This window comes from Schistocerca nitens, chromosome 5, assembly GCF_023898315.1.
Source record: "Schistocerca nitens isolate TAMUIC-IGC-003100 chromosome 5, iqSchNite1.1, whole genome shotgun sequence".
NCBI classification, from domain to species: domain Eukaryota; kingdom Metazoa; phylum Arthropoda; class Insecta; order Orthoptera; family Acrididae; genus Schistocerca; species Schistocerca nitens.
The window spans coordinates 439548955-439693133 of NC_064618.1; the positions used below are offsets into that span (position 1 = coordinate 439548955).

General features: G+C 41.7%; 1 protein-coding gene across 1 annotated transcript; it reads left to right on the top strand.

Moving 5' to 3' along the window:
- The first annotated feature begins 2022 nt into the window (after window positions 1-2022).
- Window positions 2023-105590, top strand: LOC126259784 (uncharacterized). The gene is made up of 5 exons (XM_049956792.1): window positions 2023-2117; window positions 14281-14422; window positions 42914-43016; window positions 72731-72781; window positions 105364-105590. Exons 1-4 carry the CDS (start codon window positions 2030-2032, stop codon window positions 72776-72778), a joined length of 381 nt encoding a protein of 126 aa, XP_049812749.1. The 5' UTR covers window positions 2023-2029; the 3' UTR covers window positions 72779-72781; window positions 105364-105590.
- The last annotated feature ends 38589 nt before the right edge of the window (window positions 105591-144179 follow it).

Genomic DNA, 144179 nt, shown 5'->3' on the forward strand with positions numbered 1-144179 from the left:
AATTTCCATACGGAGACCTCCCTCCCTTTGCTGCACAACGAAGTCACGACGATAGTTTACCATTTTCAGTGTGATGCCTTCCTGACGGTACAGAAGCATGCTGTAAGCATAGGTTATACATAATCATGTGAGCTAAATACACCAACGGATAAAAGATTGCACAGTTTTCTTCAATTGAAGAGAGGAAGAAAGTGTCAAATTTCAACTTCGAAAAGATCTCTCGCCAAATAGAGTCGTGGAGTTAACGAAATCGGCCGCCTGCAGTTCACCTGAAGAAACAACGACTGCCTTTGTTCTGACCTAGTTTGTTAAAAGCAAGTTCTACTGGCCAATTTCACTTTAGTTTCAGGAGATTTTCCAATTTCATCTATTCAAATGCTGAACCTTGGTTACGATTTTTCAAAGCAATCCAAAAATGTGACTTTCAAAAGAAACTTTATGCAGCTTTAGTTGTTATGCCAGCCAACAAAAAAAAGAAGGCGTGTAAGTATTGCAATAACTCCACTAACGCGTTCAGATGTGATGTTCTAACAGTTGTAGACGTCAACAAAATTGAATAAGTGCTTTTAAAAGTTTATTTCCTATTTCTCTTCTTCGCAGAACATTAAAGTAGCTTTTCTTGTCCATTCTGTTTGTCGATATCCAACTGTTTTTCTCAGTCGTTCTGAATTTTTGTATTTCAGATTTTTAATTTCATTGTCATCCTAACAATATTTTCCATCCATTTTTCGTAACACATTGGTTGCCCTTGATGTAATCATATGAAAATGTTACGTCAGAGTGTTGAATTAAAAAGATGTATCCATACTCATGTTATTACAAAAGACTGCACACTGTTGAAATGCGCATACCGATTATGCATCAAAGCAGCCTACCTGAAGAGTCCTAAGTGGACAATTATTTGTTTATTCAGTTAGATACTACCTGTCAAAGTCAGAGCTTGGACCACGACAAGTTCCCAAACGCACTGTATCTGATACATTAGGACACATTATAGGATTACTTTTTTGAAACCTCGTAATTGTCTCCTGTTACCGAACTGGTTGTATAAGGGGAAGGATGTTAACTCGCAGGACCCTTTGCCGTTTTAATGACGCAAGTGTGTTACAATCCTCAGGTTACAATAACAATATCTTCGTAAGTCTTTAAAATAATTTTTAAAATGTTATTTTCAACATCAAATTGTCAGTCTCTCTTATCGTATTTTAGTGTTATTTCAGCCTTGCAAGTTTATGAATAGCGGATAACAAGATTCAATTTCCCATAGCGTTGGAGGCAAATGAAAACGCCACAACAAGACAGTCATTTCATATGACTAAAGTGAGTGATTACCCAAAATTCTTGTGAATAGCATATCAGCAAACTAAGTGAAAATTCACTCATTTTAGGTGTTACTTCTTTTTCTGCAGTATGATCGCAGCGCATGCCAACACTGTACAAAAGAACTTTAAAACGTACGCGTACTTTTGTTAAATGTTTTTGTCTTGCCATTGTGGCCTGTAGATGAGGTTTATACCTCAAAACTTGTTGTTTCATAAATAATATAAGTAAGACATCAATTTTTGTGACTGGTAGCGGTCTCTGCTGAAGAACCTTTTGATTATTTTAAAACAGTTACGGTCGATTAACGTTCAATATGGCTTTAAATTGCAAGTATCACAATGTTCAGATGGAAATCCAGACTGTGAAAAGTATGAAATATTGAATGGACGATATTCAGTCATTCAAAAATGTTATATATGTTGGGGTAATCAACAGCTTTTATGAGAATTCTTGGATATTACACCTCTTTGTGACCCCTGGTCAGTGAAATTTAGGATAAGCATGCCGATTTGCATTCCATTTTGTGATAAGTCTCATTGCTCGACTGGCAAATCGGGCAACTTTATGATTCTTCGGATTACTTGGTTCTTATAAGCAGAAAATTTGTGCATTCCTAGATTGAAATGTTGCTGTTCTTAGCAGTCCGTACTCTGTCTGTTTTCAGGGAGTGTGTCCGTTCTCGGGCGAAGCGGCTGAAGATGAACCTATGAGCGCCAAGTATCAGAAACCGCCGGACCACAGCAATTCTGAGTCGTTTAAGGAAGGACGCCGCAATAAAGTGCATCCTGACATAGGTAATAACTGCATTTTGTTATAAAATCGTAGTTTCAGTCATTCATATATCTCGTATCTTTCTCTAACATCACGCCAAGATACATAACACTAGGCCTGCCCTGTGTTAAAGAAAGCAATTAGTTTTTTCATTAGTCAGGCCATGCATTCCTTCTCCATACTCCGAATAGTACTGTTAATTGCCTGCAGGTTGGTACGTTTTGTTTCTCTACATGTTCAGTAGTTTTGTCTTTCAGTTTACAGAAGGAGAAAGCTAAAAGGCGAGCTGATGTTATATTTTTATCTTCTCTGTTCGTTCGGAGAAGTATTAGGGGGCTCAGTAACATTTTCAGATTAATCCCTTAAAACTGCTTGTTCCCTTTTTACGAGTAGCTTTCGTGACTTACTAGATGTCGTTCTTTAGATCTTTGCCTCTTCACATTTTTCAGCACTTCTGTTACGCCGCTTTTGAACGGTAGTAACTACTGGAGGGGTCAATATGGTGGAGACTGCACGTACATTAACATACAGAGTTGTTCAGATGGAAACATGGCTGCCATGATTCAACTATATCTACCTTGAAATTGTGGTACTTTTATCTACGAAAGTAACTCATTTCTGATACACGTTCAATAAACTGAAAGTTACATCTATTCTTGTTAAATCAGTTAAAGGAAAAATCTAAGTAACAGGTGTTAATTGCTGTCAATTTGAAAAATTAAATGCATTGTTATTATATGAAAAAAATGACACCATTCTGAAGAACTTTTTCAACTCAATGTGTAGAATACTTGGAATGTAATGGAACCAGCTCATTTTTTCACACTCAAAATGTAATAAACCAAAGGGTCCACTCTTTATTCCGTAAACATGCTTCAATGTACACAAATAAGTGTGGTCTCATCAGTCCAATTTTATTCGTAACAGTTGCTCCTAACAAATAACATCGAAAAATTTAAAAGCTTTAGTGCAGTAAAAAACATTTCGGATTATGTGCTGTATTTTTAAACTGAGGATGACCTCGCATGACGTTTGGGTATTTTGTTTTCTACTTAATACATAAGACGTACAATCTCGTTAATGAAAGGCACATACAGAACTACTCTTCAGTGGTATCCATACCAGTTACACACGCAAAGTTTATGATTTTCTTCATCCTTGACTCCCTGCCTTGTTAGGAATAATGTGTAATGGTTACTTAATTACTACACCTAAATTATCGAATATGAAATAATTGTAATAGATTTCTTTCATTTTATGAGTATGAGCAGGGGAGAGTGCTGCACCTTGGAGAACACTTTTCAGGTTTTCATCTCTAGCCAGCTCTAAAATGGCGATTAAATATATTTTCTTATTCTGTTTTAAAATGATAGCATCCACTTCATGTGTACTGCAGTTATGTTGCGAAATTACAAAAATTACTCCGGAAAAGTAAGGTTTTTCCAAATTTGAAAAATATTCCATGCTCATTTACCGAGGACCAAATATTCTATCCAAATTCAAAAGTGTTTCAATCGAGAAAGCCCTGTCAGTACTGTACATGGGCTATGTGTTACAGCATTACTCTATTACACACCAGTATTAAACACCAGTAATCAGTAAGTGAAATTAAGAAGAAGTATTATTAAAAACTAGTTTCGAGTTAAATGCTACAACATTACTCTATTACACACCAGTATTAAACACCAGTAGTCAGTAAGTGAAATTAAGAACAAGTTTTATTAAAAAGTAGTTTCGAGTTAAATGCATTTTGAAATAGAAGCTATTGGAAACTAACACAAACTTCCATTTTCAAGATGGGTAAAATTTTTAAGACGTCAGAGAAACTCAGTTCAGAAACTTCCTGGCAGATTAAAACTGTGTTTTATACATCACCTAAATATATAGAACTCGTAGTATTTATGAACGCTGAACAAAACATATCCTCATGTCTCACAACAAAAAACTGGAGAAACTGCTTATGATAGTCTCTTTGCGCATTTCTTCATGTGACTAAAATTGGTCACTCGACTGAAATGTCAACCAGGAAGCGTCATGCGTTTCTAGGTACACTTTCCTCCAGGGCAACTGTAATGCGGGGCCGAAGTACATTTGCATACCCGAGTGAATTGTTCGGGTACCGTTTTCAAGCATCGTGGTTCCAGTTAACATACGCGGACTCGCGTATGTTTGGCAGCACTGGACAAAACTACTATCAGGGAACTTGTATAAGTATGATGGATGGAAACAAAGTAGCCGAGGAAATTGTTCACCTGCTTAGGGGTGCCAGATGGAATGCTTATTACTGAGAAGTAGGATTATTTTAAAAATAGACACAAGTATTAAAATAATTATTCCATGTTAGTTACAAGGAAACACTACGTGCCTGGTTTTAATCAAGAACATATTAGTTACGACTGGAGTGATGTTATATTTCTGTTTATCAATAGCACCTACTTTGGTATGTAGTGATAAGCTTGGAGCATGTATTGTAAAACTGTTCACAAGATATATCCCTGAAACGGTATTTCACCATTGCAATCCCCTGAACTCTCTGTGGCAAAAGGCGATTTTTCCTTCTTTAGTTTACTGAGATGTTATTAAGGCATTGTGTCTAGGATTGGAAAAGCAGAACTGTAAAAATTTTCAGTGGCTGCGAGAAAAGTTTGCTCATGTAGATTTTAGCAGTCGAAGAATTAATATCAATTTTAAAATCTTAAGTAAATCTGTTTCTGTGTCACAATTACCTGAATTGACGTAACGCTATAAATTGCTGAATTGATCAAACATCTCAGAACCATCAATACCAATACCCTTCGTTTGCAGCTATTCTGTGCACTATTAGAATTATTTAAACTGAAAGTTTATTACGTCATCGATTTCAGGTGCTTCAACCATTCGTTCAGATCAGCTGCGCAAAGCAAGTCTGCACATTTTCACGAAAATAGGCGCCTTTAGAGAGACTGAACTTTTAAAGCTAAAAACGGCGTTTAATGAAGTACAACCATTCTCATTCAAATTTTCTCTTTGTTTCCAATACTCAGACACTTTTCAATTTCGCCTTACTTCCGCAAAACTCTTCTTTGAAAGAAAAATATTTTTGCCTTAGTTTATATGAAAATTTTAAATACTCTTCTTCCACTATTGAAAACAATGCCAAGCTGTTCTGAAGATATTTCAGTTCACTACAGTGAGTAATTGTAGGCATCCAAAAATTTCAATACAATAGGCATATAGTTCAGTACTCACATGTTAACTGCAATTTTGCCCAAAAAATGTATGTCACTTTCAGAAAATAACAGGCGATAGAAGGAAACATGATAATAACATTTTTCTTCCTGCTGCCACTACGAACTTACTCATATTGTCCAGCAATGAACCACATCTTTCATGTCAATAACATATCGCTCGGCAACGTACCTTTCACACTTTAAGGAGCTTTGGCTCTGAAGTGGAACCTCATTTATCCAGAATGGGTGGAAGCGTAGCCCATCCATCCAGATTGTCGAAAATCCTGACAAATCCGGAAATTCAGAAAAAAATTAGAAGAGCATAGGTTAAATCCCGTAATCGCACAGGTTAAATGTATTTTCACTTAAATACACTAATTTAAACATAAATTTTAAGATATTGAAAAAACCAGTGGATTTTATGCACTGAAAGAATCAGTAGTTCCTACTGAGTCAGATTTCGTAAGTAGTTTATGTACGATACGTTCTCAGAGGCATTTCACCAGCAGAAGTTCCGTTGAAGTTGCTTCCGCGTGGCGTTCCAAATAAACCATTTTTTGGCCAGTTGCGTCGTTGTCTCTGTATGTATTATAATGGTATCATAAAGTGTGCCAACTTTGTCAATTATCCATTATCACTGTCGTCGTCTGCAATTGAACAGATTGCAACCATTCCGTTATAAGGAATCATCCTTTTGACGCAAAAATCATCAATTTGCTTCCGATCATTCTTTCAATTTGATACCGTTATAGTTCCAACACCAAAATTAGCCACAATATTTTTTTTAGAATTGTTCTTTGTTCATGCCGTACTACGCGTCTAATTTTTTACCCATGGATTCTACCACGTTCATTCTCTCTGATGTCATTTTACATTTTAAACAAACGGTTCATTACAGTTCTGCACAACTCAGTGTTATCGTGTTACCTGACACCGTGCCATGTCACAATCCATGTATGACGGTTGGCTAAATTTAAATTTAATGACTGTTGTTGATGATTGCCGCCCCTATTGCTTCCGAAGTATCAAATGCTGTTCGGTTATTGTACTTATGTAAAAGATCCAGAAGAACCGAAAATTCGGATTAATAAGAGCTGGGCAAACGACGTTCCACTATAATAACATTTTCATTTGAAATTGAAATTATAAAGGGTGATACACAAGATATGCAAATATTTTTATACGTTATTCTACAAGTAAAACCAAAGAAAAAGGTTCATATAAACATAGGTCCGCATATGTTTAGTTACTGAGTTACGGCTAATAAAAGATTTTAGCTGAAATTGAGCAATTTCGCTAATATGAAGCCATCGCAAAACTGTACGAGGTTAAACTAAAGCACGATTTCCATTTATTCTGTTGTTATTGATCTGATGAATCTAATAAAACATGCCCCAGACATGTATCTCCAGTAGTTTTCCAGAACATCCAGTGAAGCAAAGAAGTAATTTCTTAAAATTTTTAATTTATTAACTACTTGGGCCAATTTGTTCTCTAAATTCCAGACAATTGCACAACGTTTTCAACAGAAGTTGTAGAGAATTTGATTTTGGAAAAATAGTGGAAATAACGTTAACTGAAACTGTATGAACGCGTCAGATAATCTGCTTTTATTAATACCATTGCACACGTGAATTCATATTAAACCGAAAAAAACAAAGCTCAGCATTAAGGAAGTTGTAGCGTACACACAATTTCACAATACATTCACAATATGTTCAAAAATGTCTCCACCAAGTTCAACGCATTTAGCTGCAAGTGTATGAACAGATTTTGTTGTTCGTTTCAGTTTCACAGGGTTGTTCTTAATTTCGTCTATTGCACTCATAATACGAGAAAGTAACGCCTCACGTTTATTGACTTTGTGCTCATAAACTGTGTCTTTTATCCGTTTCCACACACAAAAATCCATTGGTGTTAAATCTGGTGATCTGGGTTGCCACAGACGTGTAGCACCATGACCAATTCATTTCTGGGGAAAATGTTCATTTAAATGTGTAGCAACGGCGTTGGTGAAATGTGGTGGCGCGCCATAATGTTGAAAATACATTTGCAATCGTGTGGCAAGTGGAACATCTTCGAGCAAGCGAGGCATTTCCTCTTGAAGGAATTGTAAGTACGTCTCGCCAGTTAGATGTCCTGGAGAAATGAATGGTCCAATAAAGTGATTAGTAATTAACCAGTTGCACAACAGCCGGCCGGAGTGGCGGAGCGGTTCTAGGCGCTACAGTCTGGAACCGCGCGACCGCTACTGTCGCAGGTTCGAATCCTGCCTCGGGCATGGATGTGTGTGGTGTCCTTAGGTTAGTTAAGTTTAAGTAGTTCTAAGTTCTAGGGGACTGATGACCTCAGAAGTTGTTATAACGGTTCAAAATTATTGACTAATGACGTATAATTATAAGAATTCACATAGCAAATTGCATTTGCCGAGCACTTTACGTTTCATGCATTTCAGGTCACACCCTTTACTAGGGTGACTGGGGAGGGGGCAGTACTTTATACCCACCTTTTGAAAGTATTGAGATCTAACCAGTTTCTTTACATTTCAAAATTTTGTGGAAGGATTCATTGTTTTTAATGAATTCTACTGCCAGATTCAATAAATGTTTTTAATTTTCCAGTTAAATTTAACACAAGAAGTAAAAATGGTACAAGTGACATTTCACAAGAAAATTATCTATATGCACATTTAGAAAGCTGAAGTGTGGCTCTCTTCTGAGTAAAAGAAGTACAAACGATTTCCTGAGTAGTGCCACACACTGTGATAATAATAAAGTTTAAGCTCTAAACCAGTGCCTGGACTGCATTTAAAATACAACTAGTATAAGTGAAACGGTCGACAGAAAGAGAATTGCTGGTATCTTTGATGAAAGTTCAGGTCTGCATTTTGTAAGTGCAGGAATAGCCTAATATGTAACCCTTAAGAGTATTTACAGTAATATATAATGCAATGCCATATTTTGAAATACAGCTTGCACATCTTCAGGCAAATCGGCATATCGACACAATAGATCATAAGGTCTTTGAACCTGGTGATACAAATATGAAATGTGGTAATGATTTTGAGCTCTCTGAAAAGCCAAAGAAACCCTTCAAACATATATATCTTTTCCAAAACGGGGAAAGGAGTGAAGTAGATCAGCAGAAAAATTTCCGTGGTGGAAATGAAAACAGAAAACGTTCTTTCAGCTAAAGCCATGAAGACCATAGAAGGAGATAAAGTTGCCAAAAGAGACTGAAGGAAACAAAATACAAAGGAGGAACATCAGGTGCAGCTGAATCAGCAAAGAAAATCCTCTAACAGTGCATTTCAAGTATTACGTAACCATCATCTAGTGTTTATAGAAAAAGAAGATCACGGCAGTGTCGCATCACGATTATGTGTGAATTACCTCAGTATGCGGTTAAGACAACCGGAGTCAAGCGCCGGTCATGGCCCTATCACGTCACAGTTGTGTGTCAGATGTGAAAGTACAGTTACACTCGGTAAATGAACGTAGAGGAGCAGATGCAGTAATCTTGCATCGCCGTTCTATGCAAGGTCCAAGCGGGGGTGGTTTTCAGTTGCCTTCCTTTGACCTTTTATGAAGTGTCAGTGGTGTACCTGTGTCGGTGGATGACTGAGATCAGTGCTTGTACAGTGTAGTATTGGGTTTGTGTTGTTATACATGAAAGGAAGGGTGGTGGAAAACAGTTTACCCCTCTCGAGCAGCACAAAAGGGGCCGCCAAGTTTAGCGTCCCTTCTGAAGGGTGGATCACCGTCAGGCCTTTGGCGCAAAGACTGGTGATCACTAACTTTATACCACCACGTCTCATCCCCTTGTCGGTTGAATACTGACTGAAAGTTTCGTCTAACAACGACCTCTCCGCAGATGCGGGTGCTGTTGAGTGTGAATTGACCTTCAATTTCTGTGTGAGGTGTTAAATAGGAAGTCCCTGTATGGCAATGCTTTTTTGTGTGGGCATTGTGGCAGAATCGGCTATTTAATGTTTAACAGTTATTCTGGGGGACAAGAAAATTACAGTAAGCTGTTAAATCAGTTCAGATCTCTTTATTGTAACATTAATTTTCAGAACATTACACCACATCAATATTTACATACCAAACTTCGGATTTTTGACGAAAAATTTGAGAAATAGTAATTTTCCCCGTTCCCCATTGGGAAGAAAAATGGTGAGTAATATTTACATACAAGAATTGGTCGTAAGTAAAAATCCTAAGATATATTCCACATACAAAAATTGCTATAAACGTTTATGCTCCTCATAGAGTGCATACATCACTCGACGACGCTGTCAACCCCTGCACATGAATTGTGAACCCAATTGAGACACACGCTAAATTTGATCCAACTCTAGTCAGAGTAGTCAAGATAGTAAAGGTATTCATCGGCTACCCCTAATTTGCCGTTATCATTGGGCGAATTCGGCTGCTTTGGTTTTAAGAATGTTTTGGAGCTTCTTAGTTAATTTCGATCCAGTTGCAGATATACCTTTTTTGCTTGCATAAGAATTTTCCTGGACTAGATCAAAGTGTCTTCTTGCAGACTTAGACCTATATAGCTTGGTTTTATTCTGTTTTTTTTTCTTTATCCGCGTTAATTAACTCCTTCTAATAAGGAGAAATATCAAATGATCAATTTTGCCCACATTTTTTGACAAGCATTTGTTTTTCTATGCTACTTTTGGCACTGGTAATATGGTCTCCGGTCAGGAAACCTGGAAGTTAGGATCTGGAGATATCGTTATTCCACAAGGAAACATGTTCAATAATGTGGTGTAGGAACTGCCCTGACCCATTCTGCCACAAGACCACACATTCAGTTTATGTAACATTCGGTGACCACCATGAAACGTAGTTAGTATTTAAATTACGTAAAAATTAAGTTGAAGATACAATCAAAACATTGGTAACTATGTAAATAAATTGCAATAGACGTATGTTTACTTACTTATGAGATATTAAGACCAGAATATTGCAGGATCGCGCAGGAAAAACGCATCTGTATAGAAAAAGGAAGAATACACCACGTGCTGACGTCGATGGAAACTTCGCTTCGACATCTCGACATAGTCCGAACAATATACAAGAGATGGTAGCGTGTTGTTGTTGTTGTGGTCTTCAGTCCTGAGACTGCTTTGATGCAGCTCTCCATGCTACTCTATCCTGTACAAGCCTCTTCATCTCCCAGTACCTGCTGCAGCCTACATCCTTCTGAATCTGCTTAGTGTACTCATCTCTTGGTCTCCCTCTACGATTTTTACCCTCCATGCTGCCCTCCAGTACTAAATTGGTGATCCCCTGATGCCTCAGAACATGTCCTACCAACCGATCCCTTCTTCTGATCAAGTTCTGCCACAAACTCCTCTTCTCCCCAATTCTATTCAATACCTCCTCATTAGATATGTCATCTACCCATCTAATCTTCAGCATTCTTCTGTAGCACCACATTTCGAAAGCTTCTATTCTCTTCTTGTCTAAACGATTTATCGTCCATGTTTCACTTCCATACATGGCTACACTCCATACAAATACTTTCAAAAACGACTTCCTGACACTTAAATCTATACTCGATGTTAACAAATTTTTCTTCTTCACAAACGCTTTCCTTGCCATTGCGTCTACGTTTTATATCCTCTCTACTGCGACCATCATCAGTTATTTTGCTCCCCAAATAGCAAAACTCGTTTACTACTTTTAGTGTCTCATTTCCTAATCTAATTCCCTCAGCATCACCCGACTTAATTCGACTACATTCCATTATCCTCGTTTTGCTTTTATTGATGTTCATCATATACCCTCCTTTCAAGACACTATCCATTCAGTTCAACTGCTCTTCCAAGTCCTTTGCTGTCTCTGAAAGAATTACAATGTCATCGGCGAACCTCAAAGTTTTTGTTTCTTCTCCATGGATTATAATACCTACTCCGAATTTTTCTTTTGTTTCCTTTACTGCTTGCTCAGTACACAGTTTGAATATCATCGGGGAGAGGCTACAAACCTGTCTCACTCCCTTCCCAGCCACTGCTTCACTTTCATGCCCCCCGACTCCTATAACTGCCATCTGTTTTCTGTACAATTTGTAAATAGCCTTTCGCTCCCTGCATTTTACCCCTGCCTTCAGAATTTGAAAGAGAGTATTCCAGTCAACATTGTCAAACGCTTTCTCTAAGTCTACAAATGCTAGAAACGTAGGTTTGCCTTTCCTTAATCTTTCTTCTAAGATAAGTCGTAGGGTTAGTATTGCCTCACGTGTTCCAATATTTCTACGGAATCCAAACTGATCTTCCCCGAGGTTGGCTTCTACTAGTTTTTCCGTTCGTCTGTAAAGAATTCGCGTTAGTATTTTGCAGCTGTGACTTATTAAACTGATAGTTCGGTAATTTTCACATCTGTCAACACCTGCTGTCTTTGGGATTGGAATTATTATATTCTTCTTGAAGTCTGAGGGAATTTCGCCTGTCTCATACATCTTGCTCACCAGATGGTAGAGTTTTGTCAGGACTGGCTCTCCCAAGGCTGTCAGTAGTTCTAATGGAATGTTGTCTACTCCCGGGGCCTTGTTTCGACTTAGGTCTTTCAGTGCTCTGTCAAACTCTTCACGCAGTATCATATCTCCCAATTCATCTTCATCTACCTCCTCTTCCATTTCCATAATATTGTCCTCAAGAACATCGCTCTTGTATAGACAGTATATATCGTGAAACTTCCTGGCAGATTAAAACTGTGTGCCCGACCGAGACTCGAACTCGGGACCTTTGCCTTTCGCGGGCAAGTGCTCTACCATCTGAGCTACCGAAGCGCGACTCACGCTCGGTACTCAGCTTTACTTCTGCCAGTATCTCGTCTCCTACCTTCCAGGCTTTATATATCGTGGTTATTCGGAACTTGATGTTCTGCACACTGCTCTTTCTCGGCACGAAAACTCAGAATCTCATATCTATACATGGCTAGGTGTACATACATTTGATAAAGTTTAAGTGGTTTGCAATTAGATGAACAGAAACATGCAAGCACATTGAATTAGGGAAACAGAACTAGGAAATACTTGGAGTGAATGCGGCCACTTGCTTTTTGGGACAACTACGATTATCATTTCGAGAACACAGGAAGAACTGCGACTCCAACAGTCGAGGAAATTACTTTGGAAAATCAACAAAATTAAGTCACATTTGCCATTAATTAAACACATTTAAATCTTCATTATGTTACGAGATTTCCAATTTAACTTCCTTTAGTGTCTGTCTGAAGAACTGTTTCACTGACACGTTACATTTAACATTATGCAGTCAGCATCCATAGAATTACATTACGTAGCAAAGAAGTGGAAGACTTGAAAGCTGTGCCTTAAGAGATACAATGTCTTTGAGAAAATGTGGTGCAAAGCTGAAAGAACGGCAGAGCTGACTTCCACTACAGATCAAACCATGTTGAGAGGATAATAATACACACACATAGAACAGACAAGTTTCATGTTGCATGCATTACCAACATTTTCAGGATACGCCAATGGGCCAGCGTGAGCTGTTTCATGGATCACGTTTCAATTCACTAGCAAATTACTGTCCGCTGCTGAGAAGAATGTGTGTGTCAGCGAATCGAGTGTGCTTTGTGACATTCTCTATAGCAGAATAGTACGCAAAGTTCTAAATATATTGGCATTCACGTTTTCGCTGTAGCAGATTTTTTTTTTGAAATTACAAAATTACTCTGGAAAAGTGGGTTATTTTCGAAGGTGAAATTACTTTCCTTGGTACAACATGGTCGTATATCTAGGAACAAATATTCTGTGGAAATTTGAAGGTATTGCAATCGTGAGAATCTCATCAATACTATATTTAATACTCTATCTGTTACATTATTACGCTGCAGCTCGCCAGTACTCACTAAGTGAAAGCGAAGTTAGTAGAAGTATTGTCTAAATCCGGTTACAAGTTAAATACATTTTGAAATAAAAGCTATTGAAAACTAACACAAGTTTCGTTTTTCGAGACGTAAAGATAATAACACATTATAAAACCACAGTTAATTTGCAGCTATCACATGTTCTATTGTAGAAGACTTTTTGATCAAGGTTCAAGATGGTTTGCGACTGACGAAGTATGGCTTAACTTTCCACAATTTACACAACTGGTTTTAATACTACATCGAATTTTGCACACCATAAAAGTCTATCATAGTGAACACTTCTTAAATTAGAAGATTTTGTAAATATTTACAAACGCTACACGAAACAAGACCTTACGTCTCACAACAAAAACAGCAAAATATTTCGGAATCTGCTTGTGGCGGTCTCTAGCGCTTTTTTTTTTTTTTCATGTGATCCTAAATTCGGTCGCCAGGTTAAAACACAGGCCTGAAAACATCATGCGTTCCTAGATACATTGATCCCAAGGTACAGCACTCTTCCCTTCACTTTTACTTCCGGATTCATAATGGTCAAATTCTTCATTTGTTTGGCCGCTATCGGTAGCTGTTAGATAAACGTATTTTTTCGTAGTTCCGATAGTAAAATGCGACGATAATGTCTTTGGAAATTTTATGTGCCTCTAAACAACAGCTACGAAAAATTACTTTGATAATGTAGCACACTAATAAAATAAAAGCTGACATACTTAAATGGCGAACAACGAAACACGACTGAGCAAGGCTAACAATGAGTTCCACTATTAGGGAAATATTTTTTGGACGCGGGGCGGGAGGCAGCAAGAGGAAGCATTTTCCCCACACCCATTGCAATCATTCTTCTAAACTACGTGCTGCAGTTTGATCATACTATAAAAACCATATTTTATTTTCTTAGAGAATTTTACAAAGATAGGGTATTGGATTAAAAATCTATTGAACACGAATATTTTCCGTTCGTACTTACTCGTATATGAAAGACTTTTACAAGGTTTCCTTTTTCCTGTGCGTACTTGCCTGTCGTACATGAAGATTTATAATGTTTTTAACGCATTTTTTTTTATTTGCAGAAATCCACACAGAGGAAGAGATAAACCATCCAGTACTGGGAAAGATGAAGCTTGTAACTATACCCGTGCCAAATACACACACAGGGGAAGACTTCACGAAAGGGTATATGCTCGTCAACGACGAGGAATCACCTGAAGAAAGGTAGGCCACGACTTTGATAAAGAGCATAGACTAATTTTTTGATATAATATCCCGAAATATATGGCTATAGGAACTTTTTCAACACCGTAAAAATCACAGTTGTAAGCCGATCGAAAATCCCTCACTGTTTTTGGTTAATTTTATTTTAGAAGTTGAGGCTGTAGTTAAATTGGAATTGGCATGAAATTTAGAGATATGCGTTTATTATTACGCGTCTTCAAAAATAAGGGATTTGTAGGGACGTAGAACGACTGGCTCGCCCCCCCCCCCTCTCTCTCTCTCCCAATAATTTCGCGGCCCTACCGCAGCAGCAACAACTGTATCTCTGCCACATCAATTATTTGAAGTACGCGCTCTATGCTACAAGCATTGTGTATCGCTGCTTGAAAGAAAGCATTCATAGTAAGTGACAGGAGTGCGAGTGACTGTTTATCGTCATAGTTACCAAATGGCTCTGAGCACTATGGGACTTAACATCTATGGTCATCATCCCCGTCATAGTTACCACGCCCGCTCCCTCATACCTACAGATTCATCACACTATGTTCAGTTTTCACATCTACATGTAACTATTACGCTACTCTTTATGTGCCTCGTTCACATAAAAATATTTTTACTTTAATTTTGTCCACGTTGTTTAGGAGTATCTAGTTTCACTGTTTAGATTTTTATTTGGCAGTTAGACCAAGCATCATGTTTCAAATTGAGGTTGATCGAAGGCAAAGGTTAGGAAACATCCGTGCTTTCTTGACAGTAGGAGCGGCTAGAAAACTGCTACACATGGACTCCGAGAAGATCTTAACGAGGTATCTGATGAGAGTAGCTAAATCGATAAACCTCTAATGACATCAAGCGGAACTTATTGTGGTGCCTGTGAACTGTAGATATCAGGCAATACTGTGTTTAGTGTGTATTTGTATACGAAAGGAGAAGTGGCTCTCCAGGTTCGCTACTGCTGAAATATTACATGTTGAGTTTGAAATAACTTAATTCATTACCTTAATTAACTTCATGTTGTTTAGTAGCTAAAGTTTGTTGCGGTCAGAGGAGGGGCCACACTCGTCAGATGCATGAAATGGAAGCGCAAAGGACCTGCTAACATAGTAGCAAACTGATGAAGTCGATGACTTAGTCAAGGCATTCGAATTCTGTCGACTCAACTAGACCCAAGAGCCACCTCGACAAGAGTCTTCGTAGGGTGTGACTATAGTTGCTATGTCCAATAAAACCAATGGTCTGGCTTTGGCATTTACCATTAACCCTCCACCTGTCGCGCCGTTGTTTTGTGCACAACACCTGGTTGATTTTATAACTGCCATCTTTCGAGTCAGCTTCTCGAAATGTTGATGTTAGCTATCCGTCGCGACAAATACTCTTGCCTCCTGCCCCTCCCCACCCGTTTATTGTGGGTACATAAATTTATTCAGTAGCAGTGTTGCTAGTTCTACTGTCTTTGCAGATTTCCTGCTTTTGAAAAAATCTACTGCTCTGCTGCTAAAAAGCAAATAAAAGAGCAAATCCAGTGTTTTCTTAGCACATTCGTGTGTATTCCTTCAAAGTAACTTTCGTTTTGGCGTATTTAAAAGTTGTGTTTTATATGTGCCTGGGTAACGATAACCTCCCCATGTCTGACAGCGAGAAACTGAACAGATTCTTATAATACAGTGTAACGAATCTTCCCAGCCGGATCTAAAATATGTCATTTATTTCCGCGTATTATGTTGCCAGTGTGCCCACGGTAACCTCTTCGTTATTAATTCCAAGAAAGTAAAGCCATTCATATTGTATTTCCATAGCTAACATTCTGCGAAAAACATGGGTAACATTGACTGCAATGGTGTCAACGTGTAATAGAGTAATGGAGATGGTAGAGTAATGGAGATGGTAAGATTTGCCACGTAGTGTCAACTGTCTTGAGGTACTGGAATGGTATGACTGAAGGGTTTGAAAACCTAAATACTGTCATCGGTTAACGGTGTACGTACCGCCAACAATTACTGGACTAATGCATTTCACTGTTGAAGTCAACATGCCTCATTTGCTGTTAGCTGGACGTGGTGTATATTTATAGTTCTACAGTTAGGCCCGTTTCACACTGGGACACTGGTGACGGTCACCAGCGACGCTCACCTACAGATATACACTCGTTTGAACTGGAGCGTTCACACCGGGACACTACATTGCCTGACCGAGCCACTGTGACGCAGCAGTGACTCACCCTCGCCACATGTGACGGACAAGTTAACTGCGTTCGCGGCAGTCACCGCTGGAGATGCATAACCTAGAATTGGAATGTTCGCACTGGGACACAGATCACAGACACAGCGCTTCAAATTTGCCAACAGACAGCAGTCATTTTTGAGAGAGTGGCGCAAAACATTTCTTCTACATTATACCGTACACCTTGTAGCCTTGAGTTTAGATTTGATTAACACAGAAGATTTTATAAGTGAAGTAGAAAGTCCTCCTACTTTTTGGGATGTCAAAAGCAATGACTATAGCAACAAAGTTGTGAAAACGAATGCTTGGCAAGAAATTATAACGAAGTTTGCGCCTGATTTCAATGAGAAGAGAATGGATGAAAAAAGCAAAATTGCTAAGTTGTATGTTCTTTTTTCAAATTTAATACCTTATTTTTCGGACCATAAAAGAGGAGCGAAATTTAGTTGCTACGTCTGTAAAGGCTGGGAGGGTAGTAACCTTCAAGCACATTTGCATCCCTCACCCCTTTTCTTTTGCATTTACCAGTATAAAGTGTACCTTTACGCAGTCGTAATGAGATAAGAAGGGACAAAATGGATGAACGTGGAAACCATGAACTCAGCCGTACAGGGCGAATGAAGAAGAAATCTAAAAAAATTACTTATATTTCAAAATTTTCATATCAGAATTACGTGTGCCTCCTATCATCGTCTTATGGTCCGAAAAATACAGTTAAAATATTATTGTCCATTCCTGTGATTTCTTCTTTCACTTCTCTCAGCAGTTCAGCAAATGAAGTCTTCGACATTCGAAAACGCTGAAAAAACTCATCTTGTCTCAGATCTACATAAAAGAGTTTCGTTCCGAGGCTCGTCTGTGTTTTGAAAGCAATATATGAAGACTTTCCTACTGGCTTGCTAGGCCTAACACAAGAAAGGATTTCCTGTTGGGGTTGTCACCCTTAGCCTTTGGAGTTTCTCCTCCACCACAAGGCAGTGGTTCCTCTTATTTAATCCCCGGAAAGGAGGGTTGCCTCATCTGCCAGCTACGCCGTTCCGAAGTTTTTTTTCTCCGCCGTCGCTGCCAATAAGGTCTTCACCCGTAACCCAGGGCATGGGTTCAGTGTTATACCCCACGGGATTGGTCCCCTGCCCGAACTCAGCCATCCTATCACTCCGGCCTACTGAAGTGTAGGATGCTCACCCCTGCGACGTGGGCGTGCCAGACAGGAATTACCCCAGTGGAGGAATAGGGAAGGGGACCTACCTCCCTGGAGCCGGGTTACAGATTGTGGATGGTGCCACAATCAAAGGCGACATAAAGAGTATAAAACAGTATTTTCTCCAGGCGATCTCGTAGCGGTGGATGTAAGTGTAATGAACGTTTTGTCCTCATTCTCCTCCTCCTCCTCCTCCTCATGCTTAGAAGTACTAACAGAAGTTCCTCCTCGCTCGAGTCTATTTCACTAACTAATCAGTTGGTAATGCCTGCGGTGTCGGACACCGGTGATCCAGGAGAGTTCATCACAATTACCGGTGGCCATCGCTGGTGGACCGTCCCAGTGTGAAACGGGTCTTAGGCCCTCCGCACATGGAGAGACTCAAAAGCAACTCGTTGCCGACGTGAGTTGGTAACAGGGCGGCAGCGAATCACTTCCTGTGTAGCTGAATACGACTCCGCACAAGCGAGACTGCAGTGACTCACTGTAGTCTAAGCGCAAATTGAGACGCGTATAGCACGTGTGGCGTGACACGACACTACAGCGCGGTGCACATGTCGCACTGGTCCAGCGCACACATACATAGCACGCTACGAGTGGCGACGCTCTGCGCTGACAACCGAACCGCGCTTCGTGGCGAAGTGCCCATCATCTCGCTAATGGTCTTACTTTTTGTGATTTACACTTTTTACAAAGATATTACGCAAAGAAGTAGGGGACGCTATAATTTTGCGTTTGGCGCGCATTACACCTTATGTTGGTGCCTATGAAATTTAGCTAACATATTGAATGTTTGTTTAGACTGGGGAGGGAGGTCTCTGGCTGTATCCGATCTCGAGAAAATGGATCCTATGTAGCGCGTTCACTCCCGATCTCACACCCGCAGGAATGAAATATTCACAACATCCCTAGTATCTCCTGAACCGCTCCAGACATCGAAACAAGATTTTGGCGAATTATGGCACACAAGGAGGAGAGTCCTTTGCCAGTTCGCAAGCCACTGAACTTTCTTATCTATTGCGATGTATCAGAAGTTGTTTCTATTTAACTTTTTCATTCCTGTAACTGTAATTTTGGCGAATTATGGCACACAAGGAGTTATCGACAGCTACTGGAACAAAAGTTCCCTAGTATGAGAATAAACATGAAATTCCTTCTCTTATGTTACCACAAACCGACACAGTGAGGTTTTTCGTAAACTATAGAGCTTTCTGGTCGCCAATTACTTGTATAATGAGACACTCTGTTTCAGTATACGGTCACAATGGAAATGGAAGCGAAGTCCCATGATTCTTAGCTGCTGCAAAAATGAGTTTGTGCAAATTATACAATTTTTTGACAAAAGAAGTATAATTAAACCTGTCAACAAGATAAATATGGCCGGTACTCATAAATGTTGGTGCTTCTACGAATGAGAACAGGTTAACAATTCACGTTATAAAATTTCCAATTCTGTTGGGATTTTGGTTGTATCCTATAACCCATCGTATATTTAACACTGAGCGACTGGAATGGAAACTTATCAAAGGATTTTATTACTTTTCGTCATCTAAGCACTATTAAAATAGTGAAGAGCGTACCCTTCAGATGCAGGTTACTCACCTATGGCTTGCCCAACTGACAATGTGTGATTCGTGAATAAAGTAGTTGTTCTAGAGAAAAGTAAACAATTGATACGTGGCACAACACAATGGTCAGTGTATAGTCAGCAGCTGACAATAATGCGCGCGACAGGAATGTGGAAGCTAGCCAAGCGTGTTTTGTGACAGGTAGAGTTCACGTCGTTCGAAAAATTTTGTCATGTTAGTAGATCTGCCTTTGTCAGCAATATATTTCAACAAATTAAATATATCAAAACACCACACCCTTTCAGGATACTCATACTTTTGGAATAATACCGACCACTACTTCATTTGTGTAGCCGTTGTATAATTAGTTTATTAATGCTGATAGTCTAAGCAGCCACTGAAATGCTTTTTCTCGTCATGAGAGCCAATTAAAACATCGTTATTCATGTGGGGTTCTCGACTCTTTGTAGCTTCAGTGGAAATGTGATGTCGACATGTACGTAATATAATGTCTCATATTACGTCCATATCCAAATAATTATAGTGAAACTTCTGTACTTCATATCTTGGACGCTTTTTACCAGGAGCACCAAGGCGTCATACTTGTGGAAATTACGCCCTTTTTTACTTCTTGTTACAGATCGTAGAGATACGTCAGCATAACAGGCAGCAAATACATAACCTTGTTTTACTTTTCTGCCTTGCTTCTAGATCAGATGATTTTATAATATTCCATACTTCCTTATTCGCTACCCTCATAATGAATCAGTTCGTTCTTACGATCCGAAAACTTTGTGGAGGCATAACATATAATTCCAGAGGCTAATGGCTCACCGGTTATTGAACTGTGCATTGTTCTTGACAAAGGAATAAACACAGCAAAAAAGTATATAGTATAGGTAACCAAAAACTATTATGTACTAACGAAAAGAGGTGGAGCGCTTAAAGGCGAAACACGAAATCTACTCAGTGACAATAAAATTTAATATACTGTAAGGCTGCATTTTTTGGATAGACAACATTAGGTTTGCACTTGAAGTCGAAAAATATCCCATTGTATATAACTACAAGTTGTTAGGCTACCGCACGAGCGATTCGACAGAGAAAGCGGGTTGTAAAGTGGGGAAAAAATTTCATATTGCATATACATCTGTTGTTTAAAATAAAATTGCCGGTACATCAACGGAAGAAAATGTACAAAAACTTGTAAATCAAACCGAGAGTAGTCTTTTGTGTGACTAGCAACTTTGTCATTCTGTGAAATTACATTGTCAAGTGGAAACGAACAGTGAAAAGCCACAAATCCGTGAATACAATGGTGTTCATGTAAAAACAACCATCACAACATTTCCGTGTGTATAAATCTTAAGATACGAGGGTGAGTCAAATGAAAACCTTAAATTTGTAATAACAAATCGAAATTTCGCGCCGTTATCCTGTAAGTTGGTAAGCGTGCTACAAACAGCGTGCAGAATGGCCTGTAGGTGGCAGCATAGTGCTGACGCACACATACCGTCGTAGTATCAGTATAAAGATGGCCGCTCCACTTGCGACTTGCACCAGAGAAGAACAGCGTTCTGTTATTCGGTTTTTGCGTAGTGAAGGTGTGAAACATATTGAAATTTATCGACGAATGAAGGTTCAGTACGGTGATGCATTTTTGTCACAGCAGCAAGTCTACGAATGGAGTAGGAAGTTCGCAAATGGCGTGACTTCAGTGGAAGATGCTCCTCGTCCAGGTCAGGCACAACGAGTTGTGACTCCACAGAACATTGCAGCAGTTGAAGCCATAGTGAAGGAAAACCGCCGAGTGATACTGAATGACATTGCAGCATGTTTACAGATTAGTCATGGGTCAGCACACCACATTGTGCATGATGTGCTCCAGTTTCACAAAGTGTCTGCAAGATGGGTGCCACGGCAGCTGACTCCTGAAATGAGAACGACGTGTTGATGCTTGTCAAGAACTTCATCGGCGCTTTCAACGAGAAGTTGATGGCTTCCTTGCAAGAATCGTTACTGGGGACGAAACCTAGGTTCACTTCCACCAACCGGAAATGAAGAGAGCTAGCAAGGAATGGCGGCATTCCTCCTCACCAAGTGATTTCCATATGTTTGGACCACTCAAAGACGCAATGGGAGGAAAGAAGTTCCGTTCTGATGAAGAGGCACGTCAAGCGGTGCATGAGTGGTTGCGCGGACTACGAAAAGAATTTTTTTCTAAAGGAATTTATGCACTTTGGAAGCGCTGGAGGACTTGAATTGAGCGTGGGGGAGATTATGTTGAAAAGTGATACAGCCTTGTACCACTTCTGCACAAAAAATAATATTTTAAAAAATATTTAAGGTTTTCATTTGACTCATCCTCGTATTTGGATTTTCAAAATAAAAGTAACGATGTGCTATGGCGGAAGAAATCAACTGGCCTAATCACTGTAGCATTGTTTATTCGTTCTATAAACAGCTATGAATTTCGAAACTCTGTCACAGCTCATTGGCTCCTACATACAGGCTGCAGTTTATATTTCTTTGGATGTACAGATGAATTGAGAATTTTCTTCGTTTATTTCTGGGTGATAATAACGGACAACCATATCTTCCTCAGAGCTTGAAGCTGTCCTCGACATGCCGAGTGTAACCGAAAGATGCTCGTGTGCGATGAACAATACTCCCTCTCTTCCACGTTCGCTCAAGGCAATGAGTGCACCCGGAGATTGGAAAAAAGTAAAGAACAAAAGTGAGTGGAAAGTGAATCTAAATTTAAGTGATGGCTACAACGTAGTAAAAAGAGCAATAATTCTAGATACATTATTTGTGAAGAATGGAGAATAGGTTGTCCAGTATCTGCTGCTATCTTAATGCATTTTAGAGTTTCTTTCTCCTGATGTCGAGATTGTTGCATCTGGCGACATTGGTCAGTAGACGCCTGGCTGTAGTATCGAAGCCAACGCGCGAGCGGTGGAGGGATAGCAGCTCGAGACGAAACATACTCTCTGAATTGGGCCTTGAATATTGATATATGTATTCCTTGTGTAAAGCTGCACCGAAATTCTGTGATTCACTTTAAAGTGTGAGAAAGAGTACTATTTATTATACCACATATGTAGGTTCCGTCCAATTCCGTTAACGGCTGAAGAGTGGAAAGATTGTTTTTCGTAACGCCCCTGTGCGAGCTGCTGTGTCCGCTGTACTCGCAACATAATTGAATCAAGAATATGTAATGTCACCACTCTGTTATACCGCTCGTGGTAATTTATGACCGAATATGCAGGGGTCGGCAGAAAAAAGTGCTAACCCACAGGAGCGTATTTTTCGTCAACGCTTATTATACTGTATGATCAGTTAAATTCAAAGACAACAACATAAATACAATAAGAATGCAGTTTATGTAGTATACAGCATTTTCTAGCAGTAGATATGGATTTACTTGTTGCTAGCATGTGATGCATACGGAAACATAACAGAAAATGTCATCAAACCAACCCATACTAAATTGAGTGTTAGCGTTTTCTTCCGTCTCTCCTTCATATGGTGCCTTGCTTCAAGTGCCTGTTAAGATTTTTCTACAGTGTTGTCACATCATGAATCCACACAAAACTAACGTTCCTGCTTTGCATATTCCCGGAATCCCTGTAAAAATCCACGCACTGACGCAGTATTTCATTATAGTACATAAGTATTTTGTAAGTATTCTTCGACTAACAGCAGTTTACCAGTATACTATCTACCAACCAAAGTCAGCCATTTGCCTTACAACTGATCTGGTGTGTTCACTGCACTGCATAATCTCTAGACATTGGTCTTCTTCTTCTTCTGTAGTGGTCAATCCAAGGATTGGTTTGCAACAGCTACAATGGCAGCTTGTCTCCATTCTGTGCGTCTTTCAGCTTTTCTCTTCATTTCTTTATAGGTGTTACATCCCACATATTTCACGATTTGATCCATGTACCTCAGTCGTGGTCTTCCTCTTGGTCTTTTTCCCTCGACATATCCCTCTATGACTGTGTTCAGGAGTCCTTTATGTCTTAATACATGGCCTGTAAATTGCACTCTTCTTTTAACAATGAAACTCCAGAAGCTTCTCTTCTCACCTGCTCTTTCCAGAACCACTTCGTTTGTGACCTTGTCGATCCATTTTATTTTGAGCATGCGTCTATAGCACCACATTTCAAAAGAATTTAGCTTCTGGTCTTCCTCTGTCCCGAGAGTCCATATTTCACACCCATAGCATGCCACACTCCACACACATGATTTCAAAAATCTTTACCTGATTTCGAGGCTGATGCTCTTAGATGTTAATATGTTTTTCTTCTTGTTAAACGCAGCCCTACTTCTCACTTCTGCCTTGCTCCTTCCATCCCTGGTAATATTACTGCCCAGATAAGTAAATTTATCAACTTGTTCAAGCAGTTCATTGCCTACATGAACTTGGACTTTCACTTGATCTTCTTTGTCGCATGCCATTACTTTTGTATTTGCTTTATTAATTCTCATATTATATTCTTCACCCATAACTTTATCCATTCTATTCAGTAGGACTACAAGATCTTCTTCACTTTCAGCCAGGACAGCTATATCATCAGCATATCTTATCATATCTATTCGTTGGCCATGAATTACTACACCTGTCTGTGAATTTTCCCTTACTTTTTTTCAGCGCCTCTTCAATGTATACGTTAAAGATAACAGGGGATAGTGCGCAACCTTGTCGGACACCTTTCCGTATCTGCACCTCTTCTTGTTTTGTCCGTCCACGGATAACTGCTGTCTCGTTTTTGTACAGGTTCCATATCATTTTTCTATCTTTATGGTCTATTCCTACTTTTTTGAGTACCTCAAACATCTTATCCCATTTAACATTATCAAAGGCTTTCTCTACATCTACGAAAGCTACGTATGTTTTCAGGTTCTTATCTAGTCGTTTCTCTATTATTAGTTTTAGAGCAAATATTGCTTCTCTGGTTCCTATATCTTTCCGGAATCCAAACTGGTCTTCGGAGAGTGTAGCTTCGACTTTTTGTTCTATGCGTTTTAGGATAATTGCGGTTAATATTTTAGAGGCGTGAGTAACTAGGCTGAGCGTCCTATAATTTTCACATCTTGTAACATTTGCCTTCTTTGGAATGTGGATGATAATGTTTTTCTCAAAGTCTGTAGGAATTTTACCCTGCTCGTACATGTTGAAAACAATATTATACAACTCCTGATTCAGTTTTGCTCCTCCAGATTTCAGAAGTTCGGCTGGGATATTGTCTATACCAGGCGATTTGCTGTTTTTTTAATTTTTTCAGAGCTAGTTCAAACTCTTCCTTTAATATAAGTTCACCTATGTTGTGTGCATCTACTTCTGTTTCTTCTTCCATGATGTTTTCAGACAGGTCTGGTCCGCTGTACAGTTTTCCTATATATTGTTTCCATCTTCTTGCAACTTCATCATCGTCATCCAACATATTGCCATTTTCATCCATCACAGCCCTACACTTGTTTCTTCTGTCTCCAAAGCAATGTCTCACACATTTATAGGCCTTGTCGATATTTCCCTTGCTCATGTTGTCCTCAACTGAAATACAGAGATCATCAAGGTATTTTTCTCTTGCTTGTTTTGCCTCTCTGTTGATTCTGTTTTTCAGACACTTGTATTTCTCTTGGTCTTCCTTTTTCACAGAATTTTTTAATTTCCTTCTTTCTTCCATCATATTTAGTAGGTCATTAGTGATCCATTCCTTCCTTTTCTCTGTCCTTTCTTTTCCTATTACTTCTTTTGCTGCTTCTAAAATACCAGTTTTTATTTTTTCCCAGCTGCTTTGGATGTCATTGCAGCCCTGTGTATTTATTTTCTTGTCTGTTTCTAGTTGATAGTGCTTCAGTGTACTCTCGTTTTTCAGGTTTGTCAATTCCCATTTACATGTACTTCTTTTTTTAATGTTCTTGAATTTTAGTTCAGTCGTCATCATAACGAGTATGTGGTCACTTTCCACATCACAGCCTGGATATGATCTGCTGTCCTTAACTTGGTTTTTAAATCTTTGCTTCACTAATATGAAGTCAATTTGATATCTGTTAATGTCACCAGGCATTTTCCAAGTATATCTTCTTCTTAGATGATGATTAAAGAAGGTATTTGTAATGCAAAGTTTATTTCTTTGGCAGAATTCTACAAGTTTATCCCCTCTTTCATTTCTTAATCCTAATCCAAAATTCCCTGCCACATCCTCTAGACATTGGTACACGGGCTATTTTCACATCTCAGACTCTTAACAGTTGCTGATAAATCGTCTTGAAGTGCTGCTCCATTTTTTACATTTCTTGAAGTTTACAGCTTTACATTTCTCTACATTAAGAGATAACTGCCACTTCTTGCACCAGGACAATATTTTCTAAACATGTAATTTGAGATAAAACTTTATTGTAAATGTGTCATCTGTGAAAAATTTGATTTCAAACTTCAACCCATACTATCCGCTAAGCCTCTAATGTATAACTTAAACTCTTATAGTCCTATTAGGCTTCCAAGGAGAAAACCATTATTTATGCAAATGACTTTCAGTGTGGGATTGTTTGTTTCGTTCTGCCGTCCGAAAAATTATCAGTCCAGCCACAAACATGGTTAAATATCCCATAGGACCCTAATTGCTTTAGAATAAGTCGGTGTTTTGCTGAATCAAACTTCTGTGTAAGTTTTAAAAATCACAAGCTTTTAAGAATGACACTTAATGTGTGTACAGTGCGAGATGGTTTGTGCTTGATTGATGTTTCTGGCATTAATGCAAGTTTCCAGAAAGAAGTTCGTTTTCTTTCAAGTATGGTAATCTGCAATTCTGCTAGAATAGAGCTGAATAGTATTCTAGGTAGTTCTGTGAATCAATTCTGTAGCCGTTTTGGTGGACGGAAGTAATCTTTTTATTTACGAGGGTAATCCCAAAAGTAAAGTCCCCTCCTTTTTTTATAAGTACAGAACCCTGTTTGTGTGGCAGTTGGTCACACTGTTATGAAGAGTGCTTCACGCGTTGTGTGGGCAGGCCGGAGTGGCCGAGCGGTTCTAGGCGCTACAGTCTGGAACCGCGCGACCGCTACGGTCGCAAGTTCGAATCCTGCCTCGGCCATGGATGTGTGTGATGTCCTTAGGTTAGTTAGGTTTAAGTACTTCTAGGTTCTAGGGGACTGATGACCTCAGAAGTTAAGTCCCATAGTGCTCAGAGCCATTTTTGAACGCGTTGTGTGTAAACATGAGCACGCCGCGCTGAGGCGCTGTCTTGGCTTGTGAGCCGTTGAGGATGGAGCTCCCGTTGGATGTTACCGCCAAGTGCGAATTGCACGCAGTCGTTCGGTTTTTGAACGCAAAAGGCATTGCGCCGATTGAAATCCATCTCCAATTGACGGAAGTGTATGGTGAGTCGTTTATGGATGTCAAAAATGTTCGTAAGTGGTGTAGATAGTTTGCAGCTGGTCGGACCGAAATTCACGACGAACAAAGGAGCGGGAGACCGTCAGTTTCTGAGGAGGAGACAGTGTTGAAGGTTGAGCAAAACATGTGTGAAGATCAGCGGATCACCCTGGATGATCTCTGCACGTTGGACCACAATTAACGCTGGCAGGTACTGTTAGACTCTGAAAAAACTCAAACGGGCAATTCAGAACCGGAGATGAGGAATGTTCAGCAAGGGCATACACATTCTCCATGACAACGCTCGCCCACACATCGCTCGGCAAACCGTTGCTTTCCTGCAACAATTTCAGTGGAATGTAATCACCCACCCACCCTATAGTCCTGACTTGGCGCCCAGTGACTATCACCTGTTACCTAGGTTAAAAGAACGGAAAGCGATTCAGCTCCGACGACGAGGTGAAAGAAGAGGTTCATAACGTTCCGACGCGACGAGCTGGTATGACATGGGCATACAAAAACTGCCACAGCGTAAAAAATGCAGCAACAGAAATGGTGGCTATGTCGAAAAATAGCCAAATGTTCAACCTGTGAACTGATGTAAGCCACTGTAGAAATAAACAGGTCTATGTACTTATAAAAAAATAGAAGACCTTACTTTTCGGATTACCCTCGTATTTTACTCGTCTAGTTCCATAGGACCAGACTAAGGAGCAAATCTTCATGGTCATGGCACGTGTCAGTACACGAAATTACAACAGAAAAGTAATAGTGGATAAAATAAAATGTTTACAAAACCTAAAAAGACGATAATCTATAAGTTTATATAAACACAATTAACAATGTAACACAGAAATTAACTTAGGTTTTCAAGGAACTTCTCGACAGAATATGAGTAATACATGAGGTAACGCGTCATTTTAGATTTGCGTGGATTACATTGAGTCCCATAGTGCTCAGAGCCGTGGATTACTGCTAAGATTTTTTAATTCTTCTGCACAAAAGTCAAGGATGTAGGATCCAAATGCGGATTGGATTTCTGCCCAGTGTTCACTGAGTGAAACCTGCAAATTCTTGGGAATAAGCAGATATTGTTAATAAACGACATCAAAGAATATATTGAGAGGTCAACGTCAGAAGACCCAGACTAATAAACAGTGGTCGACAGGAAGTTTGCTAACTTAACACCACTTATAGCCCAAACCGCACGTTTCTGAGCTAAAAATGCCCGTTAAGAATGGGAAGAGTTAACCCAAAATAATAATACTGTATCTTATAAACGAATGAAAATTAGCACTGTAGGCTACTTCTCGTATCGAACTGTCACTTACTTCAATGTTGTTCTAATAGTAAAAATAACAGCGTTAAGTCTTTCAACAAAAGTCTGAACATGTGCTTTCCTCGACAGTTTACTACCTGTCTGAACACACTGAAATTTGAACTGTTCAGTCCCACTTATCATATGCTCATTATGTGTAGTTAAAACGTCAGTTTTGTTGAATTGTGTGTTAGAGACTGTAAAAAGAGTCTTACTGTGATTTAACTTTAGTTTATTTCCTACAATTCATGAACTTATGGCTGGAATTGTACTATTTAAAACAGTGCCAATATTGCCCCTAACATCCTTTACTACCAAGCTAATGACATCAGCAGATAGAAATATTTTAGAATCACCTCTAATAACGGAAGCCATATCATTTACGTAACTGAGGAGTAGGAGTGGCTCGAGCACTGATACTGGGTTACCCACCCTGTAGATGCCCCACTCGGACTCCACATCATAATCATTCTCAATACTGCGGAGAATGACCTTCTGCTGTCTGTTCTTAAAGTAAGATGTGAACAAATTGAGAGGTACCCCGCATATTCCGTAATGGTCCAGTTTCTGGAGCAATATTTTGTTATCAACACACTCAAACGCCATAGTTAAATAAAAAAAAGATGCCTACTGTTCGAAATCTTTGGTTTAATCTATCCATTACCTCACAGATAAAAGTGAATATAGCATCTTCAGTTTTTAAACAACTTATAAAACCATACTGTTCATCTGACAGCAAATTATGTGATATGAAATAATCGATTATCCTTAAATACACGTCCTTTGAAACAACGCAAGAAGATAGTGATGGCATAGAAATAGGTCTAAAATTGTCTCTATTACACCTTTCTCTCTTTTTACAAAGTATCTTTGTTACAGAGAATTCTAATCGTTCAGGAAACTGACCATTCCTAAACGAAAAATTACAAATATAGCTAAGTACAGGGCTAACATGTGCAGAAAAGTATTTCAGTATTCTGCTAGATACTTCCTCATAGCCATGACAGTCCTTAGTCTTCAGCGATTTAATTATTGACTCGACCTCCCCCTTGTCAGTGTACGGAAGAATGTCTGTCTCATCGGTCTCGGAAAGCCATTTTGGAGGAGGGTCATACACTGAAGTGCCAAAGAAATTGGTACACCTGCCTAATGTCGTGTAGGGCCCTCGCGAGCACGCAGAAGTGATGCAACACGACGTGGCACGGACTCGACTAATGTCTGAAGTAGTGTTGGAGGGAACTGATACCATGAATCCAGATGGGGGCTGTCCATAAATCCGCAAGAGTACAAGGGGTGGAGATCTCTTATGAACACTACGTTGCCAAGGCATCCCAGATATGCTCAATATCACATCAGATGAATTCGCAGTTGCGAATAATGACTACCTACCATCAGCTGTAGAATGAAATGATGGACCGGGATTCGAACCTGGATTTCCCGCTTATCGCGAACGGCCCCTCACCATATTTTTAGTATTAAGAAAACAGTTCCTAAAGGGCCGTAAAGTAAAAGTCAGTGGTCGTGCGTTGCTGTCGAGAAACCTCCTTCGCATAACCTGGAACGTCCTCCATAAGGCTGGCTTCGCGCACTAGATCCATCACTGTATGACAGAACCATAAGAATTTCGTCGACGGAGGCAGCTATGCCACATGTCCTCCACCACGTGTACGCATTCTGCATCACACAGGTGAGAGACGTTCATCTACCAGTTACTCCTCCGTCTCCATACCTGCTGTCTAGCAAGGTTAACCGTACAAATACATGCATCATGGTCTTGTAAACGTGGTCGGCCAGATTTCTGCATCCACCGTCGACATGGCTAACTCCCATGGAACATAGATCCAATCTAAACGGCTTGCGGAGTGGTTCGTAAAAAATGTGTATCCTGGTTGGTAGCGATACTTCAAATCCCATGCATCGACTAATTCCATCTCATCGACCAGCTCCCGAAGTTCTTGGCTAGGAGTGTAGTTAGGATGTTGGTCCTTCCTGTTGAGCAAGCATCGCATCTCCCTGGAACAACGATGTAACCTCATAGGCGTAAAAATCTTCTCCGTCCCTACTCTTATCAGAACCCGATGGTGCGTACATACTGATCAAAAGTATTCCACCTATGGACACGGCCATACCACGGGCAGAAAGCAAATACTCTAACTCATATGCACGTATCCCTTCTTTCAATAGTATTGCAGTGCCAACACCTCTCGTCACACAGGGAACAGTAAATATCATAACCGTAAAAGTCCGAGGGGGGAAGCATACGAACTTCCTGTAATAGCGCTATCTCTAAATCTGCAGCCTTTATCATTTCACTGAGCATTTTATTTTTACCGGCGTCCCAATGCTATTAATGTTAACAGACCCTATCCGATAAGCGTGTTGCATGGCTGTCAACGTAGACAGGGCACCTTATGATCGCGAATTCTTCCGTACACAGGCTGCTTTCTTCCTAACGTGCCCCGCCGTCCCCTCACATGGTCTGCCGTTATTCCGCGCACTCTCCGGTCTTACATCGGGAGAGTGTGGGAGCTGTTCCTCCAGCATCGTCTGTTCCCCACGGGTGTGGGTCTTCCGACCAGTCCCCTAGCTTCCCATCGTTGTCGTGCGTTGTAGGCGCCGCAGTAGCCTGTTGCCGTCAATCGGACTCCTCTGCTGTTTCTGGACCATCGTCATCGGTAGGTCGTTTCGTCGTCCAACTGGCCACCCCTGCATCCACGCTAGGCAGTTATTCTGTATCCATGGTCGTCTGCTCTGTACCCGAAAACGCCGTTGCCGAGCCTCGGAATCAGAGGTCAGCATGCCTTCTGGGTGTTCGTGGTGGCGAGGGGGGGGGGGGAGGACGTCGGAATCGTGCGCCGTCGAATTGTCGACGTCTTATCTGAAGGGGTCGGAATCGGCACCGAAGAGAGGGCGTCCTGTGACTGTTGCAGGCGGTCCAGCGAAACGTCGTCCTTGGTTGGTTTGCCACGTTCTGTGTCTGTACTTTCCGGTACGTTTCTGTTGCGCGGCCTACGTCATCGCGTAATGCGGCGACATAGGTCATGGGGAGCATAGTCGGATGCGGTGTGAGCGGTGGATCATCACGTGGCAGCTGCAACAACATTTGCTAAGTACACTCACAACGTACGTGTCCCTCCTCCCCACACCCAGAGCACGACCTTGGTTGTCCGTCTTAGATGACAAATGCCGGCCGCGGTGGTCCAGCGGTTCTAGGCGCTCAGTCCGGAACCGCGCGACTGCTACGGTCGCAGGTTCGAATCCTGCCTCGGGCATGGATGTGAGTTACGTCCTTAGGTTAGTTAGGTTTTAGTAGTTCTAAGTTCTAGGGGACTGATGACCGTAGATGTTAAGTCCCATAGTGCTCAGAGCCATTTGAACACACGCGAAAGAATGGTGTTTTATCTACACACCCTATTTTTCCACGTAATCTCCATCCAGTTCTAAGGCCTTCCTCCAGCGCGAAACAAGGGTGTTATGCCCTGTCGATACCAATCCTTGTCCTAGTGACGGAGCCAGCGCTTTGCTTATTGACAGATGCAGCGCCAACGGTCTGAGTCGTAATGCATCTGCCCTCGCGAATGACAAAATCAGCTCGCTGCAACATGTCAGGCGTGACAACCGTAGATGGTCTCACCGGCCGCAAATCGTGGAGCTCCGCCGAACCGCTTTTTGATGACCTCACTCTCCTTGCCCAGCAACTAACTATACTTTGTCGACTGTAGATGCTCCACAGATTTTGCGCAAGCGTTTGTGAAATTCCCCAGAGTTTCTTTCTCTGCAGTGAGAAATTCAATGACAGGACATTGCTTGAACGTACATCACCTATAGACGTCATTTCGAAACTGTTCTGCAACTACGCTATTCGGGGTTGCCAAACATAGAACTTTTTTCCTCGTACATAAACAACTAAAAATCTCGTACTTTGGCTTTCAAACCTAGTACTTCATCAAGCATTTAAAAGGTTATAAAACCAAAAACAAGACACATTAAATGAGTGTGAATTTAGCAGGAATTTGTTAATTTAAAAATTTTGAGTTAAACAAAGAAAATGTTAACGGTGGCCATATTTCCTAGACCCAGGTTCTAGACACATTGCTCGTCTTGGCTGTTTGGGGCGTGGGTAGAGACGGTGTGATGAGATATACTGGAAGGGGTGAATACTTAATATCGATTAACAACTATGATATAATTTAATGTCACTCTCGGAAGTAACAAGGATTCGCAAAAGCGCATTATACATTGAGGTGAATGCACGTTAATAAATATTTTCACCACGAGGTGCTAATTTATTAGTTTATAAATTTACACAGGTACATGATACATTAATATTATTTAGACGATCTTTAAGGCACTTTAGTTGACTGTGTTGTTAGCTGACTGGAATATATTCCCCTCATTACTGGAAAAACCTCTTCGCTGCTTTGGCAAATGTTTGGTGACGTTGAAGCGTTTTTCGTTTCTGGTCTGTCATTAGAGGTGCGACTTAGGCCACGACACCGCCACAGATCACTCAACTGTGGTGCCATCTAATCTACGTCTGCATACAACTATGAAATTTTTGTGGTATTTTCTAGCCTTAGTTTATGTCTCCAAATACAATATCAGGTACATACTCTGCCTCACTGACATCGTTCTTATTTATGTTGCCGTATAATTTTTCCTTAGTCATACCGCTAAACATGTCTTTTGTCGGTTCAAAATTGACGCAAATTCCAGTACGTGTTGGTTCTATTACGCTCTCTGCAGCAAGTATTGCACCTTTGACACTTTCCACAGTTCGCTGGTTTATTACGTCTGTTTTTATCAAATTAACCTTACTGAAAACTCGCTTATAGTCAGAATTTGTATGAGGTAGAGACAGCGCAGTTAGAGCAAAAAGAGCCAGCTCAGAAAAATCTTCAGTTTTAAGTAAAACGTTCCAAAACTTATCTGGATCACTAATTGCATTCAATCCTTCAGAATACCGAGCTTGTGTGTTTGGCAGCCTTTTCCATTGATCTTCTATTATTTGTTTCTTTTTGCGTGATGATCTGGAGCAATTATAAGCGGAACCGCTTCAATAAGAGGCATTAGCGTTGGGAAATGGCTCCTGAAATTGTGAGAGAGCGTTGATTATGGTTTGAAAATTTGTAACTTTGACAAGACAGTGTCCTCAATGTTGTATCGTTTTATTTATTTCTATGGCAGCAACTCTGTAGACATTTTTGCAACATGAGAAGAATTGTTCAATATCTGCAGGATGTCTGACCACATCTGGATGTTTTAAGAGCTCCAACATTTTGACGCCAAAATACAGTTCAGTGTTATGATATTGCTGACGCAGACGTTCAGGGTCTACTTCACCTGGGTTTGGCCTCATTCACGTTGTAGATAACGCAATAGGATTTCCTGGTAGAGTTCGCATATTTCCTCGTGTAGGTTGTGAATAACTACTTTCACGATTGTTAATAACTAATTTCTCGCTTTGAAATTCCAGATTGAATTTATTAAATAAAGGGAGCGACCATTGAAGGAAACAAAAATACTTTGTAGAATGAGTTGCTGAGCTTTTCAGAAATAAATAGTGCCCTATTCGCACATCGGATTTGTCATGAAATCCATAAAAAACAGACGTAGGGCTTCCCACTTTTTTTTCTTTGAGCCACTGCAGCGAGTGAAAGCCATCTCGTCTGAGATGGTTTATGGTGGGGCTCCACTTCATGAAATGACTGGAAGTTACGAAAATCAAACTGGCGTTTATCACTGTGTTTAAAAAAGTTACAAATATCACGAACTAGTTACTCTATACTTTCAGGTAACTGTTTACACGCATTGCAGGCACACATATGAGTGACGAACACATTTCACTATTGTGATTCCTTTAAAATCCCGTTGTAATCTAGTATTTACGGAATCGTTTTCACCCATCATGACATTACACCCATCTGACCCAAAGCGTATAACATTTTTCAGTGGGACTTTATAATTGGAGAATGAATCGATGAGAGATCTGTATAAAACCTCGGCGCTGGCTGTGGGAATATCTGTTCTTTTCTTAAAAACTTTTTGCAACTCCCAAAATGTGCTGCATATTTTTTGAACTTCTTGATAAAAAAAAAGTAAGCTGTTTTGGCCGTTGAAATGTCGGTTGCCTCATCCTTCATGACCGAAAATTTATTTTTTTGTAGTTTTTGGGCTAATTCTGATTTATGACCTTCTCCAAGAACGTTCTTTAACACTACTGTTACTTTGATTCGTTTAAGCTGTAGTTCCTTAATTAGAATCCGTCACAACTTCGTTTAATACTGGTACAAATGATCAGCTACCGCAAATGCAATGTCATGCTCTGAGAAGAAGAAGAAAAAAAAAGTTTAATTTCTGCTCGTGCTTTTCCTTTATTTTGTAGAGTTACACTTTTTTGGAATCCAAGGGTCGTTAATGTTTGCGTTTTTACACTGGAACTATGTTTATTATTTACATGTTCTTTGGTAGTGGCGTGAGTTTTCAAATTAGATACTTCAGTTACATCGATTTTCACGGGCAAAATGTACACCTAGGTTTAGCTGAATCATTGGTGTCTGGCAAAAACCAGTCCTTAAAAGCCGGATCCTTAAACCACTGATGTTTAAAATTTTGTGAGCGATGTTGCGTACCTTCCTTCTTTCTTGTCCGGCCGCCTTTTCTCGGTATTTTTGTTGGTGGAGTAAGAGTACACGAACGTTCACTGTCTTCCTCACAATCACTCATAATTATAGGTAAATAGGTAGCACAAACAACTACACAATAAACACAATACTACACGTACAGAACAGAGAAAAGTAGAGATACTACATACGGCGAGGCGGGCTATCGTCAGTGCCGCAACTGCTGAACTGTTGATGCACTTTGAGCTCAGAGCGCCGTAACGATTTCGTTAAAGAGTGTGTTCTACTTCATTATGAAATGCCTACTGAAATAATACCGCACCACGCATTGCTAGACTGCATATGTTGGCAGCGCTACGATTTCAGTTCGGTAATTGTCGGTAAGCTTGTGAGGAAGGGCACATCTGTTCTTGGCTGAGTAGTGCTTTCGCTTTTGTGGTAGTCAGAGACGACAAATACTAAGAACGGAATTTGTTTCTCGCAAATTCCCGGCTAACTAGAGTAGATTGCTTTTTCTTTTAGCCCCTGAGAAGGCGCGCCTTAGAAGTTAGACGGTTTGGCGCGCGGGAGCAAAACGCTCACGCTCTTTAAATCGTATTGTTTAGAAAAAGGAAATATAATACTACAATAAAAAATCATTAATGTGATGAAAGGCACTTATCTACGCCATCACATAATTTATTAAGATATAAGTAACAAAAAATGCAGTCTTAGCTATAAATAAAGTCTTCTGAATTTTGGTTATTTACTTATGACACACGTAACGAATATAATCATCATTGCATCATCATTGACTCGCAAGTCGCCGAAGTGGCGTCAACTAAAAAGGACTTGCAATACGGTGGCCGAACTTCCCCGCATGGGGCCTCCCGGCCAACAATGCCATACGATCATTTCATTTCAATATATAAAAAATCAAAAATTGCATATATTTTAATGAATCGGTCTTCTATAGTATCTGGAGAAATGTGTCTTTCATAACATCCCTTGCACATGAATGTCACATGCTCAGTGCAAAGTGATTTGTGACACAAAGTACATGCCTTTTTTTAGAGTGCAAAGCGCACAAAAGCCACTGGGTAATGACTCTGTTTCCACGTTAGGAAACGGTACAAACCGCTTCATTCGGAACTTGAGAGCCGATGAAATATTCTGCAGTGTTATTCTTCGTGAAATATATGGTTTCGCCATCTCTAGACCTACATCTTTCAGGAGTACACGTTTTTTAATTGTATTTTGTATGGTTTCTTAGTATATAATTTGCGCGTTGATACCAGTTATATTCAAAATAGTGAAGAACAGTCTCACTGGCCACCTTGAAGAAATTTGTGCAACAGAGTATTACTCTTTTGGTCAACAACGTCCACACCTCCTTTAGTATTGTTGTAAAATGTAAAAACTTCTGGTTTATCTTCAATACCTGTCTCTTGATCGATATTATCGTCGTTGTGGAATGAGGATAACATAAGTACTATTTTCTCCGTTTTTTTCCTTGGTACGTAAGATATGATGACATTGTTTTCACCGAAACCAAAAATAGAACTCGGCATCGTTCTGTTCTTTGTTGACAAATATAATGGAGGGATTTCTTTTTTATTTTTGCGTGATGTGCCGACTGCTGTTGTTCTGTAGACATTTTTCAATTATTTAAGTAGTTGAATGGACGTGAAATAATTGTCCAGACATGTGGCATTCATGTGCAGGGGATGTTACGAAAGACACATTTCTCCAGATAACTATGTTGTACCACTGTTCAATATAGGAGCAGCAACCCTTGACTACGTCAGCAGCCGCGTTGCTCAAATTATAAGGTCCTGGTGGCTGTTTCCCGGCTTATATCTCCAAATTCTAACAAAGACCTCAAATATTTCCCGGATAGGCGCTATGTCAGCAACTTGCATTCTTGCCTCCCGAGTATGGATATCTTCAAAACGTTACACTCTTAACAAAAATAAGAAGCGCTTTATGGACATTGTTACTGTAAAAAAAATCGCAGGCTGTACCATCAACAGCTCACTTTTCTTTCACTTTGAAATGATTTGTTTTCTTCAAACCAGCCATGTACAACAGTCCAATGAATGCCTTTATTTCAACCACGTCTGTTAGCTTACAATCACGTTCTCGTGAAAATTTTTCTTGTAATTTATGTATTCGTGTATGTAACTATTTTATCAATCATTCCATCATCCAAAAACATAGAAACACATTGTAAGGGAGTTTGTGCCATCACCTTACCAGCTAACAAAATTGTCTTTGTCTCTTCAGTGTACTTTCACACCCATTGCCCATTGTTTTTACTGCCGTTTGACTGTGGTGTGTAATGATGGACCCATGTTTCATCAGCAATCACAAATCGGCGCCAAAGTCTTGCGGATAGAGATTAAAATTATTATGTATTAAAATGATGTGCCGGACACACTTGTAGTTGACTGAGTAATAACGGTACCCACGATACACATAACTTCCTCGTAGCTAGTTCTCTTAACAGTCCGTTGTGATGCCAAAGTCTCGTCAATCTCGCGAATGTTTATTCAGCGGTCTTACGTTACCATATCACGGATTTTGTCAGTGCTTTGCTTTGGGGTGACAATTGGACGGCAGGAGTGTGCCTCGTCTTTGGTGCTTGACCGACCATGTTCAAAATTAATTAATCCAAAAGTAAATGATCTTCATTGAAGGTGCAGAGCCCACATGAACTTCATCTAATTCTGTTTTGATTTGGTGGTAGTCCAACGCTTGAAATGAAAAGATTTAAAACAGCATGAAACTCTGTCTTTCGCATTCGGCACACCGACCTCTCCATACGGCTATCAAGAATGAACTGTTCGTTGTATATTGCTGAAATATACTAATCAAGCTTACCAAGCATGAAGGCGCAAAAACAATTTTCTGTTCTTTCATGAATATTTTACAGAGTTTTCAAACCGACCTAGTAACTGTTGATGTTTTCTCATATAATGTTGTCTAAATGTAATGAAAATTTGTGTTTATGTCATGCCAATCAAGATCCAAAGGGAAATGTAAAAGTAAAATACCATTTTCAGAACGGAAGGACCGGCACGTAATTACTGCTACAGCCAAAATTGCAGTTATCTCCAACCTTCAAACGAGAAATTATTTCATACCGGCGCTCCGTGCTTTAATTCCATTCATTTATTGAATTACCCCGACCCGTCTCTTGTTCTCCCAACGTCCTTACTTCGGTGAATACAGCGATTCTCGTCAGATCACCGAAGTTAAGCAACGTCGGGCGTGGCAGGTACGGGAGGGGTAGTGGACAATGTCCTACATTAAATTCCAAATCTCTCCGCAGCCTCTCATGGTGTGCGCTCATGTGACACTTTTAATAGTTCCATCAGTCGGATGGGGACGTTAAGATCGGTGGCCTTCCTTGGTGCTATTTGAGAGGAGTGGGCTTTGTGCCGGGACCGGTTTCATCTTCTCTCATCGTCATCATCATCATCATCATCATCATCATCACCATCACCACCACCACCACCATCACCATCACCGCCATCATCATCATCATCATCATCGCCCAACGCAAACATGACACCACACTACACACATCTGTTAGTCATCTACACTCAGAAGGTAAATTATCACACAACTCTCTTACTCCACGAAAAAAAGGTACCAGTGTGCGCGGATAGCGATAATCTTTCCAAATAGACGGCTGTACTAAATTTCGGGATCTCCCAGCCAACTATGCTCTACGATTTTACCCATTTTTACCTCTAGTCTTCAGTGGACGTATACAACCTGCGCTGTAAGTCTTCTGCGCCTTTGGCATCCTTCGTATTCCCGATGACGGGTCTGCGTATTAGAACGCGACGTGAAAATTCTAGAGTGGAGGCTGTCTGCCTGTTATCAAGAGTTTTCTTTCTGGTACCACTGATGCAGCAGAAAGTCAGATATAGTAACTTGCACTAAACGCAAACGTCTTTGCTAATATCTGTGTTTTCTACGAGTTCATTTGGAGTAGTTACTGGACGACTAATAAAACTGATCGAGAGTGGAAAGACTAATGATTGAAACAACTGTTTCTTTCAGTTCCGTAATAAGGATTCTGGCTGGTATGTAACAATGTGCTTGCTTCGACTTCCAACACTTCTAGAGACTCTGAATGCGTATACAGATAATATTATTGTATTTCTCTTTCAAAGAACTCAATGTCTTTTACTGAAAGTTTTACCGCCAACGGGTATGACGTTAATCGATCTCCACTTACAAACAAAACCGAAAAAGGAAATTACATTTAAACAGCTCACGGAAATAAAATTGTTTTTGAAATAAGAGAAACAGATCAGAGAGTAGTTTTCCGACAAGATGGATAAATTTGTGTTACAGTGATGATTTTATGCTGGAGGACGATACGCTGTCAGAACGGGAGAAGCGGCGATCGGAAGCATTCACAGCTGCGGAATCTGAGGAGGACATCATCTCAGCAGACGAGTCGTGGGGTGGGGCGTTTCGCGCGTCGGCGATGAATCCCACACGTAAGTGGCACCTAAAGCGTGTGATTGCAATCTGCAACTTACAAGAGCTGAACGTCCTGGAAGTCGAAAGGCGTATCACGGCAGAATTCATTTCCGTAAGAGAGAGAATTTTCACGACAACTAGTGGGAAATTGTACTTTGTTTTTAGAGGCAGTTAATATTTTCAAGGGATTGCAGATTATGAAAAAATCAGTCACAATGCTCTTTGGTCGTGAGACTAGTTCCGACGTTGTTTTTCTCTCCAGAATTGCTCAAAGGATTCTCAGATGCAGATGTTTTACCGGAACTTTTGAGAAGCATGCAAAGCGTTGCACTACCGAGTTATAGACTGTATATTATTACAGTCCATGGTATTCAGGAGCGTACAGCGAGCCGAGCGTTCCTGACTTGTACCTATTAAGCACAATCATGCACTAAATAAGCGTATAATGTCCAACAAGCACAATCAGTATGAGGACTGCAACAATAGTGAGATTCCAAAGTTAACGCGTCTCACTCTTAAGCGATGACAGTTAAGAGAGGCCTAGGAATCCGATTGCTCTTGACTTGACGAAAACGATTAACTACTTATACATTTAAAACAGGATGGCTTAGTATTCACCAATTTGTAGATGGTTTCGGGAAATATTTTTGCAACAGAAGCTCCTTTTTTACCATTTGTCAGCAATAACTCCATTTGTACTTGAGAGTTACCATTATTTATTGACTAAGGTTGTCTGGTGAACGAGTCGGGCAGGTCTTTGGAATCATGTGCCTTGGCGTAGCAGTTTGGAAAAGTTATGACAGAAATAAGACATATATCTAATGATATGTTGGTCCGAGTATTAACTATTGTAAGCAGTGTTTCATAAAAATAGCTGTCATATTTCTGTATTTGATGCCCTTATCGTTGGTAAAACGAACTGAGACGATTGCTGTGTATATAAATTACAAAATTACGTTTTTGTTATTGCAAAAGTTTGTTCGTTATAATCGGTTCAGTTTCATACACCAATTAGAGTTGAACAGGAAGGTCCAATTCGTAGGTTTTCAGTAGAAGCAAGCCGTTAAAATATTTCATGTCCTACTTCCTATACGTTTCGCAAAATATTGATTTGGTGAAACAGATGTGTACAGTTACTACAGCTTGCTGCGTAAAGAGAAGATGCAGGAGCTTTTTATTTAATTATTGTCTTCTCTGTAATAGTGCCGTTGTTGACCATTGTTTTCGCCATAAGTCTAAACAGTTTTGTGTGTCGTAACAGTTACCACCATTAAAAGTGTAAATTTATCTGCGTAAAGTTTCATTCCTGCAGTTCGTGTATTTATCTGGCAGGATTATGTTCATTAGCCGCTATCAAACTCGTAATGATCCTGTTTAACATTCTGATATATGCCAATAAGAACTAAGCCAGTATATGTTGATTAGTTCCATATTAATAAATCTACAGTTCTGCGTTTTATCATCATCAGACTAATGGTTAAAATAAGAATACCAACAAGTATAATAAACAGGCCGTATTAATAGACGTTTCTGTGTAGTTGTAGTAGTGCATTCTAGAGAAGAAAAGTAATAATAATAGCTGTTTTTATCAGTGAATTACGTGAAGAGTACAGAGGTAAGGAAGTATATCACCAGTGATAAATGAATTGCATTAAAACAGAATGACTGAAAGGAACAAGTGAGGGTAATGGAAATGTCGTGTGGCTAGGGCCTCCGGTCAGGTAGACCGTTCGCCTGGTGCAGGTCTTTCGATTTGACGCCACTTCGGCGACCTGCGTGTCGATGGGGATGAAATGATGATGATTAGGACAACACAACACCCAGTCCCTGAACGGAGAAAATTTCCGACCCAGCCGGGAATCGAACCCGGGCCCTTAGGATTGACAGTCTGTCACGCAGACCACTCAGCTACCGAGGCGGACACAAGTGAGGGTAAGAAGGGGAGAACATTTAAACAGGGCTATCTCGTTATTTGACCGTGAGGAAAGTTAGTACATGTCTTCTTACCAAGATGTAAAAGAAAAAAAGATATAAAGGGATGAGCCATCATTTTCAGTAATTCCCTTCAAACATATCTGTATTTTAACGAAAAACAAATAGTCTTTCCGTTTAGGTAAGTGGTTTACGTAAATGTATCTATATTTTTTTTAGAGAGAAACGGTAAACCACAGTGTGCCTTCTGTGGTAAATGATATTGGCATTATTAAGTGCCAATAATTTGATCTGCCATCATGACACTAAACACAATTAGTTTCCTGTTGGTTCACAGCTAAGGAAACCCAAATTGGCATCATTCAAGGCAGTCATGGTCAACGACCGATGTTGGCTTCTCGGTTTTAACAGTGCAAAAGCAAAGACACCTTACCACATACCAGTATGTCGAGTTTATTAGGAAGACTGACGCACATATGGTTTCTATTTTAGATTCCGTAAACAAAAATATTATTGACTAAATACCAGCTGCTAGATGTACAATAGTCGAGTTTATCTTATCAGCGTGAGTACTGGATGTAATCTGTAACAGCAAAAAAGTTTATTTAGCAATGAATCAGTCTTTGAACAACGGTACATATCTCAAAGCTCAACCGCAACATGCCATATTTGTAAGATAATGATCAGTTCTCTTAGTTTCTTCGTTATCGTTAACTATTAAACACTAAAAAATACAGCTGTCTTTAAATCAGTTCCATAAGTTTTCGACTTCCAGAGGCAGGGTTAGCGGTCGCCCTTGATATAATCTAAGTGTGTTGTTGACAGTTGCTGAATGCTTATGGTATTAGTAACTGGGTCCAAATGTAATGATGTCTTGTTATATGGAAAGTAGCCTCAATTATATATTATGGGAAAGAGCTATATAGAAGTCTATTGACAACAACATTGCAATTCTTTCGGAAAAATCGTCATCATTACCTTGGCAATGGATACATGTTTGCCAAACAACAAGCAAGTGTATCATTACCTTACTTGTCAAACTGCAGGATTGAGAATCGCTTCAAACGCTTCGTAGTTCACATTTTTTATAACTCTCTAATGATTATCTGTTTGTGCGCTACACATGCCAGCACTTAGACCTACGCCTGCAAATTCTGTTGCTGCGAAAATGTTGTTCCTCACAACATTCCGCAACAGATATGTTCCTCACAAGTTTGTACGACACTTTCGTTCCCTTCCCTACTAGCCTAATACCGATATTTACGATCGAAAGGATGCAGGTGATAGCGTTCTCCTTCTCTGGTCGTCAACTATTCCCATATGATGAAGATTTACAGTGTTCTGACAGCTAATCCCCCACATAGACACATGAGTGTATCTGGTCCGTTAATTTGCATGTGATATTAGATATATGACGTTGTCGTTCTATATTCGGTGCTACTAGCAAACTGGATCCATTAGCAGCTAGTCGAACTCTCTGAACTATAGGTTAATTCCCAGTCAGCTCATTCCCGAATTGTTTAAAGCTTGGAATATCCTCAAATGCCGTGAATCTTTTTATTTCTAAATGTAATCAAAATAGCTTTATTTTTTATTCAATTAAGTGATTTAAGTGCAATTTGACTGATCGGCATCGTTGGGTATAATACAAATGATAGTACTGAAAGTAGCCTCTCTTAATATTCACAGTTGTAACATTCTTATCCCACTTCCAATAATGCCTGTGCATTCGTCATTAAAATAGCTTGTGTTGTGTCAAACAGAGAAGAACTGGACTGGCAGTCGGGGACCGGAGAGTCACCGGAGAATGACGGCGGAAAACAGAACGAAGATTTCTCCAGCTTCGCAACAGAGCCATTGGACAAAGTAAGTTTCCATTTTATTATGAATTTATGTGACGCTTCTTTGAATACTTTTATGTATTTACAAATGTTTACAACACAACGTGCGGAGATCACAATATGATCGATGTCGTCTAATCGTAATACAAGGTGGCACAGAAAAAAGTAGTCCGTGTAAATATATACAGAAACGAAGTGCCGAAATGAACTTACCATCATTTACAACGAAAAACACACTGAAATTACATTTATATATGTTGAAAGTGACCCCCTGCAACATCAGTACACAGCTGCGCACGTCTAAGCATACTCAAGATACACCCGGCGTAAAGTTCCTGTAATGTGTGTGGATTTGTTTCATAGACCTTGCTGTTCAAGAGTCCCAACAAAGATGTGTGAGTTGAGCAAAAAATGTATCAATAACGCCCATATATGCAGCCTTGCTGAAGGCGGTGTCAAAAAATATCGGTCCAATGATGCGCTTTAATGCTACACCGCACCAAACTCCGATTTTTTCATCATGGAGTGGTTGCTGACGCACAATGTTAGGGTTCTCCATTGCCCAGTACCTCGTGTTCTGTAATTTTCACATGACCGGAAAGATGAAACCGTGATCCATTACTCATGATGTAATGGAAAGGGCCTACCAGACAATTATTGATGTTATTCAAAAACCATGTGCAGTAATCTACACATTTTCTGTCATCCTCTCGCATTTTCTTCACAACAGTCACACGATGTGGCTTCAAATTAAGATTTTTCAGCATCCTCTGGCAACTCCTTACATGCACCTGTTAGTACACTTTACGTGTAAACTTCTTTGATACTTGACCCGGAAAATTTCGCGAGTTGCCTTAATCGAACCTGTTTTCACATATGCTTACACAATTTCAATACTTTCTTCTATCGAAAAGTCATTTTTCAGACTGCAAAGAGAAATGTCTAACTTCACTGGTGAAATAAACGGAATTGCTGACAGCATAATGCTAACAATTGGTTACTGCATTAAACTGCCTGTTGTTTTGGATGTGTACTCTTTCTCAGAAGTCGAAATATCGCATTCAGAGATGAGGCGAGCTACTTTTAACGGCGCCACCAGTTAGCCTCGTGCAGGACTGGTGTAAGGTAGTGTGCGGCCTGCAGCATGGGCCAACTATGGAGACCCTATTCAGAAACATGTACACATACTTCCTTAAAACTTTTTATTTTGCCTTCATACAGTCCATAAAGTAATCTTCTAATAAAATTTCCTTTTACTTACTAGTTAACTGTTATTAGCTCCATTCACTTAGCTTGGAAAAACTACACTCCTGGAAATGGAAAAAAGAACACATTGACACCGGTGTGTCAGACCCACCATACTTGCTCCGGACACTGCGAGAGGGCTGTACAAGCAATGATCACACGCACGGCACAGCGGACACACCAGGAACCGCGGTGTTGGCCGTCGAATGGCGCTAGCTGCGCAGCATTTGTGCACCGCCGCCGTCAGTGTCAGCCAGTTTGCCGTGGCATACGGAGCTCCATCGCAGTCTTTAACACTGGTAGCATGCCGCGACAGCGTGGACGTGAACCGTATGTGCAGTTGACGGACTTTGAGCGAGGGCGTATAGTGGGCATGCGGGAGGCCGGGTGGACGTACCGCCGAATTGCTCAACACGTGGGGCGTGAGGTCTCCACAGTACATCGATGTTGTCGCCAGTGCTCGGCGGAAGGTGCACGTGCCCGTCGACCTGGGTCCGGACCGCAGCGACGCACGGATGCACGCCAAGACCGTAGGATCCTAAGCAGTGCCGTAGGGGACCGCACAGCCACTTCCCAGCAAATTAGGGACACTGTTGCTCCTGGGGTATCGGCGAGGACCATTCGCAACCGTCTCCATGAAGCTGGGCTACGGTGCCGCACACCGTTAGGCCGTCCTCCGCTCACGCCCCAACATCGTGCAGCCCGCCTCCAGTGGTGTCGCGACAGGCGTGAATGGAGGGACGAATGGAGACGTGTCGTCTTCAGCGATGAGAGTCGCTTCTGCCTTGGTGCCAATGATGGTCGTATGCGTGTTTGGCGCCGTGCAGGTGAGCGCCACAATCAGGACTGCATACGACTGAGGCACACAGGGCCAACACCCGGCATCATGGTGTGGGGAGCGATCTCCTACACTGGCCGTACACCACTGGTGATCGTCGAGGGGACACTGAATAGTGCACGGTACATCCAAACCGTCATCGAACCCATCGTTCTACCATTCCTAGACCGGCAAGGGAACTTGCTGTTCCAACAGGACAATGCACGTCCGCATGTATCCCGTGCCACCCAACGTGCTCTAGAAGGTGTAAGTCAACTACCCTGGCCAGCAAGATCTCCGGATCTGTCCCCCATTGAGCATGTTTGGGACTGGATGAAGCGTCGTCTCACGCGGTCTGCACGTCCAGCACGAACGCTGGTCCAACTGAGGCGCCAGGTGGAAATGGCATGGCAAGCCGTTCCACAGGACTACATCCAGCATCTCTACGATCGTCTCCATGGGAGAATAGCAGCCTGCATTGCTGCGAAAGGTGGATATACACTGTACTAGTGCCGACATTGTGCATGCTCTGTTGCCTGTGTCTATGTGCCTGTGGTTCTGTCAGTGTGATCATGTGATGTATCTGACCCCAGGAATGTGTCAATAAAGTTTCCCCTTCCTGGGACAATGAATTCACGGTGTTCTTATTTCAATTTCCAGGAGTGTAGTTTTGAAAAATAAGTAATTAATGTCGTCCCATGTTAAACCGCTGCTTCAGTTACACTTTACACGAGCAGGAATAATAGGCCCAAGGAAAAACATTTCTTCATCAGAACACTTGTATACAGATACATTTCACCACTCATCTCTCTACCTGTAAACTGTGTCGACAAAACTCGTACAGTTTGGCATTTATAAACAAAAGGTGGAGAGGAATATTTCAGATTCTGCTGTTTGTATCATGTGACTCATCGCTCTCATAAGGAATTTCGCAGCCCATCCATCAGAGCCGTGCAGAGACTACCCTGCGCCCTCTGCAGAGATGTCAAAGCTGTACCCTTCCGCCCCCGCGTTTCTACAATTCGTTCTACAGAGATTTAGCACATTTTTGTACGTCGGTTAAATGAAAAGGAAACATTACTGAAAAAGAGTACTTAATTGGTTTATGCTGATGAAAAATTTGCACACAAAAATGTAAGTGTATTATTGTACCAAAATATATTGTATAAACTTTCTAAAAATATCGATAATGTAACAAAATATGTATTTTAAAATATATGACAGCAGTTGTACACTGATTTTGGTATGAGGCACCGTATAATAAAGAGATATCATTTACTTTTCATAAAATATTAACCAGCAAAAAAGGAAAAGGGCTATCATGTAGAGCTGAGAAAATATCTCTTTGCCATAGCTGTTTTTGCTATAATTTTACACTGATTTTCTTGCTTTCAGCGAGGCCAACCCACTTATTGTCACTGAAATCAGCTACAGCTGCTATGTCGTATTCTGTCGACACTTCGGCTTTGGCACTCTGCTTTCAGCTATTCTGGACGACTTTTTTTTCTTTAATTTGATGAGACTGCAGCAGTCATTGGCATTGTCATAAATACCCTACAAACTATGAAGATAATTTCAAAATACCAAGATGGGAAAACGTGTCAACACTGTTAACTCTTTCATCCAGAAACTGGAAAGCTGTTACCTTGTTAAATAACTCAGCTGTATCAGTGTGTGCTGTATCTGGCACCAAAATCGGCTGCAGTTTTCTCAAGATAAGATATAGATATTTTATTTAAGTCATTCCCTGGCAGGAAATTAATGTCAAGTGAAATTTTTGATGTATGTGATTTCTACCTGTTTTACATTTGACCATCAAATACCTTGAACCACTCTAGCTCAAACAATCCCTCAGTATGGACCAAATATGCCATAAAGTCAGCCATTTCTAAATCCAACCTATTCACTTTTGAGCCGCAACACTGTGTTGGATGGATAAAAAAACACAAATATCTTTGGATTTGACTCTGTATTTCTGAAATCCTTCACACAGCTGTTTATTGTTTTATCTTTCGCCGAACCAGCTAGCTAACTCACTGCATCAAGAGCACTCTTTCCTTGAATCGATTTGTTAGTATAGCCTAATTTTAATAGTACAGCAGAACACATTTCGAAGAAAGACCTGCACATAAGCAGCTTCTCTGGAAAGAACCTTAGCACCTGCTACTATTTCAGTGGTCCATTTTTCACTGTTGGTTATATTTTGTAACACCTTGTGTAAAGATGCTAAGCTCTTCAGAACTGTCACAGCTTGATGGTTAGATCATCTTGTATCGCAGTATCTCTTGAAACTCGGTTTAAAATACTTGAATAAAGCCTGCAGACTGACTTACCGGCTGGTTATAATTAAAATGCATCTACTCGTAGAGGTCCAATGTGGGTTGTGATTATTGTATGACAGCAAAACTTGGCCGATACTCAAAAGCGTTAATGCGAAACCAGTTTACGATGGAAAAAATTTGTTCCGATTTTAGCCACCAGATGCGAATCTGGCGCTGTGAATATAAGAAATATGTTACAGTAATGTTTCCAGATACAGGGTGGAGCAGAGGAAACTCATGTTTTTCACTATTGAATGACTGGGACACGGTTTTATAAAAATAATAAAAACAAGCATTAAGTGATAGATTTTTAACGCAGTTTTGAAATATACGTACTTTAATTAGGTTCGAAGAATAATGCCTTGGGGATAACGTCCTTCTTGCTGGATACAAATTTGGATCCTCTCCCGAAAGTTACGCATGGCTCTCTCCAACATTTCATTCGGCACGGCTTCAATTTTCTGACGAATGGAGTTCCTCGGGTCATCGATTGTGCAAAGCTTGTTCATGTAGACTTTTGGATTTAAATATCCCCACAAAAAGAAGTGTCATATCGACAAATCGGGTGAGCGAGGGGGCCAGTAAACATCATGTAGACTTTTGGATTTAAATATCCCCACAAAAAGAAGTGGCATATCGACAAATCGGGTGAGCGAGGGGGCCAGTAAACATCACCATATCTCGAAATAACATGTCCTGGGAACATTTGTCGAACCACTTCCATGGATGCTCTCGCCGTGTGAGCTGTGGCACTTCCCTGCTGAAACCATATTTTTCTCTCATGTTCACTTGACTTCTCTCATGTTCACACAGGACGAAGAAAGTTGTTCAACATTTTAACGTAGCGCGCTGATGTCACAGTAACTACAGTTCCTTCCTCTTCAAAAAAATAGGGTTCAACAGTCCACATCCTTGAACTGTAGCGCCACACTGTTACTTTTAAACTGTGGAGAGGTCTTTTGTGTAATTCATGTGGGTTCTGCATCGCCCAATACCGACAATTTTGAACATTGACTTAACCGTCTACATGAAAATGTGCTTCATCACTCATGAAGACCGTAGCATCTGCATCTTCCGTAAAAATTTCTTCCATTACGCGACAAAACTCTCTGCGCTGCACAAAATCCCCTTCACTAAGCTGCTGGACGATCATTACCTTGTACGGGTGAAACTTAAGATGGTCATGTAAGTTGCGGTGAATCGAACGACGTGACACACCCAGCGCTACAGCGTGTCGTTTAGCCGATCGTTTCGGACTAGCAAGAACTGCCGTTCTCACTCGCTCTACATTTTCCGGACTACGAACTGAACGAGGAAGACCAGGTGGTTTCTTTTTCATCACAGATCCAGTACTTCTAAACGCTGCAACCTATCGGAGTAGGCCTACAGTATTTCGATGAGGCACTGCACCTCGACGTCCAACTCTTAAAATTTTGACGGAATAGACATTGTACTGTGACAACGAACACGCGATGCTCTACGCTCCAGCGCTCCATAGCGACTGAAACTGCATTGTATGGGCAGTCTGCCAACATTCATTCAAGGTCAATACCCCCTGTCGTCGCCGCATACTAGTGGTTCAAAAAACATGCGTTTCCTCTGCTCTAGCCTGTATAATGGGTTAGGAACAGAAAAGTCAAACAATTGAGAAAGGCATAATGTTGATTTAATTTTAACTGCCACTTCCACAATTTGTTTAAAATGAACAACAAAGACGTCGATGAGATGCTGTATAGCACCAGATATGCAACTGGTGGCAAAAACTGGAACTAATTTTTTTTCCAGCATAAATCGCTTCTGCATTAACGTACTAGCATATATACTACGTTTCGCTGCCGTACAACAATAACAGCCCCTACTGGACCTCGATGAGTAGTTGCACTTTAATTATAACCACTCAGTACTTTAAAAGCTGCAATACTTTTCCAAGAAAATGTGATTATTTAAAGTGAAACTTTAGCATTTTGTACGCCAACGAATTGTAGACTGTATTCTGCACAAGGCACAAATTTATCAAGATCGTTTTGGGGCAGAAATCGGCCAAAATAGGAAGCTCACGCCCACATAGCGTAATATTTTCTTCAGCACCCGTCCGCCAACCTTTGAGATTCTACAGTATCGTACCTTAGCAGCAGCAAGAACTCCATTGTTGACCATGAGCGAGATGTATCGGAGACAGTTGCGTGGGTGTCGTTTACCTTCCTACCGTGGACTTCGCAACCCGTCTATATCAAACGGCGTTTCTGCAACGAATATAATAGCCGCGGGTTTTTCTTTCGTCAAAGAAAAAGAGGGAGCTGCAAAAGTGAGGAACACTCTGATCGGAAATAGCACGGTGCAAAACTGTTTGGAGTTAGCTGTCACTATTCTGACCGTTTTGTAATAAAAAACATCCATTTACATTTTATCCAGGGTTATGTGTGCCTACGCATATAGTACATAGTCTTGTTTGAATGATTTTTAGTTTTAGTTTGATTAAAAAATGAAAGATAAATTGCTGTGTGAGACGAGCAGCAATAGCTTTTGTATTCTCGCTTGTCACAAATATTTCGCTGCTTTTCCGAATATGCCGCAATTTCCGAATGTTGTCGTTAGGCAAGAATCTGAGATTGCAGCTTAACCCTTTATTTGTCCCATACAGAAATACTGTAAAGAAATAATATTAATTTGTGTAATTAGTTGTGTGTAGTCAAGTGGACAGTTTTACATGTATTTTTTCTAAATACAACATGTTACCTGTAAGTATAATTGCCCACAATAAGCACATGGTTACGACAATGTAAATACTGCAATGTTGTTCCTGTCGTTGAAAAAAATGATTGCATTTTGCACTATAGCTTGTGAAATGTCTTAAAACAATTCTTTTTTGTTAAAGAACACAGAACAGTTCCACGTTTTATAGTCGAATACTACTGAGAGCAAAGCCTACATATTCTCTTTTGGCCCATAGTCTGGTCAGTGACCAAAACTTCTTCTGGACCTGTTGTCCGTCCTATACTGAACGCCAGTCGATTTGCAATGTCCCAGCTAACAATTCACTGGCACATTTGTATAATAACTCACCTTCAAGGCTTCCTTTCTTTCTTTTTCATCACAGATCCAGTACTTCTAAACGCTGCAACCTATCGGAGTAGGCCTACAGTATTTCGATGAGGCACTGCACCTCGACGTCCAACTCTTAAAATTTTGACGGAATAGCCATTGCACATTACAGTCAGCACGTTGCTCCACGAAAATTACTGATTCACAAACACGATACGTTTCGGCCACTCACTTTTCGTGAAATAGCTTAATTACTCGAACAGTTTTCTCCAATCAGTTTCTTCATACTGTTTATCCGCGCCCCACGGAGTGGCCGTGCGGTTTGAGGTGCCATGTCACGGATTGCGCGGGCCCTCCCGCCGGAGGTTCGAGTCCTCCCTCGGGCATGGGTGTATGTGTTGTTCGTAGCATAAGTTAGTTTAAGGTAGTTTAAGTAGTGTGTAAGTCTAGGGACCGATGACCTCATCAGTTTGGTCCATTAGGAATTCACACACATCTGAACATTTTGTTTATCCACGGCGTGGCTGCGCGCGACCGCTCCGTACTGAAGCTCAACGACTGTCCTTGCACACCCTAAGGCACAATTCACACTGAGGCGAATGATGCGACATGATGCATCGTACGGTATGCGGGGACTGAAACTGGGATTCTCCGCTACGCAGTGTTTCTCATTTGATTTTGAGGAAACTGTTCGGTAAAAAAGAAATTATTTTTTGCGTCTTATAGCCACACATCATAGCTTTACAATTTACTGGGTTTCTTGTAGTTACTGCCCGCAGTTACTGTGATATTTCAAAGTAAAGCACTGTGCCTATATTGAAAAGTTTATGTCTGGTGCATTTTACGGCATATATTGCTGTGTAAGATTTTTTTTAACGCTGGAAGAAAAGCCGTACCTCTTTCCAATCTCGAGTACATACGCCGATAACATTTTGGCATTTGGCTGCGTCGAGCTACGACACGCCCCGCACGACGCTGTGATCAAACGCTGCACTATCGGAGCTATCGCGTGATGCTGCCGAAACATTCAGTCACACGTGTGCTTTCAAGTTGAAAATACATCAGAACTCACTGTCCATTGCTACAACATCGATGGTGACTCATCTGACTTAGGATCCTGGAACATTCCTTATAATGTTAATAAAACCGACAAACTTCAGGGAGGGATTCCTGACTGGAGACGGAGGAAAAAAGGTCCTATGGACATGTGTCCGGAAATGGGCGGTGTGCGTGCAACGCCAACAAATCGTCCCGGAACACAGTATAGAGCTGCATCGCATCCATGTCACAAGTTCAGAGTGGCCTCCATGGGATTGCAGGTGATATGGATAGTAGCGGTTTTCATGCAGGATACACATAATCGTGCTTTGCCTTACACCAAGTTGACGGGAAACCTGCCCGGAGCTTGTGCTACGGTTCGTGTCAATGCCCTGTAGAACCCGGTCCTTCAAATCTGGTATACGCACAGTCCGCTACCTCCATGCATTACGTTAAAAAAATACTTATATGGATATGGTGTCTGTTCTTTCTGACATGTCCGAAAGAACAGACACCATTAATGACCTGCAGCCGTCTAGAACGAAACTAGAAAAATATTAATAGCGTCAGCTGCGCACGGGCTTTGATATAGATCAACGGGGACAGGTGAAAATATGTACCCGACCGGGACTTGAACCCGGGATCTCCTGCTTATATGGCAAACGCTCTATCAATCTGAGCCACCGAGGGCACAGATGATAGTGCGACTGCAGGGACTATCTCGCGCACGTCTCCCGCGAGACATACATTCTCACCTTGTATGTCCACACAATACATTCGGACATGTACGATAGAACAGACACCATATCCATATAAGTATATAGTTCTGGCGATACCGGTCATGACCTCCTTCTTCTGTGCGGATGCACACATATTCCCCGAACTCTTACGGGACTTGGAAGAATGTCTTTCACGAGTAATGAGTGTATTGGGGTGGGACACTACGAATGTAGTGTGTGGACATACAAGGTGAGAATGTGAGTCTCGCGGGAGGCGTGCGCGAGTCGCACTATCATCTGTGCCTGGGTGTTATCCGTGCCCTCGGTGGCTCAGATGGATAGAGCGTCTGCCATGTAAGCAGGAGATCCCGGGTTCGAGTCCCGGTCGGGCACACATTTTCACCTGTCCCCGTTGATCTATATCAAAGCCCGTGCGCAGCTGACGGTATTAATATAATTCTAATTTCGTTAAAAAAAATGGTTCAAATGGCTCTGAGCACTATGGGATTTAACATCTGGGGTCATCAGGACGCTAGAACTTGGAACTAGTTAAACCTAACTAACCTAAGGACATCACACACATCCATGCCCGAGGCAGGATTCGAACCTGCGTGCGTAGCGGTCGCACGGTTCCATACTGAAGCGCCTAGAACCACTCGTCCACAGCGGCCGGCGCATTACCAAACAAACTCTCAAAAAGGGTTTGAAACGTTGTGTGGCTTGGTTGGTATCTGTGAGGGTATTTGTTTTGGTATAGCCGTGATGCCTCTCGGTTGTTTTTAAGTACTGTGGCTCACAGTACGCTGCGTCAATCACGCAGCCTGCAACAGAGAAACACAGCTCTCGTGGTAAGAGGAACTGTCATTCGTTAACGCCATCTGCCTTGGAAATGGTGCATTCCCGGACACGTGTTCATAGGAGTTCTTCTCCTCTGTTTACAGTCAGGAATCCCTCCCTGCAGCTTTTCAGTTTTATTGATGTTCACCCTGTGTATGTACTTAATTGAGTACGCATTATGTGGTCGTACTAAAAGTAAACTTTTCATAGTGGCATTTATAACGTAATTCATTCGCTTTCAGCAACGAGCAGGAGCACAGGAGAAATAGCTAGTCGACTGTTTGTGTCCTGTTATCTCAGAGTAACCAATAGTCCTGTAACACCCCACTCATCACTTATCTGGTTTTGGCGTGTGTTCACCCCAGCTAATTGACTAACAGATCAACAGAGAGTGCAAAACTGCCACAATATCGGATGACGTAAAAAAAGTAATAAGGCCCAGTGACTCCTGATTGAAATGCGGTGGCAGTGTTGACATTAATTGATTCAGAATTTATCACTTTTAATTAAAAAGGGGTGCACATTGATGTTATATTCAGCTATTGAACACCAGATGCAAATGTTGAACATAAAATTAATTAAGAAAGTGACTTGGGATTTCAACTACGTGATTGAAAACAGATCCAGTCGATTAGCACAAATTTATTTTAACTCCCGATCTTCAATCATCACATTACAAGACTCTCCTATCACGCAGTGGTAATAAATTGCGTTTACGTGGAGTAAAGCGCGATAAATCAAAATTAATTCCTATCGACTGACCCAGGCGCAATGCGAAGTGCGAGAAGAATTCCCCAATACACGGTCCATGGAACCCTCGTGGAAACTTTGCCAACGTGATCCAACAAATTAATGAGCCGGAGCGGGTGCAATATCACCGAATTCAGTGTGGCGGGGCGTCGTCGTTGGGAGGACGGGGCCTCGTGGTGCTGCAAGGCTGCTCTTGTCTATTCACTCCTAGCTATCTTGCTCAGTACATAGCTGAACCAAAACTTTCTATCTCCAAGCTGAATCGTTCCATTTGCTAAGTCCTAAACTGCAGAGATGCTCACTCTTTCTCAGGCAAGCTGAGTAAAGAACGCCACGTCCGCACTCTGGGCAAGCTGGGAACGGAAGACCTCTATGGAGACTTTTCACAGTCCGCTCTTCGCCTTGGTTTCCCCTCCAGCAAAATCACTTACGCCAATTGCAGCGCAAGTCGCTTTAATTATGCGTCGCTTCCCAGCGCCGACCAATGCCTGCTCTGGGAAGTGAACAAGTTCCCACAAAATTTCCCTTCCTCTCGACTTGTATTTCATTCTGTCGCTCTTCACCTGATTTACTTCAGACTCTGCAGACCGTGAACTCAACGTGAAGTTGCTATAGTCACAAACACGCATATTTTAGCCTCAGTTGACCGATCCACCATAGCTTTGCGCGACATTCTCGCATGTTTCACTGAAAACGGGATGACGGACATTTATCAACAAGCATACAAGTTTTCCGGTACACCAGCATGGGGTCAACCACCCACTCACTGTCACTCATCTTAAGGCAGCTGGAGGCCGCGCCCCCTTACCGCTTTCTCAGAGCTTGAGCCGCCCTAAGCTGCCTATTGTCGCTTCCCTTCGCCGCTCCTCAGTCGGCCACGTTCAACTCTGAATACTTCCCTGGGATAAACTAGCCTCCAGTAAATCTACGCGTTTCCACAAAGTTTTCATGTCGTGTGAATTACTTTACATCACCCGACATTAATTATTCCAATACGTCCATACTGTACCCTCTACAAGATGCATTGTGCCTTGTCAGTCATGTTTGTTCAGCCCTACTGTTCGCTCAACGTGAGTTAGGTGATCTTTAATGACTTCATGTAAGGGGCATAGTTCTTGCCATCTTACAGTCCGATTCACGAATAATGGCGGTTCGCGCAGATGGAGGCACAGATAGGCATTGTGCAGTTGCCGGTTCCAAGCCGTAGTTGCGGTAAACGCATAGAGAAGCTTTGCACTCGAATAAAGCGTATATCTCACGAATTGGTCACTCTCTTCTGTATGTAGAATTTGTAGCTTACCACCACCGTCAGCGGTGACAAATCGCAACAAACGGCATAAAAGTTCACTGAATGAACTATCCATGACAGCGTTTAATACGCGCATTGGTTACGACATTCACAGCGGAGCCCTCAGAATACTACTAAACGCTCATTGGCTGTCGGAGAATGCTTGACGTAGTTGCGCAGAACAAGGCCAAACTCGAACACCTTCATTTGTGACTCCAATTATAGTTGTTCGAAAAAGTGTAACTGACTATTGGTAAGCCACAATAACGTCCTCTTCAGAAGAGCTCGTGACTACAACAGATAAAGTAGAGGTCTCCAGCGGTGGGATCGACATTTTGAAACAGTCTAATACAGTGGTGTAGATTAAGGTCCAAGGGCAAACACCCTGCAGCTACTCACCGTGGTGGGCCCTTGTTTGCGAGCAATCGGCAAAAAACATTTCGGGACTTCGCGTAATGCCGTATAGTTTTAAAAATAGCATTGTTGTACAGATTGGCTGCACAGCGTAATTGCACAGTCAAAACAGATACTTTATTTCGCCTTTTGTTGTGTAACCGACAGACTGGCATTTTCAACTGTTTAAAGATTATAACATATATATTAAAATAATTAAATTCACATGCTCAAAGATTCCAAATTAAAAAAGAACGATAGAAACAAAAAAAAAGAGCAACTGGAGAAGTTAATAAGTTGATTAAAGTGACGTCACAAAGGAATACAAATAAAAAAGTTGCGAGTAAAAACCAATTAATTGAATAAAAATTGTGTTTCAACTCATTTCGATAAAGATTTAAAAATAAAACATAAAAATTGGATGAACGTGACGCTATTGAAAAACATCATTTTGCATGTGAGTTCAGTACCTCTTTTCTTGTCTCATTTTGTTCTTATTGTTCGTTGACTCTGTTCGTGGCGGACGTCCGATGACCCTCGTTCAGGTTGTTCGTTGATCCGTTCACTCAGTTTTTTATTACAGAGAGTAGCAAAAACCCTCTGACCGAATACGCTGAGCTACCGTGCCGGCGTACCTTAATCATTACACCACGCAACCACTCTACAAGCTAATACTAGTTTATAAGCCATAGAGCATCACGCGAAATTCCGAAAATTTTTTTCCTCAATTACTCGTAAACGAGGCCCCACCAGGGTGAATTAGTGCAGAGTGTGATTCATTGGACCTTAACCTATGCCACAAATGGTTCAAATGGCTCTGAGCACTATGGGACTCAACTGCTGAGGTCATTAGTCCCCTAGAACTTAGAACTAGTTAAACCTAACTAACCTAAGGACATCACAAACATCCATGCCCGAGGCAGGATTCGAACCTGCGACCGTAGCGGTCTTGCGGTTCCAGACTGCAGCGCCTTTAACCGCACGGCCACTTCGGCCGGCTAACCTATGCCACCGCACAGACTATTTCAAAATGTCGATCCCACCGCTGGGGATCTCACATTGTGAACCAGAAACGTGATTCATGCTTTCATACTGTTTGTTGTAACACAAATTGCATTGCGTATCGTATCGCCAAGTGGGATCGCGAGTGTTGCACCGTTAAGTGTCACGTCGCGCGACCCTTAAGGTACTATTTCGCTGCAAGTTGACTACTGCTCTTAGGCAAAGCAACGGAACACATGTTGTAACTGCTCGGCAGTCAGCGGTCGTGACGTCATTGTGACTGCCGGGTCTCGGCCGCTGCAGAAGCAGTCAAGCAGTTGGGCCGCGACTGCCAGGTGTGTGACGACTGCATAAAGCAGCGACGCGCTATGTCGAAGAAAGGTTTTCACGATGACGACGACTAACAATTAGTGGAGTATGTGAGCGGATACTCTATACTGTATGATCATAAGCATACAGATTTCAGAAATGTGATGGCAAAGGATAAGGTGTGGAAGAAGATAGGAGAAGCAATGAAAAAAGATGGTAAGTGTTTTGCATATAGACATTCATTTATTTATGTTTTTTTCCCTACTGTGACAAATTGTACAATATGGAGGCTACAACAATGCTTCCATTCTTTCTGTCACCAAACGATTACAACAATAGTCGTTACGAGTAGTAACAATAATTTATTTCCTTTATTTGAACCTTAGTTCTTTTCTAGGTTGTAATCATTGATTTGTAGGTTCACAGAAGTAGAATCCCCCTGTTCGGGGCAGGGGAATAATGTTCAGTGGTAAACTCACGTCATGGTCAAGTTCATAAAAACCTCGTCCTCTTTTTTTCTAAATAGGCGTCCCTGAGGAGATTGTGTAGACAGCAACAAGCTGTAACGAGTTTATCACATGTGTTAGGTTGAAGATTCAGATTTGTGTAGAACACTCGAAATACCTGACACAAAAGTCCTAAAGCGTTTTCAGAAACTCGGCGCGCTCGTGACAGTTTATAGTTGAAGGTCGCTTTTGCTGGGCAGACGAGCGAGTGTAAGTCTTGAGAATATGCTTTCACAAGCGGAATGCCTCGTCGCCTACTATAACAAATGGCATCTTGATGTCAGTTAATGGAAGCTTTTCATCTGCTGGAAACACGTCTCCTTTCATGATCATTTTCCCCATTGCTGACTTATTAAATATGCCAGTGTCTCCTTCCTTCCCATGTGAACCTAAGTCTATCGTAACGAATTTACAGTTCGCATCAACCAATGCCAAAAGTACTATGGAGAAGTACCCTTTGTAATTCCAGAAAAGGGAACCACTTTTTACAGGACATCGTGTCCTTATATATTTCCCATCAATCACAGCACAGCAGTTAGGAAAACCCCAAAGAGTGTAAAATTCTTTCGCGCCTTCCCTGAAAGATTCTCGAGATGGAGTAGGCAGGAAGATAGGTGCCAAGTGTTGGCACATAGCTTCTACTGCTTCACGAACTATGATGCTCACGTAGCTTGGTGATATCCGGAAACCATATCCAAGAGACACAAAACACTCCCCTGTAGCTAGAAACCTGTAACACAAACCATAATTATTATTAATACATGAAACATAAATAATATGTCTTGTCCTAATTACACAGCTAAACAAATATCGCTCCGTTTTATGTAACCAGTGTAAGAAGAGATGGAAAGACATCAGAGATAACTACTGGAAAACTGTTCGAAAAGAACAACTGCAAACAGATTCTGCAGCACCAAGTTCAACAACAAAATGCGCGTTGTTCAACAGACTAGCCTTTTTGAGAGATGTAGAAAGGGGGCGGTCGTCTTTTTGTAGTGTCCCGCCAAAGGAGCCAACAAGTGTTGAAGGACTGCTATCTGATGAAGACGGACAAAATGCCAATGAAACAGGGCCTGACACTCTACAAGCCATTGCTTCCTTGTCCTCTAGTGACGCAGCTGCTGCCAGCTCTTCCATCTCAGCTCCCAGATCGAGGAAAACACACTGGGATTCAATAACCAAAGGGGCCAACAACGATTGGAATTGCTGCAGCGCTTGGCTAATAATCGGGAGCCGGAAGATGATGTGGGGCTGTTCATGAGAAGCATCGCAGCGTCCATTAGGAAACTACCACGTCACCTCATTAATAAAGCGGAAATTGACATTTTAAGCTATGTTACGAGACTTGACAATTCTTCAGAATCATCTCTTGTGCCACTACCTGTCATCATCAGTCCTTCCGGCTTGTCTTCCCTTTCATCCCCTTACGAACGAACTTCATCGGTTGGAGACGATACGTACACTTTCACCCCATTAATAATCGTCGAACCACAAGCAGGTGATACTACTTTCGAAAATAATTACTAATCATAATGTAAACACAATGTTAAGATAATGTAAAAATAAACAACAAACTGTACAGGCCCTGAGTCGTTTCAAATAAACCTATTATTTTAATAGAAATTTATGTTATTTCATAGAGATACAAAATTATCCATTTTAAACCATTGTTGATGAATACGTATGTTTTTGTACAGCTACTTACTGTAAAGTCACTGCCATTTTTTCGTCGGCTTCTATTGGAGTTTGCACTGCACTGGCAGCTGTTCCTGCTATTATCTTCTTTCACCAGACTTAAAACAAAATCGAACTGAGTCTAAAGAAATTTCTGAACCTCTCTTCATCGTTTCGCAAGTGACCGGTTACTAAGTTAGTATAAATTCCTTCACTTTTCCGTGTTTGGAAAATGCTGTGGGGAGACGATCTTGTAAGCATTGCAATAATTTCCTCTTCTTCTTCCTCGTCCTAGAACGGTGTTAGCATCCACGTTGCGAACTCGCGTGCGTGTTCCTTTCACAGAGGTAACTCACTGAGTTCAAAAATGGTTCAAATGGCTCTGGGCACTATGGGACTTAACTTCTGAGGTCATCAGTCCCCTAACTTCTGAGGTCATCAGTCCCCTAGAACTTAGAACTACTTAAACCTAACTAACCTAAGGACATCACACACATCCATGCCCGAGGCAGGATTCGAACCTGCGACCGTAGCGGTCATGCGGTTCCAGACTGTAGCGCCTAGAACCGCACGGCCACTCCGGCCGGCAACTCACGGAGTGGCGTGGCCGCTGCGGTCAGCAGTCTCAACGAAATACACAGCCAGTGACGGTCGGCAATTACGGCTGGCAGTTACTGCCCGCCGCTACGGCGGACAGTCGCAGCGAAATAGTACCTTTATTCAGGGTGTATACGCGGACAAGAGAAAAAAAGAGTTCCCAATTTGTTCCGGATAAAAATACACTTTTTCCCTGGTGAAATTTTAATTTCCTGGGTTAAAATATCCCTCGGAACTGTAAAACTTAATTCACTGAATGGTAAAGGTTTTATACACCACTCCGCTAAACTGTCACACATAACATTGTTAATTTATTATTTATTTTTTTGCGAGTTTTACCATTTAAGATTTATTAAACACAAACGTGCCAGTAAAATTTTAAATGATGACATAAATGTCTTCTCTTCTGAGCCCAAAATTTTTCTAAGTAGCTAGTTCTCAAAGTGATTTGTTTCGAATGAGAGTCAATCGTTTTGTGATTTAAGAAATTCATCGCACATTCACGCACGTAACATAATTCATCTTGCGTAAAAGGAAATTTACTTTGAAAGTAACGCTTCTCAAATCACAATTAGCAATATTTTCCCGCAGCCTTTCAGAAATGTAAACTTCTGTGACGTCACCCTCATGGAAGGCAGTTGTTATGAAGTACTGCATAGTCTTCACCCTGAAGCCTTTTGACACATTTTGCTGTCGGCGAAAACTTACGTGCGCAGTGGGTTTTGTTGTTGTAAATGGCGCATTTTGGTGGTTTTTTCTAGTGCACGTTTTATTGCAGGAGTATTATTCTACAGTAGCGGCCTAAAGTAAAATTCTTCGTTAGAGTATCAGTCCTTACCAGTCAAAAATAGAAAAAAATTAACTCAAAACTAAAACAGTGAAAAATTCCCGGAATTCAAAATAAGTCTCGAGTTTCTCCCGGGGCGTATACATCCTATTTATTACAACGATTCGTATCGTACCGTATCGCCTCAGTGGGAACCGCACCTTTAAAACGCCATGTGATCACTAGCGCTGCGGCATTGTTGACACAGAACAGCAAGACAATGCCCCTTCAGAGAAACGGCGCGCTCAGCGTCCAGAGATACAGAAGCCAGCGACAAACGAGCAGTACAATATCGGTACGTTACAACATCAAAGATAGAAATAGTCGTTCACATTACCTCCACCGTACATCACTGTTGGCGTTATACATGATGGTGACTAATAATTATTAGGATCTTACCAAATTCTAATGAAAGTAATGATCTTTTGAAAGTAAATTAGTTTCGTGACTGAAACAGAATCGAATCGTTCAGTTGATATCCCTCAGAAAATTTCATTTTCTCTCTCATGGGTGATTACCCCCAGGTTCGGAACCACTCGACTAGTGGCTTATGAGGAACTTCGATCATTGATCCCCTATTCACAGTCATTGCGCTAGCTGGACTGTTGGTAGCAGTTTGGAACTGACGATTGATGATATTCAGCTGACTTTTTTTAAACGCCCTCCGCAATTCTCGACAGTCTCCGTCCATCGGTACATGAGGTTTGTCTGGTCTTGTTTTAGCTGTGGTTGTTCCTTCGGGTTTCCACTTCAGAATCACATCACCAACGGTCGACTTGAGCAGCTGAAGAAGGGTTGAAATGTCTCTGATGGATTTGTTACGCGTGTGACACCCTTATTCAGGGTGTGTACGCGGACAAGAGAAAAAAGATTCCCGGATTTTTCCCAAATAAAAATACACTTTTTCCCTGGTGAAATTTTACATTTCCTGGGTGAAAATATCCCTCGGAACTGTAAAACATATCAATTCCTTGAATGGTAAAGGTTTTAAACAGCGGCCGTCAGGTGTGGCCGAGCGGTTCTAGGCGCTTCAGTCTGGAACCGCGCGCCCGCTACGGTCGCAAGTTCGAATCCTGCCTCGGGCATGGATGCGTGTGATGTTCTTAGGTTGGTTAGATTTAAGTTGTTCTAAGTTCTAGGGGACTGATGACCTCAGATGGCCGGCCTGAGTGGCCGAGCGGTTCTAGGCGCTACAAACTGGAACCGCGCGACCGCTACGGTCGCAGGTTCGAATCCTGCTTCGGGCATGGATGTGCGTGATGTCCTTAGGTTAGTTATGTTTAAGTATTTCTAAGTTATAGGGGACTTACGACCTCAGCAGTTGAATCCCATAGTGCTCAGAGCCATTTTTTTTATATTCACCACTCCTCTAAGCTGTCACATATAGCATTGTTTATTTTTTATTAATTTTTTTCGCGAGTTTTACCATTAAAGATTTATTTGACACAAAAGGGCCAGTAAAATTTTAAATGACATGTTCGAAATTAGAGAGCTTGCTTGACCGACTCTTTCTGCTTTTACTGCTTCTGCATTGACAACGCGATACTCCCCGCCTCTTCTTGTATTGAAAGGTCCGCCCCTCATGGCATCTAGTAGAAGTTTTAGAATGAAAAGGACATATTTGCCGGAGTAGTTTCGTTTTTTACTGACAGCTGGTGTTGAATTGGCCCATTGCTTAATTAGTTAATTGACAAAAATTATTTTTGTTGACTTTTTGCTACGAAAATGTGCTGGAAAGTATGGCGCCCGAATTTTTCATGTGAAAAATATTGAAGCTTTTTAAATAGAGCAAAGTACGTTACTAACATTCTACGTATTTACTCTTTATGTCCATGTATTTGCAACCCTCTGCACTAGATGGTTCCGAATTGTAGCGTGTATCACGGTAGTATGTATCATACCTTTTATGTGGGTGCGAGGGAAACAGCGTGCTGTTGGAGCACCCTCTCCATCAGATTGACAATGCCAGGCCACACACGAGCACTGCGACATTTGCAATAAACCGACGCCTTGGGTTCACTGTCATCCATCATCCTCCATACGGTCCCAACTTCTCCCCATCCGATTTTCATTTTTCCAAAACTTAAAAAATACCTTCGAAGACTTCACTTTGATAGTGATGAGGCTGTGAAAGTAGAGATGAGTTGTAGCTCAGTCAACAAAGTCGAACATCCTACAGTAATGGTATCAACAAACCCTGTCTCTTCGTTGGGAGAAATGTGTTCGTCGCCAGGGTTTCTATACTGAAAAATTTGTAGACATGAAGAATAAAGATGTAGAAGGATAATAATAAGGTACGTTTAATTTAAAAAACCTGTAAGAATTTTTACATAAATTCGAAGGCACTACTTTTCAGCACGCCATCGCACATATTTTGGGTGACTTAAACATTTATAGTTCAGAGTTTTTTGTGAATTGTCTAAATTTGTTGTTGCACAGGAATTTTGAAGAACTAAATGCAACTTTAAGCCCCTATCGTTCAGTGTAGCTCACTAGAAGTGGGAAGAGATCAAAGTTGTGGTCGTCGCTGAAAGCCAAGATAAAAAATTCTGAATGTACAGAATGTTCGCTTGCACGTCCGAGAAGCAGTAGACCCAGAACATGTACTATAGTTCTGTGCGAAATCGAACAACAACCGATACACGAGCGGCAGCTTCTGCACGTGAGAAATCAATTACGCCTGAAAATTCAAGAAAAATGGAGTTTGTTGCGAGACTTTGCAGCAGGTACTTAGTATAACCTCCCCTACCCCTCCGGGAAGCTAAGAATTTACAAAACGATTTTTTCACAAAGGAGAAAATACGACCTGGTCTTTAGACGACCTGTGGGCATGGGAAGCACACTTCTATTTATCGCAAGTGTACATTCACGTAAGTATGGCTTCAAGACCAGGCAAATGTGTGGGAACACTTTAGGATCAAACGGTCAGTGTAGTAAGGATTCACTGCCCCTTTTGTTATTACTTCCGCTGTCGCAGCATAAGGTTGCAATGCCATATTGAAAGCCGATTGTTATATAGAGCAGGGCAGCACGTGGTGCTGCCTCAAAGCGACGATGAGCCCGCGCAGCGTCCGCCTTACAACGGGAAGGAGTTCGGAAGTCAATAGAAATTGACCGGTCAGTGAATTGGCCGTGAGAAGTGACAGTTTGACGTGTGAGGGTCACAGTGGCCCCTCCTTTGTTTCGCGAGTGTGTCACATTTCAAGACAATCTGGCCACAGTCACAATTGTGTAAATGTAATAAATTTCTGCATTCGTGTATGCCATTAACTTGGACGTTTTATAATCCGCATCCGAAGTCCAACAAAACCGCAGAGCTTAAGTCCCGTAGAGACCTTGTAGTAGGCAGGCTTCGTGCGGATTTTTCTATATCTTTAGATTTGACACCCCTGCTGCAAGAGAAGCAAGTGCATTGAATAAGTTGGCTGTCTTGGTTACGGATATCCAGCTAATCGGACCTCTCCAATCTGTGGTATTTGGAACTCTGCTAGGTCTTTCATTGCACATCGAGCTCGGCCTTCGAATGCAAATACGAAGTGTGCACTGCTCGTAAACAATCTGTACTGATGCCTAGTCCGTACTGAACACGCACAGTCCAACGCGACACGTGCCTTACCTCTGTTCTTGACCGTCAAACATAACCATCCCATCACTACCACTGTTCACATTATTTTGCTTATCTGCTGTAGGCTTATTACCTTTTTGAACGTTTTGTTTAGTTTAATATGGAACACACTTATTCGACAACCACTATAAGAAACATTCAACTATTTTGGAGTTTAATGGCTAAGCGACTCATCCCACTATTGACAACACATGACAGGCTCTCCAGATAATTTGCTACAAAACATCCATCTGCGTTTGTTGTGCTTCTTCAATCGTTAAGGAACACGTGGAAAAAATCTATTTCTAAAACCATTTATTTCAAGGTTTTTAAAAATAAAGTTGCTTGAAAGCTTACCCATCTTATCTTTCTAGGCTTACTGCAGCAGTTGTTGGCAATTATTGCGTATGTTTAATACATTATGGGAAATTAGAGAAAAAAGGAAAGGAAAACAATGGGAGGGAACCATGACTGTTATATTTAGAAATGACCGATGGTTGTTGGATTGCGGTGTCTTACAACATGCGTATACTGATAAACGAAGACCGCACTTTTTACTTCCCGAACTCTTGATCTTGTCTTCGTACGGGGTGTTTAATAACTGTACACCATATTTTTAAAGGAGATAGTACTGGGTCAGAACTTGAAACAATGCTGTGAACATATGCCCGGAGAAAAAAATGTTTGTTGAGATATCGACCATTCTGCACCATGAAAGCTATCCGTCTGTTGATACTACTGGGGTTAACACACATTTCTTATAAATCGCCTAGCATTCCTTCTCAAAGAATCACGAATTCGTGCGAACACTCCTGGCTGCCCTCGGATTTGACTACCCGCTTGGGACACAACTCTTGAAACGTTTGGACTTTCTTGAATGGTGTGAAGTGCACCAATGTCATTGAATGTCGCCATAACCAGAAATGTAAGGGATTAAGGTCGAGTAAGCGGAGATGCCGTGGTACTCGATATCCTCAATCAATCCATCTCTCATTAAACGTTTATGTTTGGTTATGCAAGTGTTAACTTCTCCTGTAGAAGACTCTGAACAACGTCAGTGCTTACAGTTGAACGCTGCGAGACGCTAAATCCGTATTGTTCAGGCTATATAAAGGACCAGCAACCAGATAGTAGTGTAATATTCTTACAGAAAGAGAGCCTCAGCAACTGCAAATTCTGTCCAGGAATTTATGCCATCTACAGTGACCATTTCCTTAATCATTCTTTCCTTTACGAATAATTTCCAGGATCTCTGATCCCACACTTTGACGCCTTTGGTAATATGCGTACTCATGTTGGAATTAGGTTTCCACCAAAATGAATCAGAAAAAAACACAATAAAAGGTCTGTTCACTAATGTATAGCTACGTGCCTCGTCTGACGGTTCCTGTCAGGACTAATGTCATAATGAACATTTGTGGTTACAGCTACGTTGCGAACTGTAATAATACACAGCACAAATCACTATGCGACAGTCAGCAGTGAAACACGATACTAAAACGTACTAAAGCTTTTCGTTATTAAAGCGAATGACAAAAGAATCTTATTCTCTGTACGTTGAGGTGCAAGCTGTATCGCGCTATTTACAATTTTTTTCCAATTACTGACTTTTAATTCTGTTTGTTCCTTTTTAATTACTCTGTGTTTTGAGGAAAAATATCAATAACATGATATTACAGTTAGAAATCCAAAAGCATTCGATGATAAGTGAATTTCCTTGTGGAGATACCAAGCTCCCACAAATTTTTGTATTGAGCGTCACTGACTATACGAATAGACGACGAAAGATTGAATGAAAAGAGTAGACTAGAGAGATTGAGGATGAATGAGGTAAAGAGAAAAAATAAGTTTTTACGAAATTATCTTCGTGCGCAACAGTAATTCTCTCTGAGTTTCATAATTAGGGACTGACAGTTCTCGATTTAGTTTTCATTAGCACCTTTCACATTGGTATAGTGCCAAAATAATGGACAAAATATCAGAACTGTTCTTCATAATCAGTGAGCAGCTTACTATGCAATGTTAGCGATTCAGTGACTGTCGTAAGTGGTCCTTGCGCATTCTCATTCTTAAATAGAGAATGACATCAGCTCTCAATAGCGGTTCGGATAAATACTGCCACACCAACCAAAAGCTTGGATAATTATTGCACATTTCTGATTGTGAGTGTCCAAGTGAAGTTCATGGGACTGAATAACTTATATTTGTTTAAGTCCTCTCATATTACTCCACTCTTATAATCTGTATTAAATTTTACTCGCAGCTGACACGAGATCTTTTTCACCATTTCTATATCTAAGACATGTTAAAATCAAACACACTCACTATTTTATGTTGCAACAACAAATATTGTTATTTTGTAAGTTTTTATGTTTCTTTTCCCACATCCTACACTGAGGGCGAAACAAGCTGTCTGAAAATGTTACTTAATTTACTTTTTATTGGGAAGTAATTATAGCTAGTTTCAGTTCAGAGCCGTGCTGATAGATTTATTATCGGTAGGTTCGATCAACATGCGAAAGTTCCTTTCATGAAACGTTATAACGAAGTACCGGCTTTTGCAACAGACTGCAGAACGCTCCTACTGCCGCAAACATAAAATTCGTTTGTGGGTTGCGTATTGTTACACCCCAGGCGGACACAAAAAAATTCGACGCAAGTTCTACTTTGGCAGCTCCCGGAAGCCGAACCGCCTGTGTTAGTGACCAATAGAGTGCCAGCTAGGGGGAAATGCTGAGCGAGTTTTGGCAGACATTGAAACTACTGGAGCACGGGGAAACGACACAGCGCCCAAGTCTGCAAGCGAAGCATAATGACATAATGGAAGCCGGGAGCTACCGTGACAAAGCACAGTGTAGTAAGGAGGCCTAAGCACAACGCAACAGTAAGTGTTCATGTGCTGAACCAAAAGAAAGAGCCACTGAAAGGTCAAGTTGTGAAATACTGTTGTCACCAGGAGAGCTGACTTCGAGGAAAAACAAGAGCGCACGGGAAGCACCAGTATCAATAACCCACAAGAAATGTCTGATCGCAGAGTGCGGACTGATGACAGTGCGTACTATCAGCCCATGTGTCAGTTGCAGCTATACAGTGAGAGTGAAGGCTACGGAGCCGGCCATTGTGGCTCAGCGGTTCTAGGCGCTTCAGTTTGGAACCGCACTACCGCTACGGTCGCAGGTTCGAATCCTGCCTCAGGCATGGATGTGTGTGATGTCCTTAGGTTAGTTAGGTTTAAGTAGTTCTAAGTTCTAAGGGACTGATGACCTCAAATGTTAAGTCCCATAGTGCTCAGAGCCATTTGAACCATTTGAAGGCTACGGAGGTCCGCCCTCGGCACTTCTACCTGTCTTCAATTGTCTGTGGAGCCACCGGTCCGACTGGAAGGACGCTGCTACTGCTGCCAGCTGCTCTGACAACTTCGAGGCATTGCAGATGAGGCGCGGAGGCTGCCGTTATCCTGCAGACCTGCTGGAGGCTTGACCTATGTGACCAGGACACTGCCAATCACCCGCCTTCGAGAGGGAAGGCGTGTGTTGCTGCCTATCTCATTCTTGAGGCCGACACTGATGGCTCTAGGTTCAAATGGCTCTGAGCACTATGGGACTTAACATCTATGGTCATCAGTCCACTAGAACTTAGAACTACTTAAACCTAACTAACCTAAGGACATCACACAACACCCAGTCATCACGAGGCAGAGAAAATCCCTGACCCCGCCGGGAATCGAACCCGGGCGCGGGAAGCGAGAACGCTACCGCACGACCACGAGCTGCGGACCCGACACTGATGCTGTAGGCTCCTGGCCTGAGAGCCAACCTCTGTAGGTCAGCGAATACTTCAGGTGGACCTGGATGAATGGGTCCTGGGCGCAAATCTTCGACGTCATTGATAGCTCCTGTAGAGCTGGAGGCTGCTGGCGTTCACGGTTCGACGGCTGCCCCGTAACGTAACAGCCGGCAACCGACTCTTCTCAACACTAGCGGAACTGCAAGTCAAATGCATACCGGTCCTCTTCTGAAGGGCCGCAACACTGCCGACTTGACTGTGGCGTGGTGCTTTGGAACACATTCCTCTATTGCTGCTTAATAATTGTGTTATTGTCAGTGATGTTTTCTTCGGGCTTTTGAATGTAGCTAGGTTCTCATCACTCTCTCCCGTCCGTATCACTTCTGACGGCTGCAGGAGTCCAGGACAGGATCCCAATAGTGTGTAGACATAGAAGGCGAATGGAAAGGTTGCAGGTCCTCACTGCACAGGCCCCTTTGCGTAGACATTCACAGCTATTTGAAGGGAAACAATAACATGAAATGAGGTAACAAACAAATTGTGTAATCCAGTATAGTATGAAGAGATGGGGTTTAACGAGATAAATATGGAAATTATACAAGATGCAAAGATTGGTCTATGATTTAGTTCTCTGTCACACCTAATTAACACGCTGACTTCCTTGTGGGCACCAGAAGCCACAGCCGAGCCCCATGCCTAACGCTGTGTGTCTGATCTGGCCCTGCAGTGAAACATCCCTTACTAAGCATGCGAAACATCCATTACTAAGCATGCGACATTGTTAAAGAACTCGATTTGATGTCGCTGGATTATTTGCTCCTTTCATTTATCTGGTTTATCCAGTGTTCCTCCCAGTAACATGGCCAAGAAGTATCCACATACTAAACCCTCTTGGAAGGGGAAACCCACGGAGGTATAATAACGGGATGTGGGCTACAGGTTTAAGTAGTACATTGCTTTGAAGCCGGCACCGTCTTGTTAGTAGGCTCCAAACATTAGCAGACTACTATTTACAATTGTTCTTAATTTCTGTCGTGTCCAAGCAACAGTTTTAAATAATAATTATTACAGTGCTATCGTGATTAACACAGTCTCAGGAAGGCTTTTTTCGACGGTTTCGTGTTTTTAACGGCATATTTTGAGCCAGTAATACGATTCCTGTTTAATGTAATTTTCTTTTTGTTACAAGTTTTAAAAAACCAGTAAACGAAGTATATAATGTAAAAAGGTTGCTTTCGTAATCCAGCATTTTCGATAATGATGAAACTCAAGTTTTGTCTATGTCCTGTTACCGAAATGCCGACATAATATTTCGTTATGTCTAGACAGTCTGCACAGCGTTCAGTCAGAGCTCGTTCCTCTTGTTGTAAGCATGTTGTTGTTGTTGTGGCCTTCAGTCCAGAGACTGGCTTGATGCAGCTCCCCATGCTACTCTATCCTGTGGAAGCTTCTTCATCTCCCAGTACCTACTGCAACTTACATCCTTCTGAATCTGTTTAGTGTATTGATCTCTTGTTCTCCCTCTATGATTTTTACCCTCCACGCTGCCCTCCAATACTAAACTGGTGATCCCTTGATGCCTCAGAATATATCCTATCAACCGATCCCTTCTTCTAGTCAATTAGTGCCACAAATTTCTCTTCTCTTCGATTCTATTCAATACCTCCTCATTCGTTATGTGATCTACCCGTCTAACCTTCAGCATTCTTCTGCAGCACCACATTTCGAAAGCTTCTATTCTCTTCTTGTCTAAACTATTTATCGTCCACGTTTCACCTCCATACATGGCTACACTCCATACAAATACTTTCAGAAACGACTTCCTGACACTTAAATCTATACTCGATGTTAACAGATTTCTCTTCTTCAGAAACGCTTTCCTTGCCATTGCCAGTCTACATTTTATATCCTCTCTACTTCGACCGTTGTGAGTTATTTTGCCTCCCAAATAACAAAATTCATTTTCTACTGTAAGCGTTTCATTTCCTAATCTATTTCCCGCAGCATCACCCGATTTAATTCGACTACATTCCATTATCCTCGTTTTGCTTTTGTTGATGTTAATCTTATATCCTCCTTTCAAGACACTGTCCATTCCGTTCAACTGCTCTTCCAGTTCCTTTGCTGTCTCTGACAGAATTACAATGTCATCGGCGAACCTCAAAGTTTTTATTTCTTCTCCATGGATTATAATTCCTACTCCGAATTTTTCTTTTGTTTCCTTCACTGCTTGCTCAATATACAGATTGAATAACATCGGGGATAGGCTACAGCCGTGTCTCAGTCCCTTCCCGACCATTGCTTCCCTTTCATGCCCCTCGACTCGTAACTGCCATCTGGTTTCTGTACAAATTGTAAATAGCCTTTCGCTCCCTGTATTTTACCCCTGCCACCTTCAGAATTCGAAGAAGAGTATTCCAGTCAACATTGTCAAAAGCCTTCTCTAAGTCTACAAATGCTAGAAACGTAGGTTTGCCTTTCCTTAATCTATTCTCTAAGATACGTCGTACGGTCAGTATTGCCTCACGTGTTCCAACATTTCAGCGGAATCCAAACTGATCTTCGCCGAGGTCGGCTTCTACCAGTTTTTCCATTCGTCTGTAAAGAATGCGTGTTAGTCTTTTGCAGCCGTGGCTTATTAAACTGATAGTTCGGTAATTTTCACATTGTCACCACCTGCTTTTTTGGGATTGGAATTATTATATTCTTCCTGACGTCTGAGGGTATTTCGTCTGTCTCATACACCTTGCTCACCAGATGGTAGAGTTTACTCAGGGCTGGCTCTCCCAAGGCTATCAGTAGTTCTAATGTAATGTTGTCTTCTCCCGGGGCCTTGCTTCGACTTAGGTCTTTCAGTGCTCTGTCAATCTCTTCACGCAGTATCACATCTCCCATTTCATCTTCTTCTACCTCCTCTTCCATTTCCATAATATTGTCCTCAAGAACATCGCCCTTGTATAGGCCTTCTATATACTCCTTCCACATTTCTGCTTTCCCTTCTTTGCTTAGAAGTGGGTTTCCAACTGAGCCCTTGATATTCATGCAAGTGGTTCTTTTTTCTCCAAAGGTCTCTTTAATTTCCCTATAGGCAGTATCTATCTTACCCCTAGTGAAACATGCTTCTACATCCTTACATTTGTCCTCTAGCCATCCCTGTTTAGCCATTTTGCACTTCCTGTCGATCTCGTTTTTGAGACGTTTGTATTCCTTTTTGCCTGCTTCATTTACTGCTTTTTTGTATTTTCTCCTTTCATCAATTAAATTCAATATCTCTTCTGTTACCAAAGTATTTCTATTAGCCCTTGTCTTTTTACCTATTTGATCCTCTGCTGCTTTCACTATTTCATCTCTCAAAGCTACCCATTCTTCTTCTACTGTATTTCTTTCCCACATTCTTGTCAATCGTTCCCTAATGCTCTCCCTGAAACTTTCTACAAGCTCTGGTTCTTTTAATGTATCCAGGTCTCATCTCCTTAAATTCCCACCTTTTTGCAGTTACTTCAGTTTTAATCTACAGTTCATAACCAATAGATTGTGGTTAGAGTCCACATCTGCCCCTGAAAATGTCTTACAATTTAAAACCTGGTTCCTAAATCTCTGTCTTACCAATATATAATCTATCTGACACCTTCTAGTATCTCCAGGCTACTTCCATGTATACAACCTTCTTTTGTGATTCTTGAACCAAGTGTTAGCTATGATTAAGTATTGTATTGATAGGAAATCTAAAAGTCAAATTACAGAAATAAAACCACCGCAGTAACAGTAACCTGTGCAACTAAAATTCATGTATGTAAAAGAAATTATCGCTTGAACGAGTACAACTGCGAATGAAATATGATTCAAAAATGGTTCAAATGGCTCTGATCACTATGGGACTTAACATCTGTGGTCATCACTCCCCTAGAACTTAGAACTACTTAAACCTCACTAACCTAAGGACATCACACACATCCATGCCCGAGGCAGGATTCGAACCTGCGACCGTAGCGGTCACGCGGTTCCAAACTGAAGCGCCTAGAACCGCACGGCCACACCGGCCGGCGATATATGATTCCTCTATACTTAACATCATATTCAGAACGACTAGTATACCTGTAAATGATGCAAGGTGGAATTTTTTTTATCAAAGCATGTCCACCTGAAGCTAATGTTTGGGACTACTAACGTGGCAGACATCGGTTTCAAGTGTGTGACGTCATGACATCTCCCCATGTTATACCACCACGGGGAATCCAAATCATCTAAAATAAACCTAACACGTGAAATCTCAAGTATCGCTTCTTGCCCTCTGGATAAAGGAGATTGGGGCAAATAAAAGATGCTGATAGGATTGAGTATCATCGCATCTTATTGCTGCCATTGGCTGCGTCGACTCCATTCATTTGTTCAGTTAAATCAGTTGACTCACTACAGTTTCGAGTTTAGATATAACTGCGAGTGGCCGTCTCAGTATTTTAAATTATGTAACACATTGCTGCAGACCTAGCAGTAATCGCCGAATGGAAGAAAACTGTCACCATACCGTTGATCTACCGCAAGGGTACAGCTAAATTTGTTTTAGAAATACCAACATTCGGCTTATACTCTTATTAAAGCACTGGAAGTTTTTAATATACGTGGGGCATTTAACTGTTTTTTTTTTTTATTTTCTTTGTGTGTGTGTGTTTTTTTTATTTTCTTTGTGTGTGTGTGTTAGGAATGTGACATTTGAAAGTTAAACTCACCGTTGCTCCTACTGTTTAATTGTTGTCATATACCTTTCAATTTACAAAACATTTTAACAACTAATATTACTTAGACGTTATAGTTGTCAATGTTTCAGAATTCGTCGTTTAAATATTGTATGTGTTCTTCCTAGTGTTAAGCGTCACGTTAACATTTTTGTACTTTGGTTTTCGTCGTTGCTTTAGTGGCATATACATAATGGGATTAGACAGCAGCTGACATGTGCATAAGTTAACTAGCCATTCTGGTGTTCGCAGGAAGTGCTGCACATGCGGGGACCCCCCAGAGGAGGAATGTCTTCGTGAAAGGTAAGTTTTGAGAACATTAACACAAAAACATTCAATCCATATTTTTATTATCAGGACTTTTGTAGAGATCGAGTAAAGCATTTCTACGCATTAAGGATGGTAATGGCAAAGACGGATACACCGAGAGCAAAAATCATCGGATAAGCACCTAAGATAAATCATCGGATAAGCACCTAAGATGATCGAGACCCGTTTATAGGTGGAGAGATTACAAAAACATTGCTTGGTATCGATTTAACACATAATTAAAATCTTTGGTGACTACATGGAAGTTCTAGTAACTTCCAAATGTGTCTTGTGCATCAGTATTGAGAATGTTACTGATAGAACGGCGTGGCCAAGCCCATACATTTACGAGAATGTTCACGTAACACAATATGGACAAATATTCATGTAGCACACTGTGGACATACTTTGGCCGACTAGTGGTTGCCTTATATTGTTGAAGTATTGCGTTGTTGGGTGTATGTGAAAGGTGTATGTAGGTCTAAAGGCCTTCACTAGTCTTAAAGTAACATTTTATAAGGTACACTATCAGCCCTCACCGTTAGAACACTCTAACAGTAGCCAATCCTTCGTCATCAGACTCTGGAAGTAGTGATAACGTGAAAAGCAGCTTAAAAAAACAGGATTTTTTTTCAAGTTAGAGCATTCATGTAAAAGCTATTGATGTTATTAACTGTTGTTGGGTTCCATCTGTCGTAGTATTACGTGATTATAACAAGTAGCCTTTAGAAAGCTCCACCACCTTTCGTATCCACACTCTAAAGAAGATGAATATTCTATCTGACGGAAACTTCAAGAAGTCCAGCCTTTAGAATGATTCGCTGACGTCGTTACTACCTTGCCCCGATTCTTCACGTCATAGTAAGAGCAAGGTCCCGGGTTCGATTCCCGGCTGGGTCGGAAATTTTCTCCGCTCAGGGACTGGGTGTTGTGTTGTCCTAATCTCATCATTTCATCCCCATCGACGCGCGGGTCGCCGAAGTGGCGTCAAATCGAAAGACCTGCACCAGGCGAACGGTCTACCCGACGGGAGGCCCTAGCCACACGACATTTCCATTTCTGCAGAAATGATTTGTATTTCAGTCACCTCAGTTTAGCGTGTGTCGTGTTGCCTAGTAGACTCAGGGTCAACCATGGGCCGTGGTAACTCTTTCTATGCATGATGGCATCGATGCATATAGGGCGCAAATGTCATCGTGTGGTATAGACATACATGCTGCATTCACCTGGTTCCAAAGTTCACCTATGGTGATTGGCATTGGATCACAGTGCTGCATCCGTCGTTTCACCATATCCCACATATATCTGATTGGCGACAAAACTGGTGATCTGGCAGGTTGGGGCAAAAGACTGACATCCTGTAACACCAAGAAGGCACGTGTTCATGAATCAACATGAGGTCTACATTGTCTTGCTGAAAAATGGCGTCTGGGGTGTTGTGCAGAAAGGGTATGGCTACATTCGCAGGGTGTCATTCATGTGGTCACACTGTTGACAGTGCCCTGGGCAAGTACCAATTTTGATTTGTGGTTGTGCCCAATAGCAACACAAGGTCCTGAGTTGGCGCTGTATGTCTTGTGTGAAGACAGTCACTGATATTCTGCTCCACATGTCTGCGGCGAACCAAAATGCGGCCAACAAATTTCAAACAAATGCCATTCGTGTCCCCAGTGATATCGTTCCAAACACCATTGCCATCTTGTATGTTTCGACACGTAAGACAAAGGTAGCCAGGGAAGTGGACATAACCCATGCCATAATAAACGGCGACTCACTGTCACCCCTGAGACTGTGCGATGTATTACACTGTTCCACTGTTGTGTCAGAGCTGAGCAGGATGCAGATCTGTCCTCAATGGCATTCAGATGACGTGTCAATCTTCTCGGCAGGTGGTCTGGGTGGTGTGACCTGACTCATCTTGTTGTGTTCTGTGACCTTCTGAGAACCGTTCTGCACACACCCATTGCACTGCCGAAAAACTTCGTCCCACAGGAGCATCCCGGATGAATGCATCACTTGCTCACATCCCAGTAATGCTCCTTCTTTCAAACTCACTGATTTCATATGCCTCTTAGGCATCCTGCATGTCTGCTCAAGTCACACTGATCCATTACCTTCAGTTTATAGTGACAACGAGAGCTGCAGGCACATTTTATCAGCGATGGTGTAGCCCCATGATATCATTGTTGACCTTGAACCTGCAGGCCTACATGGTTCCAGTGCTAATCATATCTGTAGAATATACTAATGTACATTTTCTGTGAATATGAACATCCTGTCTCTATCCGTTCTAGGTGTTTTGTTTTTTCTGAACACAAGTGTAATAAGGATCTGGCATAAACAAAGCATTTACAATAACACAGATTTCTCCATCTATTCCATTTCATCAAATTAACAAATGAAATAAATGTTCTTAATGTCAACTAAATGAATCATGAGTACAAAATGAAATGCCCAGATGATCTACCTAGTTAAGACTAAATTACAGATGCTTCTTGTTAGAAAAGAAATATGCTAACTTTATTTGGTCTCAGCACAGGTTCTGAATTACTTTAATGGCTATATCCAGATTTAGTGATAGTATACTTACACATAACAAAGCCATCAACATGCAGCAGATTGTGCGTGTAGTTTTGAAAATTTTGTAATTACGTATTTTAAGTGTAAGGAAAATTCCAAAAAGAAAAAAAATGTTTAGAAAATATTAATGAAATTTGAACTAACAGATTAGTTTGCTGCAAGTCTTTTAAGTTTGAACATTCTTATAATTTGTCAATGTTGTTCCTAGTTAGAATCAGTCAGTGAGACCTCTATGAAACATAGCGTGCTGTTAAAGACAATGACTGCTTATCTGTATAACAGAATATGGACTACATATTACATTTAGTTTTCTGAAAAAACAATGTTTTGTATAAATTAAAAAGTAAAACTGATCGTTGTGATTGTATAGTATTAAGTCAATCAGAATAAAAATATGAATAAGATAATTAAAAGTAAATTGGTTAATCAAAACTTGTAATAATTCTTAAAAATCCAAAAGAAAGTTGAAATAGACATAATCACCTTACATGAGTAGAAAAATTAAATGAGTATTACTATAATAGTTATTTTTAACATTCAAAATTTGTTGTTTTGTTTCTACAATTTCTTGTACATCATTTTTGTGTGTCTGCATTTTTTGTATTTGATTTTGCAATGCACAAGATACTGCCTAGGCGATAGTTACTAGGTGTGACTTCATAAATAATAGGACCCTCAAACATACTTTAGAAAAACTGCTGTCTTGTTTTAATTTTCTGTGAGGCACGAATCATCGTTAACAAGAAATTTTTTCGTGTTTGCTGTATAGTTAACTTCCAAGAGTGATACATTGGGTCAGACACAACTGTAATGCACAGCTGTAATGTAATAAAGAACATACTTGCAAATGAGATTATATACCGAAGTGTGTTGTATTCTAGATAAATTATGATAAAATTGTAACTGCCAGCAGTAAATCTTTTGATGGTAAAAATCAAACTTCTGTAGTGAATTTGGTCCAAATTCGCCTCTATGTTATACAGATTATAAAATACCTTCGTATTCTTCATATACATATACTTGACGTCCCTTGCCCTTTGTATATGACGTACGTTATCTTTTTCTGGTGGAGCAGGCATCCAGAGGGTGGTTGCAAGCATTGATGCTTTCACTGCAACCTTAAAGAAAATATACATTTATTCCTGTTTGGCATACCTCTACAATTTTGTATATGCCTGGCTTCACATTTTTTCTAGCTATGTGTGTGTTGTGCTGAATGTATCTTAAGGCTTGGTTTTCTGTTATAAGAAAATGATGAGCTGTTTTATTTCTTCAGTGTGGAAATTAATAGCGCGTTTGTAACTTTTTTGTTAATAATCAGCGTCTTCTGTTGTTTCTTTCCTGTCCTGCTTTTTAGTGTTTGCCCAAGATGATGATTCGTAACCATCATATAATAATATGGTTATATGGATCCCAGTAGCATGAAATAATTTAGAGCAAAGAAATTTCGGAAATAGATTCGTCTATGTAACATTTTAAAGTGATCATCGTACGTAAGCAAAAGAAAAGCCATTGCAAATTTGAAATGCTGATACATTAATAACTGGTATAACCTCCAGAAAGCTGATTTCAATCACGCAAACATGCAAGCATTGTGTCATACAGGTGCCAGATGCCAATTTCTGGGATGGAGTTGCATGCCTGTTGCACTTGGGACTGTCCCAATACAGGGACAGTTAATACTGGTTGTGGATGACGCTGGAGTTGTCCGATGATGTTCTCTACACGCTCGACTGGAGACAGATCTGGTGAATGAGCACGCCAAGGTGACATGTCACCACTCTGTTGAGCATTATGGGTTACTACAGCGGTCTGTGGGCGGGCCGAATCACCAGATTGACGCACAAATTTGCAGTCATGGAGCTTGTGGTAACCACGAAAATGCTCCTGCTTTCATATTCAGTCTGATCTCAGACAAGACTCCAGGTGTACGACCAGCATGCCTAAGCCACAGACAGGTTGGTTGCAGGTGCTCTCATGGCTTCTTTCTAAATAACACCCGGCTATCACTGGCACCGAGCCACAACCGGCTTTCATCAGAAATCACAACAGACATCTACTCCGCCATTCAACGGCTCTAGTTTGACACCACTGTAATCGACAAACTGCGGTGGTTTGGGGTCGGTGAAATGCACACTACAGTGTGTCTAGTTCGGAGCTATCCTCAAGTAACCAATTTGCAACAGTTCGTTGTCTAACTGTGGTGCCAACTGCTGCTCAGATTGCTGTTGCAGATGCAGTACTCATAAATAGTGATCTTAAAATGTAGCGTACATTATACACGTTAACACTATTTGCAATCTCTTTCTGTGTAGTCTTTTCTCGCTATTTTTCAACACCTTGAAACTCATGCACGCGTTAAATTTTGGCCATTTGGGATTTTCTGGATTTCTGTTTTCGAACGTTGGCAGGTATGGTGCCAAGTGTTTGTGCAATATCACTGAAGGAACATCTAACTTTTCGTAGTTCTATTGCACGGCCTCGTTCAAACTCAGTGAGTTGAAGGCATTCTTGACCAACCAAGACTCACCACGTCCAATCTCAAAGATATCTAACGCTCACAACCGTTACATCGCGTATTTATAGCAAACCTGATTTGAATGCTTATCCCGCCGCTACTAGCGCCACTGTTATGCGGCTGCCGCGAAATTTGAATAGACGTCATCTTTCAGATGTAGAAACACGCCTACCAACTTTGGTTCGTGTCACAGAACTCCTTTTCAGCTTTGGGATTTCTTTTGCATCAGTGTATGATTACATGAAATTTTCATGAATATAATGAAACATCCTTAGATTATTTTGAACCAGCAGATTGGGCTAAAATGAAAAAAAAAGTAGTCGAAAATTTCACTAGTATTCTTTTGCATACAACACATTTCTTTGTTGTGTTAACAGAGATAATACGAGTTGGAAGTAACATTATATAGAGCACACAAATAATGATCTTCACATGCAGTGCAATTTCCACTGAAAACTACGTATTCTTGTGAAAGTTTCTTATGCTGAATGAGTAAATATGCATCTATAAATAATACAATCGTTTTATTATATCGCCTTTGGCATAATCCAAAGAACAATACATATAGGTCAAGGCTTTTTACAATAATATAGAAACCGCATACTCATAAAACACTGTATGCTATAAATAACACACAAGAAATATTTGCCTTCAGTAATATAAATACTGTCTATGATGGGTGAAAGCCTGAAATTAGTGTTATAAAGTATACTACCTTTGAAACAACGGTTTATGTCAAATATACAATTATCAGTATGAGATATTTGCAATTTCTTGAATCTGCAGACCACAAAAAGAACAAGATAGTCTTAAAATTTCTACAAGGCAACAGCATGGAAATTAATTGAATTAAATTGAGAGTACCATACATAGGACTGGCAATAGGCAACCTACTGTCCCAGAAGCAGTCATTCTAACTGCCATTATAAGATTCACGACTGCACAAATTAATTCTGAGACCCCGATACAACAAACTTTAAGTAATTCCTAGACTGATTTTTTTACCCAGTGCTACCAAGAGGTTTACTGCCTACACTTTCTAATGGGCACTAATTATTTTCATTTCCTCTGAGCAATAAACAATATACAACTCCAATACACACTACAATTCACAGCCATCAGTCTTGTAGAACAGATAAATGACGAAATCTTGAAAGATAACTACACAATTGTAAACCCACTTCTCGCAATATATTTATACACATCTCAAATACACAATAAATAATTCTGCAATTAACTATTACTTGGAAATTTAAAGCACTGTGACCATTTTTAAATTAAACAAATGAAACTCTGTTGACAAATTGAGAATAATGATATGACAGGTAGCATTGTGTTATTCAAGAAGCGAAAGGGGTTTATATTTTTACTACCAGTTACAGGAATCACCCTTTAATGATGACTGGTTATTACTCATCAGTGATAAAACAGATAAGAAGCAGGAAATGGCCAGTATTAATTACAGACATGGAAAACATCTTATTTTTAGTTACATCTCTTTTTGCATGTAACCATCAAATTATGATGTTTGCAAACATCATATTATGTGATCGTTAAGACATATAATATTTTTATGCAAAACACAGTTCATAGTATAATTTAAATAAATATACGTGTTTTGGAAAAATACAAACTGCATAGTAATGTAATAGTTTCTATGCTTGATTGAAAATGTTTATACCTACTTCTAACACAATTTTCGTTGTCCAGCACAGTTTATTCGGTACACAACTGCGAGTTTTACACATCATGTAACAGCCTGCAGCTTTTGCTATCAAAGACAGTTTGGTCATGTAGTTTTCGGAAGGGAATATAAGGGGCTTAGAATTCTTTCAGTGAATACCGACGATCATTCAAGAAAAAGCTTTAATTTTGTCTTAAATGCGTGGTCAGTATGTGGTCTTTTCGATTCTGGCAATTTATTGTACCACAATGAGCTTGGATTATGATCTGTTATTTTAAATTATGGTCTTTGTAATGACTGTACTTATTTCTTGTTTGCAGTTGTATATTTGATAACACTTGGCTAAACTACATATTCAAAATTTTAGCGTGTTCCGAGGAGATAAAAAGAAACTTTTGGCTTGGTTCAAAATGGCTCTGAGCACTATGGGACTCAACATCTTAGGTCATAAGTCCCCTAGAACTTAGAACTACTTAAACCTAACTAACCTAAGGACATCACACACACCCATGCCCGAGGCAGGATTCGAACCTGCGACGGTAGCAGTCCCGCGGTTCCGGACTGCAGCGCCAGAACCGCTAGACCACCGCGGCCGGCAAACTTTTGTATGTGATCGAAATGTAACAGGCGAATCTTTTCTCCTGTAGAGTGCCCCTAGGGTTTCAATGCTAGTGATGTTCAGACTTGGTATTCAAACTGCTGTACGATGACCATTGTTTTAGAGATGTTACTATTCACCTTAATGCACAACTGGCATTTGCGCGCTAATTTCTGTCTTATACGCTCAAAACAATGAAGTATTTCATCAGCTGGATAAACAACCATCTCTTCTGAAGTGTCCGTCAGTGTCTTGTACATCAAATCCTTCATTTGCTCCACCCTCCACAACAGAAATCCGTAGGGGAGTTTCATGAAGACCGTCATAAAGTCTCTGAAATGTGACATGATTTGGTTACCTATTTCCTGAAAACTGTTCTGCATCCATGTACCTTGAGGCTAGACTGTGGCAACGTGCTTCTCCTTAAATGAGATGCAAGTCAGGAGAATGTTTTCAGCCATTAAGAACCCTTGAACCTCAGTAGAAACTTGCATGTAAACACAACATCTACATCCACGCTATTTCTCTACTATTCACAATAAAGTGCCTGGCCGAGGGTTTCACAATAAAGTTCCTGGCTGAGGGTTCAATGAACCACCTTCAAGCTGTCTCTCTACCGTTCCACTCTCGGACAGCACGTGGGAAAAACGAGCACTTAAATTTTTCTGATTTCTCTTATTTTATCGTGATGATCATTTCTCCCTATGTAGGTGGGTGCCAACAGAATGTTTCGCAATCGGAGGAGAAAACTGGTGATCGAAATTTCATGAGAAGATCCCGCCGCAACGAAAAACGCCTTTGTTGTAATGATTGCCACACCAATTCACGTATCATGTCTGTCACACTATCTCCCCTATTTCGCGATAATACAAAACGAGCTGCCCTTCTTTGTACTTTTTCGATGTCATCCGTCAGCCCCACCTGATGCGGATCCCACACCGCACAGCAATGCTCCAGAATAGGGCGGACAAGCGTGGTGTAAGCAGTCTCTTCACTAGACCTGTTGCACATTCTAAGTGTTCTGTCAATTAATCACAGTCTTTGGTTTGCTCTACCCACAATATTATCTATGTGATCGTGCCAATTTAGGTTATTTGTAATTGTAATCCCTAAGTATTTAGCTGAATTTATAGCCTTCAGATTTGTGTGACTTATCGCGTAATCGGAATTTAGCTGATTTCTATTAGTACTCATACTTCACACTTTTCCTTATTCAGGGTCAATTGCCACTTTTCGCACCATACAGATATCTTATCTAAATCATTTTGCAAGTCGTTTTGATCATCTGATGACTTTACAAGACGGTAAATGACAGCATCATCTGCAAAAAATCTAAGACGGCTACTCAGATTGTCTCCTGTCTCGTTAATATACAGGGTGTTACAAAAAGGTACGGCCAAACTTTCAGGAAACATTCCTCACACACAAATAAAGAAAAGATGTTATGTGGACATGTGTCCGGAAACGCTTAATTTCCATGTTAGAGCTCATTTTAGTTTGTTCTTCCACCTACGCTCAATGGAGCACGTTATCATTATTTCATACGGGATACTCTACCTGTGCTGCTGTAACATGTGCCTTTAAAAGTACGACACAACATGTGGTTCATGCACGATGGAGCTCCTGCACATTTCAGTCGAAGTGTTCGTACGCTTCTCAACAACAGATTCGGTGACCGATGGATTGGTAGAGGCGGACCAATTCCATGGCCTCCACGCTCTCCTGACCTCAACCCTCTTGACTTTCATTTATGGGGGCATTTGAAAGCTCTTGTCTACGCAACCCCGGTACCAAATGTAGAGACTCTTCGTGCTCGTATCGTGGACGGCTGTGATACAATACGCAATTCTCCAGGGCTGCATCAGCGCATCAGGGATTCCATGCGACGGAGGGTGGATGCATGTATCCTCACTAACGGAGGACATTTTGAACATTTCCTGTAACAAAGTGTTTGAAGTCACGCTGGTACGTTCTGTTTCTGTGTGTTTCCATTCCATGATTAATGTGATTTGAAGAGAAGTAATAAAATGAGCTCTAACATGGAAAGAAAGCGTTTCCGGACACATGTCCACATAACATATTTTCTTTCTTTGTGTGTGAGGAATGTTTCCTGATAGTTTGGCCGTAACTTTTTGTAACACCCTGCAGATCAGGAACAATAGAGGGCCTATAACACTTTCTTGGGGAACTAAGACGCTTGTGAGGAACGGTGTCGAAAGCCTTCTGGAAATCAAAAAGTATGGAATCAATTTGACATCCCCTGTCAATAGCACTTATTAATTCATGAGTATGAAGAGCTAGTTGTGTTTCACAAGAACGATATTTTCTGAAACCTTGCTGACTACGTGTCAATAAATCGTTTTCTTCAAGGTACTTCATAATGTTCGAATACAGTATATGTTCCAAAACCCTGCTGCAAATCGATGTTAGTGATATAGGTCTGTAATTCAGCGGAATACTCCTACTTCCCTTTATGGGTATTGGTGTGACTTGAGCAATTTTCCAGTCTTTAGGTACGGATCTTTCTGTGAGCGAGTGGTTGTAAATAATTGCTAAATATGGACCTATTTATGTTTCTTATCTTGGCGGTTGTCCTTGATTGGAATTCAGGAATATTTACTTCGGCATCTTTGGTGAAGGAGTTACGGTAAACCGTGTTTTATAACTCTGCTTTAGTGGCACTGTCATCAGTGACTTCACCGTTGTTATCGCGCACTGAAGGTATTGGTTGCGTCTTGCGACTGGTGTGCTTTATGTATGACCAGAATCTGTTTGGGTTTTCTGCCAGATTTCGAGACAGAATTTCGTTGTGGAAATTATTAAAAGCATCCCGCATTGAAGTGCGCGCCATATTTCGAACTTCTGTAAAACTTTGCCAATCTCGGGGATTTTGCGTTCTTTTAAATTTGGCATGCTTTTTTCGTTGCTTCTGCAACAACGATCTGACCCTTTTTGTGTACCATGGGGGATCAGTACCATCACTTATTAATTAATTTATGTGGTATATATCTCTCAATTGTTGTCGATACTATCTTTTTGGAAACATTCCACAACTTTTCTACACTTACATGATCAAATCGTAAGTAGTGAAGACTGTCTCTTAAAAAGGCGTTAAGAGCATTTTTATCAGATTTTTAAATAGATATACTTTGCGTTTCTTTTTGATGGTTGTAGGTGTTACGGTATTCAGCCTAACAGCAACTGCCTTGTGGTCGCTAAGTATTCTACTCATTATTTGCCCAGGATTATTTGTTGCGTAAAAGTCAAGTATGCTTTCGCAACCATTTACGCTTCGAGTGGGCTCATGAACTAATTGTTCAAAATAATTTTCTGAGAAAGCAATTAGTACAATTTCTGATGACGTTTTATGCCTGCCGCCGTCTTTAAACGTATAATATCGAGGGTAGATTAAAGTCACCACCGACTATAATTGTATTAGCGGGGTACTTATTTGAAATGAGACTCAAGTTTGCTTTGAACTGTTCAGCAACTATATCTTCTGAGTCGGGGGGTCGGTAAAACGATTCAATTAATAGTTTAGTATAACCTCTACCCATACTATTTCACACGAACTATCTACTTCAGTTTCGCTACAAGGCATACTTCAGTTTCGCTACAAGGCAAACTACCTCTGACAGCAATAACTACTCCACCACCAACTGTATTTAGTCTATCCTTTCTGAACACTGTTACATCGTTTGAAAAAATTTCGGCTGAACTTATGTCCAGCTTTAGCCAGCTCTCTGTACCTACAACTATTTGAGCTTCAGTGCTTTGTATTAGGACTTGGAGCTCTGGTTCTTTCCCAACATAGCTATGACAATTTACAACTACAATACCAATAGTTTCTACAACTACCTTACTGTGTTTTACCTGCCCACTTTTAGACGGACGTCCCTTCTGTGGTTTCTGGGGACCCTCTAACCTAAAAAACTGCCCAGTCCCTTTCACACAGCCCCCGCTACCCGTTTAGCCGCCTCCTGTGTGCAGTGTACTTCTGACCTATTAAGCGGAACCCGGAAACCCACCACCCGATGGCGCAAGTCAAGGAATCTGCGGGCTACACTGTCACAGAACCGCCTGAGCCTCTGATTCAGACCCTCCATTCGCCTCTGCACCAAAGGACCACAGTCGGCTCTATCGACGATGCTGCGAGGGTGAGCTCCCCCTTAATCTTAGAAGCAAGACTGGCAGTCTTTACCATTTCCGCTAGCCGCCCGAAACCAGACAGAATCTGCTCTGATCCAAAGCGACACACGTCATTGGTACCGACATGAGCCACCACCTGCAGTTGGGTGCACCCTGTACTCTTCATGGCATCCGGAAGCACCCTTTCCACATCCGGAATGACTCCCCCGGAATGCACACGGAGTGCACACTGGCTTCCTTCCCCTTCCTTGGCAGCCATGTTCCTAAAGGGCCCCATTACGCGCTTAACGTTGGAGCTCTCAACTACCAGCAAACCCACCCTCTGTGAATGCCCAGACCTTGCGGGCCGAGAAGCTTCCTCTGGAACAGGGTGGACGACTGCATCCGGCTCAGAGAAATCATCAGCCACAGATAACGCCCGAAACCTGTTCGTAAAAAACAAACTGTGGAGGCCCTACGATTGGCCCCTCGGAAAGTTTTTCGCTGCCTGCCAGACTTTTGAATGATCTCCCACTCGACCACAGGTGAGGGGTGAACCTCAGTGCAGGAGGCAGTACCCGGGGAGACCACAGCAGTGGACCGATCGGAGGACACGTGGAATGTTCTCGATGCCCCTCACATCCCCACATTCGATCCCCCACAGTGATGCCCCTTCGTAGCAGCCTCAAGCTGTGTGATGGAAGCCAAAGCAGCCTGGAGCTGTGAGTGAAGGGTCGTCAACTCAGCTTGCATCTGTACACAACAATCACAGTTCCTGTCCATTACTGCAGTCCCTCCTGTTTGAAGCTCGTAAAAATATGTAACAAGCGAATGGTGTACTCGCCTTATTAGTAGCAGGAACTAGCGGTGCTGCTCTCGCTGACGGTCTAACATAAAGTAATAGTAATAAACAATTTATCCAGCAAGTGGAAACTGCTAGTGTTAATGAAAACTTAACCCTCCTAGCAGTGAGGTGTAATTTTGTTACAGATGAGACCCAATTGTCAACATGTGGCATATGAAACAGTCAAAAACAACTGTAAACGTTGGCCTGACTGAAGTATAGTGTCAAACCTTGGCAGGGAAACGTTGCACCTGTTGTATTTTGCCATGTCAAAACTTTTTATCGCCTCTAAACACACTAAAATTTTGTATCTTTAGTTTTCTACACTGTGTGTGTGTGTGTGTGTGTGTGTGTGTGTGTGTGTGTGTGTGTGCAATCGAAGGTGCGATAAAGTGACCACTCCGTAGGAAATTGAACTTTCACCCAACCCGTGGTTGTTGATAGAATCTTGCCTCTTACACATTTTGAATCTACTTAATATAAGGTATCAGATAAAGTAATAAGTGAAAAAGAAAATAACATACAGGACGTGTATAAATTTTTCTGAGGGCTTACATAGTAACCACTTCTCCATGATGAGACCGATGTGACTATAGCTGTCACAGCATCATCTCATGTTTGTTGTTGTGACTTCCAGACATCTATTCTAGGCTGTTTTTTCTGAACATAGGCGTTTTTGATTTCCTAGTATCTAAAACAATATCAAGAGGTTGGAGCAGATCGTTTTCAATCAGAGTTTTGTATTTGGCCAACTGTAACGCAACAGGTTTTAAGTTATGTAAACTACTTAAGTCACAACGGTGTAGAAAAAGAGAGCATTGTATATAACATAGTTTAGCAGTCATTATTCACGATGTATGGAGGTAAGTAACTGTTATTGTGGCAAACACGTTGGCCACTTTCCCAATGAGTAGTGAGGTCATTTTCCCTATCGTGCACCAAGTCAACATTAATTGTTCACAGGTAACACTGTCAGACTGAAGTAAACAACAAGGAATTACATTTTAGTTAAAAATTTGTTGTTTAAACATTGATATGGTAGAAAAGCATAGCTCTATATGTGAGTGAGGGAATGATGACTTACCTTACATCAGACAGCTGATAATAGAAAAAAAAATTCCAAAAATATAATGGAACAAGTTTCCTCTGTCAAACTCAATGATAAAAATGATAGTGTTTATTAGCACTAGTCTGACCACTTCTCGGCAGAAAGCAGTGTTTTCCAAGGGGAAGAAAAAAAAACCGTAATGGCCACCCTATCTAGCGTAGCCACTTTACCCCACCTGTAGATATACAAGGAGTACCACAGTGAGATTTATATTCTGGATAAGAGGGCCAAAATGTGTGGTTATGCTGCAGATGTGCACTTGAGCAGAGCACAAGAGAGCTGTTTGCTTTAGAATTTCTTGCTTCCATGGAAGTGGACAATGATTGGCCGTGGAAGATTTTGTGGACAGACAAAGCCCACTTCCATCTGACAGGATATGTCAATATACAGAATTGTCGAATATGGGCTGTGGAAAATCCACACACACATCCCATAATTTATAAGACAAATTGTTCCACAGGTTAAGAAAATACAAAGCACTGCTCATTTTCCTGCATACAAAGTTAACATGTCTTTCACATCAAAGATTGGCATTTGCGCGTAGACCAAGAAATTTACGGTCTCCTTTGTCTGTATACAAAATTCCAAAAGTATTTCCTGTATTTCTGTGGCAGTAGTCACCTGCTTTGAACCCGAAAAACTCTGATTTTGTGGTATTAAACTTTTAGGCCCCCATGACTAAAATATTTAACCCCTTCTTATTACCCATGTGTCGAAAAAAGCGTTTTCTTTTTATTGTCGCAATAAATCAGTATAGGTGTGCCATCAGCGTAAGTATGAGTAGTGATATGAGAATTAGAAAGTTGTACAATATCGTTTACATACACTAAAAAAAAAAAAGAAATGGTCCCAGTATTGATCCCTGTCGCATTCCCTCCATTATTGTTTCAGTCACAGACTGAATTACGCTTTTTCTCACTCCATTTTTTATAACTTATATTTGTGGATTGTTTACAGTATTTTAAGTATGTAGAGAATAATTAATGAAATGTGTGTCTGATATTGCATAATCTCAGTTTGTGAAGAGCAGTTCATGGTTGACCAAATCGATGCCTTTCTGAGATCTGAAAACTAACAAAGCTCAGTTGAAACGACAAAAGGCTAGTTTATTCATCTTACGTCCATTGATTGTACAATAGCAATATCAGTATCTAGCAGCTTGCTCATCAAGGGTAACCCCACAGTCTCTTTGAACCAAATATGCCTTTACTCACCTTTCCTTTTCCAGAGTATGAATATACAATTACATGGGTTCAGTTACTCTATCAGCACAGATTTTAGGGTCACTACCAGTGCATGGAGAACATGACCTGATGTGGCTACAGTAGACAGGTCTAGCTATTGTATTATTCTCGTAATAGTGGTGCAACAATTTTTTAGCCAATGTGAATAAAAACAAACATGAGAATGTGTATATACTGACTGATGCAGCAATGTACACAATGATAGTACAAAGAGAAAATGATAAGCTTGAATTTGAGTAAACTGCAGAGACTAGACAAAAATATGGAAACACTGTGTGAAATGCAAACTTGAACATAAATCCTGATGCTAGCCCAGCCTGCAGGTTGTGCTGTTATATCCGACCACGAATAGCACCTGTGCAATATCCTCAATATGTTGCAACTTTCAGTCGTGGTCAGAACACTGTTCTGCATAGCTGTGAATGCCTCATGTCGAACCTAAGTTATTCGAATGTGTACAGACTGTTGGAGCTTGTATGTGGTGACTGCTTCAGTTACCAAGCCAAGCCAAGCCAAAATCGTTGGTATTTCAAGAGGCATCGTATCGAAGATTTATACCTCATACAAGGAAAGTGAAAGAACTTTGTCCTCTCTAAGTCACAACGCGGACGTAAGTGTGTGATGAGTGATCAGGACGGACAGTCATTGAAGAGGACTGACACGAAAAACAGGAGGACGACAGCAGCAAAAGCCACTGCAGAATACAATGTCTCTGTTAGCACCAAAACAACAAAACGGGAACTCTAGAAAGAGCGAATTGCAGAACGATCTGAAATGCTAAAACCGCTAATGAGTGATGCAAATGCCAGTAATAGGAAAACGCAGTGACAAAGCCATAAAATCTGAGGCCGCGTGGGTAGGCCGTGCAGTTTGAGGCGCCATGTCACGGATTGCGCGGCCATTCCCGCCAGAGGTTCGAGTCCCCTCTCGGGCATGGGTGTGTGTGTTGTTCTTAGCATAAGTTAGTTTAAGTGGTGTGCAAGTCTAGGGACCGATGACCTCAGCAGTTTGGTCCCTTAGGAATTCATGCACATTTGACCATTTGCCACAAAATCTGGACTATGGAGGAGATAGAAGAATGTGATTTTGTCAGATGAGTCTTGTTTCACGGTGTTTCCAACTTCTAGCCGAGCTTACGTCCCAAGAGCGAAACGGGATGGGTGTTCAGTGATGATCTGGGCAGCCACATCATGGCACTCCATGGCCCCATGGGTTACTCAGCAAGGTTGCGTTACTATCCTGAACTATGTGACCCACTTGGCAAGTGAGATGCACCCTGTGTTATAATGTTTGTTCCCTAATGGTGATCCTGTATTCCAGGTCATCAGTGTTCCCGTTCATACAGCTCGCATCATCCAAGATTAGTTTTGTGAATACGAGGATCAATTTTCGCATTTCTCCGGATCACCACAGTCTCCAGATCTCAATGTTATTGAGCCTTTGTGATATACTTTGGAGATAAGGTTGGATAATCGCTACCCACCTCCATCATCGTTAACTGAACTTGGCCATTGTTTTGCAGGAATAATGGTATAAGATTCCCTTGAAAACCACACAGTACTTGTAGTTATTTATTCCGAGCTGTTTTGAATGCTAACGGCTTTCCTACACCGTATTGGACATGGCAGAGTGTTGTGTTAGCGTTTTTTGTCCACCTCCTCTATCAAAAAAGTTTTGTGGAATGAAACTTATTTCTAGTTTGGATCTCATAGCTTGGTATTGGCACCTTGCAATCCATCCTGAACAAACGTAAGTACAGTTCAATAGTGAGCGTTAGCAGTGTAAAGTCTTTTTGTTGGTTTAAATACTTCCGTGTCCGTTTTTATATGTGTTTTTGATGGTTATATTAGGTTATATGCTCAGTTCAGTCTACGTTGAAGACTTAATGAATCCTCAGCTAAGACTGCCATCAGCAGTGCATATTGTTACACGTGGTACAGAAGCTGTGTAGAAGAGACTAGGGGTGTTACAGCCGTATATCCGTTTGGTTAACAGACTTAGATGTTTGGTGTCACTAAATGTGCTTTGCAATCCTTACTTGCTATTGCCCCATATGCTTAGGTTCTGTTTCACTCTTTGTTATTTCATTTTACTTCATTTTACTTAGACCCTCTAAAGGAGAACTGCTCTACCTTCTTTATTGAAAAAAAAATGGTCACAAAACTCGTTGTAATTTCTCATATGAGTCTCTTGGGTGCCTTAACGGAGTGTCTTTGTTTCATTGTTAATATTTCGTTGATTTCGTTTCGATAAAAATAACCCAATGCATAGGATACATGAGCGTATCATCGGAGAGAAACTTTTACTTTTTTAATGCATTACAGGCCTTTTTTGCGCTCGTTAGTAAACCCTGTAGTATGTCAATTAACTTTGGGTTAGAAACTTTATGTCTAGAGAAAGTCGCCCACTCCAGCTGTTGAATGTTATCCCTTGTAGTTGCCATGTTAAACGGCCCATTTTCAACGTAACTTTACCTGTGGTGCTCAAAGACTAGCGTTTTTTTGCCACAGTTCTTCATTAACTCTTTGTGGTACCCTTTCACTTTGCTTTATGGTATCCACTTTTGATTCTTTGTATAACTTAACGTGTCAATAGTTTCCATCTGGTTAGACACCAACCGTTCTAACCGAATTTCTCAGTCGAGCTATTTTCTAGTTGTTGAATATTCCAACGCATCACTGTAGCAAGCCTTTGCGACACCTCTCAAGCTTAGTGTCTAATTTTGAGCATCTTATCATCAACATATCCTGTGATATTACTTTGTACTCCTCTTTTCACATCTAAATTCAAGCCATAATATCTCAGATGTTACATTAATCCGTGTGGCCATTTCTTTCTGTAAACATATTTAACTTCAGTTTTGTACTACAATATCAGCTTATTGTCATCTCCATTTCAGGCGCATCTGAATTGAAGAGCTAATATCTCTGATGCTACCTTAACCCCTATGTCTATTTGCTTTTATAAATACGTTTACCGTCTTCAGTTTTCTGCTGCGTTACCAGATCCGCTGAATTTCAGGAGGCTTATAGCTTCCTTTTTAATGCCACTTACGTGCTGTCGGCGACTACATTATCCAGGATCTGCAATCACTTTCTTCCTCACCTCCTTATCTCTTCCACATATTCTTTTAAGGCTATTTTTATGCAGTGCTAAAGAACTTTTAAGAATCATCAGAGTATTTTAACCTCTCTACTTTCTAGTGTCAACAACAACTTTTAATAGGTAATGGATAATATAAGCATAGCACTAGGTAATAATACATCTTATATATCGTATGAGATTGCCAGTTGAGCAGTATTCATAAAGTCTCAGGCCCTTTCTATTTTCGGTCGCTGTCTGCCCTCTTTCAGCAGCGATAACAGCAAAATGTATTTAATTTTTTTCTAGCAATTGTAGATGGTCATGACGAAATGGGATGCATGTTATAATTCCTGTATATTATTAATTGGCAGTCTGGAGCTTTCTCCAATCATCTAGGAAGTCCTGCTTTTCATTCTCTGCGGAGCATGACTTTCGCCTAAACTCTTCTCGAAATCTATGCAATGTATTCATCTTTAAGGTGCCTGAACTAATGCCAATACGATTTTCTGAAAAAGTATACTCTCATCTGCGTTTTATTACTTCTACAGCTGAGGTAGTGCTTCATTTCTAACGAGCTTGAGGTCGAATAGACTATGATTCACAGATCTCTTCAGATTGCTACGCCAAAGGCATGGTGAAGAAAAACTGACTGAAATGTTCACACTTTGACTATTCATATTCATATATTATTTAATGGTGAGTGTTTCTCGTCTCCCTTTCAGTTTCACTTTCGTATTTGTTTCATTAACTTTGTTTCATGAATCTATAAACGTATGTATTTTGCTTGGTGCACTTCTCCACAGTTATGCAGTGTGTTTAATTCTTCTTTAAGTGATAGAGGACACAATGTTTTCTTTCCTCTTTATTGTCTCTTAACATACAGTTGTTGCTCATATTTTCAGCATGAATAACACATATACATTCTAAATGGTATGCATTTTACTGTCGCGCGTAATGGTTATTGCGGCAGCAGTTGCTAAACACATGTCTAAGTTCAGTATATCGGGAAAGGCCACTTTTACTTCCCGAATTATATCTAATATATTAATGTAATGTTTCATGGCGAAGGCCGTCTACAGTCTTTTCAGTAGGGTGTTTTATTCGCGAATTACGATGCTTCCTCTTCAGGGTTTCAGTTGGCCATCGAAGACCGTCGTGATGTCATCGTAACAGAAAAGCTTATCTGTTAAGGTTGTTACTTTTTGTTCATGAAATGACGTTATTGCTCGATAAAATTGTTACCATTAGTCATCTTTCGCTATATAATAGACTTTTAACTATATGACATGCGGTACACTGCCAAATCATTATGTAATTAAGGGAAATGAGGAGCTCGTCTTATTCACTGCCTCATTAGGTCACTAAAATCAGCAGAGCACATACCGTGAAAAATTATGTTTGATGACGCGCTTTGGGCTCTGTCAATAAAGCATAAATGCCATGAAAGTACGAGACAACATATGCGTGACATTACGAGCAAAAATATTTAAAAACAGTCACAATTAATGTTACGTACCACACAGGCTGTTTCGGAAATTAACCGCTACAAACTACTAGGACTCGCATCCTCTCAAGTACGCCGCGCCCGTTCACGGTCGGCCACTTTTGGCCAGCGTTGGTTGTATGGTTATACCGTTTGGTTGTTTGGTTATACCGTTTGTTGTTGTTGTGGTCTTCAGTCCTGAGACTGGTTTGATGCAGCTCTCCATGCTACCGTTTGATGACACAAAAAGTTGATGAGGCAGTTCGCCAAAACAGGCGCTTCGCTGTTGACGAGCGGCATCAGAAATTTCCTCAAGTTTCAAGTAGTGGCATCAGTCAGACTCCCCGAAGGAACCACGAAGTTTCAAACAACCACCTTCAACACGAAAATCATGGTCCCACCTTTTTTGGGACCGGAAAGGCGTTCTCATTCGTTTGTTAGCCTTTTTGCCAGGAGGAATGACAATAAATGCTGAGAGGCACTATGTAACATTATTGAAGCTTAAGCGCGCTATTCAAAATCGCAGGCGGGGTCTGCCGCCTTGCGGCATCGTTCTGATTCACTACAATACTCGGCCTCAAGTTGCGGCAAGAACAAAGACGCAGCTGGACATGTTTCGTTGGGAATTACTGGATCATCCACCATAAAGACCCCACTTAGCAACATCATACTTTCATCTGCTTCAAAAACTGAAGAAATTTCTTGGTGGAAAGCGCTTGAAAAATTATGACATGTTGAAAGAAACTGTTACTAACTGGTTCAATGGTCAAGTGGCAGAGTTCTTTGATGGTAGGATCCAAAAGCTGATGTCACGACTTGACAAATTTTTAATTGTGCATTTTAAAAATTGAAAAGTGAAAAATTGTGCAAACTGTAATTTGTGATACCATTTACGTTCATAAATAAAGTTTCTCTTACTCAATTACGAAACGGTTCTTACTTTAATAATGACCCTCGTATCTTGAATTGGAACCCATATCTGAAAACGTACGATTTTTATGCTACAGCCATTTGAAAACATGTTTACTAGATAGGTATGCAACATCGTAATCATGGTGGGGGGTGGCTGGCTCTGAGCACTATGGGACTCAACTTCTGAGGTCATTAGTCCCCTAGAACTTAGAACTAGTTAAACCTAACTAACCTAAGGACATCACAAACATCCATGCCCGAGGCAGGATTCGAACCTGCGACCGTAGCGGTCTTGCGGTTCCAGACTGCAGCGCCTTTAACCGCACGGCCACTTCGGCCGGCGGTGGGGGGTGGTTACATCGGATTGACTGATGTCATTTGACATATATTTTAACCTCTCTGACCTGGTTGGAGCCCGTTTCAAATGTCTGTGAGTGTCAGAGCAACATGGTAGAGTGTACGTTTGCATAATGCACCGACATGGTCGTTCTGAGTGGCGAAACTCATGGTAATGGGAGAACTGCTCGTCTCCTTTATCTAGATCGTTCTCCACAACGTCTGTGTCCATAGCGTACCCTTTTCGCCACAATTACACAATGGCTTCAAGAAAGGACACTTTCACCGTCAGCACGCGTGACTGGTGCTCCAAGGAGACACTGCACACCTGAACTGGAAAAGGCTGTTCCGCATCACGTTGAAGAGAACCCGTCAACGAGTACAGGAGAAATTTCTTTATGAGTGGGCTTGTAAAACAAGTAATGTACTGTGTCATGCCTAATCAATTACTTGTAGAAGTGGTCGCATTACCAACATGTTTTCAAATGGCTGAAGCACGGAAACGGTACGTTTCCGGACATGGGTTCCATTTCAAAATATGATCTCTTCACTCTCCTGTACAGTCCTAGAAGTCTGTAATGGGTATTTCGGAACACCCTGTATAAAATGCTTTATTTCACATTATTGTGTCATATAATTATGTCATCCTCAAAATGGCGCTCAACTGGTGGCGGCTGCTGTTTCGAAAACTAGCTACCATTCTCCGCCACCAGATCGCATAGTTTTATGGTTGTAGTGGGCCAAGGCAAAATTTGATAGCGGTGGTGAGTCATTATGTTTCCACTTCTCGGTTTGTTCCTATATCGGAGATCATAGAGATGCACCAAGAGTCATTTGGATAGGCCTGACACAGTTGCAACATTTTCGCTGCTGCCTCGGTCCAACGGGCTTTTTGAACGGATGTGAGCGCTTGAGGAACCCATAGCCGGCATCCTTTGTCATCTCTTAATATTGTACAAGATGTTGAAAATCGATCCATGGCTGGTTTTCGCTTTTTTCAAAGCCACCTCGAACGCGGTTGGCCCTTCCTCTAGCAGCACCACTGCCTCCACCTGTACAGCTAGTCCCCAGTTCTTCATATAGGGATGGCTTGCTGCATCTTCCTTCTTTCCTGTTCTGACTTGTTTGACTACACTGGTGGTGTATGCGTCAGCTGACAGTTGTGTGATATGACGCCGAATCTTTGCCAAACACTTCCATCCGTTCAGCGTGGATTGTTGAAGCATAGTTCCCCTTCAAATGCAGAAAGCGAATTGTCGCATGATACTCTATTTTATCACTTGGCTACCTCATTTTGATTTGTCTCGTTTGGTGGAATCCAACGGTACTGTGGTGCAAACTTTTCGGTGTTCAGAGATGTACCAGTAAATAAACAGACAAATAATTTCGGAACTTTACTGTTTCAAGAGAGAATCAAATCTTTATGACTGTTTCCCGTACAATTTAAACAAGAGTTATTCTCAACCAGTACGTGATGAAGTATCGTTTCGGAATATGTGACATGTATCAACACACGGTGAACATTCATAAGACCGATAAACTGCAGAGACGGATTCCTGACTGGGAAAGGAAGAATAAAAGGTCCTATGAACATGTGTCCGGGGATGGACGGTGCGCCCGTCACGTTAACAAATCGTCCCGGAACACAGTACAGAGCTGCAGCACATCAACGTCACAACCTGTAAGTAGGCTGTTTATATGTAAGTAGGCTGTTTATGTTTTCTTATTGGTAACGCCACGAAGCGCTCTGTATGAAAATCACTGGCTGTGCTGTGTGCAGTCTGTGGCTGCTTTGCATTGTTGGAATATTCGCTTGTGTAGTGTTGGGCAGCTGGATGTTAACAGCGCGTAGCGTTGCGCAATTGGAGGTGAGCCGCCAGCAGTGGTGGATGTGGGGAGAGAGATGGCGGAGTTTTGAAATTTGTAAGACTGGATGTCATGAACTGCTTTATATATTATGACTATTAAGGTAAATACATTGTTTGTTCTCTATTAAAATCTTTCATTTGCTAACTATGCCTATCAGTAGTTAGTGCCTTCCGTAGTTTGAATCTTTTATTTAGCTGGCAGTAGTGGCGCTCGCTGTATTTCAGTAGTTCGAGTAACGAAGATTTTTGTGAGGTAAGTGATTTGTGAAAGGTATAGGTTAATGTTAGTCAGGGCCATTCTTTTGTAGGGATTATTGAAAGTCAGATTGCGTTGCGCTATAGAATATTGTGTGTCAGTTTAAGCACAGTCTTGTATAATTGTTCTAAGGGGACGTTTCAAACCGATGTTCAAAGTGGCCCACATATGGTGCAACGCACACTTTCACACGTCGCATCATGAGTTGCCGAACTCTTTCGCACATTCCACTCTCTGTCCATATAGCGTCACAGGCGTCGTGAACACGCTGTGGAAGAGTCTGCGATCAGGAACTGGTTCAGCACACCCAACGCTTTTCAGACGCTTCCGAGAAGTAAAAATCCAGAGGGTTTAAGTCCAATGATCTATAAGGGGCGTTCAAAAAGAAACGAGCCGGGGCCTGGAGTGCGCAAACCGGTGACAGGAGGGTAGTATCGTGGCGTGTGTAACGAGGTGTGGTTCGGCCAGAGCGTGGAAAGTTCACAGCCCGTTGCTAGAGTGCACGCGTGCACGTCACGTGACTATACAGACTTAGCAGCAGCCTGCATCAATCGTCCAACGCTGCCAGTCGCATTGCAAACAATGATATGGAGGCGTCAAAAGAAGAGCAAAGAGGTGTTGCTCGTTTTCTGACAGCGGAAGGAGTAGGAGGAATGGACATTCATCGAAGAATGTCACAAGTGTACGGTGAACACTGCATGTTCCTTGCAAGGGTCAAGGCGTGACAAGCGCTTCAGGGAAGGACGGTCTGGAGCACCACACTGCATTACCGATGATATCGTCCAGTTGGTGGATGCACTCATTGTCCAGCACCGTCTAGTGACAGTGAAAGCCATAGCCGCCGTGGTCGGATTGAGCGTCGGAAGTGTTAACACCATTAGTGTGTGCAAATGGGAGCCGGCCGCTGTGGCCGAAGGGTTCTAGGCGCTTCAGCCCGGAACCGCGCTGCTGCTACGGTCGCAGGTTCGAATCCTGCCTCGGGCATGGATGTGTGTGATGTCCTTAGGCTAGTAAGGTTTAAGTAGTTCTAAGTCTAGCGGACTGATGACCTCAGATGTTAAGTCCGATAGTGCTTAGAGCCATTTGAACTATTTTGTGCAAATGGGTGCCCCACAGTCTTCAGCCACACCAGCAAGCATGTCAAATGGCCCACTATCTTGCTCATCTGCAGCGCTATGCTTGGGAAGGGAATGCGTTCCTGGCATGAGTGGTGGCTGGAGATGAGTCGTGATGTCATCACTTCGAACCAGAATCAAAACGACACATGTCTACAGTGGAAGCATCCAGGGTCACCATCACCAAAAAAAGCCAAGGCCACCCACACAAGTACAGGAAAGTTTATGCTGACGTTCTTCTTTGACCAAGATGGCCCCCTTCTGATTCACTTCCTGCAGGACGGGACAACAGTGAATGGCTAGAATTACTCGCAAACCTTGACCACTCTTCCCCAAGCGATCAAATCAATACGACTAGGCAATATCACGCGAGTGGGCATTCGGCTCCGTGACAATGCAAAGCCTGATACAGCCAACACTGTCGCGGCACTCGTGCAGAAATTCAAATAGGAGGTTCTCGGACACCCTCCACACAGTCCGGACCTCTCTCCCTGTGATTACGCCATTTTTGGTCCTCTTAAAAAGGCTCTGAGGGGCAAACGAATTCACCTCGGACGACGACGACGACGTCGTCCAGCTGTACGTGCGGAACTCGTTAACATCGCAGCCCCAGGAATTTTATGAAGCAGCCATTCACCGCCTTGTGTCACAGTGGGTCAAGTGTCTCAACAGCCAGGGTCAGTACTTCTAACATACAGGCACTGGTTTCTGTAATTATGGTTCAGATGGCTCTGAGCACTACGGAACTTAACAGCTGAGGTCATCAGTCCCCTAGAACTTAGAACTTCTTAAACCTAGCTAACCTAAGGACATCACCCACATCCATGCCCAAGGCAGGATTCGATCCTGCGACCACAGCGGACGCGCGGTTCCAGACTGAAGCGCCTAGAACCGCTCGGCCACTCCAATCGGCTGTAATTATGCCTCCAGCTCGTTTCATTTTGAACGCCCCTTATAGCAGGTCATGCTACAGGGCTTCCGCGTCCTGTCCAGAGTCCGGCGAAGGTTTTGTTTACGTGTCGGCAAACTGTAATGTGGAAGTGAGGTAGTGTTCCATCATGCAGAGACCACCTAACCTGTCGTATTGCCAAAGGCACATTTTCAACCAGCCCAGACAGAGGAAGTCCAGGTACATTGTTCAATCGAGGCATTGCGGAATAATAACCAGTCCAAATATGTGGTCGCCAAGATTCCCTTTCCACATATTGATTCTGAACCGATACTGATGAGACGCCTCAACCATTCCCTCAGGGATTTCTGTAGCCCACAGATGATGATTATGCAGATTGATCATACTAGTTCTGGTTAAGGTTGTCTCGTCGATAAAGAGTACTGTTGGCAGAACTCCCGTAATTGTGATGGTCTGCTGCGAAAACCATCGACAAAATCGTTTTCGTGGAGGGAAATACGCTTCTGATATTCCTTGCACTCGTTGCAGGTGACAGGAATAGCAGGAGTTGTCATGTAGGACACACGTAATCGTACTTCGACTTAACATTACGTTGGCAGGCCACTTGCCTGGAACTTGTACTGGAGTTCTTCTCAATATCCTGTAGAACCTAGTCCTCCAGATCTGGTGTACGCACAGTCCGCCATCTCCCAGCGTTTACGTCTGTCTGAAAGGAGACATTATCACATCAACGCCAAGAAAGGGCTTGAATGTCGTGTGATGTGGTTGGTGTCTGTGGGGGAGGGTACTACACTCCTGGAAATTGAAATAAGAACACCGTGAATTCATTGTCCCAGGAAGGGGAAACTTTATTGACACATTCCTGGGGTCAGATACATCACATGATCACACTGACAGAACCACAGGCACATAGACACAGGCAACAGGGCATGCACAATGTCGGCACTAGTACAGTGTATATCCACCTTTCGCAGCAATGCAGGCTGCTATTCTCCCATGGAGACGATCGTAGAGATGCTGGATGTAGTCCTGTGGAACGGCTTGCCATGCCATTTCCACCTGGCGCCTCAGTTGGACCAGCGTTCGTGCTGGACGTGCAGACCGCGTGAGACGACGCTTCATCCAGTCCCAAACATGCTCAATGGGGGACAGATCCGGAGATCTTGCTGGCCAGGGTAGTTGACTTACACCTTATAGAGCACGTTGGGTGGCACGGGATACATGCGGACGTGCACTGTCCTGTTGGAACAGCAAGTTCCCTTGCCGGTCTAGGAATGGTAGAACGATGGGTTCGATGACGGTTTGGATGTACCGTGCACTATTCAGTGTCCCCTCGACGATCACCAGTGGTGTACGGCCAGTGTAGGCGATCGCTCCCCACACCATGATGCCGGGTGTTGGCCCTGTGTGCCTCGGTCGTATGCAGTCCTGATTGTGGCGCTCACCTGCACGGCGCCAAACACGCATACGACCATCATTGGCACCAAGGCAGAAGCGACTCTCATCGCTGAAGACGACACGTCTCCATTCGTCCCTCCATTCACGCCTGTCGCGACACCACTGGAGGCGGGCTGCACGATGTTGGGGCGTGAGCGGAAGACGGCCTAACGGTGTGCGGGACCGTAGCCCAGCTTCATGGAGACGGTTGCGAATGGTCCTCGCCGATACCCCAGGAGCAACAGTGTCCCTAATTTGCTGGGAAGTGGCGGTGCGGTCCCCTACGGCACTGCGTAGGATCCTACGGTCTTGGCGTGCATCCGTGCGTCGCTGCGGTCCGGTCCCAGGTCGACGGGCACGTGCACCTTCCGCCGACCACTGGCGACAACATCGATGTACTGTGGAGACCTCACGCCCCACGTGTTGAGCAATTCGGCGGTACGTCCACCCGGCCTCCCGCATGCCCACTATACGCCCTCGCTCAAAGTCCGTCAACTGCACATACGGTTCACGTCCACGCTGTCGCGGCATGCTACCAGTGTTAAAGACTGCGATGGAGCTCCGTATGCCACGGCAAACTGGCTGACACTGACGGCGGCGGTGCACAAATGCTGCGCAGCTAGCGCCATTCGACGGCCAACACCGCGGTTCCTGGTGTGTACGCTGTGCCGTGCGTGTGATCATTGCTTGTACAGCCCTCTCGCAGTGTCCGGAGCAACTATGGTGGGTCTGACACACCGGTGTCAATGTGTTCTTTTTTCCATTTCCAGGAGTGTATTTTTGGTATAGCCGTGCTACATCTCTATCATTTCCATCTGTTTGGCCGTTCACAAACACCATCTGGGCTTGTTCCCGACATGAATTCTGCTGCGTACAGTACGCTGCATCAATAACATTCTGCAACACACGGCACCTGGTCAGAGGAACTTTAATTCGTCAGCGCCATCTACCATGGCAATGAGGCGTTTCCAGTCAGGAATCCGTACCTGCAATTTTTCTACTTTATTGATGTTCACCCGTATACTTAGTATAGAACACAAAGCATTCTTACGCGCCATCGCAGGCGAGCGGATTCGGCTGGCGTTTTGTGCTGTACGATGCCGAGAGGACACACCTTGAACCAACCTGAGGTCGTTATTCTCTTTCTCTGAATTAATAAATACCTGGAGAGGGCGAATATCTTCTCATTCGCCTCGTTCCCTGAAGCTGTGCCGTCTAAGACGATGGAATATAAATGGTAGTATATAACAACAGAAACGTCTCCTGACTGAAACACCAATGAAATAAATCGCACTGCCTCCATCCTCATTCCATATCATCAGTCTTCAGACTCGTTTGATGTTGCTTGCCAAGAATTCCTCTTCTGTGTCAACCTTTTCAGTTCAGAGCAGCTCTTGAAATTTACCTCTTAAATTATTTTCTGAATGTATTACAAACTCTGTCTCCCTCCACAGTTTATGAACGTATTTTTAGTAAGTAAAACTGATTTCTCATTACTGGCCTTCTGTTACAGTTATGTAACGGAAACGCAGTGGACAGAAAATAGTCATGTCAGGGAGACATCACGCTAATATTGTATAATACCAACTCTAGCCTTGCTAATAGACTTAATTCGATGTGCAAATAGAGTCCAGAAGTTTCTTCAGGTATGCAATATCCAGCAGAAGCTGCTCATTAATGATTACATTTAGAGCTACCGTGTTGTAGTTAGAGTTAGTTACATATTTCATGGATCATTTTGCACGATAGGTCGTAATGATGTGAAACGAGTCATTATACATTCACGTCGCCGCGAATTAATTTGTGCACACTGTTACATTCTGAACGTTTCTAATTTTTATTTTTTTTTTATTACAGAAAGAAAAAAGATACAAATGTGAGTTGCTAATTCCTACCCCCCACCTTTTAAACATTGCATAGTAGGAATTCCCCTACGGAATAGAAGTAGTTGTCAAAGAGAGACTTTCTCAGTTTCTTTACAAATTTTACTTTGCTGCCTGTCAGACCTTTTATATCACTGGTTAAGTAATCAAAAATATTACATGCAGCATTATGCACCCCTTTCTCTGTTGTAAAGACAACCTTAATGTGGAGTAATGAATGTCGTGTTTCCTTGTGATATTGTAATTATTTATATCATTGTCCCTTTACAAAAGGATATTATTTGCACCAAACTTTGTGAAGGAATAAATATACTGCGGAACAGTAGTCAAAATGCCCAACCCCTTAAACAGACCTACTTTACTGCGGTGATTTTGTATTTATTTATAGTATAGCGACAGTAGCATATATTGAGAAATACATACAGCTTGCAATCAGATACTGAAGGGTCTAGACACAAAGGAATTACAGACGTTGGCTGCGAGCGGGTATTGATCGAAATCAATGGGGAACGTTGAAAATTTGTACCTGACAGGTATTCGTAACCGCGTCTGCTGCATACTAGGCAGATGCACTGACCAAGTCATCTGGACACAGTAGTTGCAACTGTACCGAATACTGCCGCACGCCTCCCGCCAGACACAAATTCTCAGCTTATCGATACACAACCAAAGTAGTGCCGCTTGCCCATAATCCTCATTATTCGCGATATTTCGCATGTGCACTGAAAAGATCTTTGTGTGGTGTCTGTTCTTTCAGACATGTCATGTCATGTCTGGAACGCAACGCAGCAGTGATTCAGCGTGTCATGTATTCGACAAGTGCTTGGTAGGTTCCAGAGGTTTGTGGCACCGGATGCCTACGCACAGGTCACACACTTCCCGTAATTTACCGGTGGTTGGTTTGTTGGCGCGAGGCTGGCACCTTCGTTTCATTGGATTTAGATGAGCCGAATACGAAGGCCAAGACATCAATGTGAGTTCACTATCATGCTCCTCATACCACCGCAGCACGAGTTTGGCCTTGTGACACACACGGTTACGCTGCTGGAAGATGCTATCGCGGTTGGGGAAGACATCAAGCATAAAGGGTTACAGGTGGTCCCAAATAATGTTCTCGTAGTCCACAGCTATCATGGTGCCTTTGATTACTACCGCAGGTCCCACGGAAGCCCGAGTGAATGTTCCCATAACATAGCACCGCTCCCACCGGCCTGCGTCCGTGGCGCGCTGCGTGTTTCGAACAGTCGTTTGCCTGGATGACGGCGTACGTGGACACGGGCTTCATCGATCTGCTGTCCTATCTCGATATTCCCGTGCCCTGTGTAATCGTAACTGGCGATGTTTTTGGGTCAACATAAGAACACGTAAGGGTCCTCTGCTGCGGAACATTTATGTACGACACTGTGCGCTAAACGGTGTGCTTCAAAACACTTACACCTGCGACCTGCGCCAGCACTGTACACTGTCTTCATATCGGCCACAGATCGCTGCCTATCCTGCTTTAGAGAGCGGGCAAGCCTCCGATCCCTATGTTCTGTGATGAGATATGGACTTTTCTTCGCCTAATTGTGATTTCTGTATTCTTCAACCACTTACGATGGATGTTCACGACAGCAGGACGTGAACAGCCGACTAGCTTCGCCGCTTCTGAAATGCTCGCTGCCAGGCAGTGGGTCACAACAATCTGGCTTTTGTCAAAGTCGCATGTGGGCTGATTTCCGCATTTGCTCCGCTCATCGTCACTAGGGGATTCCCCATTCGTCCCTGCTAACGTTGGTTTACTTCTGTTACCGCGTCACGTGCCCTGAGCGCCACAAGGTAGCATAGAACCTCTCTGTGGCCAGGGTTCATAATGTTTTAGCTCATCAGTACATGTAAAAATCTAATATGTTCCAATTCTGAAAATTAATAATAACTAATGTGCAGAACATTTAACCTATAAAATTAGGACTTTTAATTAAAATTAAACTTAGCGAAAGCTTTTGACAATGTTGACTGGAATACTCTCTTTCAAATTCTAAAGGTGGCAGGGGTAAAATACAGGGAGCGAAAGGCTATTTACAATTTGTACAGAAACCAGATGGCAGTTATAGGGGTCGAGGGACATGAAAGGGAAGCCGTGGCTGGGAAGGGAGTGAGACAGGGTTGTAGCCTCTCCCCGATGTTATTCAATCCGTATATTGAGCAAGCAGTAAAGGAAACAAAAGAAAAATTCGCAGTAGGTATTAAAATCCATGGAGAAGAAATAAAAACTTTGAGGTTCGCCGATGACATTGTAATTCTGTCAGAGACAGCAAAGGACTTGGAAGAGCAGTTGAACGGAATGGACAGTGTCTTGAAAGGAGGATATAAGACGAACATCAACAAAAGCAAAACGAGGATGATGCAATGTAGTCGAATTAAATTGGGTGATGCTGAGGGAATTAGATTAAGAAATGAGACACTTAAAGTAGTAAATGAGTTTTGCTATTTGGGGAGCAAAGTGGTCGCAGTAGGGAGGATATAAAATTTTGCTATTTGGGGAGCAAAGTGGTCGACGTAGGGAGGATATAAAACGTAGACTAGCAATGGCAAGGAAAGCGTTTCTGAAGAAGAGAAATTTGTTAACATCGAGTACAGATTTAAGTGTCAGGAAGTCGTTTCTAAAAGTATTTGTATGGAGTGTAGCCATGTATGGAAGTGAAACATGGACGATAAATAGTTTGGACAAGAAGAGAATAGACGCCTTTGAAATGTGCTGCTACAGAAGAATGCTGAAGATTAGATGGGTAGATCACATAACTAATGAGGAGGTATTGAACATAATTGGGGAGGAGTTTGTGGCTGGCTCTGAGCACTATGCGACTTAACTTCTGAGGTCATCAGTCGCCTAGAACTTAGAACTAATTAAACCTAACTAACCTAAGGACATCACACACATCCATGCCCGAGGCAGGATTCGAACCTGCGACCGGAGCGGTCACGCGGTTCCAGACTGAAGCGCCTAGACCGCACGGCCACACCGGCCGGCGGGAGGAGTTTGTGGCACAACTTGAGAAGAAGAATGGACCGATTAGTAGGACATGTTCTGAGGCATCAAAGGGTCACAAATTTAGCATTGGAGGGCAGCGTGGAGGGTAAAAATCGTAGAGGGAGACCAAGAGATGAATACACTAAGCAGATTCAGAAGGACGTAGGTTGCAGTAAGTACTGGGAGATGAAGAAGCTTGCACAGGATAGAGTAGCATGGAGAGCTGCATCAAACCGGTCTCAGGACTGAAGACCACAACAATAGCAACAACAATTAAAATATACACATTTAATCAGCGTTCAACATGTAGTGAGTGAAGCCAATTGATAGCAGAGAAAGCAGCATAAATATAGTAAGTGAATGGTCGTGGGTACTTTCGTAGAGGGCAGTCTCTGACGATATGCTGAATGATTTGTTCTTGGGCCCCACAATCGCAGGCTGGAGAGTTTCGGAGTCTCCTCTTCTGCATCATAGCATTGCACCTGGCGTGACTGGTTCTTATCCTGTTCAGTTCCGTCCACTTCTCTACAGGTCAGAGGCTGGTAGGCTGCAATACGGATCTTGAACGCCTTAATGGTTTATTGTTGCTGCATTCCATCGCTTGCGCCGCTCTTCTTTGGTAACTTCTTTTTGTTTATTCCAGTATGACACAGCTGAGTGCGTCATACATAGCGGTCTGGACGAGATTTGTTTAAAGCTGTATGAACTGGAAGAGGTAGAATGTGGATTAACGTTTGTTCTATTTAAAAACCTTTAAAGAGTTTTCGCATAAAAAATTTGGAGACATTTCGTTTCAGCACACCCTCGTACAGTGATACGTTGGATGTTCAGGCCATGTAGTTACAGTGCTTAAAAATCGTGTAACTGACAAAATATTTTTTGAACGTCGTTTGAAACCAATTTTTATAAACGTTATGGACTCATTTTTTTTCCTAAAGGAAATGCAGTTCTGTTCTAGGATTACTTTTACTTCAGATGTTGATTTATTTTGTTTATCTTAAGTTTTGGTTACGATAGACCTATAACGAAGGATTAGTCACAAGTCTAAAACTACTAGTGCCAAATTATGACATTCATCATTAAGTGGCTGGAAGAGCTCACTTGTTACAAGTCTGAATATTTCTATACATTCACGGATGAAAGTTTAACATTATGATTCTTCATATTATGTCATATCACTTGACCAGAGTTTATACATTTCTCTAAATTTAGAATAGAAACTTACATCAAGTGCTTTTGTATACTTGTATGTGTTGATTGTTTGTGTCATATAGTTTTCTAATTTTCGTGTATTTAGATTTATCTATGGCGACCATTGTGAAGAATGTCGGCATCGAGGTGGCCTCTACCAGTTTTGGTTATTTTGTAGTTTTTATTTTCTTCTTCGTTAACTATAGTCTTTCAAATCTGTAGGTTAATAAAATTATGGGTACTGAATCAAAACTATCGTAGTAATACAAAGAAGACTTGTGAAACTCTATCGCATTTTTCCTGTGAACCATCACTGACATGGTTATCCCTCAACCTTCCAAAGTATCATAACGTCTATTAGAAAAGGGCAATTTGTATTACTTTCAGAGACGAGTGCGGCTGTGGGGACTCGGGAGCGCTACGAGAGGACGGCCATGTTACGTGTACGTGGCGCTGCTGCTGTTGCTGAGGGTTATTGTATTTTCCCTGTGGCCATTATTAATGTTGTTCTTTAGTTATTTGTATGATTATAGTGTATAATGTTTTGAACGAACCCGTGTTTACTAAACAGACAGTCCCTGTGCTAAATGTAGTTCAGCGATATTTTGTGCCTTGTCTGCAGATATCTGATTTGTTTCCATGTACTTACTTATGTGATTATTAGTCCTAGTGTTAACTGTGTATTGATGTATTCTAAATAAATAGCCATTTCAGTGTACTTAGGTGCACGGTGTTTCTTATTGTCTCATTGGATATACGAGAGCTGACTAAAATAAACTAGACTTCTGCCATTGCTAAGGGGATTAGTTGTCTTGAAGTCAAATGGCAATGATCTTGTTGTTCATTATACGCGTGACCCTGCATTTTGGAAAAAAAAAGAAAAAAAAGCAAGAAATATTTTGAACGTTGAGAATATCCGTACAATTGTGTACGGAGTCAGATGGGACGTACTTTGAAAGCGATCTCCACATCTGAAAAGATTTAACATGTACGCTGGAGCACCTGTCTCATATTTTGCAGATGTCACACACAATATTTTCTGGAGGAGAGCAAAAGAATGTCTCTTGTAACAGCTCGTCCACTGCCATTGATGTGGCCGATTTCGATGAATTTTGCAACATCACAGGAACACAGTTCAAACTCGAAAAATAGTTGCACAGAAATACGGCAAAATAATCTTTCCATTGTAATACAAGTAACACTTGTATCTGGAGCTACGTTTCTAGTTGTTCGCAGTGTCTTCTGGACTAACTCCCCTATAAGGTTTTAAAATTGTGTTCTTACGGAAAAAACCATGTTGAACTTGCGTATCATTTATTTACTCTAATGTACACCTCAAACAACTGACCTGAAACAAAAAAGTTGCATTGTCCTGCCTGCTTAGACAATCCCCAAGACAGTCTTAGAGTTCTGTGACTCCCTATGAAGCTGAAATTTATGGAACGTCCATTGATAGAATGTCTGACACGCCAAAAGACACGAACTAGGAAAAATGAACGAAATTCCATAAGAAGTCATGTCATACGAGGCTTCAGCAGCTCTCAAAACCTTATATTGTCAATTGTGGGGACGAGGAAAAAGGAGGGGGGGACTGGCTCGTTCCACTTGTTCTTGTGTAGAAAAATAACAGCAGTCGATCTCGTCGCTACAGCTCAAATCTAGATAGATGGTTAGTATGATACAATTTTAAAACATTTGTCCGCATGAAGTTCGAGGATGGACACCAGACATTATTGACACAGCACATTTATGTGCAACGAATACGTGGTTCGTGATTATAAGGGCAATAGCCCTAGAATATTGTTCCAAACGACGCCAGTGATTGGAAGTAAGCAAATCATCTAAGGCTTTCGCCCCACAAAAATTATCAGCTATACGTAGAACAAGTGATGCTGATGCTGAACTTCAGAGTTTGAGAAGATTTCTAATATTGCGTTTCCAGTTAAAGTTCTGATCAGTATGCCCACCAAGGAAGTATGAATAATCGCTTTTGTATGTTTCCTTTCCCCCATGCTGTACTGCAACTAACGATGACGTATCTTACCTTAGGCATAATGGAATGAGCTTTTTTTCCTATGTTAAGTGATAGATCAGATATCGAAAACCAATCGATAATGCTTTTGAATTTTTCATTTTGTGCTCGTTCTGTTGTTTCTCCTCAGTTGGGCTTGGATTGTGATGTTTTTAACATGTTAGGTCATTTATACATGGGAAGGATGGAACTGATCTCGGAATTGATCTCTGTGGAACATCATTAATAATTCGTCCGTAGCCAGATGAAGATTTATACCAATAGCGACATAAGTTATCTAATCTTTGCTTCCTATCAGTTAAATAGAAAGCAAACCGCTTGCCAACTATACATGTTGCTCCAAAAAGCTATTGCGATTTACGCAATCAAATGTCCTAGACAAATCACAAAAAATCCTTTTAAATTAAATCTTGTCATTCATATATTTTAGTAGACGGTCAGTTAAATGATAGATGGCGTTCGATCGTAGTCTCATGTGGAAGGAAAAGTTCATGTAAATGGAAAGCAAAGTTACAGGTTTGTAATAATACGTCGTGTTTCTCTTATAATAATTACATTACTGAGGTGGGTTAACTCCTACAAGTCTTTTGTATTATGTAAGCCACGAGCACGCCCTGTGTTAACACCAAACTGCTTGCACTTATCGGAGCTACAGCTGAGTTCGGGTACTACAAATTTGGATTCACGAGCTGGAGTCCGTCCATCAGCCCGCTGGCTGCTTTATTGCGGACCTCCACGATTTCCTGCCCTCTGTGATCAGTGCTATCAAGTCCTATGCTGCTGTTATCACTCAGCGTGTGTCACCGACCATCGTTTAGGTGATAGTGGAAGATCGTTCTTCTGCGAGGAGCAGCGTTTACCTTCACGGATCGAGAGCAGAGTACATATCTGTATGAAGATATAAGAACCTTAGCATCAAGGTGTGCTGCTTGCCAATTGGATGAATTGCAGCTGGTGAGTGACACTCATTGGCGTGCAATTTCTGGAGCAATTGCCGCGCCACGGATTTATAGAAGCTTACTTCAGTTTCATACCTGCGTGTGGCAACGAAATGTTTTCTAGAACTTCATCAAAATCGTTCGAAAAGAAATGGCTGTAATGTTTTGGAGCTATAACAAATCAGTAAACATAGAAGGCTAGAGAACATCAGATGAAACTGATTCATTCTTTCACAATACTGAAAGGGTATTCGGTTTTTGTTGTAATAAAAACAGGGGTGAGATCTTACGAAAAGTTGTAGCTACACTAAATATTCAGGACATATTAGATACACTAACGTAATTTACGCGTTAAAGAGTTGATACAATTTCGATACGACCTGAACTGTACCGTCTAGTTGAATAGACTCAGAGAGCGAACGTGCTTGGTGACTGTCCATTAGTGACTGAATTGTATAACATTCAGATTTTTAGCAAGAGAGTTACATACAGGCTTCATGTACATAAACTACATCTGATTGGGATAGGGAGCTATAGACTGTAAGCCCCTCCCGGTATTAGTTATTACAAGTTTGTTGCTGAATAGTTTGATGTCACACTGTTAGGCATCAGACTTGAATTTTAAGGAGAGCACTGGAAGATCTACGACCAAGGTACACATGCCCTGTTGAGACATCTATTATTTCTGAATAACATTTCTACATTAAGAAAAATGATAAACAGGTACCTTGAAATTGCACACAATTTAAATGAAGTCCGAATTTATTGAGATTTACACACAAAAAGGTCCCTATGTTGCCTAACTCACATTCACATCACGGTTCCATTTATAAAATTAAACGTGAATTAGCCATTGATCTTAGGATCGATACTTTCACCTTAAAATTAACATTCTTTCATCAAATGCGAAATTAGTACTCTACAGCTGTCATGCTTTGGTACCGGGGTCCTACAGCGCCCAGTCGCGATCGACTCGGTACTCCCGCTCAGACCATATTGACTCGCATTCGCGAGCGCCAGAGTCGTCAGGCATACAAAAAGACACCTCTCTCGCAATACGGGACATGCCCACGTTGTGTGTGCTGCTGAAGCCTGAGAGAGATAAGTGAGGATAGATAGATTCAATAGTTTAAGTATATGATTGATATCCAGGATTCATCTTCCTTAATATAAGACTGCACGTCATAGACCACTGCGTTCTACCCAGTATCAATGCCCCATTCAAGCTGTAAGGGATCTGCAAATGTGGAAAATGCAGCCAACGTGTGCAGTGGAGAACTGTGCTGTATAGAGACTAGGACTGTCAATATTTTTAAAAATATCGGGAATCCACTACATAGATATTTAAAAAAGAACCATATGAGCTCTCGACATGTCGATAGAAATGATCGATATGTCGATATATTGACGGAAAAAGATATCAACGTACCTGCAGTCTTGCAGCTGTATAAATATTTGTTTTATTATTAGATATTCTGTAAATCAACAAGCTAGCATCCTGTCTATCCCCCTTACAGTAAGGATTGAAAGGAAAACGCTGCATGTTCAACTTGGCGATAGCCATTTCGCTAACGATGGCAACCGCATGAAAGCGGGACAATAGAAGGGGTCTGATGGGTCCATCGTTCGGTTTCGTCACATATCGTATTTGTCCAGAACACTTCATGTTATTTCCTTTTTTTCCCAGAAGCCAGCGACCTAGCAGTTGTAGTGTTAAAATTGCGTGGCGAAGCTAAACGTTGCATTTTCTGTTGGTAGCGCCGAGCGCCGATTACGTCAGCATTTCCCCTCAAACGTCTCCGCTGCCATTCCCAGTGCCACGTATAATTGCTTCTCACAGTTGGAGAGAAAGATTGGCCGTGAAGGATTGTTACTACTTCTTGAGCGATCAAGAAGTAGTAACAATCCTTCACACAGTGAAATTAAAATTATGTCCTACTACAATTTAAAAAGAACTAATCCAAATATTTTTCGGAAAATTGTGAAAAAAATATAAAATATAAAATAAAAAAATCGGTACTCTATATTGCCATTATGGTATCAATATACAGGGAGAAAAATATCGACTGTATATATCGATATCTTTTGGGAAACAGACTATATATTTATATATCAACAGCCCCAATAGGGAGTTTCAAAGGGCTTTGCATCAAGTATCTAGATGTGATTAGATGAAATCATGAGGAATAACTTTTGTTAAGAGGAAAAATGTTCGCTGTGTCTTCCCGACGATGGTAGGCGTCCTTTTGGTATTCGATGGCCCTGGGATGATGCGATTACACCGAACTACGGGTAGCAGGGTGTATTACCTGGGTACGCAACATGCAGCTATAACAGCAAATTGTAGAGTGATTTTCAAGAAAACCTTAACAACGAGTATCTGTAAGCGGGGAAAGGTATTTTAGAAGCGAATTAGGAATTATAGTTGTGCTGGCTCACTTCCTTTCGTACGGGCAGATGATGACTGATAAACAACGCAGAAGACATATGCACGCTTCAGAGTAGGTCTACCAACGCCTTGTCGCTTCTCAGGGGCGTAACCAACACAAAAGGACGCCTATCGTCGCTCCGTAGTGTCAGCGAACATTTTGTCTCAAAGTTGTTCCCCGTGACTTGAGCTATCATCGTTAAACATTTAATGCAAACGCTTGCAAACATCCAATATAGTTGAGACAGTCCATTATTTAGTGACAGAAAGAGGATACACGATAGTTATGTTATTAGCCAAAGGACAAGTTTAGCAGGGAGAAGACTGAAGGAGAAGTAGGCATTGTTGCAGATAATTCGAACAATTCCTCACTTCTCCCCTCAAAACCGACTTACAAGCAGGAACTGTATAATAACACCCACATCCGCTCCCGGCACTACTGTGAACTGCATAGCAGACGGCACTCCGCATTGTATCACTTTCCAATCGAGCATGGATGCGGGAAGAATGATGGCTAAAATACGTTTATGCACGCTGTAATCTCTCTAATCGTGCCTTCACTGTCTAATCTGAGTGATATATCAGTGTCTCTAGTATGTTTCTAGTTTCAGCACTTAATACTTGTTTTTGGAACTTTTTAAGTAGGCTCTCTCCGGACGTCTTGGAGCTATCTTCAAGCGTCAGACAGTTCAGGTTTTTCAGCATTTGCGTGATACTCTCCCGTGAGTCGATTAAAGATGTGACCATTTGTGATGACCTTCTTTGCATACTTTCATTATCCCTTATGAATCCTATTCGATATGGATCCAAAACATATGCTGCTTATGTATGGGTCGCACGGATGTTTCGTAAACACAGTATACTATTCATGAACTGAATTTTGCCACCTGCGTACCTGCAAATGAGCCTCTCTGATCTGATCTTTTCATCAAATATTCGCACTAATAGTTTCCTGCAAGTGACTCACTGATAGTGCAGTTGCACAGTACTATTGTTTGGCGTTTTTTGAAGTGAATAATTTCACATTTTTCAGCATTTAAAGTGATGTTTCCACCAACGGCAGTACAGGAAAAATACTCAGGTAGAAATCACTACGAAGTTTATTGTAACACACACAAACAATCTTCTCTAATGGGAGTTTATGTGGAACACAATAATTGAAAATAAGTCTCTTCTTGCATATTAAAAGAAGAACAGTAATATGTGAAGACCTGGCAGTGTCACAGCAATCTGAAAGTTCCAAAATCCAATATCCATACACTACGCGTGCCACAATCAATCCAGAAGGGAAGTGCAGAAGATAACGTCCTAGAAGATGAGAAAACGTATAAAATCATGGATATGGCAGTGGTTAGAAAATGTAGAAATATGGATACAAAGAGAATCATACAGCCAACAGTTGCACGTCAAAAGTGTATTCATACTTTTACCTAGGTTTTGACACATATAAACTACTTCCGAGGAAGAAAGAATTATATTTGTCGAAACCTAGGTAAAAATTTGAATAAACTTTTGATGCCCACCTGATTGGCTGTATGATTCCCAGTGTAGGCCAAAGTTGGTCCAAAAGGGATGCACAAAAGTTTAAATACGGCATGCTGCCAGTGAAAAACAAATATTGTAAAGTCCAACTGCTGCTCATGACGTTCGAGGCCACGTCTCTTTGGTGTAGAGTCCACTAATGGTGTAGGTCAATAGCTGGCAGCTCCTGGAGGCAAAAGCTTACGTGGACGGCGTCTTCATTGTAGCAGTACCTCCAGATACTCATACTGATTGTAGGAATGCTTTCACAAGTGGCGCCTGGCCCAGAAAACTCGAAGTTAACTGCCCAACCACAGCCTGAGCACTGGGCTAAATACCGCTTGAACGCCAGGTTACTGCAGGTACTACTTTTGGCCACTTGACCCAAGGAGGAAAAAAGGTCCACAAAGCCAGTGATGTATGGCGGCACTTGGGTTGCAGCCGGATGGCCGGGTGGAGCACGACTGTCTCTTGTCTGTCGTTGGAAGAGCTGTCCCCTGCGAGGTAAGTGCCTGCATAATCCGTCATTGTTGTTGGTTGCTGGCCTTTTTTTGTGGGTTTAGGGCGTACAACTACAGTGGTCATTAGCACCCAGACTAAAAATTATGAATGCACTGCGAGGCACAATGTTAAAACAGCAACTAAAAAGGACAACACTATAAAAGGCATATTAACAGGCAAGGGATTAAAAGAAAACAGCATAATCAAATGTACTTAGGTTGTCAAATGGATAAAACGAAGAACGCGAGCAGCTGCTCCTGGGTCATCCGCTAAACTTTCATCCAGAGTACATGGCAGGCCAAGATCAATGCGCAGTGTATTAAAATTCGGACAGGACGTTAAAATGTGGCTTACCGTCAGCAATTGCCCACATGGGCAGAACGGCGCCGGCGCAGCCGTGAGCAGATGGCGGTGGCTGAACCGGCAGTGTCCAATCCGTAACCGGGCCAAAACGACCTCCTCCCGCCGAGAAGGGCGTGAAGAGGTCGTCCAAGCTGGGGGAGAGGTTTCAAGCCCAAAGCTTGTCTTCAGTAAGTGTAGACCAATTGGCATGCCACAGCGATAAAATGCGCTGACAAATGACCCTGCTAAAATGAGATGAATGCACACAACAAGAAGCTGTCCGAGGCTGGAGGACCGCAGCCTTGGCCACGGCATCTGCAGCTTCGTTCCCAGGGATACCGACATGGCCAGGAACCCACATGAAGGTAACCGGAGAACCGTCGTCCGCCAGGTGCTGTAGAGAGCGTTGGATCCGGTGCACGAAAGGGTGAACCGGATACGCATCACCGAGGCTCTGGATGGCGCTCAGGGAATCAGAGCAGATGACATAAGCAGAATGTCGGTGGCGGCGGATGTAAAGAACAGCCTGATAGAGGGAAAATAGCTCAGCTGTGAAGAACGAACAATGGCCATGGAGCCGGTATTTGAAACTGTGTGCCCCGACAATAAAAGAACACCCGACACCGTCATTGGTCTTAGAGCCATCTGTATAAACGAAGATCGTATTAATGAACTTCGAACGAGGTTCCACAAACCGCGAGCGGTATACCGAAGCCCCAGCTTCGGTATACCTCCTTTGGTCCTTTGGGAGCGATCTGAGGTGAAGGTGAACGCGAACCTGAGCCTGTAGCCAAGGTGGCGTTTGGCTCTCGCCCACTCTAAAGGTTGCAGGGAGTGGAAAATCAAGTTCCTGAAGGAGGCGACGAACGCGAACTCCAGGGGGTAGCAGGGCAGATACATGCAACCCGTATTGACGGTCGAGAGAGTCGTCAAAAAAGGAACGATAAGACGGGTGGTCGGTCATTGATAATAGCCGACAGTCATACGGACAAAGCAGTATATCGCGCCGGTAGGTTAGTGGCAATTCACCGGCTTCAGCACGTAGACTCTCGACGGGACTAGTACAGAACGCTCCGATTGCAAGACGTAACCCCCTATGTTGTATAGAGTTGAGGCGGCGTAAGATGGACGGCCGTGCAGAGGAGTATACAAAGCTCCCATAATCCAGCTTTGAGCGGACGATCGACCTATATAGGCGAAGTAGGACTGTTCGATCCGCTCCCCACGACGTACCGCTGAGAACACAGAGGACATTTTGGGAAGGGGTACAACGGACAGCCAAATATGACACATGTGGAGACCAGGTAAGTTTCCTGTCAAATGTAAGACCTAAAAATTTTGTTGTCTCCACGAATGGGAGAGCAACGGGACCGAGATGTAAGGACGGTGGGAGAAACTCTTTGTAGCGCCAGAAGTTAATACAAACCGTCTTCTCGGCAGAAAAACGGAAGCCATTGGCGACACTCCAGGAGTAAAGACGGTCAAGACAAGACTGAAGACAGCGCTCCAGGAAACATGTACGCTGCGCGCTGCAGTAGATGGTAAAATAGTCCACAAAAACGGAGCCTGATACATCAGCTGGGAGGCAATCCATTATTGGATTGATCGCTATGGCGAAGAGAGCGACGCCCAAAACTGAGCCCTGTGGCACCCCATGCTCCTGGCGAAAGGCGTCGGACAGGACAGAACCCACACGGACTGGATATTTGGGCAGTAGTTTTTAGTTACATCAACTGCAAATTCTTCATTATAGATGACTTTATCATAAGCGAGAGTCTGAGGTTACTATTAATACTGTCTGTCAGGTCACTGATATACACCAAGAACAGAAAGGGTCCAAACACATCCCCTGGGGCAAACTTGTTTACTTCTATATCTGTTGATGACTCGCCATCCAAGGTAACATAACGAGTGAAGTGAAGTGGCACACTGGTTAGTAGACTGGACTCACATTTTGGAGGACAACGGTTCAGATCGCCATCTGGTCATCCAGATTTAAGTTTTCCATGATTTCCATAAATAGCTAAGGCAATTGCCAGGAAAAGAAGTTGCAACCTCCCCAAGAAGAAATCATCAATTCATGGTAATGGATCAAATGCTTTTCGGAAATCAAGGAGTACTGCAGCCTTGATTCTTTGATTTGCAGGATGTCATATGAGAGAAACAGGAGTTTAGATTCGTTTGCCCCATATTTTTGGAATGCACTGTGGTTGGCATGGAGGTAATAATTCTTTTAGAGATACTCATAACGTCTGACCTCAGAATGCTTTTTAAATTCGGCGTTCTATGATATTGGACGGTATTTATATGGATCGTTTCTGCTGTCCTCGTAAACATGACGTGTGCTTCCCTCCTGCTAGTGGACATGGGCTCTATGGAACTTACTGGTTTAAAAAGCAAGCCATTCAGCTACAAATTCTATTTATAATCTGACAAGTATTCCATTGGGCTCTGTGGACTCATTCAGTTTTAGCTATTTCAAGTGTTAACGAAGTGTCTAATATAATTTTGCAGTGGTGCGAGGATTAAACTCAGCTAGTACTGCAATATCTTCCTTTGTAATACGTAGAAATGTACAAGGGTTCCTAGAACATCGATCGTGACCGTTTCACACATAATATCGTAAGTACAATGAACAGATGGAACCATGTTGATTCGGTGTTGCGAGACTTTCGAAAAGCGTTTGACTCACTACCACAAAGACACCTTCTGTTTAAAATACGTTGCCGTAGAATATCTAACCAGATTTTTAAAGATCCGAAAATTTCCTGAATGGAAGGTTATCTACGCACACAAAAGTAATATCTGATGTGTCCCAGGGGGTGTATAGGACTGTTGCTGTTCATGTTATAAAAAAAGGGCCACAGAGGAAAATTATCCTAATAATATACTGGAGTAAATTGCGAAAAACGTGCAGACATAAATTTTTCAGCTAATGTAGAAAGCATCCAATTACTAAGCTGGCATGGTTACGTATTACGGACACCATAACGCAGGCAACAGTTAGTCGTCATTTGGACACAATGTAAATTTCATATAAAGTTTTTAGAAGTCTCGTAATATACTTTAACGAAGATTACTGTAACAATTTTCCTAGGATATTTTTTAATTTGTTAGTATTAAACCTGTAAGTAAAGTTGTTGTGGAGAACAGTGAAGGAAATTTAGATGTAGGGAATGTCGCTGCTCGTAGCCAGAGGACAAATGCTAGTGAACCACAAGACGTCAGATATCAGCGGAATACTCATGAATTTTATTTAAACTCAACTCGTATAGGGGAGGAAAATGCACCGACGAGTGATGTAACATTATTCACACCATATTAAATCAACTCGCAAGCGACCATAGGTAGCATATTTTCCTGAAGATGATAGCGGAAGATGCGCTAGTGTGTATTCCGAAAAATTTATTCGACATCATGTCAACCGAACCCAGCGAACAAAATCTGAAAGATCCACAAGCCTCTATCGCGTCATCTATGTCCGATTTGCAAGTAATATTAAAAGCTGTTTGTGACATACATGCGAACATGTGCAGTTTGGGCGCAGAGTTGTGCAATGACTTAACAGAGAAGTTTGACAATTTGAGCCCAACGTTAAGCGTGGGCCTGTTGTGGCGGGTGGTGTATTTGCGTGTGTTGTGTTGTACAGTTTCAGCAAGATTACAGTAAAACTAGTTACTTATTATTAATGTAACATGAGTTTTTATTTAATCACTGCTTTTCCCGTCTAATGATCGTTACTTTGTTAAATGAAATCTCCACCTGGGAACGTGTAGCAATGTTGTCTGTAAAGCAGTGTAAATGTCACTAAATTCATTCACAAAAGTAATTATTTATAACCAGCAAATAATCTAAATGCATGATAAGTAATCTGAACTAAACAAGAGTAATGATTTTTAGTAATTTCAGTGCTGTTGTTTAAAGGACACTTTGCTAGTTGCAGATCGTTTATCGAATTCAGCGCTACTGTTATTTGAGGTAACAACACTTTTCTTTAAGCAAAATGAACAGTTTTGTCTCACAATACCACACGTAACAACATTAATGTATTTTCCTGTCGAAATACTTCATAAAAGTAGTTACGAAATAGCCGGGCTTCACACATCAGCAGATAAGAATTTATATGTAAGATGCTGTTGGCATTCAGAGTTTAACTGAAATTTATTACCTCATAGTGGGTCCTCGACCACCAATATACAATTATTACCACAATTATGACCAAAAACATTTATGCCTGTAGGCTAAAGAAATCAATTTAAAACTGCCGCTGCAATACCAGTATTTCACTAAGATGGCGGCTAACATAACACAATCACTTATTGATTCTGGTTCAGGCTGTGTTTTACTCCTAATATATATATGTTGTTGTGGTCTTCAGTCCTCCGACTGGTTTGATGCAGCTCTCCATGCTACTCTATCCTGTGCAAGCTTCTTCATCTCCCAGTACCTACTGCAACATACATCCTTCTGAATCTGCTTAGTGTATTCGTCTCTTGGTCTCCCTCTACGATTTTTACCCTCCACGCTGCCCTCTAATACTAAATTGGTGACCTAAATTGATGCCTCAGAACATGTCCTACCAACCGATCCCTTCTTCTGATCAAGTTGTGCCACAAACTTCTCTTCTCCCCAATCCTATTCAATACTTCCTCATTAGTTATGTGATCTACCCATCTAATCTTCAGCATTCTTCTGTAGCACCACATTTCGAAAGCTTCTATTCTCTTCTTGTCCAAACAATTTATCGTCCATGTTTCACTTCCATACATGGATACACTCCATACAAATACTTTCAGAAATGAATTCCTGACACTTAAATCTATACTCGATGTTAACAAATTTCTCTTCTTCAGAAACGCTTTCTTTGCCATTGCCAGTCTACATTTTATATCCTCTCTACTTCGACCATCATCAGTTATTTTGCTCCCCAAATAGCAAAACTCCTTTACTACTTTAAGTGTCTCCATCAGCTTCACCCGACTTAATTCGACTATATTCCATTATCCTCCTTTCAAGACACTGTCCATTCCATTCAGCTGCTCTTCCAAGTCCTTTGCTGTCTCTGACAGAATTACAATGTCATCGGCAAACCTCAAAGCTTTTATTTCTTCTCCATGGATTTTAATACCTACTCCGAATTTTTCTTTTGTTTCCTTTACTGGTTACTCAATATACAGATTGAATAACATCGGGGAGAGGCTACAACCCTGTCTTACTCCCTTCCCAACCACTGCTTCCCTTTCATGTCCCTCGGCTCTTATAACTGCCATCTGGTTTCTGTACAAATTGTAAATAGCCTTTCGCTCCCTGTATTTTACCCCTGCCACCTTTAGAATTTGAAACAGAGTATTCCAGTCAACATTGTCAAAAGCTTTCTCTATGTCTACAAATGCTAGAAACGTAGGTTTGCCTTTCCTTAATCTTTCTTCTAAGATAAGTCATAAGGTCAGTATTGCCTCACGTGTTCCAGTGTTTCTACGGAATCCAAACTGATCTTCCCCGAGGTCGGCTTCTGCTATTTCTTCAATTCGTCTGTAAATAATTCGTGTTAGTATTTTGCAGCTGTCGCTTATTAAACTGATTGTTCGGTAATTTTCACATCTGTCAACACATGCTTCCTATGGGATTGGAATTATTATATTCTTCTTGATGTCTGAGGATATTTCGCCTGTTTCATACATCTTGCTCACCAGATGGTAAAGTTTTGTCAGGACTGGCTCTCCCAAGGCCGTCAGTAGTTCCAATGGAATGTTGTCTACTCCGGGGGCCTTGTTTCGACTCAAGTCTTTCAGTGCTCTGTCAAACTGTTCACGCAGGATCGTATCTCCCATTTCATCTTCTTCTACATCCTCTTCCATTTCCATAATATTGTTCTCTCAAGTATATCGCCCTTGAATAGACCCTCTATATACTCCTTCCACCTTTCTGCTTTCCCTTCTTTGCTTTGAACTGGGTTTCCATCTGAGCTCTTGATGTTCATGCAAGTGGTTCTCTTATCTCCAAAGGTCTCTTTAATTTTCCTGTAGGCAGTATCTATCTTACCCCTAGAGAGATTAGCCTCTACATCCTTACATTTGTCCTCTAGCCATCTCTGCTTAGCAGATTTGCGCTCCCTGTCGATCTCATTTTTGAGACGTTTGTATTCATTTTTGCCTGCTTCATTTACTGAATTTTTATATTTTCTCCTTTCATCAATTAAATTCAATATTTCTTCTGTTACCCAAGGATTTCTACTAGCCCTCGTGTTTTTACCTACTTGATCCTCTGCTGCCTTCACTACTGCATCTCTAACAGCTACCCATTCTTCTTCTACTTCTACTTCTTTCCCCCATTCTCTTCAATTGTTCCCTAATACTCTCCCTGAAACTCTGTACAACCTCTGGTTCTTTCAGTTTATCCAGGTCCCATCTCCTTAAATTCCCACCTTTTTGCAGTTTCTTCAGTTTTAATCTACAGATCATAACCAATAGATTGTGGTCAGAGTCCACATCTGCCCCTGGAAATGTCTTACAATTTAAAACCTGGTTCCTAAATCTCTGTCTTACCATTATATAATCTATCTGATACCTTTTAGTATCTCCAGGGTTCTTCCATGTATACAACCTTCTTTCATGATTCTTAAACCAAGTGTTAGCTATGATTATGTTGTGGTCTGTGCAAAATTCTACCAGGCGGCTTCCTCTTTCATTTCTTAGCCCCAATCCATATTCACCTCCTACGTTTCCTTCTCTCCCTTTTTCTACACCCGAATTCCAGTCACCCATGACTATTAAATTTTCGTCTCCCTTCACTATCTGAATAATTTCTTTTATTTCATCATACATTTCTTCAGTTTCTTCGCCATCTGCAGAGCTAGTTGGCATATAAACTTGTACTACTGTAGTAGGTGTGGGCTTCGTATCTATCTTGGCCACAATAATGCGTTCACTATGCTGTTTGTAGTAGCTTACCCGCATTCCTATTTTCCTATTCATTATTAAACCTACTCCTGCATTACCCCTATTTGACTTTGTGTTTATAACCCTGTAGTCACCTGACCAGAAGTCTTGTTCCTCCTGCCACCGAACTTCACTAATTCCCACTATATCTAACTTTAAACTATCCATTTCCCTTTGCAAATTTTCTAACCTACCTGCCCGGTTAAGGGACCTGACATTCCACGCTCCGATCCGTAGAACGCCAGTTTTCTTTCTCCTGATAACGACATCCTCTTGAGTAGTCCCCGCCCGGAGATCCGAATGGGGGACTATTTTACCTCCGGAATATTTTACCCAAGAGGACGCCATCATAATTTAATCATACAGTAAACTGCATGCCCTCGTGAAAAATTACGGCTGTAGTTTCCCCTTGCTTTCAGCCGTTCGCAGTACCAGCACAGCAAGGCCGTTTTGGTTATTGTTACAAGGCCAGATCAGTCAATCATCCAGACTGTTGCCTTTGCAACTACTGAAAAGGCTGCTGCCCCTCTTCAGGAACCACACGTTTGTCTGGCCTCTCAACAGATACCCCTCCGTTGTGGTTGCACCTACGGTACGGCTATCTGTATCGCTGAGGCACGCAAGCCTCCCCACCAACGGCATGGTCCATGGTTTATATATATATATATATATATATATATATATATATATATATATATATATATATATATATATATATAATTTTTTTTGCACCTTCGCTATATGCATTACATTTGAAAATATTTCTCAGTGTTACAAGACTTAATATTCACCATTTCCTGAGCAGAAAACGTAACATTTGTATAGGACGAGAATTACAATGAGATAAAACCACCAAAAAGAAGTTTCATTTGAAAAACAAGTAAACTCTGTTTTTAAATATCGGTTAGCAATATAACACAGTTTTTTTACAGACCTCTGTGTTACGAGACATCAACCACATCCTGTAAGTACAACAGTTCGAAGAAGAAGAAGGATTTTTGTACAAAAATCATAGATAACAAAAGACTGAGGTTTTCATTATCCTTTTACATGGGTATTGCCTGAGATATAATTTTTTACAAAATATTAAATTATGTCGTTGACAATAATTATTTATTACTTTATCACGATGAAGACCTTTAAAATATAATTGTTGATATTACACTGTGCAGAGATTTACGCACAGACTTGTCCACTGACTTAAATAAGCTAGATCAGAAGCCCTCGCCCATAATTAGAGATCAAAAGCAAACCGTGGTCAAGCTTAGCACTATAACCGAAGTTCAGAATAATTTACAAACCGCACTGATAGAAATAACAGAAATCGTAAACTTTGTGCAAGACGGTGTCAAGGAATTGCAGTCAGTTTGCAAAGGCTTACCGGATGAAGTACAGAAACTAGCAGAAGTGGCGGAGCATTTGAAACTAGGTCACGAATGAGAGCCGAGGTTGCCTTATTAGATAGCGACACTATACTTGCACAAAAGTTCGTGTAAGAGCACAGAACGACACAGAACGAAAGGAAAATAATTGCTAAAATCGATTAAGATATTAAAACAGCAGAAGATCGAATACGTAAAGGGCTCGTGAATGGTAGCGGTAGCTCACAGGAGCCGACCGCAACCAACAGCCAAAGCCGAATAGATACGTCAGGAAGTGGGAATTTTCACACGCATTCACTTGCGACGATTATACCTAGCGGTGAAGAAAGAGAATACAGGGTGTACATTAAGTCCGGGAACACTTTCAATTATTTATTGCACAAGAACCAAACATTGTACAGATATCAAACACAAGTCATTTTGAAGAGAAACCCTGAAAGGGTTTGTTTAGATAACGCCACTGCATAGTTTGTTAATTTGCCGATAATCAGCGCTAGTCACAAACATGGCGAGTTCTACATCTACATTTATACTCCGCAAGCCACCCAACGGTGTGTGGCGGAGGGCACTTTACGTGCCACTGTCATTACCTCCCTTTCCTGTTCCAGTCGCGTATGGTTCGCGGGAAGAACGACTGTCTGAAAGCCTCCGTGCGCGCTCTAATCTCTCTAATTTTACATTCGTGATCTCCACGGGAGGTATAAGTAGGGGGAAGCAATATATTCGATACCTCATCCAGTTCAGGTGCGGAGCGAGCTTTCTGTGTGTTGGGAGTTCGATAAAAACAAGTGTGCTACAGTTGTTCAACGGATGTTTAGAACCAAGTATGGTAAGAAGCCACCAACAAGGAAGGCCATTTGCCAATGGCAAAACAAATTCGTTACGACGGGTTGCATGTGCCCGGCAAAGAGAAGCGGACGATCCAGTGTGAGTGAAGTGAATGTGGAGCGCGTAAGACAGACATTCATAAGGAGTCCAAAGAAATCGATGCGTCGTGCATTCCGTGAACTCTAAATGGCTCCAATGACAGTATGGAAGCTGTCTATGAAACCATTCAAATGGGAGCTAGTGCAGAAGCTCAGTGACAACGACAAAGTCAAGCGTTTTGAGTTTTGTTCACAGTTGCAACAATTGAATGAGGATGGGGATGGCGTTGTTGATCGCTTAATACAAAAGTAAACAGGCATAATTGTCGAATCTGGGGTACAAAGCATCCACACGAGTGCATCGAATTTGAGCGTGATTCCCCAAAGGTAACTGATTTTTGTGCTTTGTCACGTCGAAATCTGTGCGGGCCATTCTTCTTCGCCAAGAGCACTGTCACTAGATATTCCTACTTGGACATGTTGCAGCAATGCCTGACGCCTCAAATGCAATCTGACTCTCCGTTCATCTTTCAGCAGGATGGGGCTTCACCCCATTTTCATCGTGAAGTTCATGGGTACCTGAATACGGAGCTGCCGCATCGATGGATCGGCTGTGCTACATAAGGGGAGAGCTGTTTGATGAAGTGGCCTCCCCGATCACCAGATCTCACTCTCTCTTCAAAATGCAGTACGTATGACATCTGTACAACGTTTAGTTCTTGCGCAATAAATAATTGAAAGTGTTCCCGGATTTTATATACACTCTGTGTAATTTGCGACAACCAATACCAATGACAGCTCCGTCATATGTTGCGTACAATCGCATGCAGCGGAGGCGATTTCGCAGCCTGTAAACACAGCACCTTTTGTTTGTCCTCTGTTCTAGCAAATGAAGGCCTAATTAGGCATGGGCAATTTGCAGTATATTCGACTGAGGACGAGAAAATAAACCCTGTAGTATTCAGAAGGGCATTCCGGAATGTGCTGCCAAGTAACAGGGCGGAATCTCAAAAGTTCAGATTCGCTGTAGGCTGTACCCAACGTGACGCTTTGCTGTAGGCTACTGACAAGTCTGAGCACTGCCACACGTACGAACAATCTGAGCAAGCGTTTCTTGATAAATTTTGGTCAAATCGCTGTACAAGAGAGGCTGCGTCGTGAGGTGCTTAACCCTCAGTAGTTGTACTTAAACAGGGAGGACTGCGTCGATATTTTGAAAAATATGTTAATAAGACGCGTTAGGGACGAATCAAATCTCACATGTTAACTTCTTAAAGACTATCAAGGTAAAATTGGTGACAATATCAGAGAACAATCTCGAGTACTTCCTCTCTATTCTCGACTCAATCGATCTCATTTATGAAGAGGAGTAACCTCCAGCTGACAGGAATATACAGCCTGATATATCGCGTAATGGAAACGACTTCAACTACAACAAGAACAATAAAAGTGGAAACATCCAGCACGGTTGGATGTTTTAAATATTTTAAAAAGTCGTTTGCCATCACACATTCGTGAAACATTAATTACAACATCTGAGCACGACACAGAATATTTTCTATCCATTTTAAATTCAATCGACCTAATATATGAAGAGAAAGTAGTAACAAATAGGGCGTCAGACAGCCAAACACCACAACAACGTAACCTGAATGGTCAATACAAAAGGTCAGACACGAACACACAGCAAAGCTGGTACGCGCAACCGCAAGGATACATTAACCGCGGTGATGAATACGGGAATGGAAATGCTAGGGACAAGAGAGTTAAACAAAACTTTCCGTATAACAGGAACGATTACCATCCACAGCTAATTTCAATCCCTCCTCTCAAAATTATGCACCGCGTGTAAATGAAAACAGTCAGCCGCATCAGTGCCCGGCGCGCGGCAACAACAATAACATACAACACGCCGTACAGAGCCATCCTTTGCTTAGCAAAATCACAATACGGCAACATTTCACAACAACCATATGGGCACACGAGAAAGCATGTTGCGAACTGGAAATGATACACACTGGAGAAACAATCACACAGTACAACTGACGGACCAGATTTGCAAACATGTTTTGTACGATTCGATGAACAAGGAGACATAAAGGACGATCTATACCGACATGAACTAAAATCGGCGAAAAATACACTGGAAGAACAAGTGAAAGCAGTAATCAGAGTGAAAATTTTTGTTGTAGACACACAGTTAATACTTGATACAGGGTCCACGACTAATTTAGTGTCTGAAGCATTTTTCACTTAATTAAAAAGACGGAATAAATTTCCTGTTCTGCTAGTGCAAAACTGCGAAGTACAAACCGCTACAGGCGGCAAAACCAAATTAGTAAAACACCAAGCTCTTATCACCATGAACATTGAACAATTCTCTGTGCAGTGTAATTTTTTAATAGTAGACAAACTTATAGTCAACTGCTTGATAGGTATGGACACATTTAGAACCTACAAAACCTAAATAGACATAGGTTATGGTAAGTGCCATTTCTTTGTGAAAGACCAAAGATTTTCTATCAGCCTGATTATCACACCGGAGAGGTATGCCAAAGTAAACCCAGAACCCCATGTCACTGTACAGTATTCATATCACATCGTGTATTTTGTGAACAAATGTGATTACAAACAGAGACCGACGCTTAAGTTAACCAGGAATTAGTAGAACAAAAATTGAACGAATCAAATATTCTAGATGCTACACAACGACAAGAGCTTTCTGACTTACTTTTAAAATATGCAAGTGTTTTTAATAAGAATCCAGGAGTAATCAAAGATTACGAACATAAACTTAATGTCTATCCTCACGTAACATTTTGTGTTAAGTCTTACCCTATACCGTCGGCAAAGCGTGAAGCAGTTGAGGAGGAAACCAACAGAAGGTGCGAATGGGGAATCATACAGCCATCATTTTCTCCATATTGCAGCCCAATATTACCAGTTAGCAAACCTGATGGATCAGTGCGACTAGTTTTAGATGCTAGAGGCACAAACAAAATCCTAGTACCAGTAAGAACAAAGCCAGATAATTTAGATGAACAATTGCTAAAATTTCATAACACCAAATATTTCAGCATCTTTGACCTCAAAAAATCTTACTGGAAAATAAAGTTACCTGAGGAGAGTAGAAAATACACAACATTTGTCTGCACTGGCAGGAGTTATGAATTTCAAGTTCTACCCTTTGGCTTAAACATTAGCGCAGGCGTATTTATATCAGCTTTGGACAGAGTCCTAGGACCTGAATTGCTCAGTAAAGTTACTATTTGTGTTGACGATATGTTAATAGCCACATCAACTTGGGCAGAACACATTAGTATAATAGAAAAGGTATTTCAGAGATTTACAAAGCGCAGAGTAACAGAAAATCTAAAGAAATCTTACTTTGGCAAATAACAAGTAAAATTCTTAGGACATATCATAGCAGAACAGGGTATATTACCAGACCCAAAGAAACAAGATGCCATAGGTAATTGTCCACCTCCAAGGAACAGAAAACAATTGAAAGCATATCTAGGACCAACTTCCTTTTTCTGAAAATTTATACCAGAGCAGCTTATGAATAGCGATGCCCTACATAACCTGTTGAGAAAGACTAAGCCTTGGTTATGGGATGAGAGATGCCAGGAGGACTTTACCAAAATTAAAAATGCTTTAATATCAATAAACATTTTGAGTCATCCTGACATGCCCAAAGACTTTTGTTTAAACACGGACGCCTCGTCTCAGGGGCTGGGGCATGTTTGTTCCAGATACAAGAAGAAGAAGGAGAAAAGTACCCAACGTCATCAGCTTTGTCAGCAGAACTTTATCAGAGGGAGAAAGAGCATATTCCGTAACAGAACTGGAAAATTTAGCAGTAATTTGAGTGTTTAAGAAATTTGAGTAAATTTTCTTTGGGGTAAAAACACTAAGGTCTATTGTGATCACCAATCATTATCTTTTCTCTCAACATGTAAACTATTACACCGAAGACTAGGGAGGTGGTGTTTGTACCTGCAGGAATTCAATTTTGAAATAATATACCTAAAGGGCAGTCAGAATGTTACTGAAGATGCGTTATCTAGATTACCCCAGGAACTAGACGAGTTCAGTGAACTGTCTGAACACGATTCAGAAATCCGAACATTACTGATGCAAGGTAGTGCACAAAAATCAGACTATTAAAATTTTTTTAAGCAAATTGGACTAACACAACAGCAAGACAACAGGTGGAAAAAGGTAATACAAAATCTTAACCGGAATGCAAACCACAAGGTAAGTAAATGGTGTCAGTTATACAAAGGCATTTTGTTCCACCAGAAGCGCGAAAGTTCTAACCATTGGTGTGTATGCCTTCCAGAGGAATATATCGACGAATCTATCAAACACACACACGAAGTATGTGGACACTATGGAGTAACAAAATGTACAGACAAGATTTCCAAACTTTGTTACTTTCCTAATTTAAGACGACGTGTTTCACAAATATTAAAAAAGTGTGCTATGTGCCAAAGAACAAAATCATCCAATATGTCAAAGTTTACAGAACTACACCCCATACTAACCAAAGCTCCACTGGAAATGGTTTCTCTGGATATCGCAGGGCCATAGGTGGTGGTGTCAGATACACAATAGCTCTTTATGATATTCGCACAAAATACATCAAACTTTATGATATCCAAACCACTGCAGCCAGTAGCATCATAAGGATAACTGAAGATGATTATTTACGAAGAGTAGGGAAACCCAAAGTCATATTAACAGACAATGCAGCCTATTTCGAAGGAACAAATGGAATCAATTCATAAGTACACAGGGCATTAAAGACATCTTGGTAAGTTTTTCCCACCCAGAAGCAAGTCCCGTGGAGAGGGTGTTTAAGGAATTCAATAGATTTATAAGGACATACACTCATAATAAACATTCACGATGGACTGAACACGTGACTCCATTTATGCAAATAGTAAACAATTTCCTCCACTCTTCCGCAGGTTTTACTCCTAATGAAGTTATGTTTAACACAAAGCAAACTGACGAATGGAAATCACCCATACCAAAATTACCTACTTTACAAGATAAAATCAAACAAGCAGTAATTACACTAGAGAATAGAGCAGAGTACAGAAAGAGAATATATAACGAAAAGTTAAAACGAGTTACACATTTTTTCGAAGGGCAACGAGTGTTCTTGAGAACACATCCCCAATCAACAAAGATCGGTAAGTTGAACAAAGAATGACATTTACTATACTCAGGGCCCTATATTATTGCAAAAATACCTTATCCTGGAACTTATAGGTTGGTATATGAAAGAACAGGGAGAGATTAATGTCTCCACCCTCATAAAGACTTAAAAGACTTCACTAGTAGTGACGCAATGTCACAGCAGTTTTCTTGTCATAAAATATATTTATAAGTAATATCATTGTTATTATAGTAAGAATTTTTATTATATGTATTTTAAATGAAATGTGTATAAACTCAAGTAATTTTCTTGTTTTGTAAGCAAACATTTGTTTGGGAGGAAGTGAAAAAGCACAGCTTCACGCGTAGCGAAAGACAAACTGGAGCAGCGTACGACTCAGCTGTGCGCGCTCAACAATGCATGTTAAGTCAGTACTAGGGAAGAGGCATTGACCTTGCGCAAGCGCAACAGACTAACTCGCGGCTCAACCAGCTAGGAACACGAAGCTACACAAGTGTCAGACTCATTTTCAGAATAAATATTAACACGCAACAACCATATTTTACTATTAGCGAACGAAAGAATATAATGTTATATCAATATGCAAAGTTACGTCAACACTAAAACATATACACTCCTGGAAATTGAAATAAGAACACCGTGAATTCATTGTCCCAGGAAGGGGAAACCTTATTGTCACATTCCTGGGGTCAGGTACATCACATGATCACACTGACAGAACCACAGGCACATAGACACAGGCAACAGAGCATGCACAATGTCGGCACTAGTACAGTGTATATCCACCTTTCGCAGCAATGCAGGCTGCTATTCTCCCATGGAGACGATCGTAGAGATGCTGGATGTAGTCCTGTGGAACGGCTTGCCATGCCATTTCCACCTGGCGCCTCAGTTGGACCAGCGTTCGTGCTGGACGTGCAGACCGCGTGAGACGACATGCTCAATGGGCGACAGATCCGGAGATCTTGCTGGCCAGGGTAGTTGACTTACACCTTCTAGAGCACGTTGGGTGGCACGGGATACATGCGGACGTGCATTGTCCTGTTGGAACAGCAAGTTCCCTTGCCGGTCTAGGAATGGTAGAACGATGGGTTCGATGACGGTTTGGATGTACCGTGCACTATTCAGTGTCCCCTCGACGATCACCAGTGGTGTACGGCAGGTGTAGGAGATCGCTCCCCACACCATGATGCCGGGTGTTGGCCCTGTGTGCCTCGGTCGTATGCAGTCCTGATTGTGGCGCTCACCTGCACGGCGCCTAACACGCATACGACCATCATTGGCACCAAGGCAGAAGCGACTCTCATCGCTGAAGACGACACGTCTCCATTCGTCCCTCCATTCACGCCTGTCGCGACACCACTGGAGGCGGGCTGCACGATGTTGGGGCGTGAGCGGAAGACGGCCTAACGGTGTGCGGGACCGTAGCCCAGCTTCATGGAGACGGTTGCGAATGGTCCTCGCCGATACCCCAGGAGCAACAGTGTCCCTAATTTGCTGGGAAGTGGCGGTGCGGTCCCCTACGGCACTGCGTAGGATCCTACGGTCTTGGCGTGCATCCGTGCGTCGCTGCGGTCCGGTCCCAGGTCGACGGGCACGTGCACCTTCCGCCGACCACCGGCGACAACATCGATGTACTGTGGAGACCTCACGCCCCACGTGTTGAGCAATTCGGCGGTACGTCCACCCGGCCTCCCGCATGCCCACTATACGCCCTCGCTCAAAGTCCGTCAACTGCACATACGGTTCACGTCCACGCTGTCGCGGCATGCTACCAGTGTTAAAGACTGCGACGGAGCTCCGTATGCCACGGCAAACTGGCTGACACTGACGGCGGCGGTGCACAATTGCTGCGCAGCTAGCGCCATTCGACGGCCAACACCGCGGTTCCTGGTGTGTCCGCTGTGCCGTGCGTGTGATCATTGCTTGTACAGCCCTCTCGCAGTGTCCGGAGCAAGTATGGTGGGTCTGACACACCGGTGTCAATGTGTTCTTTTTTCCATTTCCAGGAGTGTATATTACAAGTAATGGTAAAAGAAATCATTACGACGAAACATACAGGACATGTTAGCTAAAAAAAGGATGGGATACCGTAGAAAAAGTCAAAATAACTTTCTTAACATGGTAAAGGAATAAGAGAAATAAAAATGCAAGTGAACATATATATGAACAAATAAGAATGAATTATGAAGAAACATCTGCCAGCGAATGTGATGACTGAGTATATGCGTAGTCTATGAGCTACGAAACACAATTAGTTTTTTTATATTGCAGCGACAGTGCATCGACACGGTGCAGAAGAAGAGATTACGATGGGTGTTATAGATACCAAAAGAGAAAACGGGCCGCACCTCAAGGAAATGATTAAGTTATTAGTATGTGTATGTGTATATTTTGGTCATCAAGCAAATGAAGAATAAGAATATACATCGTCGCAGTGCAACTACAAAACATTGACCGGTACCTACTCACTACAAAGTGCACAAACCACGGAGACATGTGACCTTAAATAAAACTAATCAATTCATATAGCGTCACAAGCGAATATAAACGACGACATTTCCACATAATCGTAAAGAGGTAAGCATGACGTAATGCAAAAACTTTTACGTTGCGAACTCAAAGCTACACGTAATATATATATATATATATATATATATATATATATATATATATATATATATATATATATATATGATTTAAATTCTTTTCCGTGTTTCTTCCTGGGAAAATATTAAACTCTCATAAGTGATGTATGCATGACTGGATAATAAAATGTGGATACATTAAATGCGTATGTAGCAACAGAATCTAATGAAAATTTGTATTTAAGTACAAAGAAATTTTTTTGAAGCTAACAAACTGTACAAACCAGCAACTGTAACTGAAAAAGGAATTTTGTAATGTTTTAATATTTAAGAATTTTCTAAGTTTTATGCAAATAATGGGTGGAGTGTCAGCCTTATATGTAAGCCATTGTAATATGCATTGTTATGTCAAAATATTTATGTGAATTTTATGTGTATATCAAGCCATATGTAAATGATGAACTTGAAGAACTATCTAAAAGGAAAACACCTCAAGGACTAAAAGCGCTTATCACAACAAACTGAACGACCAAGCATGTAGTGGTACTCAAATGCGGGTACAATAGTGCAACGAAGCAATTATGGTAATGTCATGCAACGCAACGTCTATATATTAATCAGCTAACTACAATTGTGAAAGCATCACTTACCTTGATGTCAGGTGGTGTTGTGCAGTGTTCATCCCACTGAAAATGTGGATACGACGGAGAAGATCCTTCCCAGGCTGTATGAAAGGTGAATTATCTGCCACAGCATCGGTTCTTGGTGAATAAACGCACATGCACCGCACTCACGATGGAAGACCACGCCACTTCAGTTATTCGGCGGAAAGTACGGCATTCAGTGTGAGAACGACACTAAAAGCGCAAGTGGAAGTGCGGACGACCGTACATAATAATATGTGGAACATTTAACGGTTGTTGCGCAGTTAACAAACAGATTTAGCGCGCATGCGCACAGAGACTAGCAATGTTGCCAAAGAAACAAGTAACTGCTCTTGGAGCGCCCTTATGTAAATACATGGTAAATTATAATTCCATATGTAAGTTGTGTGTTTTCCTATAAGATAATGTTAATCTAAACAAGCTGACATATCCAACCCAAAAATACGAAGAGAAATACGCCGACAAAAAAATGGTTCAAATGGCTCTGAGCATTATGGGACTCAACTGCTGTGGTCATTAGTCCCCTAGAACTTAGAACTACTTAAACCTAACTAACCTAAAGACAGCACACATATCCATGCCCGAGGCAGGATTTGAACCTGCGACCGTAGCGGTCGAGCGGTTCCAGACTGAAGCGCCTACAACCGCTCGGCTAGACACGGTCACAGATAAATATTCATGGCGGAAGAAGATGATTATAACCAAGGACATCAGAAGTAAGGTTCAAATGGCTCTGAGCACTATGCGACTTAACTTCTGAGGCCATCAGTCGCCTAGAACTTAGAACTAATTAAACCCAACTAACCTAAGGACTGCACACACATCCATGCCCGAGGCAGGATTCGAACCTGCGACCGTAGCGGTCGCTCGGCTCCAGACTGTAGCGCCTAGAACCGCACGGCCACTCCGGCCGGCCATCAGAAGTAAGTTCACGTTAAAACGACCTCAAAGGAAAGAAACTATAAAAATCCAAAATGTGGGCATTAACTGAAAATAATTCATTTCTATTAATCTCTTTATTTATGTACACTTTATTGTTATAATTACTATATATATATATATATATATATATATATATATATGTGTGTGTGTATGTGTGTGTGTGTGTGTGTACATAAATTTGCACACTATATTTGCTTCTAAATTTAGAAGGTGATTCTTAAAAGTAGTTACGACTTTTGAATTATCATTCATAATATTGTCATTTAGTTCAGTTGTTGTGGAACCTTGTACACTGACTGGCTGTCCTGTCTCCCATGTGACAATATCCCATATGGTTTGAGTCTTACTATCTGAATTATTTATTTCTGTCAGGACATGCATACTCTTGTACATTTTAGTGACTTACCAAAAGGTACTATTGTATTTTTATAGTATGCAAAAAATGTCAGATCTTGACATTCTCTGGTCTTTATATAAATTTCCCTCTTTCTTTTACATGAGATATTAATTCTCTTAGTTATCCACAGCGTACCTGTATTTTTAATGGATCTTCTGGATAATTTTATAGGAATATTTACTATGGAATAAACTGAATTTGACATTAACATCTCTTTCTATGCATGTCTCATCCCACATCACTCCATTTAGCTTACTCTTAAATCACTATAACCTGTTCTCATCAGTGAGCCTCACTGCTTTTATGAATGTGCCTCAGGTTTGTAAGGTGCCGTAGTGTTATTTCGATGAATTGTGCATCATGAGGAGGTTGTCCATTAGGAATATGGTACACTTTAACTGTTTCTGCCTGAGAACTGTCTATAAGAATGTCATCAATCAGTGTCCCACTATTATGCTGCACAGGAGTTGGAGAAGTGACTATTGAAATTAGATTGAAACATTCAAATAACATTTATTGTTTATTTTTCTGTCTATTTAAGAAATATACACTGACACCTCCACAAACTACCAACTGCTGTTTGCTGTCTGACAGGTAGCTCATTAAGGCGTCTAGATTTCCCATAAATAGCTGGAAGTTTCCAAGAGGGGCTCTGTAGACTGTTACTATTATCATAGAAGTACTATACAGTTACAACTTATAAGCACATGCGTCTAGGTTCGGATCAGCACAAAAACTGTTTGTTTCAACGTTGTTGACTTTGTATACGACTTTTACATATGTTGCAACTCCTCCTTTTTCCATGTTAACTCTACACGAAAATGATGCAAGTCTATAATCCCTGATATTTATTTTCTCCATCCTGCGGTTATGTGGAGTTCAGAGTGACACAGAACATCTACCGCTTAAGAATTTTCCACGTGCTCTAGGCATACAGTAAGTTCATTTACTCTGTCTGTAACCTGACTCTAACCTAAAAGAATCTCCCCTTTGATTCCAGGAATCACAGGAATTTAGTCTTCTGTGTTTGTGGCTGCACTTAAACTTTCTGCAAGGTGCTTAAGTAATATTTCCTTTTCCCTCCCCTCCTACTCAGGTGCAGGCCATGATTAGTGTATCCTTATCTCCTAATCGCAGCAACAGACACAGAACAGGTATGAGACTTTGTTTCAATGAAAAGTAATTCGCATAGCTCAGTGATCACACTGCTAACTGCAATGTTGACCCAGGGCTGATCATGTGGCTCCAGAACCTGGAAAAATCCCACACGAGTGTTTGCTGTTACGTACGAGCCCAGTTACCAGGTAGCTGGCCGCAGAATTTCATAATTGCGAGACCTCGTTCACTTTGTGTTCCTTGCGAGAGTCTCAACAAGCGCGAAACGAAACGGTAGCGTTTCATCACGTTAGCAGGTCAGGCGGAGTGCAGGACATCAGCGTTTTGAGCGAACTAGGTAGCTAGCATCAGCAGGAGCTAAGTACAACAACACGACTGAGAAGTATCACATCACCTTATTAAGTGAAGTTAGCAGCCGCGTCGCTACCCCAAGAAGGCATACTGAATACTGCTACGGACCAGTTAGTTAAGCAAACAGGGCGTGATATGAATCGCTGATACATTCGTTTTAGGAAAGCCTATGCGGTCATTACAAGTGACGTTGGGACAACACCAGCCGATATTTCATACTACGAATACTCCAGCATTTGAGTTCAGAAGGGAGTTGGGCAGAAGGGTCGTTGGCGCACAGGACGCGCTTACTTGATTCCTTGACACGGTATTAACGCTGGGTATAAGTCTGTTGTAGATTTCCTGCTCGTACTCAACACCGCCAACAGCTGCCGGAGAGATGTCTTCCTCTCCGTAAGCACCAGTCACGTGTTCTGCGCTGCTGACAACTTACAACGGAGATGGGAAGACCCGGAGGTCTTCCGTGTCGACTTGGGCCAGGACACCAGCGTTTCTGACTCTTCATTGGAGATACGAGGCCTACCTGCACGGCTCGCCAGGGTGGGCGCACTTCTCGACCACCCGACAACCGTCATCGCGGTTCAGAGAGCAAAGATAAGCCACAGTTACGGAAGGGGATCGAGGTCCTCCTAGGCCCTAGTGCGTGGGCCACATACGCACGCGCCACCTCCTTCAGCCTCCACTTCCTGAGTAGCTGCCAGGCTCTCGCGGCGCACCCGGACAAGCAGCGGCAGAGGACCTTCGTAGCATCGCTAAAGGAGAGATGCATTGCAGAAATGAATGGTTAAAAGTCACTCTTTTTTTTTTTTTTTTTTTTTTTTTTTTTTTTTTTTTTTTTTTTTTTTTTTTTTTTGCTGCGCCCACCGGCGTACACAGGTTACAACCACCTCCTCTTCCCTGAGGAACCGACAAGTGGAGAACTGGGAGAGTGCCTCCTGACACACCATCCATCTGCCACGCCTCCGAATACTCGCCACCTGCAAAATTGGTGTCAGAAGTGTTTCTTCTGATGCCTACCGCATCAGCCTCGAGAGCCTGTGCGAGTGTATCGTACCAGAGCCACGCACACACCCATGACCGAGGGAGGACTCGAACCTCCGCCGGGACCAGCCGCACAGTCCATGACTGCAGCGCCCTAGACCGCTCGGCTAATCCCTCGCGGCGGTAGTGAATTGCTGAACAACTTTCTTGTTCATACAAATATTTGTTTGGTTGTAATCCTGTCTGGATTAGGACGCAGTCATCTGAAAGTAACTTTGTGGAAGCAGTCATCTGAAAGTAACTTTGTGGAAACATAGTGAACTGGCTAACGCGTCTGAGTTTAAGGAGAATTGTAGGGAAATGTACTTAGTACAGTAGTGTGTAAAATGTGTATCTTGTCTGACCATAGTGTGTTTTGTGATAGATATGTTTCTCTCGTGTGTTCCACGTGCGGGAATTATGGTCATGCGAAAGAGGACTGTAATAAGTGTCGTTGGTTGGCAGAGTGACGGAGTAATAAGCAGTTTTTTATATGTTTTGTGTGGTCGTGTGTAGCAAGTAGAGCTTATTTTGAGAAGGAAATTGCACAAATACGGCGCAAGCGCGAGCAGCTTCTACCACAGATACAATTTCCGCTCTAACGGAGAAGGTTAAGTTATTGCAGGAGCAGAATGAGCAGATGGCTCAAGAATTACGTAATTTAACGGTACATTCGATACAGTCTGGGTCTGATATGTCCAAAGCAGTTCTACCAGTTCCATTACCATCTGTAGATCCTACAGCCGCTGGCCTTATTCCCATTTTTTTGGAAAAACTTCGGAGGATGTCACTATTTTTATACAGGACATGTTATCCACAGCTAGCTTGTGCTACTGGTCTGAGCAGACATCATTTCAGATTGCCAAATTGCTCTTGTTGTGTGCGGCTAAGACGTACATTATGTACCACGAGGTTTTGGGTAAGGTTACTTCGTTCACAGTATTGGCAGACGGGTTAAGGCATCGGTACAGAAAACAGAATAGTGCGCGGTTCTTTCGTGAAAAACTGAGTAATTTGAGGCAGATGGCAAATGAGACAGTGGAAGTGTTTTCGGATGGAATACTCAAGTTGAAAGGGGAAACTTACGTATTGGCTGGCAAACCGGATGCGGACACTGTGTTATTGAAAGAAACGGACAGGGCCCTAGATCTGATGAGGATTGCCCCAGAATTTTCACGCAGGGTAAGTATGGATAATCCACAGGTTGTAGCTGCGACAATGAGAATAGCTATGCATCTGCAAGAGGTAAATAGTGCTAAGAGGCCTCGAAATGAGCAGAGACTGTTTATGTCAAGTAAAGTATGTCACCACTGTGGGCGGAAGAGTCATGTGAAAACGCAGTGCCGTCAACTGCAATGTTTTAGTTGTCAACAGTTTGGGCATAAAGCACATGAGTGTGGGTTGAGGAAGCGGAATAACTATAAAGGGGAAAAGCAACCTTTAAAAGGCAATGGGAGTCTTCCGACTGTCGAGAAGTAGTCCCTGTAAAGAGAAGTACATGTAAACCGCACGCAAAGACGGATTCTTCGCTAGTGGCTTGGGTAAAAGGGAAACAGTGTGAGCTTTTGGTTAACACAGTGGCACATACGAGGCCCGTCTAAAAAGTATCCGACCTTTGGCCAGAAAAAGTATTTCGAATACCTGACGGGGTTGAGACCCTAATCCCCTTCAAAGTAGGCCGCTTGTGCCTGCACACACTTAGCCCACGAATTCTTCCACTGCTGGAAAGACCTCTGGAAGTCTTCTTTTGAAATGGTGTTCAGCTTCATCGTCGTGTTCCGCTTTCTCTCTTCTCTACTCTCAAAACGTGATCCTTTCAGTGGCTTCTTTAATTTGGAAACAACGACCCGTATCTGGAGAGAAGGGAGGTTGGCGAACGGCTATAATTCCATGTTTGGCCAAGAAATTTTGGATCAAGTGGGATGAATGTCTGGGGTTGTTGTCGTGATACAGTTGCCAGTTTTTCGCCGTCCACATGTCTGGTCTTTCGAGCCGAACTGCTTCTATTGCGACGACTGTCTTTTTGTTTCTGGGACGTACCTGTACATCCATGACTCATCTCCAGTTATCACGGTGTTCAGAAACCCAGGATCAGTGTTGGTGGTGTCCAGAAGGTCCTGTGCAACGTCGAAACGGAGGTCTTTTTCAGGGTGTATACGGCCCGGGACATCCGGGAGATCCGGGAAAAACCCGGGAATTTTTTCATCTGGGACAAATCCGGGAAAAACCCGGGAATTTTTTAGAATTCCGGGATTTTTCATTGTTTTAGATTTCAGCTAAAGTTTTGTAGGTTTGACGTGTCAGATCTGATACCCTGACAAAGAACTTTAGTCCACTACTGCTGAATAATACTGCAGCAATGAAACATAAATCAGAGAATAACACCAAAATAAAAGTTTAGTTGCATAGAAAATGGGTAATTTACACAATGCACAGACCAGTTTGCCGACACCGAAAAGTGTCAAAGGCTTTAGGTCGAAGATTATGCAGTACGTCTGTACCAACTAACGTGCATTCGATGTGCGTTACGTCACAATTGTTTACATTTCTAACATCACCAGAAAATGTTACGAATAGTGGCTTGGGATGCGTTACTTTCAAAGTAAATTTCCACGCAAGATTATTTATGTTACGTGTGAGAATGTGCAGTGAATTTCTTAAATCACAGGGCGTTATAACTCTTAAAAAAAAAAAAAAAAAAAAAAAAGGTTCAAATGGCTCTGAGCACTATAGGACTTAACATCTATGGTCATCAGTCCCCTAGTACTTAGAACTACTTAAACCTAACTAACCTAAGGACATCACACAACACCCAGTCATCACGAGGCAGATAAAATCCCTGACCTCGCCGGGAATCGAACCCGGGCGTGGGAAGCGAGAACGCTACCGCACGAACACGAGCTGCGGACCGTTATAACTCTCATTCAAAACTTAACACTTTGTGGATCAGCCATTTGAAAAATGTCGGGCCCAGAAGATAAGTCATTTATGCCACTATTTAAAATTTTACCGTGCATTTGTATTTAATATGATTTAACGTGTAACACACGCTAAAAAAAGACCGAGCTTCAAGTTCATTTTCATATTTAATGTTGTTCTTTCATTGATAAAAATATGCAATCGATGGCAAAAAGTGTAATTGACCTTCAAAAAAATGTGCATAATGTGTTACTGAGCAATGTCACAAGTCTCTTCATGCCAGAAAACTTCGACTTTTCTACGCAACTGATAATCATTTTGGCACGATTTTAATTGCCAAATTAGAGACTGTAGTAAGCCTACGGACTTCCTATCATTGTAGGACTAATAACAGTGGATGCCAATAGACGATGCAATTCTCGTTCGTACATACACATCTACTTACGAGTTAACCGGTGTAGAAACGCACTTTGCTGAATTGAGCGAGCTCGGCCTACCTTCGTAACGTACGCGCTCTGAGTAACTGCCGTCATTCGCTAGCGAGATCACGTGACATGAGCTATAACTGGCTGACAAAAGTGCATCGCTCAACGCAATCTATTTTAGAGTTTCGGAAGCTACCGTGCTGTAATTTGTGGAATTTGTGTATATACTTTCGCAATACGAAAATAAACTCTGTGCATATTGTCTCGCATCAAACAACTGTCCAAACGCATTGTTTTTCCTGGATTTCGTTTCCTAAAGTGCTAGGACGTCCTCCGCCTGTATAAGACCCTTACGATTCAAAGGACTGATAGGTTTTACAGCTCCGAGGGAAAGTATACTGTTACTTAACACGGATGTATTTTCATCCGCTTTATACGTAATTTCATCCGGGAGAAATTGTGTTTTTAACCGGGAAATCCGGGAAAAATCCGGGAATTTCTGTTTCTTGTCCACGTAGACACCCTGTTTTTGTTCCGGCGACAACAACTTGGGCACTAGGTGTATGTTCAAATCATCACGCAAAATTGCATGTGCAGAATCTTTACTCACTCCAACCTCTTGGACAATCTCCCGCACGGTCAAACGACGATCTGGCATCACCAAATTTTGCACACTCTCAACAACAGCTGCTCTCCGAGCAGTATGGGGCCTGCCAGAACGCTGGTCACTCTCCGCTGATGCACAGCCATTTTTGAATCGGTTGAACCACTCCTCAATTTGTGTTACACCCATCGCATCTTCTCCAAACACGTGCTGAATCTTACGAATTGTTTCGCTCTGAAAATCGCCAAGCTTTTGACAAAATTTGATGCAGTATCTTTATTCAACACGTTCAGTCATCTTGAGAGAATCGGTAATCCGACGAATACGTTGTGTAGCACCTCACTCAGCGACTGACAGGCAGCGACTGACATTCTGGAATGCAGGGACAAAATTCACGCATGCGCATAAAGGTCTCTTCCTCTACTGTGTACAGTGGCGCCGCGCTATCGTCTCCATTTTCCGCGGGATAATCAAAGGTCGGATACTTTTTAGACGGACCTCGTACATCGGTTGTGAGTCTGGATCTCATGGATAACAGCAGACTACAGGAACCAAGGTATACATTGCGTGCAATGGGCGGCAATGCAGTAGATGCAAATAGGACAACACGGCTTGGGTTTAAGAGAGGAAACGTAAGGTTTCATGAGCAAATTGAGGTGGTGTCGATTGTGGGACAAGGTGTCCCTGCGATACTGGGGTTCGTTTTTTTAGTTAGACATCGTGCTAGAATCGATCTTTGGCAACGAACGGTTGAACTAGATGGTAAGTTATTTCCGTTGAGGACTACAGTTGCAAATGTTTCTGCATCAAAAGATGCGCCTATTGCAAAGGTAGCGTCAGATAAACTGTGTATAAATGCATTAAAGATTGATTTGCATGACAGGGTACCAGCAGGTACAGGAAAATTAATCTCAGTATCAGTTGATATTGACGTTCCCTATGACGTAGTGTGTTTGGTAGAACCACTAGTGACTAATGATGTGTTTGATGAGCAACATTGTTTCGTACGTAGGTGTATTACGCGTACAAGGGACATTAGAGGTGGGGTTATGGCGCCAATAAGTGTGGAACTCTCTCAAAGGGGTTGCTTGTAGCCACGTTAGAAGTTTATGAGGATGAGGATATGGAGGGTTATGGGTTTCAGAGTGAAACAGGACGAACCGTCGATTTGCCTTCGTTACGAGAGAAGGTGAAGCACCTGAAGTGTGAGGACAGATCATTGATGGAAACATTGTTAGAGAGGTATAGGGATTTGTTCAAGACACAGGGAGTGTTACCGGCTACACCGGTCACACAGCGTAGAATACCAACGGGGAATCATCCACAAGTGTTTAGGAAACAGCATCGAGTGCCAAAGCATTTACAGCCTTTGATAGAACAGTTTGCAGATCAACAATTGTCAGATGGAATCACACAACATAGCTACAGTACGTGGTCCAGCAGCGTGGTCCTTGTGCCTAAAAAATCAACAGTTGGGACAAAGAAATATCGATTTTGCTGTGACTATAGATTTTTGAATGAGAAAACAGTGTTAGATGCGTATCCAGTTCCTAATACCGTATTACGGACACATTGGGTAACTTAGGTCAATACAGGTGCTTTTCGACTCTGGATTTGAGAAGTGGGTACCACCAAATTGAAATTCATCCTGATGATAGACATGAAACAGCATTTACCACATCTGGTCATTGCGAATATCAGAGGATGCTTTTTGGGTTGAAGAACGCACCAGTCACGTTTCAACGGTTGTTGGGTGGGGTCGTCAGAGGCTTAAAACCTAGTAAATGTATGGTCTACTTGGATGACATAATTGTCTTTGCGAAAAATCTAGAGGCGCATGTGCAACGTTTGTAATCAGTATTTGACAGGTTAGAGAAAGCTCGACTGACGCTTAGTACTGAAAAATGTCGCTTTGCACAGACGCAAGTAAACTATCTGGGGAATATAATTAGGATGGAGTAAGAACAGATCCGCGCCTTACATCGGCAGTGCGTGACTTTCCAGTCCGAAGACTGATAAGCGGTTAGAATCTATTAGTGGATTATCAAATTATTATCGTCGATTCGTGAAGGGGTTTGCTGAAATAGCATAACCATTGACGAAATTGTTAAAAAAAAGGGGTTAAGTTTAGCTGGACACCCGAGTGTCAGAGAGCATTTCAAAATTTAAAGGATATATTAACTTCAGATCCAGTTTTTCTGTTTCCAGATTTCACAAAAGAGTTAATATTGTCTTGCGACGCTAGTTCTACAGCTTTGGGTGTTATTTTAGGACAGGTGATTGAGGGGAGAGAGGATCCAGTCGCATATGCCTCACGCCAGCTTAATAAGGCCGAAAAAAATATTCTACCACACAGAAGATCTTAGCTTTGATCTATGGTGTTTCTTATTTCAGACGTTACCTATATGGCCGTAAATTCACTGTTGTCATTGATTCTGCAGCATTAAAATAGCTACTTGGGCTGAAAGATCCTGCAAGTTGTCTTTCGAGATTGGCTTTGAAGTTAAGCGAATTTAAGTATGACATAAAACACAAACCAGGGATTCAACACGCAAATGCTGATGCGCTTAGTAGGAACATAGGAGCAATACAGGTTTCGGGGTTTGATTTAAAGATCTAAAGGGAGCAAGCAAAGGATAAAGAGTGTCAAGTGTACTATAAAGAGCCACAGTTTGTCATGCGAGATGGCATATTGTGTAGATCAACTAAGTGTGGACCACGTGTGGTAGTTCCAGCAGCTTTATGGACAGAGGTACCATAGCAAGCTCATGATCACGTACTGTCAGGTCACGGGGGTAATAGAATAACGGACAGAAGGTTAGCAGAGAGGTTCTGGTGGAGAACAAGATGGGCTGACGTGGAACAATCTGTAAAGAACTGCATTCTGTGTGTACAGTGTGCTGATTTGCGTCACCAGAAGGTGAAATTGCAAAGGTACCGGAGTCTGATTATCCATTTCAAATGATAGGAGCTGATGTCCTAGGGCCGTTTCACAAGAGTCAGTCAGGAAACAAATATGTATTGACAATGATTGAGGTATTTGGTTAAGGTAGCAATACCAGATCAGAAGGTAAGTACTGTAGCGAACGCTATGGTGAATCATTGGATTCTTAAGTTCGGGGTACTGCAAACAATTATCACAGACCAGGGGGCTAATTTCTTGTCCGATCTCATTAAGCAATTGTGTCGCTTACAGAAAGTTAGGAAATTGTGTAGTCCATTTCACCCGCAAGCAAATGGTCGTACAGAAAGAGTGCATATGACTATAGCGAAAATGCTGAGTCACTTCGTGGTGTCACAACATTTGGACTGGGATATATACCTAGATTTCATCGTATGTGCTTACAACGCAAAAAGTCATACATGGACGGGATTATTGCCTTATGAGGTCGTGTACGGACGTAAAATGCCTTCTCCATTCGATGTACTCATAATTCAACCAAAATTGGGGAAATACGGGGAAAATGTCAAGGTATTTGCTAGAACGCTAAGGGAAGTTTAACAGAAAGTCAAGAAGGCGAACACAAAAGCATTGGAACGCCAAGAACAGATAGGATTTGCTGTTGCTGCTCCTATTTGCTCCAGGTTACCTTTAATGCTATAGTCTACGTTGCTAATCAGGCTGTTTCCTGCTCCTCCTACTCTTAAGTACCTTATCCTCACCATCACAGTTTCTGCACAAGGCTCCTGTGTTCTGTCACCAGGCTAAACTTGGAGCTAGGTTTCACGAGGCTTGTGATCTGGTATTCTGTTCCAAGCTTTTGGTGCAGCAATTTGTCTGCACCTCTCCTGTAACTGCTGCCTAGTAGCAAGACCTTTTTCTTTCTGGGTGACTCTTCTACAGACGTAGCCTTATTCAGAAGTCGATCCTACGAGGATCCTGAAACCTATCAAGCTCAAAAACTGGTTGAGGCTCTTCCCCTACTTCAGGTAACAACTCAAACTGATTGCTAACCAGAATTTGAAATGCGATTTGTGAGGTTTTCTGCTTTTGCCTTTTAATTGTCACCTCCCAACTCCAACTGTCACTTTCCCTCTTCAACCTACCTTATTCAAAATGTGCCATTTCTGCTTCTGCCTGGAGCGCGTAAATCTTTCTTCCCAGTTCCATGATTTTCTAGTCTTGACTACGCAGCCTACGACTCAATTGAAGGGCCTCATCTGACACATTTTTAGCTTCCCCGCTTCATTCTCCAGTAAAACACCAACCAAAAGACCAGACATGTTTCCCCATACCAATTAACCTACAGAAACATCCGCAATTCTCACACATGACGCTACTGTTACAGTAAACTAAAAAGCACTACGACACTTAAATTGTAATAAAGTAGTAATCAGTAACAACCTATCTTTCGGTGAATTTTGTAGCTTCCAAACGTCAGTCAGACCTAGAACAACACGATCGAAGTTCGTTGAATGTAGATAGTACAAGACAGGAAGTGAATGAAAACAGAGAAAGCACAGTATTTTTAACAACACTCTTAAATCGTCGCTATCAGGAAAATGTATAAAGCACAAAAATGGACCCAAAACAACACGTAACGGTTAGACGACGAGCAGAAGTTAACAGCGGCTTGTAAACACACCACCGATTTTCACTTAACGCAGGTTTTAAATCACGCAAAACACGAAACGGATGAAAACTCTAAAAAGTACGATATTTATAATAACATTATTAAACACAGACAATCAGGAAACTCTCTGACACTTTTAAGGTAAAAGCTGGTGTACGGAAAGGAGATGGACTCTTCCCACAGCTATTTAGCTGTATCCTAGAAAAAGTAGTCAGAGATTGGAACACAAAGATCGGTAGTGGAATCCAACAAGGAACAAAAAAACAAGGGCATCAAAGTCAGTTGTGTAGCCTCTTCACATGATATGGCCCTACTGGCCGAGATCTGCTTCCTTTAGAGCCTGCTGAAGACGCAGGCCAGAGATCTCCGTGATTTGATCAATCCACGTGTTCGCTGCTCTTCCTCTTGGTGTCTTGCCCTCGATCTTCCCTTCCTCTAGGTTTCCTCCATCTCTTCTGACAATATGGTCAGAGGACTGGAGAACTGTTTGGTCGACACGAGGAGAAAGGCATCTGGAGATACTGCATTGCCCAATAATGGACACATTGTTCTTCTTTCAGTTTACTTTGTGAGCAGCATCCTGCACCAGCACCAAAGCTCAAATGCATCGATGCGCTGTTGGTCTCTGGCTTTAAGGGTCCATGTCTCGCAACCATAAAAGAAGAGGAAAAACACGAGTGTTTCAACAAGCTGGAACTTTGTGGTGTTCGTTATTGCTCTCTTCTGCCAGATCTTGGTGAGCTTCTTCATAGCCACTCGCCCTAGTGTTATCTGTCTTCTTATCTCATCTTCACAGCTTTGCATGTCAGAGATCGTTGACCCAAGATAGATGAAAGAAGTTCAACTTCTAATTTCTTTAATGGATCTGTCAATTGAACATGTACTCCTCGATCAGATACCATGAATTTTAAGTTTCTGAGATTGAGGTCCAATCCTTATGATAGACTAAGGTCTTTTAGTTTTGTTAATAGCTCAGCAAGTTCATCTTCGCTGCTGGCTAAAAGCACGGTGACATCAGCAAATCGGTTGCTACTATCAGTTCTATCACCAACTGGGATGCCTTTAGCCCAACCATCAAGAACATTCTAATGACGTGTTCTGCACAGATGTTATGCAGTTGGGGGATAGATCACAGCCCTGTTCAAAAAATGGTTCAAATGGCTCTGAGCACTACGGGACTCAACTTCTGAGGTCATTAGTCCCCTAGAACTTAGAACTAGTTAAACCTTACTAACCTAAGGACATCACACACATCCATGCCCGAGGCAGGATTCGAACCTGCGACCGCAGCGGTCTCGTAGTTCCAGACTGCAGCGCCTATAATCGCACGGCCACTTCAGCCGGCCACAACCCTGTCTTACACCTTTTGAAACACTGAAGACATCAGAAGAGCCAGCACTTTTCTCCACAGCTGCTAGATGATTACTGTATAGACTTCTGATCAGTACTGTCAAATGTCGTGG

Excerpts from the sequence above, each read along its gene's own strand:
- LOC126259784 (XM_049956792.1), top strand. The coding sequence starts at position 2,030 with ATGAGCGCCAAGTATCAGAAACCGCCGGACCACAGCAATTCTGAGTCG. Across the intron at positions 2,118-14,280 it reads TAAAGTGCATCCTGACATAG|AAATCCACACAGAGGAAGAG; the intron begins GTAATAACTGCA and ends TTTTATTTGCAG. Across the intron at positions 14,423-42,913 it reads GAGGAATCACCTGAAGAAAG|AGAAGAACTGGACTGGCAGT; the intron begins GTAGGCCACGAC and ends TGTGTCAAACAG.